Raw genomic sequence first — 144,179 nt, 5'->3', positions numbered from 1 at the left:
CCTACAAGTCTGTGATTCTGTGATGCTCTTTTTCTCTGAAGGCCATCTAGTCCAACTCTCCTGCATAGAAGCCCTAGCCTTGGGCGTGACGCCACTCACACAACCGGTCATTCACCTGCTCAGTTCTCCTCTTTCTGCCCGATCCCCGTGTCCAGCCAGGGGCACCGAGGAGAACATCGCCTGCACTGCTGACCCCTCCAACACCTTCCCCAGGGACGCAAGGTCCTTTTTGATGTGTTTTGATTTCCTGGTTGCAGCCTCGTGTGACCTGGCTCGAAAGACCAGGAGAAGATAGCTGTCGACTGGTGTTACCGTTCCAGACACTGTCTTCCTGATGTTCCTAACGTGGGCAGCAGACCTCTCTGGAGTGGTTATCTGGCGGCAGACGGGTGCCTCAGTGCTCCTCAGCAAGGAGTCTCCAATTACACCTCTTTTTTTTCAGTGGCACTGCTTGTGATTCAGGCCCTCGGTTGGACTTTCGTAGTGTCATCATCCCCTTCCAGTTCCAAGCTGCTGTCCCTAGCTTCTTCCTTCTCCCACACCAGAGTCTGAAATCTATCGGCTCGTGGCACCTCAGGGCCAAGGGGGAGGCTTCTCCTTTTGCCCTGAACAGAGACGAGGGTCCAGAGCCTCTCACTCTGCACATGTTTACCCTCTGGTCAGGTCAGGAGACTGCTTGCCACCTTCCCCCGGCCGGGCCCCGAGACAGGGCTGTCTGTCTGTCCGCTCCACCCTGTGATACGAGGCATCGATTTCCCTCTCAGACGCCTGAACGCGTCTCAGACTGGCAACCTCCTCTCTCAGCCTGGGCAGCTGCTCAAGCAGTTGGGCACGTCTGTGGCCATGACACCCCCCACCCACCTTGGTCCTATGGGTGACCCCTTGGCTCCGGAGGTCCCCGGAGTCAAGGGTCTGGGCAGCCTTCTCACTCCTCGGGAGCTGCATGTGGATACACGCATCAGGCCAGAGGGACTGTGGGCCTCCGGTCTGCGCTTCTGTCTCTGCCTGCCTGCCACACCAGGTGCTCCGTGTTGGCTGCCTTTGCACGTGCAGCGCACGACCCCTCTGCTCCTGGCTCAGCCCCTGCCGTCTCTGAGCTCCGCTGCCACACGGAGGATGGTGACTCCCGGCAGCTGCTCCCTGCCGGGGGCTACCCTCAGCCCGCCAAGGCAATTCCCTGCTTTGGTGCAGAATGTGTCCACCCGGAAGCCGAGTGCATCGCCAAAAGCAAATCATCTTGATTAATTCCTAATATAACTTGACTCTTTGGAATTTCATCTGAGAGCCACATCTCAGTGGCTGCAGAGATGAGAGGCAGTGTGCCAAGCCACAGCTGCTGCTGCTGCTGCTGCTGCTGCTGCTGCTGCAGATCCCAGGCAAGGCACCAGTGGGAAGAGCCCTGATGCAACCTGGGCTCGAGCTGGCTTCCCCTCCACGGTGTCTACGCCACAGCCACGTGCTCTTTGGGCCGGCCAGGCATGATCCAGCTGCTGGGATACTCTGCAGCTGAGGTCCTGGCTGGAGGCACTGAGTCAACAAGGACTGGGGATAAGGGACTCGGAGGGATGCTGGCTGCACAGACCTGCAACACCGACTCCTTCAGAGAGGGCCCCTATGGGTGCTCCCAGCCTGGCACCACCACAGCTCGTCTGTCCTCGCGCACCCCTCCAGGCATCGCTAGGCTCACCCCCACCCAATGGCTGGGGCACGGCACCCGCTGCTCCCCCCAGCTGTTGGAGGAGCATCGCTCCTACGAAGCGTAGGTGGTGGGGGCATAGCCTTGCACGGAAAGCCTGGCTGTGGACAGCAGTGAGAAATGGAGCACCTGGAGACTGGGAGGAGCAGGTGACCCCAACCTGCGTCCTGCCACTGCTCACTACAATGGCTGCTGTGAGCCAGAGAACCTGGGTGCCCTCTGTCGTTCAGAGGGGCATTCGCTGCCTCCTGCTTAGTCTTCCTCGACCCTGGAGTTTTCCCAAGCCCCAAAGTCTTCCTGAGTGCTAGCTCATGCCTTTGGGCAAACACTCTTGCGTGCCTTGTGGGAGACATGAGGCTGGAGGGGTGACATGCGTCGTACAAGCAGGGCTGGGAGCTCCTTCCAGCAAACTTGTCTCAGCGTTGCTCAGCCCCTAAGACAGCAGCCGTCTGGCTGGGCCCTCACAGCAGTTCCCAGGAGCAACGCGGGCATCTCACCTAGGCAGGTTAAAAGGGCATAGCTCCCTTTTTTTGGTGGGACGCAGAGTGACCAACTGGTCTGTATCTGTGCACGCCAGGGAGTCAGAAAATGGGTCCATGGAATCGTAGGAGCATAGAACCGTAGAATCATAGAATGGCCAGGGTTGAAAGGGACCTCAAAGATCATCTAGTTTCAAGCACCCTGCTATGTGCAGGGCCATCAGCCACCAGACCAGGCTGCCCAGAGCCACCTCCAGCCTGGCCTTGAATGCTTCCAGGGATGAGGCGCATCCACAGTCTCACTGGGCAACCCGTTCTAGTGCATCACCACCCTCTGTGTGAAAATCTTCCTCCTAATATCTAATCTAAACCTCCCCTTGTCTTAGTCTAAAACCATTCCCCCTTGTCTTATCACTATCAACTCATGTAAACAGTTGTTCCCCCTCCTGTTCATACGCTCCCTTCAAGTTGAGGAAGGCCACAATGAGGTCTCTCTGCAGCCTTCTCCAGGCTAAACAAGCCCAGTTCCCCCAACCTTTCTTCACAGGAGAGGTGCTCCAGCCCTCTGACCATCTTAGTGGCCCTCCTCTGGACCCGCTCCAAGAGCTCCATGTCCTTCTTGTGCTGGGGGCCCCAGGCCTGGACGCAGTACTGCAGATGGGCCCTCACAGGAGCCGAGGAGAGGGGGACAATCGCCTCCCTCCCCCTGCTGGCCGCGCCTTTTTCATGCAGCCCAGGATATAGTTGGCCTTCTGGGCTGCCTAAGACAGCAGCAGGTACTGACAGGTAACTGGCAGTGACCAGAAGCCGCTTCAGCAATGTGAGAACCCAATTCTTTCCATATGCAAGGGAGGACCTGGCAGCTGCCCATCCTGGGAGAGCAGTGGACCATACTCTGCGTGCAGCCTTGGTCCCTGCTTCGTGCTGCCTTCCCCACTCCCACAGACCAGGCCGGGCTGACTCCAGGATCACAGGCCAGGGTGAGCCAAAGGACTTGCCCTGCGCCACCTCGAGCCTGCCTGCCTGCAGAAGGAGCCAACAGCTGTGGGAGCCTGCAAACCCCTCAGAGCATCGGGTGGTGCAGGACTTGGTGCTGTGCCTCCTGATGACTCACAGAGACACCGGGCTGCCCCCCCGGTGGGCAGGCCACGACGGAGAAGCTCCAGCCAACTTGCCGGGGCTTATCCTCATCTGCAGGTCCTCATGTGGGACAGCACACCTTCCCTGGTACTCCTGAGCCCATCTCCCCCCTCGATCCTCAGGGAGGCCCCCGTAGAGAAAGCTCTTTGACACAAGTAGATATTGATGTTTTTATTTAGGAGCAAAATAGGCATTTTGTATAGAAAGCGTGCTACTTGGCATGGCGCTTCCTCTCGTGTGTGCCTTGCAAAGCCCTCTTGACAGTCTCGGCACGTTTGCTCTGTTCTTAGATCTTCCCGGTCTTCTGTGCCTTGTTGCCTTTAGCTTTTCCATCACAAGTGCGGCGTATCTCCTTGCAGACACTGCTAAGCTGTTGCTTGTGCCTGACTTAACTATAAGATTGTGGCTAAAACCCCAGAGTTAGGTGGTAGTGATAGGAAGTTTTGGTGCCTGTTAATAGCTATCAGGCTGGGTAGATCTGCCAAATATTAAGGGTAGATTGCCCAGTGAACCAGTGTAAGTAGCTTGAACCGATGGTTCTTGCCAGACCGGGGCTTCTGTCATAGACTCTCCTGTCAGCAGTCTCTGTGAGAGGTGCTCCCCCTCCTGTCAACTCCAGAGAGGGGCGCAGACCTGAGCTTGACTTGGGTCCATACTCCTCTGGACAGAAACGCCCAAAGACACTGACAGAATGCAGGGGCTGGCATGACTTTCAATTTCCTTGCCTGCGTTTGGTCGGAAATGACCGACTCTATCATTGCATGATTCTCCCCTTGCAAGCAAGCTGGACGTCCTTAGAGGCAGAGACCCTCGGCTTTTCAGGAATCGGGCATATCTTCCCCCAGACCACCTTGCTAGTTGGAGCAGCCACAGGGTCACAGTCAGGGTCACCGCAAGCATTTAACAATGAGCTGCGGTAGGTGGTGGTGATCTGGTGCACTCCACGGAATGTTCTCCTGACAAGCCGAAAGCCACCGCGTTCCGCTGTGGCACTCCAGGTGCTCTTGCCTCGGCTAGGGCCTGCCTCAGCCCAAGGTGCCTCAGGTGGTGCAGTCACATAAGTGCTGGCAGATTCTTCCTCCTGGGACACAGCTGGCTTCAGCGGGCTGCCTGAGATGAGACGGTTCCCAAGGCGCTCCAGCTTCATGGAGCGGATGTGCAGCTCCAGGGCCTCGCGCTTCTCCTCGCTCAGGAACAGAGCCTGACGGCTGTGGAAGTATTTGCGAGCCTTCTGGGATGCAGAGTGTTGCCACATAGACTTCCGCACTGCCACAGGGAAGTCCTTAAGCTTCACCTGCAGGCATTTTCTGGCCGTGTGCATGGAGAGCTTCCTGAAAGTCTCCTGACTGAGCTGCAGCTTGGAGATGGTGGCAAGCGCTGCCCTGAGCTGCTGGCTGCTGGCTTTGATGTCAGTCACACGCAGGCCTGCAGAGTCCGTTTGACAGCCAGTGTCCTTTAGCCCCGATGCAATGGCCAGGCAAGGAAGCGCTGCGGTAGCCGTGGGACGTTCTTGCTTGTGGCTCGGAGGCAAAGGAATGATTGCCGACTCCTTGGGACGGCACTGCTGCTCCTTCCTGGGATGCTCCTGTTGCTCAGCCTGGCCCTGGACATGAGCTTTCTGAAGGATGACCTTCCTGATTAGACCCATATTCCGGGGAAGAATTCTAGGGGGGCATTGCACCAGCCGGTACATGGAGATCTCTGTAGGGTTGGGATCACCCCACTTTCTTATCTCTTCCCTCTTGAGAATGTTGCCTGTGATGCAGTCGCCCTTGCCTTTCAGCCAGGGGCACATCCTTCCCCGCAGCAGAGGCTGGGTCTGCCCTGACTTGATGAGCTTGGGCAGGATGTGGCGGCACTGTCTTCCCCAAGCCTGCTGCTGGGAGAGTAAGACCCGTTCGGGCAGGCTCCCCTGTTGCACTTGCAGGCTTCTCTGGGCCACGCGTAGCTTGAGGTCTCTCCGGGTTTCAGAGATCCATGCGGCTCCAGGGGAGCAGACTGTGCTGGGCTCGACGTTCAAGGACTCGACCTTGCCTTTCCCGGGACCGCTCTGGACCTCAGGGGAGCTGCAGCAGTGGCATGACAGGTTGTTATTCGCCACCAGCTCCTCCAGGTCCCTCCAGGCCGCCTGCAGGAAGTCAGGGCCCAGCACGGTCTTGCACTGAGGCAGCCCTGACAGAAGCAGCTGCTGGAGCTTCTGGTCGGCCTCACTGCAGGGGCTCCATGGTTCACACTGGGGGCTCCTGTGTTCAGCCAACTGACTCTCGGCACCTGTAAAACAGGGAATGATTGAATGCACCCTCCGTAAGTTTTGAGATGACGCTGGATCGGTTGAGGGCTGAGGCCAGCTGCGTGAGGCTCAGCAGGATTCAAGTGCTCTTGAGTCACAACAACCCCATGCGGCGCTACAAGCTTGGGGCAGAGTGGATGGCGTACGTGGTGGAAAAAGATCTGGGGGCATTAGTCAGCAGCCACCTGAACATGTGCCAGCAGTGTGCCCAGACAGCCAAGAAAGCCAGCGACATCCTGCCTTGCATCAGGAATGGCGTCGCCAGCAGGACCGGGGATGCAATTGTTGCTCTGTACCTGGCAGCAGTGAGGCTGCACCTGGAGTACGTGCTCAGACCGGGGCCCTTCTCTACAAGGAAGATACTGAGGTGAGGCAGCTGGCCCGTTGGGTGCAGGGAGACGTGAGATATGCAGGTGGAATGCTTGGGAAACGTGGAGATCAAACAAGGACTCGAGCCACAGTGGGACAGGGTCTCCAGAGATGCTCTGGGCCAGGCACGTCCTTTTTTAATGGAAGACTGTTAGCTTTCATCCAAGAACCACCAGAGACCACAACCACATTTTTAAGGTGCGTGCTCTAGGAGGTGAGACCGTAAGTTGTAATTTCTCAGAATTCCAGCCCATTTCCTTGGACTGTAAACAACGTGTATGTGTCATGTCTTTTAAGAATCTAACCACTGCTTTTCTCGGCGTGCACCCGGTGCTGTAATAAACACACCTGCTTTATAACCTCATGTGGGCTATAGAGTTTGCTTCTGCACATCAGTAGTTTCCATGTAAATAAATAGGAGGCATTACTTTCAGAGCAACTCATGGATAGACGCCCAAGACAATTTCTACTCACTCAGCGCAGCCCAGACAAGCCCAAACGTTTGGACGTCCGTACCCTGGGCCCATCTGGCCAGGGTTCATTGGGCCCGGTTCTGGGCCAGGGCTCGGCTGCTCCCTGAGGCTCAGCCCAGCCAGGGGATGGATGGATGCTCCTGGGCAAGTCTGGGGCACAGGCCGACCCTCAGAGGACCTACCTGGCTCCGGTGCCACTGCTCGCTGCCACCATTTCCTCCACCACGGGCGCTGTCTGCCGGCCTGTGGACACACGGACATGGCTCAGTCAAACTCATGGGTGGACCCGCAGAACTGCTCCCAACTCCCCCAGCCCCAAGTCCCCCAGCCACAAGTCACCCCCACCCTCAAATCTCCCCTACCTGTAGGTGTCGGATCACGGTGAGCAGGAAGACTCTGGCCACCAGGTACAGGAGGCCATAGTAAAGGATAAGGGTTACAGGGACAAAGAGAGCGCTGTCGTCAACCATCGCTGAACGCCGGTCACGACCGCAATGGCAGGGGTGGGACCGCCCCTCTGAACTCACAGCTCGAGCATGCTGACATCACAATGCTGCCCATCGCCCTCAGAACCATGACACGCTGCGGGGCGGAGCCCGAGCATGGGCATGGCCACTCTGCCTCCGCCTGCCCACCCCATGCCTGCACACGCCTCGTGCTGGCCGCTGTCTTGTTACCGTGGCCGCTCTGAGCTGGAGGCATTTGAGGTCCGTATCGCACCAATTTGTCTTCCCAATAACCTAATCTCTTCCATTTGATCTCCAAGTTTCCCAAGCATTCCACCTGCATATCTCACGTCTCCCTGCACCCAACGGGCCAGCTGCCTCACCTCAGTATCTTCCTTGTAGAGAAGGGCCCCGGTCTGAGCACGTACTCCAGGTGCAGCCTCACTGCTGCCAGGTACAGAGCAACAATTGCATCCCCGGTCCTGCTGGCGACGCCATTCCTGATGCAAGGCAGGATGTCGCTGGCTTTCTTGGCTGTCTGGGCACACTGCTGGCACATGTTCAGGTGGCTGCTGACTAATGCCCCCAGATCTTTTTCCACCACGTACGCCATCCACTCTGCCCCAAGCTTGTAGCGCCGCATGGGGTTGTTGTGACTCAAGAGCACTTGAATCCTGCTGAGCCTCACACAGCTGGCCTCAGCCCTCAACCGATCCAGCGTCATCTCAAAACTTACTGAGGGTGCATTCAATCATCCAGATCACCAATAAAGGTTTGAAACAAGACTGGCTCCAGTACTGACACCTGGGGATCGCCGCTAGAGAAATCTTGAGTCTAAAGAGCTACACCATTGGAAAGACAGAATGAGACCTGCTAAGGCAGATCCTTCTCACTGGCTCAGGCAAGGCTGTTAGCAAGACCATGATCCGTGCGGAAATCTTCGTGGAATCATAGAATCCTTGGAGTTGGGAGGGACCTGCTGAAGCAGGGAGGTTGGACTTGATGATCTTTAGAGGTCCCTTCCAACTCCTACAAGTCTGTGATTCTGTGATGCTCTTTTTCTCTGAAGGCCATCTAGTCCAACTCTCCTGCATAGAAGCCCTAGCCTTGGGCGTGACGCCACTCACACAACCGGTCATTCACCTGCTCAGTTCTCCTCTTTCTGCCCGATCCCCGTGTCCAGCCAGGGGCACCGAGGAGAACATCGCCTGCACTGCTGACCCCTCCAACACCTTCCCCAGGGACGCAAGGTCCTTTTTGATGTGTTTTGATTTCCTGGTTGCAGCCTCGTGTGACCTGGCTCGAAAGACCAGGAGAAGATAGCTGTCGACTGGTGTTACCGTTCCAGACACTGTCTTCCTGATGTTCCTAACGTGGGCAGCAGACCTCTCTGGAGTGGTTATCTGGCGGCAGACGGGTGCCTCAGTGCTCCTCAGCAAGGAGTCTCCAATTACACCTCTTTTTTTTCAGTGGCACTGCTTGTGATTCAGGCCCTCGGTTGGACTTTCGTAGTGTCATCATCCCCTTCCAGTTCCAAGCTGCTGTCCCTAGCTTCTTCCTTCTCCCACACCAGAGTCTGAAATCTATCGGCTCGTGGCACCTCAGGGCCAAGGGGGAGGCTTCTCCTTTTGCCCTGAACAGAGACGAGGGTCCAGAGCCTCTCACTCTGCACATGTTTACCCTCTGGTCAGGTCAGGAGACTGCTTGCCACCTTCCCCCGGCCGGGCCCCGAGACAGGGCTGTCTGTCTGTCCGCTCCACCCTGTGATACGAGGCATCGATTTCCCTCTCAGACGCCTGAACGCGTCTCAGACTGGCAACCTCCTCTCTCAGCCTGGGCAGCTGCTCAAGCAGTTGGGCACGTCTGTGGCCATGACACCCCCCACCCACCTTGGTCCTATGGGTGACCCCTTGGCTCCGGAGGTCCCCGGAGTCAAGGGTCTGGGCAGCCTTCTCACTCCTCGGGAGCTGCATGTGGATACACGCATCAGGCCAGAGGGACTGTGGGCCTCCGGTCTGCGCTTCTGTCTCTGCCTGCCTGCCACACCAGGTGCTCCGTGTTGGCTGCCTTTGCACGTGCAGCGCACGACCCCTCTGCTCCTGGCTCAGCCCCTGCCGTCTCTGAGCTCCGCTGCCACACGGAGGATGGTGACTCCCGGCAGCTGCTCCCTGCCGGGGGCTACCCTCAGCCCGCCAAGGCAATTCCCTGCTTTGGTGCAGAATGTGTCCACCCGGAAGCCGAGTGCATCGCCAAAAGCAAATCATCTTGATTAATTCCTAATATAACTTGACTCTTTGGAATTTCATCTGAGAGCCACATCTCAGTGGCTGCAGAGATGAGAGGCAGTGTGCCAAGCCACAGCTGCTGCTGCTGCTGCTGCTGCTGCTGCTGCTGCAGATCCCAGGCAAGGCACCAGTGGGAAGAGCCCTGATGCAACCTGGGCTCGAGCTGGCTTCCCCTCCACGGTGTCTACGCCACAGCCACGTGCTCTTTGGGCCGGCCAGGCATGATCCAGCTGCTGGGATACTCTGCAGCTGAGGTCCTGGCTGGAGGCACTGAGTCAACAAGGACTGGGGATAAGGGACTCGGAGGGATGCTGGCTGCACAGACCTGCAACACCGACTCCTTCAGAGAGGGCCCCTATGGGTGCTCCCAGCCTGGCACCACCACAGCTCGTCTGTCCTCGCGCACCCCTCCAGGCATCGCTAGGCTCACCCCCACCCAATGGCTGGGGCACGGCACCCGCTGCTCCCCCCAGCTGTTGGAGGAGCATCGCTCCTACGAAGCGTAGGTGGTGGGGGCATAGCCTTGCACGGAAAGCCTGGCTGTGGACAGCAGTGAGAAATGGAGCACCTGGAGACTGGGAGGAGCAGGTGACCCCAACCTGCGTCCTGCCACTGCTCACTACAATGGCTGCTGTGAGCCAGAGAACCTGGGTGCCCTCTGTCGTTCAGAGGGGCATTCGCTGCCTCCTGCTTAGTCTTCCTCGACCCTGGAGTTTTCCCAAGCCCCAAAGTCTTCCTGAGTGCTAGCTCATGCCTTTGGGCAAACACTCTTGCGTGCCTTGTGGGAGACATGAGGCTGGAGGGGTGACATGCGTCGTACAAGCAGGGCTGGGAGCTCCTTCCAGCAAACTTGTCTCAGCGTTGCTCAGCCCCTAAGACAGCAGCCGTCTGGCTGGGCCCTCACAGCAGTTCCCAGGAGCAACGCGGGCATCTCACCTAGGCAGGTTAAAAGGGCATAGCTCCCTTTTTTTGGTGGGACGCAGAGTGACCAACTGGTCTGTATCTGTGCACGCCAGGGAGTCAGAAAATGGGTCCATGGAATCGTAGGAGCATAGAACCGTAGAATCATAGAATGGCCAGGGTTGAAAGGGACCTCAAAGATCATCTAGTTTCAAGCACCCTGCTATGTGCAGGGCCATCAGCCACCAGACCAGGCTGCCCAGAGCCACCTCCAGCCTGGCCTTGAATGCTTCCAGGGATGAGGCGCATCCACAGTCTCACTGGGCAACCCGTTCTAGTGCATCACCACCCTCTGTGTGAAAATCTTCCTCCTAATATCTAATCTAAACCTCCCCTTGTCTTAGTCTAAAACCATTCCCCCTTGTCTTATCACTATCAACTCATGTAAACAGTTGTTCCCCCTCCTGTTCATACGCTCCCTTCAAGTTGAGGAAGGCCACAATGAGGTCTCTCTGCAGCCTTCTCCAGGCTAAACAAGCCCAGTTCCCCCAACCTTTCTTCACAGGAGAGGTGCTCCAGCCCTCTGACCATCTTAGTGGCCCTCCTCTGGACCCGCTCCAAGAGCTCCATGTCCTTCTTGTGCTGGGGGCCCCAGGCCTGGACGCAGTACTGCAGATGGGCCCTCACAGGAGCCGAGGAGAGGGGGACAATCGCCTCCCTCCCCCTGCTGGCCGCGCCTTTTTCATGCAGCCCAGGATATAGTTGGCCTTCTGGGCTGCCTAAGACAGCAGCAGGTACTGACAGGTAACTGGCAGTGACCAGAAGCCGCTTCAGCAATGTGAGAACCCAATTCTTTCCATATGCAAGGGAGGACCTGGCAGCTGCCCATCCTGGGAGAGCAGTGGACCATACTCTGCGTGCAGCCTTGGTCCCTGCTTCGTGCTGCCTTCCCCACTCCCACAGACCAGGCCGGGCTGACTCCAGGATCACAGGCCAGGGTGAGCCAAAGGACTTGCCCTGCGCCACCTCGAGCCTGCCTGCCTGCAGAAGGAGCCAACAGCTGTGGGAGCCTGCAAACCCCTCAGAGCATCGGGTGGTGCAGGACTTGGTGCTGTGCCTCCTGATGACTCACAGAGACACCGGGCTGCCCCCCCGGTGGGCAGGCCACGACGGAGAAGCTCCAGCCAACTTGCCGGGGCTTATCCTCATCTGCAGGTCCTCATGTGGGACAGCACACCTTCCCTGGTACTCCTGAGCCCATCTCCCCCCTCGATCCTCAGGGAGGCCCCCGTAGAGAAAGCTCTTTGACACAAGTAGATATTGATGTTTTTATTTAGGAGCAAAATAGGCATTTTGTATAGAAAGCGTGCTACTTGGCATGGCGCTTCCTCTCGTGTGTGCCTTGCAAAGCCCTCTTGACAGTCTCGGCACGTTTGCTCTGTTCTTAGATCTTCCCGGTCTTCTGTGCCTTGTTGCCTTTAGCTTTTCCATCACAAGTGCGGCGTATCTCCTTGCAGACACTGCTAAGCTGTTGCTTGTGCCTGACTTAACTATAAGATTGTGGCTAAAACCCCAGAGTTAGGTGGTAGTGATAGGAAGTTTTGGTGCCTGTTAATAGCTATCAGGCTGGGTAGATCTGCCAAATATTAAGGGTAGATTGCCCAGTGAACCAGTGTAAGTAGCTTGAACCGATGGTTCTTGCCAGACCGGGGCTTCTGTCATAGACTCTCCTGTCAGCAGTCTCTGTGAGAGGTGCTCCCCCTCCTGTCAACTCCAGAGAGGGGCGCAGACCTGAGCTTGACTTGGGTCCATACTCCTCTGGACAGAAACGCCCAAAGACACTGACAGAATGCAGGGGCTGGCATGACTTTCAATTTCCTTGCCTGCGTTTGGTCGGAAATGACCGACTCTATCATTGCATGATTCTCCCCTTGCAAGCAAGCTGGACGTCCTTAGAGGCAGAGACCCTCGGCTTTTCAGGAATCGGGCATATCTTCCCCCAGACCACCTTGCTAGTTGGAGCAGCCACAGGGTCACAGTCAGGGTCACCGCAAGCATTTAACAATGAGCTGCGGTAGGTGGTGGTGATCTGGTGCACTCCACGGAATGTTCTCCTGACAAGCCGAAAGCCACCGCGTTCCGCTGTGGCACTCCAGGTGCTCTTGCCTCGGCTAGGGCCTGCCTCAGCCCAAGGTGCCTCAGGTGGTGCAGTCACATAAGTGCTGGCAGATTCTTCCTCCTGGGACACAGCTGGCTTCAGCGGGCTGCCTGAGATGAGACGGTTCCCAAGGCGCTCCAGCTTCATGGAGCGGATGTGCAGCTCCAGGGCCTCGCGCTTCTCCTCGCTCAGGAACAGAGCCTGACGGCTGTGGAAGTATTTGCGAGCCTTCTGGGATGCAGAGTGTTGCCACATAGACTTCCGCACTGCCACAGGGAAGTCCTTAAGCTTCACCTGCAGGCATTTTCTGGCCGTGTGCATGGAGAGCTTCCTGAAAGTCTCCTGACTGAGCTGCAGCTTGGAGATGGTGGCAAGCGCTGCCCTGAGCTGCTGGCTGCTGGCTTTGATGTCAGTCACACGCAGGCCTGCAGAGTCCGTTTGACAGCCAGTGTCCTTTAGCCCCGATGCAATGGCCAGGCAAGGAAGCGCTGCGGTAGCCGTGGGACGTTCTTGCTTGTGGCTCGGAGGCAAAGGAATGATTGCCGACTCCTTGGGGCGGCACTGCTGCTCCTTCCTGGGATGCTCCTGTTGCTCAGCCTGGCCCTGGACATGAGCTTTCTGAAGGATGACCTTCCTGATTAGACCCATATTCCGGGGAAGAATTCTAGGGGGGCATTGCACCAGCCGGTACATGGAGATCTCTGTAGGGTTGGGATCACCCCACTTTCTTATCTCTTCCCTCTTGAGAATGTTGCCTGTGATGCAGTCGCCCTTGCCTTTCAGCCAGGGGCACATCCTTCCCCGCAGCAGAGGCTGGGTCTGCCCTGACTTGATGAGCTTGGGCAGGATGTGGCGGCACTGTCTTCCCCAAGCCTGCTGCTGGGAGAGTAAGACCCGTTCGGGCAGGCTCCCCTGTTGCACTTGCAGGCTTCTCTGGGCCACGCGTAGCTTGAGGTCTCTCCGGGTTTCAGAGATCCATGCGGCTCCAGGGGAGCAGACTGTGCTGGGCTCGACGTTCAAGGACTCGACCTTGCCTTTCCCGGGACCGCTCTGGACCTCAGGGGAGCTGCAGCAGTGGCATGACAGGTTGTTATTCGCCACCAGCTCCTCCAGGTCCCTCCAGGCCGCCTGCAGGAAGTCAGGGCCCAGCACGGTCTTGCACTGAGGCAGCCCTGACAGAAGCAGCTGCTGGAGCTTCTGGTCGGCCTCACTGCAGGGGCTCCATGGTTCACACTGGGGGCTCCTGTGTTCAGCCAACTGACTCTCGGCACCTGTAAAACAGGGAATGATTGAATGCACCCTCCGTAAGTTTTGAGATGACGCTGGATCGGTTGAGGGCTGAGGCCAGCTGCGTGAGGCTCAGCAGGATTCAAGTGCTCTTGAGTCACAACAACCCCATGCGGCGCTACAAGCTTGGGGCAGAGTGGATGGCGTACGTGGTGGAAAAAGATCTGGGGGCATTAGTCAGCAGCCACCTGAACATGTGCCAGCAGTGTGCCCAGACAGCCAAGAAAGCCAGCGACATCCTGCCTTGCATCAGGAATGGCGTCGCCAGCAGGACCGGGGATGCAATTGTTGCTCTGTACCTGGCAGCAGTGAGGCTGCACCTGGAGTACGTGCTCAGACCGGGGCCCTTCTCTACAAGGAAGATACTGAGGTGAGGCAGCTGGCCCGTTGGGTGCAGGGAGACGTGAGATATGCAGGTGGAATGCTTGGGAAACGTGGAGATCAAACAAGGACTCGAGCCACAGTGGGACAGGGTCTCCAGAGATGCTCTGGGCCAGGCACGTCCTTTTTTAATGGAAGACTGTTAGCTTTCATCCAAGAACCACCAGAGACCACAACCACATTTTTAAGGTGCGTGCTCTAGGAGGTGAGACCGTAAGTTGTAATTTCTCAGAATTCCAGCCCATTTCCTTGGACTGTAAACAACGTGTATGTGTCATGTCTTTTAAGAATCTAACCACTGCTTTTCTCGGCGTGCACCCGGTGCTGTAATAAACACACCTGCTTTATAACCTCATGTGGGCTATAGAGTTTGCTTCTGCACATCAGTAGTTTCCATGTAAATAAATAGGAGGCATTACTTTCAGAGCAACTCATGGATAGACGCCCAAGACAATTTCTACTCACTCAGCGCAGCCCAGACAAGCCCAAACGTTTGGACGTCCGTACCCTGGGCCCATCTGGCCAGGGTTCATTGGGCCCGGTTCTGGGCCAGGGCTCGGCTGCTCCCTGAGGCTCAGCCCAGCCAGGGGATGGATGGATGCTCCTGGGCAAGTCTGGGGCACAGGCCGACCCTCAGAGGACCTACCTGGCTCCGGTGCCACTGCTCGCTGCCACCATTTCCTCCACCACGGGCGCTGTCTGCCGGCCTGTGGACACACGGACATGGCTCAGTCAAACTCATGGGTGGACCCGCAGAACTGCTCCCAACTCCCCCAGCCCCAAGTCCCCCAGCCACAAGTCACCCCCACCCTCAAATCTCCCCTACCTGTAGGTGTCGGATCACGGTGAGCAGGAAGACTCTGGCCACCAGGTACAGGAGGCCATAGTAAAGGATAAGGGTTACAGGGACAAAGAGAGCGCTGTCGTCAACCATCGCTGAACGCCGGTCACGACCGCAATGGCAGGGGTGGGACCACCCCTCTGAACTCACAGCTCGAGCATGCTGACATCACAATGCTGCCCATCGCCCTCAGAACCATGACACGCTGCGGGGCGGAGCCCGAGCATGGGCATGGCCACTCTGCCTCCGCCTGCCCACCCCATGCCTGCACACGCCTCGTGCTGGCCGCTGTCTTGTTACCGTGGCCGCTCTGAGCTGGAGGCATTTGAGGTCCGTATCGCACCAATTTGTCTTCCCAATAACCTAATCTCTTCCATTTGATCTCCAAGTTTCCCAAGCATTCCACCTGCATATCTCACGTCTCCCTGCACCCAACGGGCCAGCTGCCTCACCTCAGTATCTTCCTTGTAGAGAAGGGCCCCGGTCTGAGCACGTACTCCAGGTGCAGCCTCACTGCTGCCAGGTACAGAGCAACAATTGCATCCCCGGTCCTGCTGGCGACGCCATTCCTGATGCAAGGCAGGATGTCGCTGGCTTTCTTGGCTGTCTGGGCACACTGCTGGCACATGTTCAGGTGGCTGCTGACTAATGCCCCCAGATCTTTTTCCACCACGTACGCCATCCACTCTGCCCCAAGCTTGTAGCGCCGCATGGGGTTGTTGTGACTCAAGAGCACTTGAATCCTGCTGAGCCTCACACAGCTGGCCTCAGCCCTCAACCGATCCAGCGTCATCTCAAAACTTACTGAGGGTGCATTCAATCATCCAGATCACCAATAAAGGTTTGAAACAAGACTGGCTCCAGTACTGACACCTGGGGATCGCCGCTAGAGAAATCTTGAGTCTAAAGAGCTACACCATTGGAAAGACAGAATGAGACCTGCTAAGGCAGATCCTTCTCACTGGCTCAGGCAAGGCTGTTAGCAAGACCATGATCCGTGCGGAAATCTTCGTGGAATCATAGAATCCTTGGAGTTGGGAGGGACCTGCTGAAGCAGGGAGGTTGGACTTGATGATCTTTAGAGGTCCCTTCCAACTCCTACAAGTCTGTGATTCTGTGATGCTCTTTTTCTCTGAAGGCCATCTAGTCCAACTCTCCTGCATAGAAGCCCTAGCCTTGGGCGTGACGCCACTCACACAACCGGTCATTCACCTGCTCAGTTCTCCTCTTTCTGCCCGATCCCCGTGTCCAGCCAGGGGCACCGAGGAGAACATCGCCTGCACTGCTGACCCCTCCAACACCTTCCCCAGGGACGCAAGGTCCTTTTTGATGTGTTTTGATTTCCTGGTTGCAGCCTCGTGTGACCTGGCTCGAAAGACCAGGAGAAGATAGCTGTCGACTGGTGTTACCGTTCCAGACACTGTCTTCCTGATGTTCCTAACGTGGGCAGCAGACCTCTCTGGAGTGGTTATCTGGCGGCAGACGGGTGCCTCAGTGCTCCTCAGCAAGGAGTCTCCAATTACACCTCTTTTTTTTCAGTGGCACTGCTTGTGATTCAGGCCCTCGGTTGGACTTTCGTAGTGTCATCATCCCCTTCCAGTTCCAAGCTGCTGTCCCTAGCTTCTTCCTTCTCCCACACCAGAGTCTGAAATCTATCGGCTCGTGGCACCTCAGGGCCAAGGGGGAGGCTTCTCCTTTTGCCCTGAACAGAGACGAGGGTCCAGAGCCTCTCACTCTGCACATGTTTACCCTCTGGTCAGGTCAGGAGACTGCTTGCCACCTTCCCCCGGCCGGGCCCCGAGACAGGGCTGTCTGTCTGTCCGCTCCACCCTGTGATACGAGGCATCGATTTCCCTCTCAGATGCCTGAACGCGTCTCAGACTGGCAACCTCCTCTCTCAGCCTGGGCAGCTGCTCAAGCAGTTGGGCACGTCTGTGGCCATGACACCCCCCACCCACCTTGGTCCTATGGGTGACCCCTTGGCTCCGGAGGTCCCCGGAGTCAAGGGTCTGGGCAGCCTTCTCACTCCTCGGGAGCTGCATGTGGATACACGCATCAGGCCAGAGGGACTGTGGGCCTCCGGTCTGCGCTTCTGTCTCTGCCTGCCTGCCACACCAGGTGCTCCGTGTTGGCTGCCTTTGCACGTGCAGCGCACGACCCCTCTGCTCCTGGCTCAGCCCCTGCCGTCTCTGAGCTCCGCTGCCACACGGAGGATGGTGACTCCCGGCAGCTGCTCCCTGCCGGGGGCTACCCTCAGCCCGCCAAGGCAATTCCCTGCTTTGGTGCAGAATGTGTCCACCCGGAAGCCGAGTGCATCGCCAAAAGCAAATCATCTTGATTAATTCCTAATATAACTTGACTCTTTGGAATTTCATCTGAGAGCCACATCTCAGTGGCTGCAGAGATGAGAGGCAGTGTGCCAAGCCACAGCTGCTGCTGCTGCTGCTGCTGCTGCTGCTGCTGCAGATCCCAGGCAAGGCACCAGTGGGAAGAGCCCTGATGCAACCTGGGCTCGAGCTGGCTTCCCCTCCACGGTGTCTACGCCACAGCCACGTGCTCTTTGGGCCGGCCAGGCATGATCCAGCTGCTGGGATACTCTGCAGCTGAGGTCCTGGCTGGTGGCACTGAGTCAACAAGGACTGGGGATAAGGGACTCGGAGGGATGCTGGCTGCACAGACCTGCAACACCGACTCCTTCAGAGAGGGCCCCTATGGGTGCTCCCAGCCTGGCACCACCACAGCTCGTCTGTCCTCGCGCACCCCTCCAGGCATCGCTAGGCTCACCCCCACCCAATGGCTGGGGCACGGCACCCGCTGCTCCCCCCAGCTGTTGGAGGAGCATCGCTCCTACGAAGCGTAGGTGGTGGGGGCATAGCCTTGCACGGAAAGCCTGGCTGTGGACAGCAGTGAGAAATGGAGCACCTGGAGACTGGGAGGAGCAGGTGACCCCAACCTGCGTCCTGCCACTGCTCACTACAATGGCTGCTGTGAGCCAGAGAACCTGGGTGCCCTCTGTCGTTCAGAGGGGCATTCGCTGCCTCCTGCTTAGTCTTCCTCGACCCTGGAGTTTTCCCAAGCCCCAAAGTCTTCCTGAGTGCTAGCTCATGCCTTTGGGCAAACACTCTTGCGTGCCTTGTGGGAGACATGAGGCTGGAGGGGTGACATGCGTCGTACAAGCAGGGCTGGGAGCTCCTTCCAGCAAACTTGTCTCAGCGTTGCTCAGCCCCTAAGACAGCAGCCGTCTGGGCCGGGTGCGCTCCGGGAGAGGGGGAAGGGCAGAGAGCTAGCCGATAGTTTTAACGAAAACACAACGGCAAGGATCTGAGGAGGAAGGGTAATTTACTGAATCTCACTAAATGAAACAAAACGAGAGAGACCAGAGCACCCAAAAGACGAGTCAAGCTACGGCAGTGCGAGGGAAAGCACGTGCTTTCTCCGCGCCGAGCTGAGACGGCTGAGCCGGGCCGGACGGACAGAAGCAGCCCCCCGTTCCCCGTCCGGAGCTCCGCCCCACTGCCTCTGCCCGCCGCGTCCTGCGGGGATGCCGCCCCTCCCCTCCCATCCGCGTTCTCAAAGTGCCCATAAAAGGCAGTAAACGGAACCAGAACGTTAACTCGTTAACTCCCACTGGTCCACATGGTGGTCTGAGGTGGAATACTGACAGCAAAATATCACAAAACCGCTACATTCCACCCCTAATTCCACATCACCACATCATGCTTAACATATACTTACATACGAACAAACAATAATTAACATGCATTACATATAGGCGTATCTATATACATATATATACATGGAATCACTAAGTGCACTCCCCCAGCATCAAATTCATTTGTGGTACACACTGGACGTCCCCATTTTTCTCCATTACCCACCAAGTGGACCCAGGTCCCTGTGCAAAAACAGTTCCACGGAGAGATCTGCTCTTCCCAGAAGCTGGAAGAACCCAAACTGCTTTTCTCAGTGTGCTTTTTTACATGTTCCACAGAGACCTTATCTCCTTCTACAATATGTAGGGAGCTGGACTGGGTAGGACCATCTCAACCGACTGATCTTATGCTGTTGACCAGCCAGGTGGCTTCTGCCAAATACTTCTCCCAGTGCTTAAATGTTCTGCCACCCATTGCTTTTAACATGGTTTTTAACAACCCACTGTAGCGTTCAATCTTACCAGAGGCTGGTGCATGATAGGGGATACAATAAATCCACTCTATGCCACATTCTCTGGCCCAAGTATCCACAAGTGAATTTTTGAAATGAGTCCCATTATCTGACTCAATTCTTTCTGGGTTGCCATGTCACCACAGGATTTGCCTCTCCAGACCTAATATGGTGTTTCAGGCGGTAGCATGGGGTACTGCATATGTTTCAAGCCACCCGCTGGTTGCCTCCACCATGGTGAGCACATAATGCTTACCATTGCGAGATTGTGGCAAGGTGATATAATCAACCTGCCATGCCTCCCCGTATTTGTACTTTTGCCATCACACTTCCCCCCAAAGAGATTTCATCCTCTTGGCTTGTTTAACTGTGGCGCATGTGTCAGGGTCATGAATAACTTTCACAATAGCATCCATAGTTAAGTCCACCCCTCAGTTTCTAGCCCACTGATATGTCACATCTCTTCCTTGATGGCCTGAGGTGTCATGGCCCACCGAGCTAGAAATAATTCTCCCTTGTTCTGCCAGTCCAGGTCTATTTGAGCCACCTCCGTTCTGGCACTCGGTCTACCTGATGGTTATTTTGCTGTTCTTTGGTAGCCCTACTCTTGGGCACATGGGTATCTATGTGACGTGACTTTATAACCATATCTTTTGTTTGGGCAGCAATGTCTTTCCACAGTTCAGCAGCACAAATAGGTTTACCTTTCTGTTGCCAGTTGTTCTGTTCCCACTGCTGTAATCACCATCCTAAGGCATTTGCCGCCATGTTCTGATGTGGAATACTGACAGCAAAAAACCACAAAACCACATATGGAAATCCTAGCTAGCTCAAGTCTTTTGTAAGTGTCAAGAGCAGACAGTTGAGATAATAGGAGGCAAACTAGCTCGTCTTCTGTTGCCCATCCAACAGGACTGTCTGGAGTGGGGCATATGGCACTCCATGGCCCTCCAACTTGCACTACCCAAATTTCATGGTGAAACTTCCTCTCATTATCCATCTCATCTCATGTTTTCATTTCTATTGACCACCCTACTGTAGCAAACTGCAAAATGCTGAGACTCCAGTCAACTGACCGACTGTGTTTACTGATGGGGGAGGTCGAGCCCAAAAGACAGCGCTTGTACGGCAACACGATGGTTCATGACAGGAGCAGGTGTTATGCTGCACAGGATTGGCCAACACCTTGAATTACAAGTGTTTCTTTCAGTTTTCAAGAGATGAACTGATTTTCCTGTGAATATTGTGACATCCTCTGTATGTAGCAGGGGCGATCAGAACATACTTAAGGTCTGTAAACAGAAGGAAGTGTATGCATTGTTCCGCACTTCGTGATTTATACTTGAACAAAGAATGCATGACTATTTCATGTGTCATATTCATAGTCATTCTGGACTCCCAGAGATTCTGGTGGAGGGCAATGACCGTGCTGACAAGTTTGTTGCATCTATTTTGTCAGGATCCCTACCAGATAAATTCATCCAGGTCTGGGTATCTCACAATTTCTTTCATCAGTTGGCCAAAGTTTTTGCAAAACAGTTTGGCCTACCCCTAGTGGAGGCTAAAGGTATTGTCCAGTCCTCTCTGAATTGCCATGGCCTTATACCTGCCCATGGGGGGGCTGTTAACCCACAGGGTTTACACTCCTTACAAATATGGCAAATGGATATTACTCACGTTGCAGAGTTTGAGAAGCTGATGTATGTACATGTTTGTACTGACACCTTTTTGCATGCTGTATGAGCTACAGCACAAACCAGCAAAACAGGCTGCGATGTTCAGCGTCATCCTCGATCTGCTTTTGTGGTCCTTGGTGTTCCTGGACTGACAATGGGCCTGGGTACGTCAGTAAGGCAACACAAACTTTCCTGCCTCTTTGGGGTGTTGCTCATATAACAGGGATCCCCACTCACCTACGGGTCAGGTGCTAATAGAGAGTGCACACAATGTGTTAAAGGAGCAGCTACTTAAACAGAAAAAGGGGGAGGGGGTGAGTTGGCATGATTGCTTGAATAAAGCATTACATGTGCTTAATTTCATGTGACTTTTCAATAACAAGGGCTACCCTCCGATGGTAGAGGATGTCAGACTATGACAGGAAGTCTTGTAGAGGTTAAGGATGAAGTGAGAGTATTGATATGGGATGCAATGACAGGTCAATGGACAAGTCCTTTCACACTGTTTACTTGGGTTTGAGGTTATGCTTGCATGTCCACAGGCACTGGACCATAATGGGTGCCAGCAAAATGGGTGAAACCATAATTACAGCAATCATTATCTTCACTTGCGCATATACTGCCTTGATGGCCTTTTGGGTATTTGCACAGCCAAAACAAAATGTGTGGGTTACCTTGGCCAACTCAATGGGACAAGAGTTGATCTGCTTATCAACTGCGTGACCAGACAACTCATTTTCAACATGTTTGGTGGAACAACCCTTGGACAACTGGCTTATCCCAAATGTTGCTTTCGAGATAACATCTAACACAAGCAATGTACTTGATAGAACTACATCATCCCACAGCTGGTAGTGGTACTGGGGATGCCTCTGCTCAGGTGCAAGATCTTGCACTTGGATTTGTTGAACCTCATAAAGTTCACCTGGGCCCACTGCTCAATGCTGTCTAGGTCCTTCGGGATGGCATCCCATTCCTCTGGTGTGTCAGCTGCATCCCACAGCCTGGTGCCATCCACAAGCTTGCTGAGGATGCACTCAACCCCACTGTCAATGTCATGAGTGAAGATATTAAAAATTATCAGACCCAATAACAACCCCTGGGGACACCTCTCATCTCCAATCTCCATCTAGACATTGAGCCGTTGACCAACACTCTCTGGACCCAATCCTACAGCCAATTCTTAATCCATTGAACAGTCCACCTATGAAATCCACATCTTGCCAATTTGGAGAGAAGGATGTTGTGAGGTACTGTGTCAGAGGCCTTACTGAAGTCAAGATAGATAACATCAGTGGCTCTTCCCTTGCTCATGGATGCAGTGCCATGATCATGGAAGGCTGCTAAGATTGGTCAAGCAGGATTTCCCTTGGTGAAGTCAAGTTGGTTCTTCCATATCACCTTCCTGCCTTCCATGTGCCTTAGCATAGCTTCCAGGAAGATTGCTCCTTGATCTTCTCCAGTACAGAGATGAAACTGACAGGTCAGTAGTACCCAGGGTCATCCCAGTGGGGATGTAGCTTCCAAAATCCCCTCCTACCAAACCAGAAGTTTGAGGGCTGTGGGCAAGCAGTTGTCAGACAAGACCGAGGCAGAAGTGTTGAGTACCTCAGCCTTCTCCTTGTCTGTTGTTAGCGGCCTGCCTGTGTCACTCACTAGGGGGGTACACCCTCCTGGAATTTCTTTTTCCGATTGAGGTACCTGTAGAAGCCTTACTTGTTCTTTATGGCATCCCCTGTGAAGTTCAGTTCAAGCTGGGCCATGGCTTTCCTGAGCCCATCCATATGCAACCTAGCAGCTTCCTTGTACTCTTCCCACGTGTCCCTGTTTCTACTGCCAGTGCATTTACTTCTTGGTCTTCAGTTTGACCAGCAGGCGTCAGTTCAGCCATGCCAGTCTCTTGCCTTCCTTTCCCAACTTACTACACTTGGGAATAGAAAGCTATTGCACGCTGAGTTAAACCCTCCTTAAAGATTTGCCAGCGTGAACTCGACTCATGGTCACAACAGCCCAGGCTACCTCCAGTCCTGATGTCACCAACCAGTTCATTGACATTGGTGAGGCACAGGTCCAGTATTGCATCTCTCCTGGTAGGGCTGTTATTACTTGCCTCAGAAAGTTATCCTGAGTGCTTCCCAGGATCCTCCTGAATTTCCTACAACTCGCCTTGCAGTTTTTGTAGCAGATGTCCAGGTGGTTGAAGTCCCCCAGCAAGATGAGTGCTTGCAATTGGAACACCTCCTTTAGCTGTAGGTAGAATCAACAGGCTTGTATTGATCAGGTGGCCTGTAGTAGACACAGATCGCAAGACTCCCTTTGCTGCCTTGGTCTCTAGCTGTCATCCATATGACTGTTCTTTAGGGACAGCTCTTCACATTCTATTCCTTTCCTGATGTAGGTAGCAACACCTGCTCCCTTCTTCTCACCTGTGCCTTCTGAACAGCTTGTAGCCATCAATATGCACACTCTAGTCATGGGAATCATCCCACCATATTTCGGTGACAGCAGCTGTATCATGGTTTTACAGGAGCACAGCAGCTTCCATCTCCTCCTGTTTGTTTCCCAAGCTGCGTGTATAGGTGTAGAAGCACTTCAGCTGAATAGCTGTTCCTCTCACTTCCTTAAAGTATAACTCCATAACTCATTTTAGGTATTTCCCTTGATTTTCCCCATTGCCTTTTCCTGTTGCCCCAGCAATCACTGCCTCACCATCATAGAGGTTTGTATGTGCTGCAGTGCTGCCAGCACCTCTCAAGGCAATAGGTCCTTCAAGACCCCAGCTAGCACCCTTTTCCTCTAATATAGTTATGCCATCCCACACCTCACCAAGGGAAGGCTCACTATTCCCTCTACTCCCCCTTACAGCCCTCCCAATGAGCCCCGCTGCCTTTTTCCCCAGGGACTCTCCTGCCCCTTTGAGAAAGGCAAACTCCATGTGGTGCCCTCAAACCTGGTACCATGTAGGCTAATTGGCTGTCAAAAAAATCAAAGTTATGGTGACAGCGCCAGCCACAAAGCTAGGTATTTAACAATAAGATCCTTTGCTTTGTTTCTGTGTCCTTATCTTTCCTGGCAAAATCAACATGAAGCTGAGATACTTTAAACTGCCTCATCAAGGACTGAAATCATTGGCACGTCCAAGCGCTCAAAGGTTGGAAGCAGTTCAGTGAAGATGCACTGTAGTGCAACCTACTTACATCAATACAAGTCACAAGTCTTTTACTCATCTCTTAACAATAAATATATGCCCTAGATTGCTCAGTGCTCAGTTTTTCACATCTCAGGTCTTCTCCCGAGACATCTGTGAATGTCAGCATGTGCAGATCTGTTTTGGTGCAAGAACCCTTCTTTGTCTTCCAGCTCAGAGCTTGCTTCCTGAGGTATTTCTTGTGATAAGACTCGAACTGATATACTGAGGAGGCAAGTGACTGGTTATACTGTGTGACAACAGATATCACTTTTGTGGACATTTGAAAGTACCTTCCTTCGGAGCTGTTTGCCTCTGGAAAAGAGTGCTCAGGAATGTTTACTGGCGGAAGATGTGGACTGTGACTAAATAGCTCCATCTTGGTATGGGAAAAGTGGGGAATGACACCATCGTGTCCTGTGAAAAACAGGAGGCAGGTGGGCATCCTTGCTTCCTCTTATCTGCTGAAAGGCCCAGAAGATGGGAACAAAAGCAGTTTCTGCTGAGATCCCAGAGTCAGGAGCTGCCACTCTAAAGAGAGCTGATTCAACCACTCTCACGTGGGGTATACATGTAACAAAAACCTCCTCTCCCTCCTATTAAATTGGAGCAAGATACTTGGGCTACATGGGCTGCCCTTGTGCAGCTGCTTGTCCTAACAGGATTTTGGCCTCCTCCTCCAGCTCTGCCTTAGCGTGCAAATAAAAATGACCCACCTGAGAAGGAAGAGGAACCTTCCACATGCAGACCACATGACCAGACTCAGACACTAATAGAACCATGCCTCTGCTGCAGGTGACAAAGGGGCAGGGGCAGTGATGCAGGTGTAGGCAGCATCTTCACTGAAAGCAGGCAAGCAGGATCTCAGAGGGGCTGTGCCTTTGCACCTTGGTTTGCTTGCTACTGTGCAGAGGTTCCCAAGAGAAAAAAGAGAAGCCACTTTGCTTTTCTGTATTTTATTTCTGCTAATATTTCCGTGAACAGAATAGCTAAATTTCAGTCCTACCCAAGCGACCAAAGAGTGCCATTTCAGTATCACAGCAGAGCAGCTAGAAATGCACTGTGTTAAATTTGTGTCTTTGCATTAAACTTCTGTGATTTCTGTTAATCACAGATTATTTTTGTTATATTTAATGATTTCGGACAGTGTGGAACTAGAGAAAATCCAACAAACTCAGAACTGCTTAAATTTTAAAGAATGTCATAAAACAAAAAAATGCACACCTCATCCATCTGGCTGGAATCCACACATACTGACTAATTGCTGAAAACTGATAGAGAGATAAGATCCAATGGCACCATGTTTATTTTTGGGTTTTAAAAGGCCAAAAAAAAAGGCAGTAAGTAAAGGGCAGTGGAGAAAATGATGCTTTGGAAAGGTGATTTCATATAGGAAATGCTGGTGAGGGTGCGGAGGTGATCAAATCACTGTGATTTGCCTCTGGAAAAGCATCTGTGCTTCCACCAGGTGTGATTTTGTCACTAAAACAGGTGCCATGCACATACACAGCACCTAGCACTTCTCACACACACACAGTTTGGTTTTGCAGAGGCTGCTCTTTGCTCACCCTGCTGAAGTAGGAAGCGCCCTCTGCCCAAGGAGGTAGACCTGCTAGAGAGGGGCTTGGGAAGTGTGCCCAGTTGTGCATGGCTCCACGTATGAGGAGAATCAAAGTCACTCCCTGCTACTCCCGTCTTGGGAGCCGTGCAGAAGAAAAGCCAGTGCCTTTTCTCACAGCCCCCAGTTGCATCTGCCCCATGCACTCATGTCATCCCCACTGCAGTCCTATGGCCTCCTATAGCACCTCTCCCCAGCTTGTACTGGTAGCGGGGGTTGCCTCAACCCCAGTGCAAGACATTGCACTTGGCTTTGTTGAACCTCAGGAGGTTTTTCTGATCCCACTGCTCGGGCCGGTTAAGGGCACTCCACGTGGCATCCTGTCCCCTGAGCGTGTTGACTGCACCACACAGCTTTGGGTTTCAAGACCTCAAAAACTAAATCATCAGCTTACGCTTGTGAAGCTATTTTCAGTTGATAAAAATTACCCACACATTTCCAAATCGAATGTATGGAGTCGCAAACAGATATTCAACTCAAAAATCAGATCACGTCTCTTTACTGGACTTTCATGATCCCTGTCTTAGCAGAGGAAAGTACTCTTTGCTTCAAGATTATCCTTATTCATGTCATCACTTTTTGGCAGCTCACACATTTTGAACAATTCTTGTCAAGGATGAAGCACAGGAAAAGTAAAATTTCATCAAAAATCTCTGATGAACACCTTGAGAACTCACTAAGCTTTGCAGCCACAGACATCGAACTGCATCAAACCGGTGCACCACTTGCACAAAGTCAGGTGTCCCACTAGTTTTTTTGTTCCTTTTTTATTGTTTTAAGAAAAAAATATTTAAAATGTTTTGTAACTTATATCTTAACAATATTGTATGCTGTGCAAGGGCTGCTCTGAAAGCAATGCCTCCTGTTTTATTATGTTGGCCCATAACATCAGAGGCAGGTGTTGGTCGTTTGTCAGTAGAGGCTGAACCTTCCCATTAATATTCCATTACGTGTTGCTACTGTGTGACAGATGGCAGCAGAGGAGCCCTCTGACAGAATGGTGTCTGGCACAGAAGTGTGTACCTGCATCACTGAATTCCTGTGCAGAAAAGATTGCACACCACTGACCAGCACTTACTGCATGTTTCTGAAGACCAAACAGCAGATATGAGCACAGCAAGGCAGTGGGCGGTGCGTTTCAGCTGTGGTGATAGGGGCTACAGATGTTTATGGGCACAGCACAAAGGCTCTTGCTCATGGTAGGTGAAAATGCACAGCTAATGATGGTGACTGTGTTGAAAAACAGTTTTGTAGCTGAGATTTGCTCTATCATCAGATGTAATTCCCATGGAAATAAATGGAAACCAGGCACTGATTTTGCAGTGATGCATGTACACGTGGCCCAAGACAATTTCTATTCACTGAATACAGCCCAGGCAAGCCAAGATATTGGGCTCCCATGCAGTAGTGCAATAGTCCTGCTGGTATTTTCAGAATATGTAGTTCATTTGCAAATACAAAAAGCATGCATTTAAAATCTGACAGTGAATGTGTAAGGCATCCATTGTTTGTTCTCTTATGACTCATGAAGTCGTTCGCATTAAGCCTCTGTACACCTTTTTCAAACCAACAATGAATGACCAGCTAGGCACTTCACAGAAAATTAATTATCTTTCCACAGATAACAGACTTCTTAATTATTGCTATGATAAAGGTAACTGATTGCTTTCCTTACATGTAATGAAATATAAAGAGCACTCAGTACAAATGCATAATTTATGATTTTGCATTTATGTAATAACTCAGCCCTTAATTGACAGCAATCATTTGTCCTGTATACAGGAAAGTGTCATTTACACAATCTAGAATCTGCGGAGTTGCGAGCATACACACTAGCTTCCAAACTGAAGGGACGCGACTGCTAAGAGAAACTGACAAAATTTCTATTTAACTCAAGCACTAGCAGTGCTGAAAGCCCAAGGGAACAGCGTCGAGCTGTCAGGGGAGGGCCAGGTTGAGTGTCAGGAAAAAGGGTGCCTGGGCCCTGGAATGGGCTCCTCAGGGCAGTGGTCACTGCCCCAAGCTGCTGAAGTTCAAGGGGGATCGGGACAATGCTCTCAACCCCAGCGTTTCAATTTTTGAGTGTTCCTGTATGGAGGAACATCCAATTCAGGATATTCTGTGATTATTTGATTCTAAACAGCAATGTTACCACAAAGTTGTTCTTTTTACCTTGCATTGGTTTCTGGTTTGTGGAATCTTCTTCAAGCTACCTAATACTAATGACACGATGTATTAATTCATGTCTGCTAGTGTTCTCATTTCAGCTGGACAGAGCTGATTTTATTCTTAGTGTCTGGAACAATGCTGTTTTGGCTTTAGGAGAAAAACAATGTTGGTAACACACCAGTACGTTGCTGTTACTGAGCAGTGCTGCACAGAGCCAAGGATGCTTTACAGTGCCTCATACTGTCCTGCCAGCAAAGGGCTGCTGCAGAGGCACAAAGAGCTGAGATGGGACAGAACCAGGACCATTGACCTAAACTGGCCAGAGGGACATTCTGTAACATGAGACATCATGTTAAAAAGAAAACAAAACAAGCAAACAAACAAACGTGAAAAACCAGTAGAACTGAGCTGAGAGGACAGCTGCTGTGTGGAGACTGGCTGCACATTTTACTTTCATTTATACCACAGGTTTGTTACCTGGGACGGATGGATGCGTTTAAAAATCAAAGAATAAGCAGAAAGCTAAGCAAGAAAGTTTAATAGGAAATACTAAATACTTTTTTCTGTGACTGGCAAAAATCAATACTAATTTATTATTAAGAGATCATTACAGCAAAAAAGCAATAGTTTTCCAACATCCTTACCACATACACCTACTGTAATTTATGGCCTTTTTCAACATACAACAGAAACAAGTCTTTTCCCTATCTGTACTTTTGCAATGCTAAATGAATTCATCAGCATAAATTACGCCTAACTCAAAATGCTAGAATTTTTTTGTGTTTGATTCTAGACCAGAAGAGCTATTCTTTTAACAGTAGGTGAGCAGGGATTCTTAACAGGACTGTCCAGTAGGTTGGAAGAGGAAAAAGGGACTACTGCACTGTGTGTCATTCAGTCCTTCTTGTCATAAAAAGGCTTGCAGAGTTAAGCACAAGACTTTTAATCTTGTTTATATCCAGTGTCAACTATTTTCATGCTTCTCTGTCACAGTTTCTATGAATACTTCTTTGATGATCTCCTTATCCAAGTTCCTACCTGCAAAGAGAAAAAAGATTAGTCACTTGTACTTCAGAGCGCATTACAAAAATCCATTCCTGTAAGGGGAAGCCGCTAAGACCTCTCACCAGGGAAGATACTTACTCTATCAGTGGGTGCAAACAGTACTTTATCAAAACTAAGCTGCAGGTAACAAGTTAATTTTACGTTACACAGGCAAAAACAGATTTCAAGAAATATGCAACACCTGCGAAACAAACGTGACTTTGTACGCTTTAATGACTTTACATTCCTCACCGTTATTGGTTATGTGATCAAATACTCAAAGTATGCCCATGAATTCCCATGTAATCATTTGTTTTTAAAGTAATCCTCAATATGCTTACATAATTCCTGAATATCTTTTATTTTATTTAACTACAAAGGACAGCAAGCACAGCTGTTCTCAGCTGCTTTAAGAAGGTGCAGGGGGATTTTCATGTATAGAGCTTGGACTGAAGGTTACACAGAACATCGTAACTGCTGTTACTCTGGCTAGTACAGGCTGGCTGCTTTTCACTGGACAGGTTTCACTGGACTGCTGCTGAAAGAAAAAGCTCCTTAAAGTCACAAAAAAAGATGCAAAGTTACTCATACCAATTAAAACGAGTCTATTTGTTCTTTTTTCATCTTCCTTCCATGCTACTGCAGTCTCTTCCAGATCATAGAGCTCATGGACACCTTGGACTATCACTTGATGAGATTTGCCTTGAATAGATACGAGTCCCTTATCAGAAAAATAACTGTTAGAGTATATAAACAAACCTTTAAAAACAAAATACTTGTAGGGGAAAAAAAACAACTTTAAAAGTGGACAGAACAGGGAAAACCTCTGACAACTATGCAGCAGTTGATCAAAATAATAATGCAACAGAATTGTCTCTTGTAACATCCATTCTCACATATAATAATTATACTTTGCCATGCTCTCAGTTTCTCATTTGGACAGTTACCTAGAATGTTTGTGCAAATTAAAATGTCATCTCCTACCATGGCACTTTAATTATATGTATGATGTATGTTTCTATGAAAGCCTTATCACCTCTCAACGATGACATAAAATGAGCAAAAATGTTGAGTCTATTCCCACTGAGTTCTCATGCTTAACATTTACACTATCTTGAAACGGAATCTCTGAATAGTAGAGGAAGAACAAATATTTGTGTGAAATGACTAGCAATGGAATTACAATGGAATACTTTCAAAACTAAGTCCATTAACTCACATTCCAAAAGTTGCATTAAGAGTTTTCATCACTTGAAAACTTTCTAAAATATTCTAGTCGCACACATCCTGTCAAACACCTCTTATACTTCCTTAAAGAAATAAAAAAAAAAAAAACAGTTAAAAGTATTTCATGACAAAAAGTCTGTATTTGACACAGTAGTAGGAATTCTGCAGCCACTGCCAAAAAATACTGTAGTTGCTGGTAAAATATGAATATGAAAGCAACAAACTTTGGAATCCATTCAATGATTACCTGGGACTAATTTACTTTGGTATATTTGTCTGCAACAACTGTTGTTCAGCACACACTGTATTATTTGCCTCAGAAATTTTGATTAGTTAGTTTGATCCCAAAGCTCAGTACAACAGAAGCATACTTCTAATTAGCAGTACAGCTAATTAGTACAGCAGACAGCTTAAAGTGCATCAGCATTGTTGTTTTTTTGTTGTTGTTTTACTTGTTAAGAAAGGGAAGATGAGAACCTTTGCTTTTTTTTGCTGCTGAAAGATCAAGAAATGCAACCTTTCTTCCAGTGAAGCAGAAATAATAAATGTTGCTACCTATGACGCACACATTCCCAGGAAACTAGTCAGAGCACATTTCATTGTATTTCTTAGACCTTATCAAGTTTTACAATTGAGTTTTATTTACTTAGCTTTTTGGTTTAAGGAAAATGCAAGCATATCCTCCAGCATCACCTACATTCATCTCAAAACCATGCAATGAATTGCACGTGGAGATGAATACACTTATGTTTGAATCTCATCTTTAGAACTGCAGTCTGATGTAGACCATAACTAGCGTTGTGCTGCTTTGCTACACTGGATTAAACTTCTGCTCATTATGCCAATAACTGTAATCATGGACAGAAATCTGTAACTACATCTCTAGATAAGGAGTCATGTGAAATGGACGGGACCTTTCAGAGCAAAGGAGGTGAAAATAGCTTCACGTCCTTTCATTTATGGCCTGATCATTAATCTGGTCCCATTCATGTTCGGGACTGCAAGTCTCCCTTTCACTACACAGCAAGTAGTACCACTGTTTGCTTCTCTGTCTCCTATCTTGAGTTGTCTTGTTCACCAGCAGACATTTAAGTGTCTCTAAACAGATCAATGACAAACTGGTGTTCTCTCTTTTGTCTGCTCTTTGCTCTGTATGTCACTGACAATGCAGTTCCTTCTGGTTTAAAAGAGGGAAAGCACAAAACAAAGAAGCCAGAAGTCTCAGGCAAACCTTCAGTCTTATGACATCCATGGTACGTCCAGCCTCATCTTTCACATTCTTTTCCCACAGGAGATTCTATGAAGAGGAAAAACATTTTCACAAACTGAACAGCATGGGATGATTTTCTACAGAAAGGCATAACAATTTTGCAGCTGACTATGTTGTGTTAGTATTTACCTGTATGAAGAGATTTAGGTTTTCTTCCTTAATATTTCCCAGGACTTCAAATGTTACTGTCATTATACCCTGTAAATGGAAAGACACACAATTGCTTAACTGAATAAATATTTTTGTATTTTCATATATTTTAAAAAGTGTTCTTCATAGCTTGCCCTTATTTAAAAGAAAAAAAAAATAATCTATTAGCCCACTCCAAAATACAAACAGGAAATTAAAAAAAAAAAATCTCCATTTCTGTGCTGTCCACTTTCTTACACTGTTGGTTTGGTTCTGTTTTGGCAGGGGCATAGCCAACACCTTAAATAGTCTATTGCCATATAAAGCAAAACTCTTTGCTGTAGGTGATGCTTGTTTTACAAGCCTCAAAACTTTAATTTTTATAGTCTAATAAGCTTAATTTTTTATGCAAGTTTTAAAATGCTATTTTCATATCTAACCTTTGCCATTGTTTCTGCTCTTCATCACAACTTTATCAGACAAAAAATAATCAATATGCTTCCAACCTATCAGTGCTTTCCTTCTATGAAAAGCTTTTTACAAATAAGCTACATAAGAATAGATTTCAAAAATAAAGATGTATTAAGTTTTATTCCAGAAAACCACCAGCAACTGCTCAGAACCAGTTCTCAAAACAAAAGGTGGTAATAAGCGCGTAGTTTGAAATCTACGGTTTCTTAAAAGAAAATAAAGGAAGTAATGCATCTGAACTTATTTTTGTCAATACAGCCTCTCAGTGGCACAGAAGTACACAAAGAAAACGACTTTTTCTACAGCCTAAAAATCTTGAAGATTACTACTTCCAGAAGGCTGCCAGTCTAATTAAAACACAAGCAAAAAGCGGCAAACCTAAAGGTTTATCCAACACTCAAGTAAACTCACCAAAACAACCAAGCACTAACATCCTAAGAAGCTTCAAAACAAGAGATATGTATGCTTCATGCATAAAGCAGTATTGCTCCTGCTGACCTTCCACATGATGTGGATAAGCACACTTTATCATCCAACTTGCAGCCTACTGTGACAGAAGCGTTCTCTCTTCTTTATGCCTCATCTGACTCACCGACTGTCCCAAACTCTGGGTGTTGAACTGAACAGGGCTAGTAACAAAGAATTCTGCTTACTGCTGGTTGACTGCAGTTGCTTTTTTGATAAAAGCAACAATTGCCTTCATAATACAAGCACAATATAGACCTCGAAACATACAGGAAAGCTTCTACTTAACTGCACTTATATACTACAACTGAACACTGTTAAGATGAACATAAATTGCTATTTTTGTGTATAGCTAAAATTTAAGATTCTGATCATAATTGTAGCTAACCAATAAATTTTCATATTTAATCTTTAGTTTTCAAGACTATCAACTTCACAGTCAACATTTGCAGTTCAAAAGAAAAATAGGTTTCATAACCATTGTATTTTAACTAAAAATTTAACCGAATCACAGTATTTTTCTGTAAAGAAAGTTCACTTTTCTAAACTACTACTACATAAAAATGTAAGCTTTTTTTTTTTAATTTTTTTTTTTTTCCTTTCTCCCCAGTCCCTGAGGGAACACTGTCCATTAGTGAACTGCACTGGACTGGGGATATCCACCTTTTGGTGGTTCACAACAGATCCACAGAGCACCTACGTACAAAGTACCTGTATTAGACTGGGATTGTAGGTGACCTACAGATCAGGTACAGTAAGGAACAAAGCAGTGACAAAACCAGTAAGAGCAGGAGAAAGCTACTATGGCTTGTCTCTGTTCCTGCAAAGGGAAATTCTGAAGAACTCAGAAACCTACTGGGACAGTTAAGGGAATTTCATACTCTGAGAGGACAGGTGTTCAATTATCTTTTTCTCAAAACTCAGTATCAGCAAGTTTTTACTGACTGTAATTAACAGTAGTTGGAACACAATGACTTGTCATCATCCAGAACTGAAATGCCTGCGATGATTTGGGGCATATGGAAGGCATCTTGGCTCCAGTACAGAGAATCTATCATTACCCGTTGTGGTGTGAGCAGTGCACTCGCTACACGTGTGTGGATCCACGCAGACGATGTATAAAGCGTCGGGAAAAGCAGGGACCTCTCAAAGTCAGTAAGATGGCTGGGGAGGCACGGGACATTGACAGCTTCAAACTCACATACCCTCGGGCAGTCTTCTAGGGCAGTATCCAAGAAAATCAGCTCAATGGTTTCAAAATGAATATAGCTACCATTTGTACAACACTTCTACTGTGTGCTGGCTTGCTGTAGAGATATGCCAGTATTTATCATACGCAAATGGAGACCAAGAGATTGGAAACTCTGAAACACTGTTCCAGCAGTCCCTTAAAGCACAGAACTGGCCGCAGGGAAATGTATGTGACAAGCCATCTGATTTACTGTGGAACAGCAAGCAAGATTAATATTTGTGAGCCCTATCAGGAAGCCCACATTAAGGTGCTGCAGAAACTGTAGCTCTGCTCCTCAGTGTGCAGCCACTCAGAAAGGAAAGCAGTGCAGGACAACTACAGCTGCTGCCCCACTCATCACTCCCACTAGAATGCTCTAGAGAACTTGAAAACGCTGCTCTGAGCAAAAGCAGAGACCTCTGGAACGGGCTGACCCAGCTCTAGGGCCTCCAACATAACACGATACAGACTTCTTGTACCAAGTCCTGAGGAGAGCCACAAGAATAAACACTATCAGACAGCTAGAGCATCTCTCCTGTGAAGACAGGTTGAGGTCGCCGAGGTTATTCAGCCTGGAGAAGGCTCTGAAGATACCTTATAGAAGCATTCCAGTATTTAAAAGGACAAGAAAACAACAGAGGGATTCTTTTCCAGGCAATGAAGTTATAAGACAACAGAGGTGGGTTTAAAACTAAAATAAGGGAGATTTAGGTTTGGATGTCAGGAAGAAATTATTCACAATGAGGGTGGTGAGGCACTGGATCAGGCTGTCCAGAGAAGTTGTGGATGACCCATCCCTGGAGGCATTCAAGACTGATCTAGTGAGCTGCAACACTGCTCATGGCAGGGCAGTTGGAACTGGATGGTCTTTAAGGCCCCTTCCAACCTAAACCACTCTGACTCTGCAACTGATGGAGTGGTACACTGAGTTCAATCCATATGGTCGCACAAGCAAAACCCTGTCTTCAAGATTGGAAGTGGCAACTTGACTGCAGTAGCTTAGACTATCTCTTACCTTTACAGGCAAATGGCAAGGGTCCTGAAAAGGCTTTACTACTGAAGCCCTTGCTCAAAAGCCCTGTCAGCTGGATACTTGCTTCTGTAGTATTAAAACCCGATAACCTGGCAGGATATCCCTTTGATCCTGGAGCAACTTACAGCATCAGACTTAGGCAAGTACGTTGGAAGTAGGTCTGAGATCAGACTCATGGCAAAGCATGACAGAAATGCAATAATAGAAGACACAGGAGGAGATGAAATATCTTTCTGTTCCCATCTTCCAAACTGGAACTTAAGAAATGAACATGAAGTCCTTCAAAGATCTGTATCTACAAACTAGGGAACTAAAAGTTCAGGAGACATATTTCAGCTCAGTAAATGTAGTAACAAGATGTGAAGCAAGGTGTGGAAAGTCTAAATTATCCAGTACATCATTTTACTCCTCAACTAAGGAAATGTCCATGCTATTTAAAATGAACTTCGCTCACCACATATTTGAGTGTTGGACAATGTTGCTATAGCTGTTGGACTCAGATAAACTAGATATCTAATAGAGGCATTATTCTTTGTTTGTATTATTTGTTAAATAAAAAAAAAAAAAAAAAGAAAAAAAAAGAGGGGAGGGGAAGGACCTTACTAGTAAAATCTGTGCATCACAGACAAGATAGAGGCTTAAAAACAGCATGGGGTTGAAACCAGGCGATCATTGTGGTCCTTTTCAACCCAGGCCATTCTACGATTCTGATTTAGCACAGAACTGCTTATACTCTGTAGGAGTGACAGACCAGGACCTTCCCCCTTAAATCAGTATTAAAAATTAGAAAGGCAAAACAGACAAAATACTGGATATGCTCTTTATATGAAACAAAACCATGAAGGCAAAAATGTTTTTTACAACTGCCATGTGCAAGGAACATTCTATTGCACAGAGGGAGACAGAAGATTCTACCCTGACATAAATACACACTGGGTTACATATCTGAAAAAACAAAGCATTTTAGAGTTTGACATACTAATAGCAGCATCAACAGAAGTGTTTCTAATTTTCTAGCACGTAAGCTAGCGTTGATACCAAGTTTAGAAGAAAATCTAATTCACTGTTATGAGTTGATCTGTTGATTTTCTGTGTAAAAACAATGGAAGCACTCGCAGAACGAGAATCTGTGCCTGCCTAACGTCTTAGTTAATGTGAAGTCATGAACAACAACTCCCTGATATCTACAAATATTGACACTATTTGGACCCACAGGATAAATATCAGCTCTAAGTACAGGACTCAATTCTGCAAATACTGAAAAGAACAGTATTATTTGTTGGTTCTAGTAGTGTTCTCCATGTACACGAACAATGTAACTGTCTCCAACAGTGGAACTCCTAAGCCACATTTGAAAGCAGAATTTAGTATACACATCTACATCAAAGTACATGGCTGTGGGCATTCAGTGTAATATTCCAGAGTTCTCAAACATGTCATTCCCAAACTGAAACCTGCTGAAAAAGTAAAATGCCATGGTTGCAATTACCTTGAACTACCTTCTTACAAGACAGAAGCAGTGCTTTTTGTAATTACCTTATCTAGATGTGAATGTGTTGTCTTCATATTCTCAATTTTTTTCTGCAAGCTGAAAATAAGTAAATGTTGGATTTGCATTGGATAGATGCAGTGTTGTTATTTCAAACAAGACTTACACAAACTCTTTAGTACTGCAGACCAAAACTAAAGTATCATCATCAAAATAAGTTTCATCTGTTAATTCAGCTTTAATCTCAGAATAGTTACATTTAATTATATTTGCTTGATCTTTCAAATGATCCGTGTTAGAAAGTTTGCCATTGCTTAGCTGCTGGAATTCCACTATAATTACCACTGCAATCATCTAATCTGATTATAATAATGAACAGAGCAATCACAGATTTTCTTTCTAGATTAGAAAAAAATTCTAACTTATATGTGTGATAGAGCAAGGAGTGACCTATCAGATGATCATTTCTGGTAGGATTAAAGCTGTTCTTGGGCTTAAGAGACAACAAAGCATTTCTAATAACAGACTAACTCAACTGTCAGACTAACTGAAAAGAAAGAGTTAGAGATTCATTTTCACAACAAGGCTAATAGTACGGTCCTCCAACAAACTTTTAACAATCCTACAGTTATGTCACCAGGGACTTTCATAGAGAAAAATGAATGAATTAAAAATACTGCTGTGAAACAAAACTGTACTAAAGCCTTGTTAAGATGTATGAACACATTCTGATGAGAGTACTCAGAATACTAGACAGTATTCACTTACAGAAATACATTCAGTCTAATTTTCAAATTGACTCATACATATTGATCCAATATTATGAAGCCAGTGTGAAAAATGTACATGTGTGCTGAAGTCCAAACGAAAGGATAAAATACAGCCTCAGAAAGTCAGATGCTACTTTACATGAAAAAAGAACCATAGTATTGGCACTGGGATGTCAGCCACAGCAAGAGGACAATGATTTTGAACATGTGAAAGCAGAGATAGGAAACACGAAAACTTTAACTGGTAAGAAGGAGCTTAAAAAGGGTCAAATAGCTCAGGCCATTGGGCGTGTTCAGCTGTCTCAAAAGTACTGAATTCATTGCTTTGCTCCTCACTGATTTCTATTTCCGTTCTTTAGAAAATAAAGTTCACAAAAAAGATCAAAACAGCAACTTAGATTGTGCTCCCTACTACATCAGCACGTCTTATACTTTCACATCTTTATAAAACTAAAAAATAACTTCTGATATCTGTGGGATTTTTACTACTGTCAGTAATACAGAATCAATTCTAAAAATAAACTGAAGGACCAGATTATTACTCAAGCCATGCACTAATCTGAAACACAGATGAATATTCCTTGGTTATTTTCATTGTTGATCTTAAATACAGTTAGATTATTATAATGAATGGCAGTATCTTTGATATTTAAAATACTTACACTGCAAGTATTGATACTCCTCTGTAGAAACAAAAGATAAATCCCAACGCTGCTGCCAGCAGGAAAAATAACTACAGTGTGTCCATTTGCTGAACATCATTTTCCAAAATTATATTAGGAATTAAAAAAAAAAGTACAAAGCCATTGCTTGTGAGAGTGAAAACTGCAGTGTAACATCAATACTATACTTAACTCATTCCCACAGCTAATTCCCACTGCACACTGCGCAGCGCTTGCTAATTTAAAGCTGGGCCTCTTAGTCACAAAAGAATCGAGGACTTAATGGATCCAGGAACACGCTGAACAACATTCCTAGAAGCTGAGGCTGCTGTGGAACTCAGAGTTTCCTGTGAAAACTAAGGTCTCCAATTCATCACGATGTAAAGTGAGAAAAAAAAACAAATCCTCTAAGCTTTAAGAGAACCAGAAAAAAGTGCCAAGATCTTATTGATTAGTATCAGTAATAAAGAACAACTTAACGCCTCAGCAAGGGAAATGGGGAAAAAACGCCAAACAATCAGGGGCACTTGGGCTCTCATTTCATTTTACAAACCCTAAAATCTTTTGCTGCATGTATCTCAAGTAGAAAAACATCTGTTTCTGATTACTTCTTACTGAGATTTTTAAACAAGTGTCTGAAATAGAATTTGTAACAGAAATTCAGATACAGAGTCTGCCTGCATGTAAGTGTGACCTACTTCATGCACGTATTTATGCAACAAACATTACTTCTAATAAAAATGAAATTATTGCCATACCTTATTCCAGATAGACTGTCAAAAGCATGCAGGTCCAGCACATTGGAAAGATCAACTCTGCATGAGTAGGGAGAGAAAGAAAGCTTTCTTTTCATGCTATTTTTACTGCAGGTAAAGATTATGCATACTGAAGCTTCAATTACTCACTTATATATATACAAATAATTGGTTTTTTTCTGGCCTTTTATTCCAATGTTATCAGGCACCAGAAGCTAGCCCTATTTTCAGATGTTGGCAGTCAGTATTATCTGCTATGGAGTAAAGCAGCTTTCAGTTGCACAGTAATACGAAAGCATAAGAAGAGGATTTTAGAGAATATAGTTTAGAAAAAGTAAAAATTAAAAAAAAAAAAATCTATTTTCAGAAAGATTAAATCCTTTGTACTGGATGCCTGAAAAATATCTAATTCTCTGATGGGAGCAATTGTTCTGTACCTCTTTGAACACACGCACACACTAAAACATAATACAGGTAGCTATGCAGGTGCACAGCTAACAGTTCATAGTGTAGGCCTTGTAAAAATAATGTCTGTGGAACAGGATTTGGAACTACTAATAATGGCCAATCTAATACCTTGACCTTTGTGTCTCCAAAATTTTGACGAGTCCATTTATTGACCTAAAACAAAACAGAAAAAAGCAAAAGTGAGGTGCAAATGAAACTGTAGTATATTGATTGAACAATTTAACTATGTAAAGCAACACAAGAAACATAAAAACACCTCTCACACTGTTATTAAAAGTTGAACTGTCCAAGAGGCATCCAGAAAGCGTTCATTTTTGTGACTTTTTATATCTGAACAAAGGTCAAAATGCACAACTTCTGACAACAAAATATTACTACTGAATACAGCGTTTTTCCCCACAAGAATCCTCCTGATACAAACTGCAGGGTTAAGAATTCTTAGAGTCTGAGGCACAAACAAAGTTGCAAAGTATTTCTTTGCAAAAATATTATGTTTTGTCTGTCAGGGTACTGAGAAAGATGGGACATGCCATTAAATACTGGTTTGATTCAGACCAGTGGTTCTTTTACATCCAAAACAATTATTTAGAATATCTTCCATACCCATTTATATTTGCTAATAAAAATGTATGCACCAGCAGACATTTCCCCCTGCCGTTAATTCAGAAAAACTGCAACAGCTGCCCAGCAGTGTAAGAATGTGGATACTTAAGACAAAGGTCTATCATAAGGCCTTTTTAAGGCCTAACTTAGCCAAGGAAATGGTGTGGAGTTACATCAGAAAGGGGTCAGGTTTGGTGTTAGCAATAGGTTCTTCATCAGAGGGTAGTGGGCACGGAAGGCACAGAACAGACTGCCCAGGGCTGTGGTCATGGCCCCACGCTGCCAGAGTTCAAGCAGCATTTGGATAATGCTCTCAGACACAGAGTTATAATTTCAGATGATCCTGAGTAGAGCCAGGGATTGGACTCCATGTCCTTGAAGGCTCCTTCCAACTTAAGAGTATTCTGTGATTCCACGCTTCTTAGCAGGTAACGTAAAATCTTACTTAGGCAAGCTGTTAAGACTGTGGGAGCACATAAATGCAATGGAAATGTCTCCAGAAAGGGACAGACTCTTTTTCACTGCTGACTACACAATATGTTGGAGTAATCATGAAATCTGATTTCTAATAACACTTGAGCGTGTACAATGTTACAGTTATACCAGAAGTTTCATACCTGACAGAGGTTCTGACTTTATTCAATTCTTCCCCCGAAACCAAATCTGTTTTATTGATGATTATAAGATCAGCTAAAGCAACCTGCCTACACATTTGGGAAAAGAAAAAAGGACAGTTTGAACAAATAGTTTTTTTCAAGGCAGAAAGAGTATGTCTCTCATAGCACTGTAAAATTACTAACAATACATGTACTAGCAATACAGAAAGACAAACATTAACCAAATCATTAACCAAACTAAAACATCATGAAATGACTACAGTACTACTTTAGATTATTCCCTGCTGCTTGTTTTGGTTGCTTGCTTGCTTCTCCTTCTACATTCCCTCCCACTCCACTTAAAAAAAGAGGTCATCTACTCCAAATTCTCTTACAATTTATTAACTCCAGGAACCTCAAATTCTCTTGCATGCATTCTTCACAAGGACTTCACCACAATTACACCTTTAATCACTGTGGCTCCACATTAAATATATATACACACACACATATTTCTCTATCTCCAGTACAACTTATATAATCTGGCAGAGCCTAGCTTGGAAACCTTCCTTGCCCCTACCAGGTGTCTCCCACCCCCCCCCCTAATATTTATTTTAATCTAAAATTCTATTTATCTTACAAATGTATGAGAGTTGCTTTAGAAGTAATGCCTTCTTGACAGCAGATTGAACCTTCCCACCACCATTACACTGAATTTTGTTGCTGTCCAACAGATGGCAGCAGAGCGGCAGCCTAATGTTTAACTTGGAAGTGCAATATGAAGTGTGGGTGGAGAACTGAATTTCCCCTTGTGGAAAAAAATGGCACCCAGTGACATCCATCGACACTTGGACACTTAAAAAGGCCAAACAGTGGATGAGAGCACGGTGAGGCAGTGTCTTGTGTGTTTAAGAAGACAACAGTGGCAACAGCCACTGCCCTGAAATGTTTACATAGCCACGCGAACATGTACAAGCGCAGCATGCAGGGTCTTTTTCATTGCTAGCAAAAACGTATAGCTAATGGTGGGGCAACTATACTGAAAATTGATTTTGTAGGTGAAAGTTGAGCTGTAGTTCTATCAAACAGCATTATTTGTACTCTATCTGCTGCAGTTTCCCTGGAAATAAAGAGGAGGAAAATAAAGATTATTTTCAGATAAACCTACTTATTAGAAAATTCCTCTCTTAGCAGAAAGATCAAATGAAGTACTGAATAATTTTTGATTTCTACCTTTGTTTAAAAGTAAGGGAGGGGAAAATCTTATAAAAGAAAAAGAATCAATTCTGAATAATCTTCCACACAGTGCAGCCACTGACTACAATTAAAAAATTAAAATTAAAAAAAATTATATCCATACCGTGAGGCTTCGTTGACAAGACCTTCTGGCTTTTCCTCTGTCAAGTGCTACATAAGAATTAAAACAAGGGGATTAAGCATGTTTAATTAATGTTCAAATTAATTTGAAGTTAAAGTATGCCAAAGTCATTTTACACAAGGTATGACTTTCAAGGAAGCATTACAGGAAGATTGTATCTTGTCTTTGTGGGTTTTTTTTTCCATTAGGGTGAAAAAGTTCATACCTTCACCTTTACAGCAGCTTAACATTTCTTTAATGGAAACTACTTTCTTTCAGTACATTATTTGCATAGAATGCTGAAGAGTTGGAAAGCTGTGTTATAATATTCAATTCATCATGAATCTCAAAACTAAAGTCACCATGATATACAGTAACCATGGAAAAAGGTATCTGAATAAAAATATATTTTTTTCTATTTACTTATGTCTATTGTTAAAGATGTATTAGGCTTGCAGTACAAGATTTCATAATTACGTAAGAATATCTCTTCTCTCTGAAAGATTTACAAAACCACATAGCTATAGTAAAAAACCCATAATCTTGTTCTGAGTTTATATGAACAAGCTGCTACTCATTAGTGAGTCTGCCTCTCCTCAGTGTTTGCTGTTTATTCAAGCAGAAACTGGGCAGAAGTGACAGCAACGACAAAAAGAGCATCACATCATTATGCTGCAGGAGTTCAGTATCTTACCACCTGCAGCCTTGTCCTACATTTGTGTACCCAAGCTAACATCCCCCAGAGAATTAGTGAAAGAGAGAAAAAACACCCAATTCTCAGTCAGCAGCACTAAGGATAGTAAGTTAAAGCTCTATTCTATCAGGAATTCAGAACAACAGACATCAGTACTGGAAGAGCAGAGGCACTGCTACAAGGCATTTTCTGCTCAGTCCTGACACTGAGGCAGCAACCCTTTAGGCAAAAGCATCAAGGACATCTGGAAAATGTAAAACCTTGAACTGACATTCTAATATCAGAAGTGCACCTCGTATGGGAAGATCACATAGTCCCGTGCATTACTTCATCAGCTTAAATGTACGAGGAGTATTACTTTCAAATTGGATTTATTAAGACACAGGAATACAAAATGAAAATAGTGTTAATTTTCATGGGAAATGCATCAATTAAATAAAATTGTTTAAGTGGAACTGTCAGAATTCTGAAACAAAACTATACCATGTACCATCAATGCTGCCTTTAAAAAAAAAAAAAATTAAAAAACAAATCAAGACTATTTCCTGATTGTGCACAGTCTAAAGAAAAGGTAACAAAAGGATGGCTGGAAAAGCAGCTTTTCCTCTGACTTCTTGTTTCTGAGCTTCTATCAAATTAAGTGTGGTCAGACTTCTTGCCCCTGAAAGGACAAAGTCAGCAGTACACATGTCAAAGTAGACCATTTGTTCTTTACTTAAAAAATAAAAAATAATGAGTATTTTATAAACTTGTGTTGTTTACAGAACTACCTGAATCACAAGCAGCTTTTTAGATCAAACTTAGTAACAAGAAGAATTGCATATTAACAAGTCCTTCACATACCACAAATGTTATCTGCCTAGCATATAATTCAGAAAGTCTGAAGTTTATAATACTTTAAGTCAGTTTTACATATTGACCAATTAAACAACCTAATAGTTTTCATTGAGCTTGTGAAGATAATAATGAAAAGTTCAATGTTTCAAAACGTGTGTGCGTTTTCTGGCATATTATTTGCAAGTTTAAACATGAAAAGTTTGATTTTTTCTAAACAGTTAAGTACTGCCATACATGACATTTCTATTTGATTCAAGCCAGTAAGTAAGCATTGCATAAGGAGAAAGTTGAACAGAACAGTACTTTTGAAAGTAATAAAACACCTAAATTACCATGAGGGCAGTAAACTGAAAACTGAGGCTTAAGACATTGCAGTTTCTTGTGATGTTAACCACAGGGGGTAACATCACAAGAAAGGGGTTATGATCACTCTTATTCTGAATTCCACAAAAGCAATACCTAATCAAAGTAACTACTGCTTACAACATTGTGAAGAATTGTTTTCACAGCCAATTATAAATGAAAAAGTTAACTTACTTGGATTTAATCACAATTTCTGCACTTACCTATCCTCACTATTCTGTAGGTCTGTTCTCTCAGTACACTTCACACAGATTACTCTATTACCTGCTATTTTAATCTACTTCCAGGTAACTCAATAATCCGTTCATCTGATACGGTATCAAACAGTCCAAATCTCTAACCTGTCCTCCCCATAGCTGCCCTTACACTAGCATCATTTCCCAATCTGCAGCCTTAAGTCACTTGTTATCACCCTGGTGTCAGAGGTCTGTTCTTCTTTTTCCCATTCAAAATGCAGCACTAGTGAGCCACAGTAACTGAAATGTATTTTTGTTTGTTTTAAGAATTAAAACAATTGTAAAAAAAAGAATAACCAAAATGAACATCACTGCAACAGCTGTTCTGGGTACCTGTTCATCTAAAACATGTAAGAAACTCAGTACCTTACCTGCAATCCATGCTTCGCATCAACAACAGATACAATGCCTAAAGGAGAACATTAAAATAGAGTTAGCTGCTTCAAGCACACTTCAACATCTTTTTAGCTTCTCATATGACTAGTAAAATGACAATACCATCACATTTGAAATTGTTCATAATATTTTCAAAATTTCCAGTGTATCTCAACGTAACACTTGTCACCTGATTAGTTTGCTTTATTAACTCATACCCGTAGCTAAAAGAAGTCCATCAAACCACGCTAAAAAAATTCTTACCACGCAGATGCCTCTCTGCCTCCTTCCAAGCAAAAATAAGTGGGCAGAGATACATTCCCACAAGCAATCAAAGCAAACTAAGGGGACTGATTGAGCTACACAGTCATTCTGATTTTAGGTGACCAGGATTCTACAACTGTCTAGCAGAAACCGATGAAGCTGTTTGTAACGTAACTGAATGCTTCTCTAGCTAAAAGGGCATTTCACAGCCTAACCAAAAACACAGTAGGGTATTTTTAAGCAAAAAAAACATTATGATTTTTTTCCCACTGAAAAAAAAAAAAAGAAAGAAAGAAAGAAATCAACACACAACATGCTCTTTAACTAATGAAAATTACAGTAAAATTAAAATTTTAATGGAACAGATGAAGTGCTAGAACAAACAAGTAGAAAAGACAAAGAAGAAAACAGAAGGCAGGGGAGTTTGAATATTGATAAGAGATCAGAAAAACTAAAAATGATCAACAACACAATGAATAAAAATAATAAAACCTAATTAACATTTGGTAATACCCAACTAATGAGGACTAATAAGGTTTCTTCTCCTTAACCCATAGTCAAGATATCTCCTTAACTAATCTGTCAGCAAAACATACACAATTTTTGCTTGTTTTAGTGAACTGAAGCATCAAAACAAATAACTAGATCTTTGGCAAGAAATTTGAGGATATGAAAACCAAGATCATGTCTTTCAAACAATTTCTGAAAGCTTGCAGTAAATTGCAATACATTACACTGCACTACACACAGATATGCAGTACCAACATGTTGCAAAACAAACTTGCACTGCTTACCATCAAGATATATGTCGCTTCCCAGCTCAGAATCAACCCAGAACATGGAGGCCACAGCTCCTAGGAGGTACAGTAAGTTTAGCTGCACAACTGATACTAGTAGTTCTGTATTTAAAACTCCTCTCTTACAAATTCAGAGAGCATTATCAATGTCAAGTGCCTGACCATATATTTTATCCAGCAGCTGCCAAAGCACTACAGTTATGTAATATGTAAGATGAGACTAGAAAAGCTTTAAAAATCTCACAATTCCAGATGCATGTAAGTCTTCTGAATTAACTTCACCCAGTAATATCTAGTGTCATTACTGCACTCATTGCAGGACTCCTCCATACAAAACACTTAAAGAAAAATGGGGTTGAGAACAGGAGCATGGCTGAGGGAAGCTATTCTCCTTTATCCAGCACTTTTAAGATTACATGTGGATAGTTCTTTCAGCAGCAGCATAGCCTATGCAAGAAAGATGTAACTAAACTGATGCAAGTTCAGCACAGAATCACTAAGACAGTAGGGATCATAGGCCCTGAAAGAGGTGGGTAACAGAGGTTGCTCTGCCTACACAGCAAACTTTCCATGGGAGCTAACGGCAGCCACCTTGAAAATCAAAGATAAGTCACTCAGGAGACTAAGAGAAGTTTTTCCATAGTGTTACATGGCAGAAAGATTAGAGATAACAGCATTAAGCTTAAATAAGAGGTTCAGATCGCACGTATCACAAAAATGCTTTTTCAACATGAAAAAACAAGCACACAACCAGCTGACCAGAAACGCAGTCTTCCCAGTTGTCAGAGGATGGGGATACCTGACTGAAAATCCTGAGAAACCTGGCCTTATCATTTAGCTTATTTGCTTTTAGAAGTTGTAATAGACCCTCCAACATCCTTTGTATGTAGGATTTGTACATAACAGAGGCCATATCAATGTCCTTTCTTATAAATAAAATTACTGTGACAACTATTGAGCTTCGAGCTGGAAAGTGTTAGTCTACCAAATGAGAAACAGCTTAAATGTCAATAAGAATTTCACAGAATCACAGAATTGTAGGGGTTGGAAGGGAGCTCCAGAGATCATCGAGTCCAACCCCCCTGCCAAAGCAGGTTCCCTACAGCAGGTTGCACAGGTAGGCATCCAGGCAGGTCTTGAACATCTCCAGAGAAGGAGACTCCACAACTTCCCTGAGCAGCCTGTTCCTTCACTCTCTGACAATAACATGCTTTTATAATTGATCTGGTTCAGAGAAAACTGTTCAGGTTGCTATTACTTTATAATAACAAAAATCACTGAACAGCACATAAGGATTTATTGTTCTGTACCTGCCAAAACAATGCATTAGTCCGTTTGGCAGCACATTTTTAGACTTCACAAAGGCTATGACAGATAACATACACCTTGGAAAGAGCAATGTGGAACAGAAATAAAACTTACTGAAAGCTGCTAGTTTTAGTGTCTTCTTCTCCAAGACTTAAGACACTTTTTCAACACAGATTTATTTTAACCAGATTTCTGTCAAGCATTAGAGTCAATTTAAAAGCTAGAAGTTTAACTACAACAACCAGAATTTTGCCTGTGCACCCATTCCCTTGACCAGTTTTACTCTATACAGCAACCTACATGCATGGTTGAAAACTTACCACTTCATAACACATTTTTGAATGGTGATGTGACTGCTGTGCAAATAAACACTTCATAAAAACGTGAAACATAAAAGGTGAATTATAATGGTTATGAAAAAACATACACAATGTAAACTACCTGGATCTGCCAAACCAGTTGTTTCTAACAATATATAGTCAAATTTTCCTCTCTTTTGCATTAGGTTCTCAATAGCCTTCACACCATTGTCCCTGCAAAAAGAAACAATTAAACCTGAAAGTAGAAAAAACAAGTAAAACATGCTTACACATGTTTTATATAAACTTATCCATGTGCTGATGCAGAACCCAATGACAGTATCATCAAAGCAAAAGGTCTGAGTCAGGACCTACACGAACTACACTTAAAATTCAGTCACTAAGCTGCTGTTCTAGTATTAGGCAAACAAAAGCCTTCAGTTTTATTTTGGTCTGAAAAGCATTTGTGCACTCCCCAAGGCTATAACAATAGCAATTTAAATAAATATTAATTTTCAAACACTGAAATCATAGTAAAGCAAGGTTGCGCTAACGTGTAACTTTTTGGTTTGGGAGGGAGCAAGATGTGCTATTTACTTAAATCCTTAAATCTCAGCTGCTTAAGTAAAAACGTATGCCATTTTACATATGAAACTTATGTATATAAAAAAAAGCAGTAACAGCTGCATTCTTTATCTATCAGGACACAACACAGTGCAATGAGACCTTCTGTTTTCCCCTTACTGTCCAATTTGTAAGGTATACAACTAGTTCTTTCAAATTTTCAGGGCCAACAGATCACCAACAAATTTAACACAAACAGTCCAACATTCAAATAAACAACAACAACAAAAAAAACAACAAACATGAATAAAATGCTATGTTTTAACATAACCACCTGTTTACAATTACGAATGCTGTCTCCTTACAGAGGCTCTCCCTCTGCCCCCTCTGAGCTACAAAACACCCAAATATTAGCCAACAGAGTAAGAAATACAGCTTAAGTATCTCACTTGAGTCCTAATTCCAGCTTTCTTGAATATTTGGCACCCAGTATAAAAGCATGTAATAGGAACAGAAGGCAGAACTCCTTACCCTGTAATACCCAACTGTAATACCCAACTGCATAGAACATTTTTCTGAAAGAATTGAAGTCCAAATCCAGTAAGGCATCAGAGGGAAAATAATGTCTATCTAGTAAATTCAAATTCGTTTCCTCTAAAATGTAAGTCGCTATCAACACTGTCATTAGCTTTATGAATTTGTCCTCTATCTCCTCTCCTTTCCTCAACTCCCCCAAAACCCACTATTGAGAACTTGCATAGTAATCCCTCCTTACTTTACTGAACAGCACAAACAGCCATTTCTTAGCTCCAGCCATTCTTCATAGAGTTCTCCTCCCTGACTGATTGCCAAGGATTTCTCCAGTGCACTCCCTGGAAAAAGAACAAACATAACTTGAGTCTATCAATTCGTGAAAGAATACTTGCAAAGAAGACATGAAAGATTCATGTTGGCATATGTTTTGTTCTGGGATTATACTGTGGTTCTACAAAGGTAAAAAAAACAACTGACAAGCAGGATGGAACAAGTTAGAATAAAGAGGTCAGCTTCTATCCCTATATCACATATAGGCCTGCTTCTGTAGCTTAAGGCTCCGTGACCAGAAGTGATGTGCATATGAAAAAAAAGCACAAAGCCATAAACAAACAACACACATCATCATCACAGTGCAAACCCTACGGTGCAGATAGAAAATGACAGCTCTGGCAGCCAAAAGTCCCACAAGCAAGGAAGCAAAAAAGTCAATCATAGAGACCATGCAAGCACCTCCTCATTTTCTTGATCTAAGATAATTTGTGTTCTTTAAGTAGCTGGGCAGAATGCAAAGAAAACATTATCCACCAACATTTCATTTTAATTTTCATCTGCTTCAGAATGAGCAGGCCAAGCAGCCATACCGTACTTCCAGCAGCGTAACAGCCTCATCTGCTTGACTTGAATTTACGTACAGAACTGTGCAACACATTAATATATGAAGTTCAGCCAAAAATCTTCCTGCCTTTCTCAAGGCTGAGGTATGACACAAATTCCAGCAACAAATTTAAAACATCAATATTTGTGATTTCCAGAAGCTTTACGCATATTTTGCAGCCCAAGATAAATAACAAAAATGCTCGTACAGGTTTACATACCTTCTCCAAACTCATTCAGTATCACTGCAATTCTCTTACTATGTTGCTCAGTCAGAATGTAATTCAGAAGAGTTGTTTTCCCAGCACCTGGAACATTAAACCGTTAAAAAACGGCTGAACTTTCAGATTAAAAGTAAATACTACTGGGGACACACATACTTTAGAGGAATCAGATGGAATGCAAAAGAACGAGAACCAACACTCCAATGTAAGTACACACACGTGCTAATTCGTACATATATTTGAAGAAGAGTTCACAGAACTATTGGCAGGCTAAACCTCACCTTGGAAAACAAAAATAAAACACCGACCAAAAAAGCCCACCCGCAACAGACCGCCCCGTTCACTAACTTCAGCTGACGCAGGGCCCCTCACCAGGCAGTCTTTCCCAGACAACTCACTTCTGTTAACAGAACCGGATTCTCCGTTTCGCCATCGCTACTCACAAGACGCAGCCACCACACGTGCCACCACCGAGCAAACAGTCCCCGCACCGGAAGCCGCCCGCCCCTCACCTAGGTAGCCCGTGATGATGGTCACGGGGATCTTCCTGCCGGAGTCAGGCTCGCTGTCCCGCACGACGCCGACGCCTATCGGCACCAGCTCGGGGCAGTCCTCATCCTCCATGTGGGACCAGGGACCGACGGCGCGCACACGGCGCGTCACAAGCCTGCGTCCCGGTGCGGGCATGCGCGACGGCGCCCCCCTCCACACGGTGCGCGACTACGCGCATGCGCGTTGTGCTCAGGGCGGTCGCCTCCGTGCTGCCGCGCATGCGCAACAGCAGAGCCGCGGCCGGGGCCGCGCTCCCGCCGGCTCGGGGCTCTGCGCGGGCCGTCTGGCAGCCGGCCGGTAACGGTGCATTTCGCCTCGCTCGGGGGAGTCCGGGAGCTGGCGGTAGCGTCTTTATGATCCGCTAGCTCCTCGGCTGCCTTAGGAAAAAGAGTGCCGGATCTGCTCCTGACCGCACGCACTACCGGCGGAGGCTGCGGCATGAGGGCTGCCTTGGGAGGCAGAAGGCAGTGCTGCAGAGCTTTCGTGAGGGGCTTTATGTCACGTCTGACTTTTCCTTGGAAAGTCTCACGTGGAGTAGCTGTGCGTCATCATCAAATAAAATCAAGCTAAAATCTGAGCGTAAGCTTCTTCTGTCTTGGGTATTCTGAGGCAATGTACACGTATGTGACATTTATGGCTGCTTCAGCTGTTGGAAACTCCACAGCTTTTTGTAGACCACAGGTTTAGTAAATAGCTAAAATAGTCTTTTCCGTCACTCGATGCCAGAAGATTTAAATATAATCATGCTGGGGGAAGGTGAGGCACAAAAGTGATTTGCCTGATGTATTCCTATGATGTTAAAAAGTCAGGTGTGGTGCTCCGGTCTGTATGTGAAGTAACACAGGTCTGAGCACAGTCTAAAGGAGCATGTTTTTCTTAACCTCGTCTGTGTCTTTGTACAAGAGTAAATGCACTTAGTATTCATCCTTGAATCCTCCAATATCTATATAAGTTAAAACACTTGTCAGGATGATGTTTTTGATGGAGAAGAAGCATAGCTGGCAGGAATCAGTTGTGGAGTTTCTCTTGCCTTACCCATGGAAGGCACTGAATCCCGTCCATTCACTATTGGGGTAAATATGCAGCTTGTAGAGTTGGGGCCAATACGTGGTGTGATGCATCTTTCTGCATTTTGCTCTCACGTGACATAGTGTGTTTTAAAGGAAAAACTCAGTCTGTTTTTCAAAACTAGTTGGAGCTCTTGAAGTAAATTCCAAGGTATGTTTCTTCTCGCCTGAATCTGCTCTGTTTCTCAGCTCTATTATAAAGGGACTGATTAAGAAAAATCTCACAGATTTTTGCTGTGAGAATGCTGTGGAAAGGAAGAATAGTCAGACAGGTTGGGAACTGACATGGAAGCATGACAGAGCATATAGAAGCCTGTAAATTGCCTTTCAAAAATCAAGCTAGTAGCAGTACTGACATTTCATTTACATGTCAGTGAGACATCTGGTTCTGGGGAAAAAAAGAGGTGATGAGACTTGTCCTGGCTCTTCGGGCAGTTCTGCTTTTCATTAGTTCACATGACACAGCTCGTTATGTTTCTTTTGAATAAAATCACGCAAAATAAATAATGTGGATTTGGAGTTTCCTTTTGGTTTCTTCAAAGTTTATATATAAACAGTAGAATTTTGCTGTATTAGCTCTCCTTGAATTTCTGTTGAACTGTGACATAAAGCCTACTTTATGAAACTAAATGCAAAACCTTTATATTTTGTTGTGGTGGCAGCTAAAATGAACGTAGTAAACCAAAAACTGGGTGGCACAGTTGGAGTGTTTTATTCTAAGACACTTGTAGACCAAATAAACACTATCAGAAAGCAGTAAAGTGCTGATAGATTCCAGGAGGTCATATTTAACTGCGAGTTTAAGTGGTTTTGGCTGCAACTGAAATAAGGTAATGCCTTTGCAAGTACTGAAGATCTCAGCAAAAGCTGAGCAGTTTGTTTCCGACTGGTTTAGACAGTGGTAAAAAGTGTTTGTTCAGGCTGTTACTCTTTGAGGAGAATTAGGGAATAGGACTGTAAGAGCCATGAGAATGAGGAAGAGTACGCACTGAGGAGTGTTGTGAAAGATTGCAAGTTATTAATATGTGATGCAGTAGCAGTGGGAGCCTGATGTGATTGAAACAACAGGGAAAGAAGATCATTGGCATTTCTGTATTGCATAGGATATAACAGTTTCTGTAGAAGATTTTCCCAAGGTATTCATAGTCTGTATATTCAGTTCATAGTCAGTGTTTCAGAGGAGTGAGTCCCAGACAAAATCTGATGCCAGGCCTGTGGGTGGACATCAATCTGCAAAACCACAAAGAAATAGAAATTAAAACCAATTTGTGATCAATTCAGTAGGTGCTGAACAGTCCCATGCATATCTCAAGATTTACAGTGGTAAGTAAGGACATAACTTCAATGTGATTTGCATACTCCTCTAGATACACTTAGTTTTTTCTTACCTGTGGTCAGTGGTTAGGTATTTCTGTTCAACTCTCTCTTATTTTCTTCTCTGTATTTAGATTGACTTCTTCTCATGACAACTGGTACTCTGTCACATCAGTGTGGACACACAGAAAATAAACAGATAAACAGGATTTGAAAGCCTTATGGGAATACATTTCTGCTTGAGCAATGCTGGCCCAGATCTTGCAAATACTGTGATAGATTTCTGACATAAAACATGGGTAGTCAGTGTCACCAGCACGTGCTTGCAGAAGCCTGACCTGACCCGGCTGTGATCCTGTCAGCTTTTAGCTGCTGCTTTTCAGCAAGGTTCTGTACTGAGGTACAGTTCTGCCCACATGGAGCTGCAAAGAGGGCTTTGATTTTTGAATATAAACTGCCTTAAAAAATGAAACTGTTGGATTTTTTTGGTGTGTGAAGAATATATCATTCACATACTGTGCATGAAGACAAAAGTTTTAAAAACACCGGCATTCCTTTAGTCAGTACCTTTACTTCTTAGCATTCCTGTTTTTTGTGACTTGTGCAGTGTGCTGTTAGGTTGTAATGTGTTTTAATGAAACTGAGAACATTTGAATAAAGGTACATGTTATAGCCCAAATTTAAATATCAACAAACAACCTAGCAAGTTGCCTAAGTGGATCATGGTTAAAAAGAAAAAATTTATCAGTGTTGCTTCCATTCAGGTTTTGTTTCCTGTGAATGCGAGCAAAGAAAACTTTCTGTTTTGAGAAACTTTGTATTGAGAATCCAGTCGGGAATATTTTTATTTCTCCAGAATATTTGCACAGATGGATGGAAAAAGAAGGCATATTTTCACACAGCTTTTTGCTTTCTTCCTAGAATCAGCTGTTTCATTAAAACAACAACAACAACAACAACAACAAACCAGCTGCAGAATTGTCTAAATTCCCTCCGTCCTGTTTCACCAACACAGAAATGAAACTTCAATTACACTTTTTTTGTTGTTTTTTTTTTTTTTTATAAAGGTTCAGAATTTCTTTGCCAATCTATTGCAGACATCAGTAGAAGGAAAGTTCACATATTTTCTGCGTTTAATCCTGCTAAGCATTATCGGATGCAACTGAGATTTATGTCATTGTGAGCACTGCACATGACTACATTGCAGCTTCCCTTAGCAGGAAAGCATCCAGTTGCTCTGGCTTCCTTAGCCAGTGGTGCTGTAAGAGGTGTTATATTAACAAACATTGTCAGGCATAGTCTTCTGCTGGCACATACTGAGGTAGTAACAGTTTTCCTGTTGGTGCAAACTTCCATGTACTCATAAGCTGTTCAGGTAGCAGTTGCTCATTACTGCCCGTGTATTTTGTTGAGGATGCACATTTATAAAGGATACTGAGAAAACAGGGCAACAAAGGTATATGCTCTGCAGATAACAAGGGACGCTTAGAGGTTCAGCAGAGCTTCATCATTCCTGACTATCCTGGGCCACAAAGTTATGTTTAATGGTAGGCATGGCCCTGTAATACTGTCATGCAATAGGATGCTTTGCTGGGTATGACTGGCAATAGACAATTGACTGCAATTCAATTTTGAGGGAAAAAAGGTGCTTGGAAATGTGCATAATTACAGAAAAAAGCCCCCAGAAGATGGTGTATAGACATGCTGATTGCTGTCTTTTCCAGCATTTCCCAGACCCCGGTTTGCCAACTCTCAAAATGATGCATAGCAGTAGCAGTCCTGCCTGGCAGCACACACCCAAGCCACCCTTCTGTTCTATGAGGCTGTCTGCAGCTCCACACCCTGCCCAGCCACACCAACCAACCAGCAGCACTGTGCCACCACCTTCAGGTCAGGCTGCAGCAGTAAAAAGAAAACACAGAGAGAACATTTGAAAATGCAGTGGGATCAGAGGGATTAATGCCTTTATGTCTTTTCGGAGGGCTGAAATGTGCATGTGGGAGAAAGCGATCATTAGGACCACGGTTTGAGACGTATGTGGAAGGTGGGGAATAGGAAATAAACAGAGAATGAAAGCATGGTTTCTACTGCACTGTACGCAAGACCCCCCAACAGCTGCTACCATCCAAGCAAGCCAGATCTGGGAAACTGTGGTGTGTTCCAAGATGCTTTATTTTCTTTGCTTTATTTTGATTGTGTGTTTTTTGTTTGTTTGTTCACTGATTGTTGGTTTTGTGTGTGTGTGTGTGGGGGGGGGGGGGTTGTTTGTTTGTTTTTTGTTTTTTCTGCTTTCACTGGCACTTGGTTTGATGACCCTTTTTTTCATCTCTTGATTGGAAAGATTGGAAAATACCTATTTGTGTGATTGTATACAGTAAGTTTGTTAGTTCACAGAATCATGGAATGGCTTGTGATGGAAGGGACCTCAAAGATCATCTAGTTACAATCCCCAGCCATGGGCAGTTTGCCATCCTCCAGATGTGGCTGCCCAAGGGTCCATCCAACCTGGCCTTGAGCACCAGCACGGATTGGACGTCCACAGCTTCTCTGGGAAATCTGTTCATGTGATTCATCACTGACCCTTGTCATAACTAACATAAATCTCCCCTCTAAGTTTAAAACCACTTCTCCTTGTCCTGTCGTTATCTGCATGTGTAAAAAGTCAGTCTCCCTCTTGTTTATAATCTCCCTTTTAAGTACCAGAAGGCTGCAGGGAGGTCTCCCACCTCCTTGTTTTCTCCAGACTGAACAAGCCCAACTTCCTTAGCCTGTCCTCATAGGAGAGGTGCTCCATCCCTCTGATCATCTTTGTAGTTCTCCTCTGCACCCATTTGAAAAGTTCCACAGTTTTCCTATGCTGGGGGCCCCCAACCTGAATGCAATATTTTGGATGGGGACTCATGAGGGCAGAGAGGAGGCAGACATTCCCTCCCTGTCCCTGTTGGCCACCCTCTTCTGGTGGGCAGGATACTGTTGGCCTTCTGGGCTGCAGGTGCACGTTGCTGACTCATATTCAACTGTTCATTCCAAGAACCCCAAGAACTTCTCTGCAGGAGTGATCTTAGTGAATTCTTCTCCCAGTCGGTATAGGTACCTGGAACTGTTCCATACGTGATTAGCCTTGTTGAATCTCAGTTCAGTACGTGTGGGCCCACTTTTCAAGCTTGTTCAGTTCTCTCTGGATGGCATCCCTTCCTTCTGTTGTATCAACTGCACCACTCAGCCCAAGTCATTTATAAAGATGTTGAGGAGACTGGTCCCAGTGCAGATCCCTGGAGAACCCCTTAGTTGCAGGAATTCAAACAACAGTAGTGCTTAATAAGCTGAAGCAGTAGTATTGACAAGATTGGATCTGATGGTTTAAAAAAAAACAAAAAACAAACAAACAAAAAAATCAGTCTATCTCATATGATGGTAACTCAGTAAGTTAAAAACGTGTAAACTTTCCTGATAGAATTTCCTTCTTTTTTCTTTTCCCCAAAAAAAGCAATAGTATGCTAAAACAACAGATGAAAAAGAATACTTTATGACTTTTGCTGCTCAAAATTCTGAAGTAGGCTGCTGGTAATTCAGTTCATCACGAAAGCTTTTGATAATCTAAGTATTTGGTCTGCAGCTGCTGACAGCAGTCCTGGAAACCTTAGTTTCATGTGTCTCCTCAGGTGTTCTTTTTTCTGCATGAGATAAAACATTTTTGAATTACCTTTTTGTCTTTCTTTATCAAAAATGTGGGAAACTGCAAAATAGTTTCATAATTCATAAATAGGTGTATTTGTGAGATTGATATGTTTACTGAGGCTACCTCATTTTCTGTTGCCAAATTTAGCAGGTACCACATGAGCTGTTAAGACGAAGCATCAAAATTGAGGTAGTGATTTCTTCCTGAGTAGTTAGCAGTTCTGGAGATACAGCTAGAAACACAAACATCTTCGCGTCTTCAAACAAACGCAACACCCCAAACCCAATTAACCACAGGCATCAGTGAAGAAAGAACAGGAAATCCAATCCCTTTCATTTTGTCTACAGTGAATAGAAAGACAGATGTGAAACATACCTATTTAATGCCCAGACTGTTGTCTTACTGTCTAGAGCCAGACAAGGCAAGAAATGGTTAAAGGAGCTACCTCCTTGTTTTTCATTCCTTTTCTCCTCCTTCACTTGTGAGCTGCTAGAGACAGAGGCACGGTTAGAAAACGTGTAGTTTCATGGAAGCTTTTGTAAGTAAACAATTATAAAGATGATCATGTTTTTCAGAAGCAATATTTTGAGAAACAGGAAACCTGGTTTCTGTGTCATTAACTCTTCTAATGACAGATTATCTATAATGCTACCAGAAAGCAATTGCATATGATAGCAATGACCTTGTACTAGTGAAAAATTGCACAGTGAAATTTTTCTTCCACTGTTCCTTCTTTTACACAGGAGATAGAATGATGCTGACCAGAGAGAGACCTTCTCAACCTCTGTGAAGAATACATTAGAAATGTCTCTTGCCTGTCCTGCAGTGGGTCTGGACAGTAAAGAAAAACAATAAACTAGTGTTTATTTCCTGTCATCCTAACGAGAGAGTGGTTTATATTGCTCTCCAAGCTAAAATTCTAAAAAGCAAACAGGAGGAAAGAAGGCCGGTCTTCTGTACACCAGTTTTACATAGGATCAAAGGGAGTCTTTGGGAGAGGGCACAGGGCTGAATTAAGTACTCCAGTTGATTTCAGATGTATAGCTTTCAGCAGTGCTGAGGCCCCTGACTCCAACTACTGTAGGTAAAAAATGCATCCCAAGTGCTCCAGGAAACATCAAACATTGTTTTGTTTCAACTGTGTGTGCCAAGCTGCATCACATTAGGCTTTCAAAAATGAATGCATCCATTAAAATGGCAAGGGTTTATTAAAAAATGCTTCATTGTTCTTGTTTTTCCACAGCCAGATTGCCCTGGCCTGTCCAAGAGCAGGCTGCACATTTGGATGTTCTTTGCATGTCAGTAATACATCTGCTAAAGCTGCAGGTGGGCTGTGCACTGGGAAGAGCTCTGAAGGTGGGGATCAAGTTCCGAAAGACACGTGGGAGTGCAAAGAATAAGTAAGGCAGTACAAAGCACTATCTTGCCACATCCAGTATCTCTGGCGCCCAAGTTTTCTTGAGACCAACACCATACGCCAGATCCTAGCTATGAGTGATTTGTAACCGAGTGATAACTAAGTTCAAATTAACAGTAAGTGTTGTTAGCTTTATCTTGGTGATGTAAATAAAGGATAGGTGTGGTAGGTAAGTTCTGTCCAAAAAGGTTGCTAGTTTATTCTTCCCACTGCAGTCCTCTTCCAATTAGTACCAGCCTAGTAATAGGTAGTTTGGTTGACATTCATATCTACATACATTTGTACTAATAGCGCTCTAAGAGGTGGTGAATCCTGAAAAGATAACTGATTTTGCACCAAGGCTGAGAGGAACACACCAGCAAGGAGACATCACTTTGCAACAGAACCACAAGATACTTACCAAAAAAGGCCCTTTAAAAGCTCAGCTGCAAGCGAAGTTGAAGCATACAGTAGCGCAGCCTGCCAAACTTCACTGGTATGCGGTGTTGGTATGTGTGGGTTTTCCTTCCACAATCAATTACTTCAATGGTAAGAAGAAGTCATATTCATGGTGCATGTGCGTATTGGCAAAACACCACCCCAGATAAAGAACTGGCATCTACTTACAATCATAAGTCTTGGCTTCGCAGGCTGCAAATTCACGCTGTACTGTTGCAGGAGGAGCTACACCTGCTGCTGGCAGCATGCACATGCCCACTAACCAGGTACCGACTGTAACGCACCTCGCTAAGACTGCCTGCCCAAACCTTACACCCACGTGCCAGGCGATGGAGAAGCGATCTCGGTTACTCCCACGACCATGAAGGGCAGATGAGTGTGTGGGCGCGTGACACCAACACCGCGGTACCCAGACGGGGTCGGTCCGGGGATGCGCGATGGGGTCTGTAGCCGCCTTCCTCCGCAGGTGCCTCCCCTCCTTGTTGCGCTCGCTCAGATCCGCGCTCTCCCTCGGAATCCTCCAAAGGGTCCTGGATCGGGCAGGGGGTGCCGGGCGCGGAGCGGGGCGCGGCAGGTCGGAGCCGGCGGCGCGGGCGGCTGAGCCCTCCCACCTCTCTCGATTTCGGCGAGGAAGGTGAAACGCGGAAGTTCCCAGGCGAAGCTGTCAGACGGCCGCCGGCTTTGCAGCCTGCAACGTGCAGCACCACTGAAAGCACCGAGGCGGGCACCCTGCCGTGCGCGCACTCGACTCCTGCGCCCTCCGCATGGCGACTTTACCCGCCGCTGACCGGAGGGCGTTTGCCCTGAAAATCAACAGGTGAGAAGCGTCCGCCGTGCTGAGCGGGGCAGCTGCTCGGGGGGGGCGCCGCCGAGAGGGCGGCACTGCGCAGCGCAGCGCAGCGGGGCGCGGCTTCCTCTGCGGAGATACGCCGGCGCGGAGCGATGTCGCGCCGGCCGAGTCCGTGTCCGCGGCGGAGCTGTGATGGTATTGGGGCTCCTCTTGCGCACGTAACTGCACGAGGGTCCCAGGGACGTATTGCCGCGCTTGGGAAAAAGAGGCTTACGCGGGGTATCGGCACGGCTGTGCTCGCAGTGCTTTTTTCCCTTTTACCTTTTCATCTATGGAAAGAAAAAAAAAATAACCCCCTTGATGTAAAAGAAGTTTGTTCTCCATGTGCCACTCGCAATGAAATGAGCATCTAGGGGCTGGCCGTGGCAGTGATGCTTCTGGCCGTGAACTCAAGTGTCCCGTCCCAGGGAAGTGCTGACTCTCAGCTGCTCCCTGCTCTTGGTGGCCACCAAGGCAGTTATTTCCATACCGATGTGCCGAGGGGAAACACGAGGCTGCTTTTCCATAGACTTGTCATCAGAAGCTAAAACCGTGTTTCCAGAGGGGTTGGTGTATGTGCAAGGAGACTGAGTTTGCTGACACGTAAGAAAGCAAACAGCATAATGGTAATATAAACTGAGGAAGAGGCCAACCTCAGAGAGAAAAGTATGCACAGAAACTCCACCTCCCCAGCAATCTGTTGGAAGACATGGGGTTTTCAGCTGCAGAGGATAAAATTAGCTCCACTGCCATACGCGTTTCCCATGGCAGAGTGCATATCAGCATACCTTTCCATTTCCCCTGAGGATTCATTTTAAATTTGTGGTGAATGTTCGCAAGAGTGAGATATCATACTGCAAGGCCATGAGATGAGCAGTTTGCTGCTGAGTCCTCCCGTGATTCCTCGTAAACTGAGGCCTTGCTTGAATAAAGTGCATAACTGGCTGATATTCAGAGAGTTTGGGTTATTTTTTATCTTCCTATTTTTAGGGTCAGCTTTCTGGCAGCTTCTCCCATCTGTGGCGATGGTTCGTCTGTACAACTGAAGCCTTACAAATTAGTGCAACAGTGCCAATTAATCTGGCACACAGAGATTTACTATTAGAAACTGTTTTGAAATTGGACAGTTATGGCTTTATTTTTATTTCCTCTGATTGGATAGTGGAGCGTTCCATATTTTTTGTAGTAAACCAAATGTTTCTGTATTACATTAATGTTCTGGATGTGGCTCTGCTGAACAACCAGCCTATTTATTTTGCAAGTAAGAATATTCTCTTTTATACTTTGGGAGGGATGATACATGTATGCTAGCAGAGCATCGTCCCTGTTTCTTCAGGAGGATCATGTTGTTTTTGCACAATCCATGCACAGTTTGTTCTACTACCAGTAGAGTAATATTTCATCTTTTTTTTTTTTTTTTTAATTTAAAAAAAAACTTGTGTGGGGAAGGAATATTTGGTCAATGTCTTAATTTACTTAACTGTACACAAAAGGCTGTTCTGCAGCTATGAATTTTTCTTCCTCTTTCTTTAGTTCCTGAACTTAGTTCTTCAAAATAGAGCTCTTAATGAAAGTTGGTCATTACTGACAAAGCATCGTTTACAGGAGTTGTTACACAGACTGCATTATACTCTCCACTAAAAATACACATTCAAGCTGAACTCTCACTCATTTCTCTTGCTGGTGAATTGACTGTATGCTTCTTTTAATGAGGACCAGTTGAGTTTTAGGCTCTGTACTGGTTCTTCACTGCCTCTGTGCTCCTCACATAAGGTGAGCATGGCATGTTCATTAAAGGCATGACAAACTGTGCTAACCAATGTTCAGTAAAAACTTAGCAGTGACATAATCTGGAATGTTGTATGAGTGCTCAGGTGTCGTGATTTAAAGTTAGTGAGTTCTTGATGATGCACTGGGGCTGCAAATGCTTCAGGAAGGAGCTATGACAAGCATCATATTTGTTTAAAGCAAGGGCAAACTTTACAATCAGGTCTTAAAATATAATCAGATTTGTGAGCTGTGTATGCTACCTGCTCACATAACCACGTCTTTCTGTCATTTTATTTGCCCTTCCACCCATGTTTGCTGCCCCAACCTGTTGCTTCCTGCCTTTTTTAATCCTGCAAGGACTTGCACATATGTTCTTAATGCATGTATGTATGAGTAGTTCCTGCTGTTTTAATGGGATAACTTTTACATATCATGATGTTCATCTTTTATGCAGAAATTAAGGAGCAAGCATTCAAATTGGTGTCCCTGATTTTAGGCAGCATGCTGACAACTGACCTGTGTATTACCTGGAGTAAGGGGCTAAGAACTGAGCAGGACTTCAGAAAGCATCCAGTGCATGTAGCGTTCATTTCTATTACATCAGAAAATATATTCCTGTACAACTTTATACTTTATTTGAAATCAAGCCTAAGACTTCACTAAGCTGTACTGTCTTTCCAAATGGATTCCTGTGCAGGACAAAGGAAGAGGAAGAAAGCTCTTCCTTAGCATGCAGTCTTAGGGGGCTCTCAGAATGCTGTAGGTATCCATTGTGCTGAGGAATCACCAGGGGATGTGGGGAAGTTCATCCTAGTTTCTGTGGAAGAAGAGGCCGTTTCCAACCTCCTCTGGTAGCAGATCTATTTTCAGTGCCATTTCTTTATGGGGATGAGGCATATATCGCTTGATTGAATTTAAATTAACTCTTATTAAATAGATATAATGAAATGCTAATTACTTGGAGTGGTTTTCCAAACTTCATTACATAGGCCAAGATGCTTCTGGTTTGTTTTGTTTTAAATGTATTAAACCAGCTGCAGAGAGAATCTCAGTCCTTCTCTATCTTGCATCTACAACAGGATTATGTGGTGTGTATAAAGACATACTTTTTAAAAGATGTGGTAAATTCTCCATGTCAGTTTTTTGCATAAAGCTAGTCATGATAGAAATCTTAATAAAAATAGCTGTCTGTTAGAGTGTTTGCTATGTAACTACTGCCACCTTTTAAATGCTGTTTGGTATATTAAATCAAATATGACTGCTGAGACACTATCTAAGTCTAGATTAGACATCGTTAGTAGTGTCAAGACATTGGTAGTATTAAAAATCATTTTTGCTGAGCCAGTCTAATTCAGGAAGGAAGATCACAAGGGAAGACACACTTGATGAAATTGTCTGAATCCTCTTTTAGTTAAATGAGTTGCACCCTGGGAATCTGAGTAGGGATAACTCAAGTTAATAAGACTTTTCAAACTTATATGCAAAACAGTACGTGCAAATAATCAAATAGTAGTCTGTCTGGATTGGGCTAGATCTATACCATAGATACACAGTGCAGTGTAGCTTTTAAGAGAAGCTAGAAAATTCTAATTGGTAATTTCTGTAGCAGCACTACTTTTTATATATTGCATATGTGAAATAGATGTGTTATCGTGTTTTGTGCAGAGAAAGTTAACTACTAATAGAAAATTAAGGGTAAAAAAAAAAATGGGATGTCTAAAAGTTCTATGATTTACATGTATCAACCTGTTAGTTTATATTAAATGGCCAGTTTTCTTCTTTAAAGTTACATGTGAAGCTGATTTTTTATTTTTTTTTTAATATCCTTAAGAAAAAATTACTCTGACTTGCTTGTGCAGAGAGCATAAAGAACAGGTTAGTATCTTAATCTTGCATGCAGTTTCATTTAAGAACCTTTTAATTTGGCTGTCAAAAATCTTTGGGCAGTTTTCTTTGAGAGATATAATTACATCTTCCGTTAAGTATTATATCCAGTTTTTCAGCTGAATTCAACCTATGTTCTATTTTTTTTCCCAATTGCCAGAGTAGGTTTATCCTCTTTCCAGCTTACGGGGACTGTGCATTATCTGCTCAGAGTATCTTCCTAATTTTTTCTTAGAGCCACAGAGCTGAGGTTGGCAGGGACCTCTGTGTCCATCTGGCCCAATTCTCACCTCAGGCAGGGACACCCAGAGCAGGGTGCCCAGGGCCATGTCCAGGACAATGTATATTTCCAAAGAGAGAGACTCCATGACCTCTCTGGAGAACCTGTGCCAGTGCTCAGTCACATTTCTGACATTTACATGGAAACTCCTGTGTTCCAACATGTATCCTCTGCCTCTTGTCCTAGTGCTGGGCATCACTAACAGAGCCTGGCTACAACCTCTCTGCATCCTCCCCTCAGGCACTTATGGATGTTTGTAAGATCCCCTGGAGCCTCCTCTTCTGAAAGCTGAACAGTCCCAGCTCTCTCAGTCTTTCCTCGCAGAAAAGATGCTCCAGTCCTTTCCTCATCTTGGCAGCCCTCTGTTGGATGCTCTTCAGAGTGCCCACATCTCCCTTGCACTGGTGAGCACAGCACTTGACACAGTGAAGGAGCACTTTTGACCTGATGGAGATACTTTGTCTAATATGGTCCATCATACCGCTAGCCTTCTTTGATGCAAGGGCATGTTGCTAACTCGCATTCAGTTTGGTTTCCACTAGGATCCTCAGGCCCTGTTCCACAGACCAGCTTTCCAGCTTGATTCCCCTCAGCCTGTCCTGGTGCCTGGGGCTGATCCTTCCCACAAACAGGACTCTGGAGTTCTCCTTGTTGAACTTAGAGGGATTTCTCTTAGCCCACTTCGGCCATCCATCCTGGTCTCTTCAGATGGATAGCAGCAAGACGCAGAGTCTACAGTATGCCAGAGCAAGCCACTCCTCCCAGTTTTGTGTCTGCTGCAAACTTGCTGAGGGTACATTCTGCCCATTGCATGGATCACTAATGAGGACAATAAATAGGATTGGATCTGGCACTGACCATTGGGGTACAGTGCTGTTTAGCTAGCCTCCAGCTAGCTTGAGGCCAGTATGCATTCTCTGGGTCTGGCTGTCCAGCCAGTTTTTGATCCAGCTCCCTGTCTGCTCATCCAACACATACTTCATTAGCACTGGACTTAACAGATATTTGAAAACACTGTTACTTCATTCCAAGAAAGAGAGATGGCTTCATGGAAAGAGAAACATTGCTATAATGTTTTTTCTCAAATTCCTGTAAACGGGTCTTTTCATAGACCAGACTGAGGTTGCATGCTATTGTATTTTGTGCAAGCACAGATTTAATGAAAAGCAATCAGTGTGCAAAACTGTGTGTGTCCGTGTAAAACTGTGTGAATCCTCAAGATGAATATTCACTCGTCCTCTGGAGGTGGGTTGCAAGTCAATTACAGGAATGAGTTTAGGAAGCAAGCAACTTTATACATCAAGGGTATGCCATAGGATATTGGTTCATAGTGTTGAGCTAGATCTTTCTGAGTATGTTCATATTTCAAAGGCAAGATTATTCAGGACTCTCTTAATAGATGTGACATCACACTGCCTATCACAAAAATCAAAATGCATAGACCTTTCTTACAGAAAACTGCAAAATACATTTTTTTGCCTAAAACTAACTCTTAGAAAGAGGAAAAGAAAGAATAATGAAATATCCTTTTACTGTTTTTTTGATGATGCTGATGTCTGTTTATAGTGATTTACTTTTGGTTTGCATTGTTTATCCTATGTTTTATGATTGCTTTTTTTGGATGTCCCCCGTTTTACAATTGAGGTGACAGAAGGACTTTGGCTGATACCAAATACAGGCCCATCCAGACAAGGGTTTAGATTACAAGTATGGGAAAAGTGAGCTCCATCATGTAAATGTGCTCTTTATTAGCAAACAGCCTCTGTAGAAACAAGCGGAATAGTCTTACCGTTGAGACAGATGTTGCAGACAGCTGTTGTTGGCAGGAAGCTAATCTTTACATCTGACTGGGTACTCAAATTATGTTTAAAATGTAGCCATCTATTTTCTACAGTAGTTGTTGAAGGCTGTTGTCGTACTGTGCTTAAATCTGTGCAGTCATGAGAGCCAGACATCATAATCCCTGCTACATGATTAGAATACTGTGGGTTGTGGTTTGTCTCTGGAAGATAACTGGTGAGTGGGAAATAGACTTTAAGATGCATTTTAAAATGCATTTCTAAAATCGTATGTCCCTCTCAGACTTAAAATTGGAAGAACTGGGAGCTCTACACTGCAAACTGTGCAAACTGTGATGAGGCTCTGCTTTTGTAATGTAGAAAAAGAAATGAAATTCCTACACAAGAAAAATGAAGTTGGGGTTGAGAAACTTATTTATGCCCACCAGGTCCCACGTGTACATTCCTTGTTTTATCCTCTCGGGTATTTTTCATTTTCAGATAGGAGGTAAAAACCAGCAAGGAAGAAATATTTAATGTTATATGTTATACCCTCTTCTGCTTTGTGGTCATTAAAAATCACTACTTATGAGCATAGTCCAGCAAAGTTGTCTATTCTGACTTTTTTTTTTTTTTTTTTAAATTTTGAGAAACACAAACCAAATTGTACTGTTGTTTGCAGCTGTAGCAAAAAGTGTGGGCTGTGAAAAATGCTCAGCTGATAGCATAGCTGTCCTAACTGTTTAGCATCAAGGATGTAGTTACCGCAGAACAGGTCCAGGCCTCAACCAGTTGTTGGGCAGAAATCATTAAAAATATCCAAATGTTTTTTCCTTTTGACTTCTGTAAAGTAATACTTGCATGTGATGAGTCACACAGTTTCCTAACTCCAATAATAATCACAGAATCACAGAATTGTAGGGGTTGGAAGGGACCTCCAGAGATCATCAAGTCCAACCCCCTGCCAAAGCAGGTTCCCTACAGCAGGTCGCACAGGTAGGCGTCCAGGCAGGTCTTGAACATCTCCAGAGAAGGAGACTCCACCACCTCCCTGGGCAGCCTGTTCCAGTGCTCCGTCACCTCACTGTAAAGAAGTTCTTGTGCACATTTGTGCAGAACTTCCTATGCTGCAGTTTCCAGCCGTTTCCCCTTGTCCTGTCTCCACTCACCACTGAAAAGAGTCCGGCCTCGCCATTCTGCCCCCCACACCTTAAATATTTATAGACCTGGATCAGGTCCCCTCTCAGTCTCCTTTTCTCAAGGCTGAACAGACCCAGTTCACTCAGCCTTTCCTCATAGGAGAGATGCTCCAGGCCCTTCACCATCTTCGTGGCTTCTTATAAGACAGTACACCTGGAGTTTGTAGTAATGTTTATTTCCCTGAAGTCAAACTGATTGGATTAGGTGAAGTAATTTATTTCAGTTGTCACATGAGTTGAAATTTACGATCATTACAGTAACAAAACCTCATGTCCTGAATGCTGTTGGAGTAAAATGTAATCTTTTTCCAAGCTTGGGATTTTATAGATGAATCAAGAAGTGAAATGGAGTTATAATTCGTGATAGCAAATAGCTTGCATCGTCCTAATATGTGTGTGTGAAGGTGTATAGTGTCATTTCTGTAGCATTTGTACCTCTACTAATAGCCAGCAGAGACCAAAAAAAGAAAAAAATTCTTTCAACAACTTTGTTAAGTGCAAAATTTTGGACTTTTTCATTTCTATCAGCATGAGCGGAAGATCTGTTGTGTCTATCTTAGTTATTGTTCTGGCTCCCTTCGAAGTCCCACTTCTCTCTTCTGAAAATGACAAAAAATGACATCTTCATATACTTGAAATTGTGTGCCAGTATTTTTTAGGTATACTGTCCTAGTAAGAAATCCATTATTTTTTTTTTTTAACCATAGATTTAAAACTGTGAAGAAAAAATATCATTCTGAGAAATAACCAGGAAAGCACAAACGTCTTCTTTTTGTGATTGGTCTCGTGCGCAATCTCTGGGGGGGGCAAGGTTTGTACATCTACATGTGTTTTCCCAACAGGCAGCTCATGTATCAGTCACTGTTCTTCAGACATAACTGTGAAGCAGAAATTAGATAATCTACAGTGTTATGGGCAACCCATCCGTACTGAGTCATAAAAACCTTACAGCTACAACAGAACCTAGCATCATATTCCAAGTGTCTGGTCTCAAGGGCAGAAGTTGAAAATGCCAGTCTGCCCATATCAACTTAAGCCTTACACAATGTCATCAGTAGCATCGCAGCAGGGCTTTACTGTTTCCACTATGAAACAAATTAAAGGTGAACCACAGAAATATCACACACAAACTCTACAAGTCTGTGTGCTTAGGAAGTGGGGGAGCAAAGTATTAACTCAAATGCTTTTTTTTTTTTTTTTTTTTTTCCAGTTCTGTGTCATTTAATTATCTCCTCCTCTGACTTGTGAAATGTTGTCATTATTACAGTGCTAAAGACCCATCTATGAATATATTATGGATTTCATTGGTGTTAGTCATGAAATACACAAAATGCACATTTTCTTCTTGCTAAAAATAAAAAACCTTCACCTTGATTTAAAAAAAAAATCATAAAGTAACCAACCAAATAGCAAAAAGAAAAATTCCCCATGAATAACACTTACTCTTTTTTATTATTCTTAAGATCTGACCTTCTTTCACTTATGTTAATAATTGTTGATTAGGAAGAAAGTGGAAACGAAGCTTGTTTACTGTTAAACTTGATGTGAATTTTCCAAATGATCAGCATTACAGTTGCATTTTTGTGATGAAGTCCTTGTGAAGCTCAGGTGAAAAGTGTGAGCTGAAAGATAAATCCTTGCATTTGTGCCATATTCTTTTCATTTGATGTGGTAGAGTAGTGCAGAAGAAATAAAAATCCAGAGGACACATTGAAGCCCTTCTGTGACATTTCAGCCACAATGTAAAAGCAGGTGTGTATGATCACTAATGGTTTTGAAATAGCTCTAGTGATAATAGTGATAATAGTGATAAGTGATCCAAGATTTTGGAAGCATTTTAAACTGCCTAGCAAGCAATAAACAATTTAATAAAGAGTTCAGCCCTAGCCGCGGAGTATAGTATCTTCTGCAGAGCTCAGGGCATGTTTTTTAGATGCCTTTTCTTCAACCATCTCAGCTGAAATGAATGTATGAGGAGGATTCAGTGTGAGCACACAGCAAATGCTCTGAGCTACCACATAGCATTATCCTTAGATAAACAGAGATCAATCTGTATGAAAGATCTGTATACACAATGTTGAATGCTGTTTGATTTTAACTTAGTGGGCAGAACAATTTAAAAAATATATTGTTTTCAGGTATTTATCTTCTGTTAGCATCTGAAATATTCATTAGAATCTTTGTATTGATGTATAAACTCCAGTGTCATACTCCCATAGACTTTACATTAATCTTATGTGATCAATTTCATAGTTTCTTTGCTGTAAGTACCAATATGCAAGAATCATTACACCTGCAAACACTTCTATTATGAGAACCAACCAGCAAGCAAGGCACAGTCTTCTCATATGCATTTTATCTGTGGAGAATAGTGACTAAAAAGCACATTAAAGCATAGATCATCAGTACCAAATCCTAAACCTTCTGTTTCTTTACACGGATGGATGTCCTTTTCTTCTACTGCTGGGATTAGAGTTTTGGTTGGTTACTTATTGTATGCTTATGTTTCTTCCTGAGTCAGAAGCAGCAAAACTGAGCTGCAGTGAAAAATGTTTACCTAGTGAATGGCACACATGACCTGGGACAAAAATAAAAATTAACCTCTTGCCTGTTTTCATATGTAACAAGCTGAGAGTATAATTCTTCTAGACTTCTTTACTCCTGCACCGTCTCCTTTGAGAAGACTGTGGTTACGTTTCGACATCTTGAATAGGATCGTTTCTGCCCCAGTTGATACAGACTCTTAATGTGGTAGACCCCTTAGGCAAATGTGTGCTGGAGGATGTACAAGGAGCTGCCCCTGAGCTGCCAGGGAAATAGCTGCTAGTTCAGATCAACCACTGCTGTGAGCAGTAATAAGGCTGAGTTCTGCCTCCTTGAGGACTAATTAGAACATCAGAAGAAAAACAGGCAGTTCCACTGATAGCAAGAGAAGAACTTCTAAGCAATATTCCCATACTTGCTAAGTATCTGGATTGTTGCCCAAAGCTGTGTGTTTGTATGTGGGAGTGGAGGTTGGGTGTAGGTAGTTACAGCTTTTTCTCTTCCAGAATTTTTGGTTGTTTTTCAGTAGTAACTAGAGAAGTCACATAGAAGGCAAGTCCTGCTTGACCAACCTGATCTCCTTCTATGACTGAGTGACCTGCCTGGTGGATAAGGGAAAGGCTGTTGATGTAGTCTACTTAGACTTCACCAAAGCCTTTGACACTGTTGCTTACAGTATTCTCCTGGAGAAGCTGGCAGCCTGTGGCTTGCACAGGTACACTGTTTGCTGGGTAAAGAACTGGGTAAAGTCTGGTTGGCCAGGCCCAAAGGGTGTTAGTTCATCTGATGACCAGTCATGAGTGGTGTTCCCCAGGGGTCAGTACTGGTACCTATCCTGTTTCATATCTTTATTGATGACCTGGATAAGGGCACTGAGTGCACACTACGTTTGCAGATTACACCAAGTTGGGAGAAAGTGTTGATCTGCCTGGGGATAGGAAGGCCCTACAGAGGGATCTGAACAGGCTGAATCACGAGGTTGAGGCCAGTGAGATGAAGTTCAACAAGACCAAGTGCCAGGTCCTGCACTTCGGCCACAACAACTCCAGGCAATGCTACAGGCTTGGGGCAGAGTGGCTGGAAGACTGTAGAGGAAATGAACCTGGGGGTGTTGTTGATGCTCAACTAACCATGAGCCAGCAGTGTGCCCAGGTGGCCAAGAAGGCCAGTGGCATCCAGATATCAGGAATAGCATTGCCAGCAGGAATAAAGAAGTGCTCATCCCTCTGTACTCAGCACTGGTGAGGCTACATCTCAAATACTATGCTCAGTTTCGGGCCACTGCATGAAAGACATTGAAGCCCTGTTTTCAGAGAAGGGCAGTGAAGCTGGCAAAGGGTCTAGAGCACAAGTATTGTGAGGAGGGGTTGAAAGAACTGCGATTATCCCATCTGCAGAAATGGAGGCTCAGCTGCTGGAAGAGAGACTGTGGTGAGGTAGGAGTTAGCCTCTTCTACCATGTAACTAGCAATAGGAGTGGAGGGGATGGCCACAAGTAGCACCAGGGGAGATTCAGGTTGGGCATTAGGAAATAATTCTCTGATAGAGTTGTTGGGTGCTGGAACGGGCTGCCCAGGGAGGTGGTAGAGTCACCATCCCTGGAGATGTTCAATAAACGTTTAGATGTTGTGCTGAGGGATACGGTATAGTGGGAACTATTGGTGATGGGTGGGTGGTTGGACTACATGATCTTAGAGGTCTTTTCCAAACTTGATGATTCTATGATTCTATGATTAAGAACTCAGAAAAAGAACAAGAGCTACTGGAGAATGTTCTGTGTCAGTGTCAGTTGGAAGGGATGATTCCTCAGGGTAGCCAAGACTGAGTATTTTACCTGTCAAGCCTAAGTTTTCACTATTTCACTACAAGATTTTCTCAACTATATGCATTTAAATCTGAGCGTTTCACTGTCCTTGGAGATGGTTCTTATAATCTCTTTCCATTTCGTTTTCATCTTTTCTTACTGTCATTATGTAGGTGTCTCTTGAAGAGGACAACTCACTGTTCCTCAGTGTCTTCTGGAAGAGATTGTCTAAATTTACACTCGATACCTCCATCTACTGCATAACTTTTAATTTCATTTGGATAACTGGATCAGTAGATGTGTGAAGCATACCTTTAAGATCTTTTTTTCTTCCTGTGAAGTTCTGCTTTTCAAATTAGTAGATGATCTTCAAAGCTATTCTCCTTCTGTTTTCTCTATAAAGCTCTAGTTGTGCTTAAGTTTTCATGATACCCATATGACAGAAATTCCTATTGTCCTTGCTTTTAAGCAGATTTCAAAGAACTACACTGTTCAGCAGAATTCTGTAGGTGAAACCACAGAACTAGGTCCTTGCATTATGTACATTCGTACCATTTTAATTACTGAACCTCTTGGTGCTCAACCATGGATGTTAACATACATTAGAGAGACAGAATAGATGGCTGTTTTATCTTCCTTACCTATACCTTGTTGAGCCCAAACTGTAACCCGAATTGTCAGGTCTCCAAGCCTGCAATAAACTCTGCCTTGCAATGCATCTCAGAACTTGACCTACAAATTAAATTCAATTTAAAAAACCTACAGATGTGGTCCGTGGTCACTTCAATTTCAGTCTTGATTTAATATGTTATGCAAATTGTGTACTTCACATTGGAGAGCATTTGTGAAATGCGTGTCTCAACTTTCTGTCAGAAGTTCATGAGAACTGCTGGGGGATCATATCTGCTGATGGGACAAGGTTCTTGAGCACAGTAGCACCAGTGTTGGCTTCTTTTCTTTTTTTTTTTTTTTTTTTTTTTGGCTACCCTGCTGTCCTGTTTGGATGGGTCAGGAACTCTGGTGAGCTCCAGCTTCTTCAGGATTTACACCAGAGGAGTTCTGCATCATCATTCAGGCTGATCGCATTGATGCGCAGTGAAGGAACGAAGTCCAATTGATGTTACTTTCTTTCAGTGCTATGGAGCGACCAGTGATGTAAAGAATCTTGGAGAGCTTTAGTCTGCAGTCTTCTGTTTTTCCTGGATTTACACTATCTTACAACACACCACAGCAATACTGACCAACTGTGAATACAGCAGTGACTTCTGTGAAAAACACTCCCCAGAATTTATACTTTCACTTTTCAGCTGATGATTCTTTTTTGTCCTTAAAAAAAAAAAAAAAAAAGGTACCAAAGTGAGCTGTCTATAGAGATGTTAGCACTACTGGATCCCATCTCTGATCTGAAGGGAAACAATTGCCCAGATGCAGCTCTGCTGGTTGTTCAGGGTTGTAGACCACGCTGTCTATAACCTCAAGTGTCCCACTGCCTTTTAAGTGAGAGCATTTTTCCCAGTTACTTATTATATAGTTTTTTACTATAAGAAGATTGCTTCTCCCCTTTATGGATATAAGTTGCTCACTGTTTTCTTTATGGCCACTGTTTTCTTTATGCCATCTTCCATGTAGTTGAGGACATCTGCGGTCTCACTCCTCAGTCAACTCTTTTGTACTGAACACATCCACTTCTTTCAATCTTTTCTCGTCACCCTTCACAAACTATTTAACATTCTCACTGTTTTCTTTGGCAGGTTTTTCAGTGTAATTGCTTCTTCCTCTGCTGCATTCTTACAGTATGGATCAGCTTTAGCACTGTCATTGGCTGAAAAAATAGAAATAACTTACCTTTTTCTGCATGTAGGGCATTCTGTTAGTATGTGTCTTGGTCTTCTTTCTCAGAGTGTCTTCTGCAGTGGGGTTGTTTACTTATACAGTTCATTTCCCTTTTTGCATTTCTATGTTTGATGTGTTTTATTCCTAAGTTCAGAGTTTTGTGTTTCTTTTGACTGTGTGTAACTGTGCTGGTTTCAGACTGTTTATGAGATCATACTAAGTGCTAGTCTTGTTTTGCACAACTTATTCCAGTCTGATGTGAACTCAGATTTACTCATTGTATTCATTATTACCACCATCAGTGCTGTAAATAAGACAGTAGATTGGAACAAGGATGAAAACAAATTACTTTGCTCGTTTACAGCATACACTGTTTGAAATCTCTTCACAATCTTCTAAACTGTGAATGACCACAACTTGAATAAGGGTTGGTGGGTTTTTTTTAAGAAGATAAGCAGCTAGCTATGATGACTCCATCAAGACATTATCTTTTTATTTTGCTTATAGGAATGCTTTGAAGCACACTATCAAAAGCCTTACTGAGGCCAGTAAGCCATCACAGAAAAGTATTAAAAGGTTTCACGTGACTGCCCTTTGATAAATCGTAGCCTTTGATAAATCATTATGGCTTCAAGTTGCACCAAGGGAGATTCTGGTTAGGTGTTAGGAAATACTTCTTCTCCAAAAGGTCGGGCACTGGAATGGACTGCCCAGGGACGTGGTGGAGTCACTGTGTGTGGAGGTGTTCAAGAAATGTTTAAATGCTGTGATGAGGTACATGGTTTAGGGAGAACTGTTGGTGATAGGTGACAGTTGGATTGGATGATCTTGAAAGTCTTTTCCAACCTTGGTGATCCTATGATTCTGTGAGTTCGCACTGGCTGTTCTTCAGTATCTAAAAGATGTTTTCCTTATATCTAACCTAAATCTACCCTATTTAAGCTTGAAACCATTTCCCCTTGTTCTAACAGACTCAGCTAGAGAGTCTGTCCCCTTCTTTCCTGTAGATTCCCTTTAGGTATTGGAAGACCACTCTCAGGTCTCCTTGGGTCTTCCTCTTCTCCAGGCTGAACAGCACCCACTCTCTCAGCCTGTCCACACAAGAGAGGTGTTCCATGCCTTGGTTCATTTCTGTGTCCCTCCTTTGGTCTGTGTCTCTCCTGTACTGAGGACTCCATGTGTGGATGCTGTTTTCCAGCTGAGTATTCTTTAACTGGAGTGATTTATTTTGCAAATTCTTACTTCTGAGTATTGTGGAGCCTCTGGAACTAATCATAAAAAACTTTTTTCCTCCAGTTGGTTTGACTTGCTCAGGTTTTTACCAGGCAGCAAGTCTGGCCACGTGTCCACATACGTGCTTCCTCTTTTGTAAATAAACATTCATACCATTTCCTGTTCAAAAATGACCCCCTACATGGTGTAATTTATGTCTTTTCTTTTTTTGGCAATAACTTCTGCAATACACTGTAACATAGGTTTTTGACTAGCTGCTAGGTCTTTTACTTTCATCAGTGTGCTTCTGTACAGGGTAGAAAACAACTTGCTCTGTTTGAAAGAAAATCATAATTTTGAATAATCCGAGCTTTATACCTTGTTACATGTATTCACAATTAGATACTGTCTGCAGTGGAAAGATGAAAAGAATAACTGTGATATACAACCAGCTTTCCTTTTCAAAATAGGGCAAAAATAATGAGAAAATCCACAGATTTCTTCATAGTTCCCTAATAGCTTCTTGCTTATATTATTATGGAATCGCCTTTAAAAAACATTCTAGTCTTGTTTTGCCTGGTATTTGGAATACCAGTGTTGACTGCTGACAGTGAATCCCTTTTCTTTCTCTGTAATTCTGGCTTTTCTCTGTCTCTGTTACTGCTTCCTCTAGAGTGGAACCATGTTGCTCTCAAAACTGGTGCAACCTCCAAACAGCTGCCCGTATTTATGCATCTTTCATTTTAGGAGTCAAACCTGTAATGAGATGCCCCTAATACCTTCCATGAGATGCCCATTCTCACAGGAGGAGAAATGGATTCAGCACACTCTGGGTTTTGCCATACCAGTGAAGAACAGTAGTAGCCAGAGGTTATGTGTCACCAAACATATTGAATAGTCATGGAAATCAAGAGACTGCAGGGGAGGAAAGCTGCAGAACAAGCATGCAAACTCTGCCATGCAGCAGCTGGTAGATCTAAGACACCCACTAATATCTGCTGGAGTTGGAAGAGAATCTGATGCAGAAGAGAAAGTCTTTTCCTCTCTCTGTGTTGGCTGCCCTGGTGGGTTGATGGCCAGAAGGTTTTTCTTTTTACTTAGAATCTGCTTAACTGGCTCTTGTTCTTTGAAAATCTTGTCCTGAGTATTCATGGTGAAATGTATTGTACTTATTTTGGCATTATTTCAGGGCTGATTGTTCTTAAATCATACTAAATATTTATTGATGTATTTCACTGAAGAATGAGCAAGCTACTCTGATTACTGGTTTTGCACACTAAGTACATACAACTGTGCTATCACTCTAACATCTGAAAAACTCAGTACTGGCCTCCCACTGCAGTCAGCTAGTTAGCTCTTAAGATGATTTCTCCTCAAGCATTCAGCTGGCAGTGCAGACTGATTTCAAAATTCATGCTTTCATTCATCTGGTGTTGTTCAGAGCAGACTACATTATTAACGTAAATCTGGGCTCACACCATACAGTGAGTGATCCTGCCTTGCTTTCATCTGCTGGTCACTTACAGTTCATTAAAGTATTTTCCTATGTGATGTTCATTAATCTTTCAATATGGTTGATTATTCAGTAATTCTGATCTGCTGAAACAAAGGTGCAAGTGTTGCTATGTAGTTTGCAGCCATATTTGACTTGAGGGCAAGATTATTCTTTCTTGCATGGCCTTTCATAGTTGCAGGGTTAACATAGTAATAGAAACTTGTGGAAAGTGCGTCAGGATGTTAATTATTTAGGACTGCAAATTATTTTTGGAGGTCTACATGAACTAAAATGCAAAAGGATTCTAGAATATAATCAAAAGGTGTTTCTAAACTCTGTGGCAGGACTCTAAATTGGCTGATGTCTAGGGCTTGACATTTATATGTGGATAACTGTAGTTATAAGCTTTTTCTCTGCTTAATTAAAGGTACTCCTCTGCAGAAGTAAGAAAGCAATTTACCCTTCAACCAGGCTTTGCACAGTTCTGCCAGCGTAGCTTAAGTACTCCTGGCTTTTCTACTCTTCATTTGGTAAGTTCTGAATTTGTCTTCTACATAATCCATCTGCATCACATAACATTTTTAGGCTAAACTAAGTGAGCTTTTTTGTCCATTTTGCTTTCCATTGTCTTATTCCTAAATATCAAAATCCTTCTTGATCAGCGGGAAAATTACACATTTGAAGGAACTGGGAGTGGTCCTCAGAGTCTGAAACAGACAGTCTGCATGCTACTGTAAACCAAAGAGAAGTAGTTAAGTATTGGAGTATAATACAGCCATGCCCTGACAGAGACATTCAGCTCTACTACCAAGTAAAAGCATTGTGTGAGGCCAAAGATGATCTGCAAAAGGAGATCAGCGAATAAAAAAGAAAAAGAGTATGGTGGAGACTCAGCAAAGCTTAGAACTGTAGAATATCCCAAATTGGAAGGGACTCATAAGAATCACCAAGTCCAACTCCTGGCTACACAGAAGACCACCAAAAATCAGACCCTGTGTCTGAGTGCATTGTCCAGATTAGTCTTGAATTCCAGCAGCTCGGTGCCATGACCACTGCCCTGGGAGGCCTGTTCCAGGTCCCAACCACTCTCTGGTGAAGAACCTTCTCCTGATATGCAGCCTGACCCTCCTCTGTTGAAGTTTCATGCTGTGCCCTTGAGCTCTATTGCTGTTGCCTGGCTTAACGAACAATTCCCAGAGCCAGCGGCCGAAACTTTGCACTGACCCTTATTTTCAGTGCTGTTAAGTGAAAAATGCTGAAGAGTGTCTTGATTGGCATAAACCTTACTGAGTCAATGGTTATATGGTCCAAATCATCTTCAGCCTGACATGCAGAAATCAGACCGTATGACACTACCCTTATGACAGATAGAAAAGTTGCCAGGTCTTCTTTATTGCCTTTCAAGAGGATGACTGTTCTGCAAGTGTGCTATGCCATTCCAAAAAAAGCCACGCTTGTCTGGGACTTCGATAGTTGTTTTTCTTTTCTTGATTAAGACCCAGAAAGTAGGAGGAGGAAGTCTTTGTGCACCAGTGATTGTGAAAAATGGAGAACAGGAGCTGTAAGCGTTTACTTCCCGTGTGTCAGGGCCTCCCGCCACAGCTCACTTCCTCAATCTGAAGTGCTATGGTGCTTTAGCTTGCTGGTCGTGGTTTTTCAGCCCGGGGGTGGCTGGGTTCTCTTCTTCCGGCGTACAATTGCTTTAGCTCTTGAGAAACGCGATAACGTTTCATTTCCTGGATATTGCGCCGCAGCTGCCATTTTGCGTGCTATCACCACCCGCATGCCTCCAGTCCACTCTCCTTAAAAAGGTATGTTTGTGGTAATGCTTTGTGGCATTTTCTATAGCATGATTTCTTTGCACACCTCCATGATAGAAGCAGTTATCTTTCTTTGTATACTTAATACTTTGCACATCAGAGAGACCATTGCCCTCCTTCTCATTTACCTTTTTCACCATCTTTTCCACTTGTCTTCAACAAGACAGAGTTACAAGACATAATGAAATGTGATGTATTTGACTTGCTGGAACAGAAAACTGTGATTTCTGAAAGGATGTGCAATGCTTAACTGAAAATTAGATTTTATTAAGCAACATTATTTTGCATGCAAAACATTTCATCTTCAACAACTGACAAGATGTGTGGTGTCTATTTTTTTTAAATTGCAGCTGTGTTTTGCTTTACTCTTTTGCATTTTGTTTTGCACAGCTCTAGATATGTATTCATGCATTAACATGCGATATTTTACCCACAAGCAGTATAATAAATCAACTTCACGGATATTGTCTGAAGACTATACTGAATATTAATGAGAAGTTAAAAGCTAATAAAGATCACTATTTACCCAGAACTCCTGAGCCTGTATGCTCAGCTCTTTGCTAGGTATAAATCAGATCGTGCTTAACCTATAGTTTTGTGAACTTCTTCAGATGACTGCTTCATGATTCTCAGTTTTAGACTTTACCTATGAGTAAGAAAAGCAAAGAAAGAGGGAGATTTTCCCTAAACTGGTTCTGGAGAATGCTGTTGATCCCTTAAGGGTAAGCTCTGACATTTCATTCCTGTGGAGATGCAATAAAAGAGGAACCTGTAGTTTATTTGACATGTGTCTCAGTGGTCTCTGCTCCATCGTTTGCCACATCTATTATTTTTCAAACATGCAGCATGCTTTTTTCTAGCGCATTTTTTCTAAACCTACTTCACTTTTCTCAATGTTTCTGAGTTTTTATTAGCTGAATAACTTCCCCTATTATATTTCCAGAACACTAATAAGCTTCCAATACTTGGATTATACCATTTTTTAATTTTTAATTAACTTTCCTATCTACGATGACTGATGTGGCAAAGTGTGCGTGAGCCATGTTAGTTCGGAGCTACCAGAGCATTGCTGCCATTAAACACCCTTGTCCTTTCGTAAGTTGTAGAATTCTTCGCTGTCCTTTTGTGATAAAATTTCTGTGTGAAGCAGTTATTTACAGAATTATTATTTATTTCCTACACCACTATTACTTACTTCATACTCAGGTGAAAATATTGTCAGTTTTCCTGACAGTCTTCCTTTAGTAGGACCCAGTAATAATGAGAGAAGACTTCGTAATTTTAGCCTGCAGATTGTATTTATGGACAAGAACACAGAAACATAAGAAGAATAGCTCCAGAATACTGGATGAGACTGTTGTCACAGTAGTGTGGCATATAAAGGCAGTATTGTTATTAAGGACATCCGAGCCTTATTTTCTTCACACTCCACCGTCAGAACCAAATAAATTATCTGTCTCATCAAGGCTGAGACAAACTGTTTTTGGCAGCTTTGGAAGGCAGCTGTGTGAGATGTATTGAGTCAATGTGTTACAACGCAATCCTTATTCTTTACAGTCAAGGATGATTTGAAGATATTTTTGGCTAATTATTTCCTCCTAGTAAATTAATTATTGCAGGGCTGTTATTTGAAAGCTCTTTTGGTCCTTGCTCTGAACTGCGCTTAGGCGTCCATGATGTTTCAGGAACTCACAGAACATAAAATAGAGTTTTCTAAAGCTGTAGTTCTTGAACTATTTGTTACATGTCAAGACAATCAACAATAAGAAGTGCTAAACTCTGTACACAGCTGGATAGGTGTTCTATTTTGTGTATGTGTATAAGCTATTTTTATTGACTATATGGAAAGTAGAATTTCTTTTTTTATCTACACAAGGAAAAATATAATAAAAACAACACATGAAGTTACACTTATATGTATGTAGAACAATTACAGGTACAATAAACAAGATTTTTTGCCTCTGGTTTTGAAAATGAGCAGACTAAAAGAGACAGGTGGCTTTGTAGCATTCATGATTGGCACAGTTAAACTTTGGATTGGCACTTGTTAAACTTTGTTGTGAATCGAATGTTCTGTATAAAAGTGGTTTATAAAATACAGCCAAATAAATTTGCTCTCTATCAGGGTGCAGTGCCAAATGCCATAGAAACGGTGAATATATAAGGTTTGCAATAACAATTTCAGTAGTTCCATGTAATCTTTTGTGTAGTTACTATTCTAACTGTTGAAGTAAAATTAAAATTCAAAAGAACTGAGAGGCATCTGCATGACTATGATTATTGCCAGCTCCCTGTGAGCTTGCTGCCGCCTGTCACTCTCTTCTTGGTCACCTTGGCCTTGTTCTTGCTTGCTGCTGCCCTTTCACATTGGAAGAGGGGGACTAAGTGCACTTCACAGGGATCAAGCAGATTACCAGTATCTGTGAAAGCTCAGCAATGAAAATAGGCCCATATTTGGTTTTAGCTGTAATACCTTCTTCTGCATGTTAAAATTTTCTTTTTCATCATTTCTTTTTCATCTAATTGTTTTGTTATCAACTTTTCCCTGCATTCAGTGCAGTGGCATAATACATAAGGTTAGAAGTCTGTTCCTGTATTTAATGAACAAGGGATAACTAGAAAAAGAAATGAGGCTCCCTACCCCCCCCTCCCAACACGCCCCCCCAAAAAACCCACCACTTTTAAAAAAGACACCTTTTGCTAAAACAAACATCTCTTTATTTCTTTCATTAGCCTTCCTTTTATGATGCAGTAGACCCAGTAGATTTCGAAGGCTTCCTAATGACACAGCTGAACAACTTGGACTCAGAAATGGCGCATGAACTTGGTGATTTTCCTGAAGATGACTTGGACATTGTCTTTACACCCAAAGAATGCAGGACTCTGCAGCCTTCTATGCCAGAAGATGGGTGAGGAGACTTTTTCTTTCTCTGAAATGCAACAGATTTTTAAAAAGTGTTGAACAGAAAGATGTCAGTGTCTGTTAACCTCAGTCCTCCATCTGTTCAGCTGTCATGCAGTTACTTTAAACATGTGTACTTTGCCACTGATTCTGTTACTCTCTTTAGGACAGTTAAAGTCTCGTAAGGGCTTCACTGCCTAGCTGTTAGCAGCAGGTATGAGGTAGTAGTAGATCGAAAAGAACAGGGGAGAAGGACAGGAAACTAATATGAAAAATGATTTTATAACTGTGAATCCTTACATTGATTTGTAAGATCAAAATTTCTTTTTTTTTTTTTTTTTTAATTCCCTCTTGGCTGTTTATTACATGGCATTGATCAGATCACTCAGTGTCTCTTATTCAGTGTCTTTCTTGCTTAACAATCACAAGGTTTTGAGGAAGGAGTATCTGTTGATTTCTAGTGTGGAAGTCATTTCTGCATCCAGGTAGATATAGGTAGATATTAATGAAATAATCAGGAAGCTTTCCACTGTTTTCAACAGTTTTTAGATTAAAATAGTTTCCATGTTTCATAATGGTACTCAGCCGTCCTCAAAATATTTAAGCTAGTTTGATAAACAGGAAGAATACAGGCAGCAGAGTTTTTTACAGTGAGAAAAAATGATGACTTGGAAATTTTGCTAGTGGGGTTTAGAAGAGTTCTATAAATTGTATACAAAATAGTCTCCAGGGATTGTTTGTCTAGAAACAGTACCCTCATGTAAAAACACAAAATCATAGCCAAGTCTGCAGACAGCAACAAACAGATAAATTTGAAGTCAGCATAAGTCAACCCCAAACTGCTTTGTGTGCAAAGACAGCTAAGGATGCATGTTTGTTCAGGTTGGGGCCTGGCTCCTTCAGTTTGTCTTCAGTGTTTTTTTCAGCATGCCAAAAGAGATGGAGGCTAAGGTGGAATGACGATTCATGGTGGACTATTTTCATTTCTGTAGGCTGAGACCACTTCTCCCCTATGGAGACATATTTCCAGGATCATTTTGTAATACACCTATCATTTAAAGTAGTAGTTTTCTGTTTCTGCCTTAGTGGTATTAAAAGATGTTTCAAGGAATCTATGAAAAAAAGAGGGGTGTCAGTAACAACAAACGTGCATTCAACAGACTTGTTTTGTACAGAAAATCCCTTTTTAGACGTTCAAACCACTCATATGGAAATTGATGTTACAGAAAATCGAGGTAAAGGACACATAGTGTGTTAGGGAGGAGAGCATTCAGGAAGGTCATGCTTCAGAGACTTGCATGCAAGCAGTGCCTCCTGTGGTATCTTCCTGTGCCAAACACATGAAGTAGATGCCACTGACCAGACAGGGTTAATACGCTGCCTGCTAACAAAAGTGTGTCCCATCTGATGCAGGAGGCCAGCATGTGCTACTTTATCCCACCCTGGCACGCAGTGGTCTGCTTGTCTGAGCCCCAAGGGTTGTTAGCCAGCTTGGGCTGCAGATCTATTAGGAGCTCTTGGTGGAAAGTGCTGAGAAGTTTTACACCTTTCTTCCATTCCCGCATCACATGTATCCTCACTTAACAAGCAGTTTTTACACAGGTCACTAGTGTATTTCAGAGTAGGAGTAAGGAAATTGTGCTACAACATCATGACAGAACATTTATGGAAACTGACCTTAATTTATCACATTTTAATGCCAATCAGCATCCATTCTCTCAAGCAGTCTGCCAACTCCCTACATTGACAGAGGCTTAGTTGAAAATCATAAGCTTACAGCATATTTTCAGATCTCAACATTCTGTTGAGCTGTTGGAATTTTCTCCATTTCAGTATAAAAGAGTACATGAGCTGATGCCTCTGGAAAAAATATCTCTATTTGTTAGCAAGTTTTGGAAAAACACAGAAGATAGGTATCTGTGGTACTTTCTTTTGTTTTACAGTACTTTATAGCATCATCTGTCTTGAAACGCACGGTGTGGCAAATGGTTATCTCTGTTAAATGCATTTCTGTTAATTTGGAAACACAACAACCCAAACCCGTGTCTGTGTACTCATTCAGTACACCTGTTGTTTAAAACTGAAATGTGGCTTAGCAATACAATAAACATACGGGAGTGGACTAGCAGAGAGCCCTTTATCTGTACAGCATGTTTAGTTAAATTTCTTTTTCCTTAAGGCATGACCTAGGTACTAAAATATTTCCCATATGTTGCTTTTTCTCCAGGGTTGAGATGGATTCGCATGTACGAGACTGTGTTCAGACCTATATCCGGGACTGGCTGATTGTGAATAGAAAGTAAGCTACTCACAAGTAAATGAAATAGAAAATACCTGGTATGCTATTTTGCATGTATAAGATGCGTTGTTATAAATAATCTGAGCGAATGACAATTTGAATCAGTACCTGAAGATAAAAGGGGATTTCTCAGTAGTTTTACTCTACTGTCTTGTTTGAGATGGTGGGCTTTGCTAAATATTTTTGTACCTGCTTCTTAATTATTCAGGTTCCCCAGGAATTAATCAGGACATAATTCATATTCAGTGTGTAGCAATGATCCTTCATCTCGACCTCTTATCCCTTCCTTCTTTTTATTCTTTTTTCTGATGCTTGAAGAATCATTTTGTGTTTGTTTGTCTAAACTCTGTGCAAGGACAATCACAACTTGATTATTGTCAGTTCTTACTTTGTCCATTTTCGGCTGTTGGCTTTCCAGTCTTTCTTTCCAGAAAGGAAAAAAGAAGATTAGAGATGTTCTTGGCAGTGATTGGTGGTATCATTGGATTATTAGCATAGCATCAGTTAGAAAAGTCTATTTTCTAACTGTGAGGGATTGTCTCTTGCTGTCCGTAAAGGAGTTGTGTTGTTAGTTCTGCACTCTGCTGAGCGCTGCGAGGAGACTTCCTCCAGGGGCCTATGAAACTGGTTCAGTTCTCAGAAGTGCACATGGTGAGTCACCAGGAAGAAGCTGGTGGGTTTTTGCAGGCTCCCTACCGACACCGCGCAGAGCGCTGTGCTCGCTCCATCACACAGCTCTGCTCTGAGCGCTCTGTAACGGGCCAGCCTTGTCTGTGCACACAGATAAGGACTGAGCAACCCAGTAGGTGCAGCAGACAGTGCTGTGTGGCTGTGTTTGCTGTTACGCACGCGTGTAGAAATGTGAATGGAGCCAGAGAAATACACTTGCTTCAAAAGGCTTTTAGGGTGTTTTACTGTCTCGCTGATTCAGATGAGGCAAATTTGCAGATACTTTATTGAGTTTGAGGCCTCCCAGAAAGCTGATCTTTGATGGCTAACAATGCAAGCAGGTTACTAAAAATTACAAAGAGAAAGAAAGCATGAAAGATGCTTTAGTGTCATATAAATCAGGGGTTATTATTGGGAGCCTTATGGCACCATTCTCAAAACAAATATGAGAGGAAGCAAAGGAGTAAAGAGAGAAAGAGTACTCATAGAAAGCTTTCCAACATGCTGAGAAAGACTGAAAAGTCAGTGGTTGCCAGTTTATGAGACAAAGATTCATAGGGCAGATCTCAGTTTATAATCTGGAGAGCTGTGAGAGGTGTGTGCATGTAGCTCTTGTCCACTCCTGGATATGAAGGGTGGGAGTAGCACAGTAAAGAGGAAAAAAGGTTGTGTGAGTACTCACGCCTCAGAGAAGTAGGACGTGAGTAGGAGGGTCTGGGCACAGTAGTAGGTCTGTGTGTTGTAGTGAGTCTGGCTAGCACAGAGTTCACTTTACCCACAGCAGCCCATACAGCGACGAGCTTTGCATTTGTGGCTAGCACTGTGCTGATACCATAACCAGCGTTTTTTCTGTGGCTGGACAGCACTGACACACAATCCAAGCCAGTATTCTGGAGTGGGCAGGAGGTGGGAGGGGACAGCACCAGCGGAGCTGATCTGAACTGATCAAAGGGACGTTCAGTAGCATATGGGATCACACCCTGGCAAAGGGGGAGGAAGAGGGAGATCTTGTTATTAAAACATCTGTCCTCCCAACCAACTTCTATGTGTGTCAAAGCCCTGCTTCCCAAGATATGACTGAACATAGGAATACTTGCTAACGGGAAGTAGAGAATAATTGTTTTCTCTCTCTTTGCTTCCACATAGCCTTTGTTTGTTTTTAATTTCTTTATTCTTTAGTTAAATTATCCTTATCTCAAGAACCTTTTTTTCTTATCATATTTTCTCCCCTGCTCCTTACTTTGAAGAGGAGGAGCAAGAAAGTGGTCCTTCACTGGAGATAGTGGAAAGTGGTCCTTCACTGGAGGTAGTGGAAAAAAAAAATCAACAAAGCCTCTTGTAAATGTTGAAGTGTCTCAGAAGAAGGTTGTGTATAATTCCTCTCTCCCATTCTAAGTAGTAAATGCAATTCCAAAGCAAGGTCACATCCAAAGAGATCATGTCGATCTTGTATCTTTATTGCCTTTGATTTTCATTTGAACTGATAAATGATTCAAATTCAAATAATTAATATTAAAATACATATAATACAGTTATATATATACATAATACATAATACATATACACAATACAGTTATATGTATATAATTCAGTTGTATCCAAAATGTAATAAAAAGGTGTCTCCCTGATCAATAATGACTTACTGTGACATCACAATGAAGGTACTGAGATATTGAGATGCTACTTTTAAGTGCAATGGAAAGGAAAATGAATGAAGCTGGATAGTGTGACTAAGGGGAGTGATTATTAAAATGCTACTGCAGAATTTAGCAAATTTTTTGAAAGGAGAGAATAGTCTAAATGCTTGGCGTAAGGGGAGCAACTAGGTCTAGGCATGCCAGAGACCAAATGACATCTCAGACAAGCAGTGAGCTCGATGGTGCAGAAGCAGAGAGCCAGCTAAAAGGCAGGTGTTTCTGACCATTATTTCTAAGGTCATTGCGATAATCACTATGTCTTATGAGTAGCTCAGGGCTGAATTTATTCCTAGGTCAGAATTTCTCTGCTGTCTCAGGGTGAGAATATAACAATGCGAGTGAATTTTCTTCATTTTCAAGCTATCCTTCATATCCACTGTAAAGCTGCAATGGTTGGCTGAAACATTGGAACATTGCGAAATGTCACATTTTGTATACAGGTTATGGTGTGCTGTCCTTCTGTGCAATTATGTTCCTCATTGCTTGATTTTTAGTTTTTCTTCTTCTGTTTTATTTTCCCCTAATTCCTTTTTGTTCCATCCTGATTTGCTTGTTTTTGTCTCTGCAAGGAACCAAGGGAACTCATACATTTGCAGTTTGAAAAATAAGGGATCCCGAAAAGATTTTCACAAGCATCTGCAGAAACAAACATTTGAATCAGAAACTTCAGACTCTAGTGAAGCAAGCTTTCAGGTATCTTTTATTGTATTTGGTAAAAGTTATTTAATATAGAAGCTGCCCTCAAGGGAAGCAAAAGTCCTGTGTACAGAGACCTCTGCAGCAGGTAGCCCTTCCTTACGGGGAGTTTCTGTCGCCAATATTTGTGGAGCCTGGGGATGTTGGTACAAGGCTGGTGTGGCTGTGTAATGCCCCTGACACCTCCTGGTCAGGGAAGTGTGGGCAACAAAGTAGGCCGTGGGCTGATGGAGTCCCACCAGCTGCCTCCTGCTCCTCAATGTGGATGCAGTCAGGTTCAGAGATCTGAAGAATTACAGTGTCACTCTGCCGACTGCCCGCAGTGCTTTGGCTTCCACCATGTTCACTTTGAAAGTTGAAGGTAATCTGCCCTTTCCCTTTCTTCCCCGTGGATGCAGAGAGGCACAAACTGACTGTGCTAACCATCATCTCCCACCATCTCTCCTTGGTGAGCCCCCTGGCAGCAGTGAAATTAAGGCAGAAAGGCCTGAAAGACAGGCAAGAGAAACCTCGTGACGCCCAAGGTACAGCAGGCAGTAAGAAGTTTTGCTGTTCCTTCGTTTTCTGGCAGGCAGGGCCCAGGGCCGTGCACGTGCTCACTGAGGACACCTCCAAGACTGCCCCAGCTTCCTCTGACTTTGACCTGCGCAGCCTGCAGCCGGATCCCCGCCTGGAAAACCTGCTGCGGCATGTCAGCGCGGAGGAGTTTGAGAGGCAGAATGAGGAAGCCCGACGAACCAACAGGCACGCCGAGCTCCTCGCCCTCTACCCGTCTGTGGATGAGGTGAGCTCACAGGGCTTCTGGGACTCAAGCCATGCTTCAGTGGGATGGAGATTGTCCACACAACCATAAAAAGTGTGACTCCTGGCCTGTATACCTGCTTCCTTTGCTTTTGCGTATCACCCTTGAATAGTAACACAGTGAAGGTGTGGCCTTCACATGCCTGCCAGCCATCTGGAATGTGCATTCAAGCAGTTGTATCCAACTCATGGTGTTGCCCGAGGTCTTTCTGCCTTCTTTTGATGTAAGTCAGGCCACGTTCTGCTAAAATGGTTGTGTCAAAACAAGCCACATTCACTTGGGAAACACACCAGATGCAGGTGAGGCATGTAGGTATTTGTAAACATACATCAGTTTTCTTTCTGACTGAAGAGATGAAGTGGCTGCCGAGTCAGGGAACGTGCTGTTTTGTAGCTGTGGCTCAGTTAAATCACTTGAAGCTGTTATGTAAGCGTGTAAATTTGCAATTATTTTAATTGCGTTTGAACTGTTTAATGATAGGAAGATGCAGTGGAAATACGCCCAGTGCCAGATCGCCCAAAGGAACACCTGGGCAACAGGATTCTGGTAAAGCTGCAGACTCTGAAGTAAGTATTCCTACATCCTGGTCTGGCAGGCTTTGGTGACACTTTTCAATTACAGTGTCTCAATTCATGTGAGCATCTTGCCACAGACACACTGACGTTGTATGCTCCTTGTTCACAAAGAGTTTACGTGCTTGCTTGTTCTTGCTTTAGTGTGATTTTGGCAGAAAACCATTTATATCTGTAGTTACAAGACTTTTTATCTTGTCAGAATGAAAAGGAGTTGGGGATGAGACCAAGTTATTTATTATAAACAAACTAGATTGATTTTTGTTCATAATAGCAATAAATAGAAAAAAAATCAAGAATGGTAGAATCATTTTTAACTGATATCTGAGACCAGCTTTCTGACAAACGCAGAAAATACACTGCTGGCAGTTTATCTCATTTTTTTTCCCCACTTGAAGTCAGTTAATAAAATGCACTAGCTAAAAAAAGAAAAATCCTCCAAACTTTAAGAGAGCCAAGATCTGGAATGAAGTGTTTCTCCTCATTTTCTAAGGAAATGACAGCCTAAACCCCCCCTTTTTTTTTTTGTTTTACAGGATCTTAAAAGTAAAATATTAATGAGTGTGTCTTTCCTTAACAGGTTTGATATAGAGATTGAGCCTTTGTTTGCATGCATAGCTCTCTATGATATAAAAGAAAGGAAAAAGGCAAGTGTGCACTACAGCATGAGTAAGGAATGGAGTTGTTCATTCATTCATATTTTCAGCTCAATTTCATTACAGTGTGAAAATTCTAGGATGTTTAGCTTTTCTTTGTTTCTTTTGTTTAATTGACTTATCTCTTATTTAAAACTTTTAGCTCTAAAAATTATTAGAATTGCTTACAAAAAATAATTCAACTTTTGCATAGGTGCATCTTGATCTAGGTTGCTTTAGTCATGCTAGCTCTTTTGTTTTGTGTTTGCAGCTCTTTATTGCATATTTCCATTTACTTCTTTTGACTAATTTTAAAATAACATTCAATTCATTTTTGCTTTGCAGTACATTTTAAATTCTTTTTCTTTTCAAGATCTCTGAAAATTTCCATTGTGACCTGAACTCTGATTCATTAAGAGGATTCTTGCGTTCTCATACACCCTCCACTGACTTGTCTTCTCTGGCAAGATCAGCAGTATTTTCTGTCACTTATCCCTCATCAGATATTTACCTAGTAATAAAGGTATGTTACAGTGGTACTTTTAACACCATTCTTCCTGTTCCCGGCTGTGCCAATTGTCTGAGCATGTGGAGTTGACTAATGTGGTTTTCCCATAGCTGAGAGGCATTCTGGTAATTTCTGATCTTCTTTGTACAAGTATCCGGTAATTTCTGATCTTCTTTGTACAAGTATCCACTGGTGTATCTTGTTTCCAATGTAAGAAGTTGGAAGTTTATCAATATCTTACTTTCTAGCTCAGCTGAATGCTTAGGTTTTCCTATTTCTTCATAAGAAAAAAATTAAGTGAAATAAACCGTTTTAAAATTTTTTAAATTGTGTATAAATGGAGTTTTTTTGGCTTTGGGTTAGTGTGTTTTGCACTGGTCTGTTTATTTAATTCTGAAACTAACTTTGCCCGAACCATTTCATTTGGAATGTGTTAATTTTCCTGCTTGTGGTGAAAATGCAGCAGTACCTGATGGATAGCTTTTTTTATATACATGTTTTCTGCTTCATAACTAACAATAGGGGAGCTGGGAAAAGTTTATTGTACATTACTCCGTGAAGACAGTTTTAAGCATTATTTTTGGTAGATTTGGGCAGACTTTTCCATACTGCTAGAGAAGTAATGTGTTAAGTTTGGAGTGATTTTTTTTCTTTATGAGCATCTTATTTTACTGCTTTTTGTAGATAGAAAAAGTGCTTCAGCAAGGAGAAATTGGAGATTGTGCAGAACCTTACATGGTTCTTAAAGAAAATGAAGCTGGCAAGGTAAGAAAAACAATCATGAAAAGTGTTTGGATCAAAACATGCGTGCAAAGGGAAACAGGGAAAGAGAAAATCTTTTGGAATGGGACAGAACCCAAAGAACAATGGGGAGAAAGTCAATTGATCAATCCATAGGGCAAGCAATTTGATGTCTGTCGTTGACATGAAGAATTCAAAAGAAGACAAAGTGTGCTTTTGTTCCTAGTCACTTTGGAAATCAGTACTGATTCCAATGTCTTGAGCCATAACGTATCTATAGGTAAAGTAAAGGAGATGACAGTGCAGTGAAGATAGCATGAATATTTGTACCTCAAAGGCTTCCTGCTGATCTGATTAGGTAAGCTAATCAGATCAGACCTAGTTGTGGGGTGTGTATGTCCAGTTCAGTGCAGACATCTGTAAATAACACGATCTTTGTTTGGGGAATTAATTTCATTTACCTTCCCTCGAGCAGAATTATGATGTTTCCTAAAATCCCGTGTTTCTCACATTCATCAGAATATTATTTCTGTATCTGATGGAGGAGATGGAACTTGCTCATTTTATGATGATTACTCATGCTGGGCACAAGGGTCACTGCAAAAAGATCTGCATTCTCCTCTTCAGTAACAAAAATGAACTAGTTGAAATGGGAACTGAATTTACAGATCAAAGCATCTATGGTGCTGACAGTGGTGTAACAGGAAGATATCAGAGATAAGAATACAAATTATTTACTAAACTGTAAATAAATAAATAATTTCCCTTTTTTCTTTAAAATGAAGTTAGAATAACTGATTGCTTTTAAAACATTCATTTTTTTCTTTGTCTTAGACAAAAGAAAAGATTGAAAAACTGAAAGCCCAAGCTGAATGCTTTTGTCAACGACTAGGGAAATACAGAATGCCATTTGCCTGGATTCCCATAAGTCTAACTAATTTCTTCAATGTTTCCACACTTGAGCGAGAAGTATCTGAGGCTGAAGGTTTGAATGGTACTTGTCTAAGTTTTCTGGCTAACACAAAGCAACTCTTTAGTGGTTCTGTGCTTAGGAAGCAAATTTCATTCATTTTTGTCCTCAAGAACAAATGACAGATTCAAATTCATATCTTCTCAGCTTTCCTTTTTAGTTCTACAAGCAAAAGTTAATATTCTCACTATTTCACCTCTGCATATGTATTTTTATGTATTCTAAATATTCTTCAGTTCTAGGTTCTATTTTAGTTGAACTGGCCTTTACTATCTGGAATCCCTGTGCAATAAAAGGGAATCAAAATATTTATCTTCTTAGTTTCTGTAGTGTACAAGAGATGTTTTCAAGCTGCATCCAACTCTGATCAATGTGCTCTGTAACCCACTAACTAGAAATATGAATAAGCCTGTGCTCTGCAGCAGAAATAATGTCACTCTCACTAGGTGTATCATAGCATTCCATTATTTCACATAGTCTGAAATACGGGTAGTGGGAAATACAGATAAAAGCTTAATGTTGTAGGTACTGGTTGTAGGTACTGGTCTCTGTCCTCTGATGTTACTGGGAACTTGTGGATTTCTAGCATATCCTTATAGTCTTGGTACTGAAGTAGCACAAAACAAGTTGGTATTTTATTTAATTTCTCTTTGAAGGGAAAGGATCAACTAGTGAGAAGAGGGCAACACTATTACAAGCAAGAAGACTCTCTGAGAGAAGTCTCAGCACTGAGGACAGTTATCCAGTGTCAAACTTCAAAACTGTCTCCCTGACCCACAGTACCTTCTTTAAACAGGTATAGGATGCTCTTTGTTTCTGACTGCCTAAGACATTTTTCATATGTATTGTGTGAACTGTGTTGGGAAAAATTATACAGTGATGTTAGTGGGGATTCAGAGGATAATTGCTGTTGACAGTAACTTACCTTGTTTGCATGTTTCAAGGTAATCAGTGAATCATAGAATGGCCTGGGTGGAAAGGGAACTCAAAGATCATCTACTTTCAACCCCCCTGCTATGTGCACAGTGGCCAACCAGTAGGCCAGGATACTCGGAGCCGCATCCAGCCTGGCCTTAAATGCCTCCAGGGATGGGGCATCCACAACCTTCTTGGACAGCCTTTTGTTATGTAGTATTGCTATAAAGATAATGATTTTTGTCTTTCTCCTGTTAGGAAGGAGACAGGCTTAGTGATGAAGATCTCTTCAAATTTTTAGCAGATTTCAAAAGATCATCTTCCTTGCAGAGACGAATTAAGACTTTACCAGGTACACAATTCATTTTAGATGGAATAGTATATATGTACTTTTCTCCTTTAAACCATTTTGTAAGTTTCAACCCCAAAATAGAATAAAATTGTGTTTTAAACTATTGTGGAACCTTCCCAGTGTCCCCAGTTAAGTATTGAGATTTGTGTTGAGCTTGATATTCTGCAGTGATTTGCTTTTTTTCTAACTTATAGTGTGTCTGCTGGATGTATTTCATGATCATTCAAGCTGTTTGAAGACAGAGGTTTTCTCTGCAGTCTTTTCCAATGAGTCATATGTTACAGAAGGAGACTAAAATGCCTACATATTTCACCTTGAATTTGGATCAGTATTTGGCTATGCTCAAACACTTGACAAGCTGCTTTTTACTTTTTCAGATAAATTACATCTTGAGATCTTCTGGATTGTAGAGGAACCCCCAAAAAACAGAAACTCAGTGTAAAGCTTCTTTTGCCTTTGTAGATAATTGTCAGAAATGACAAATACAGGTTTCCAAAATAGTTTGTGCTTTCCAAAACTTAAAATTGAAATTGAAAGTTTGATTATACTCATGGCAGGATTATCATTATTAACTATGTAAATGTTGTCCACAACTAGTCTGGATTTTCTGTTGGATGGTGTCTACTTGTCATAGATTAACACAGCAGAATCCTAGTGGAGATGGAGAGACAACTCTGCTATACACCACCCTTTTTTATTCAGCTTCCATATAAACTTGTGTATCCTCCTACATGCATGTTTCATTCTCATGCAGCTTTCAATCCAAATATCCATTTCTTACTTACGTAGTGTTATTGTGTAACCTCACATACTGTTTTCAGTTTTGATTTATTATACATTAGTTATTTTTTGTATTCTTTGGTAACATTTTGTGTTTTTTTTTAAAAGGAACCCTTAAACTGGAGATCTCTCCAGCTCCAGAAAACCTTGGTTACTGTCTGACACCGGAATTACTACCAGTGAAGCCCTTTCCAGAAAATCGTAGTCGTCCTCACAAAGAGATTTTGGAATTCCCAATTAGAGAAGTGTATGTTCCCCATACTATTTACAGGTAAGATTATTATTATGTTTTTAATGCTTGAGAACCATTTTCAAAGGCAGTTGTGGTTTGACTTTTTTTTTTTTTTTTTTTAATAAAAGCTGAGAAAATTGCTAACGACTATGTTTTAGACTGATTTACTCTTGTTAGCTGTTAGAAGGTAAGATACCCACTCGATGCTCTATTTAATTATGTAGTTATCCTGTTCCACACAGAATATTTTTAAAATGTTCACAACCTAGCAGCTCTTGTTGGCTTGACATAAACATATAAAATCATGTGGATACTGTGCCCATTTCCTTAGTGAAAGCGTGAAAAAAAAAGCAGTAGTTTTTATACAATTGAAAGTACAAATGTAAATGAAGTCAATTTTTTTTTTTTTTCTTTAATGGAAAAAAAAATGGCCAGATTTTAACTTCCCTTTCCATTATTAGGCCTCAGTAAGGTGAAGCACTTGTCAACTCCAGGTTACGTGGTAGTGTATGAAGATTTGCTTTTGAAAACAAAAAGCATTTGGAAACACTTTAAATTGCTAATCTAGAAAGGAGTTTGAGTCTCTCTTTAGTTTTGACAAGAGTAAAGTCCTGCAGCTATATATCTTGAATAACAAAGCTACCATGTTTAATCTGTGCATCTCCTGAAGCAAGTTAATGTGTCTCCACACAGTCCTCCAGTTGGTAGGTGTCTGTGTTGGATAAATACCCCTACATAAGAAGAAATGCTTGCTGTAGCTCAACAGCTACACTCTTTTTCCAAGACTTCACACCCAACATGCTGAGCCTCTTCAAGGTTTTTGGGCTCTGTTTTGAATTTCACTCTAAGTAGAAAATGTGGAAATGAAAGAGGAACTGTCCTGTATAGGTAGTGGTAATGAAGAGAAGATCAATATAGCATGTTTACCTTAATCTTCACTGTAATTAATGAATCAGTGACGATAACATAACACAACTGACATGACAAAAATAGTATTGTGCTGCAAACTGTAAAGTTTTGTTGTTAATACCCCATCCAACCCCAAAGACAGTCTTCTAGATACGGTGGGAAAGTGATGAATAAATGTGGAAGTGCTAGATTTTGTTTCAACAGCTTTGTCACTACAGCTGTATTTGCAGTTAGAAAGGGGAGTCATCAGCAAATATTGTTGATATCTAGCCATAGGTCCCCGGTAAGACAGATGAGTCAGCTTTGCAAACCTTGTGAGAGAAGGACTTCGTGATTGCAGGAAGTAGCAACTCTGTTTGTGCAGCAGCACTGAAACCTTTTACTACGAGCTAGAGTAACATGGCTCTTTCTGAGATGCTTTTGGCACCCAATAAACACAGTCATGCCAGAAAAAGTGTTGTTAGGGAATGTGGACTGATCCAGTGCTATGGATTTAGATACTAAAAGAATCCGAAATTACTAAAGTCAATATACGTGTATTTTTTAAATTAAAATGTTACATTGAATGTAGGAGAGATTTATATATATAAATGTATGTGAATAACAAAACAATGAAAACTTTCAAAGATACAGTCTGGTAAGATCTTGTTGGCATAATAATACCTCTGCACATATCCAGACAAATACTAATGTAACATCTACTTTTAGTTTGTTTCCTGGATGTTTAAAAGAGATGCAGAAACCTAGTTTACTTTTCTTTCTTTCTGTCCTTCTTTCTCTCTTTTTCTCTCTTCTGTGCTTAATATTGCAATAGTCAACACCTAATGAATATGCACTCATTTGTCTCCTTTAACAGTATGACAACTCAGGATTTAGCAATACTAGGACCGGTTAAGGAATTGAGAGTATTACCTCACAGTAGGTTTAGTTACAGCAGAAGGCTGCAGAAGTCATGAGAAGGGGATCTAGTCCTCTTGAATTTAATACTGGAAAAGTTTTTAGGTTTTAACTTCTGAAAAAGGTAATGTGAAGTAGACAGTTGTGGGTCAAAAGGTTTCCTGCATTTATACAGCAGAAAACTATTGTGATGGGTAATAGATTATTTTGTGGGTTCTTTTTGTGGTGCATAACATCTCAGTTATTTGTCTGCGGTTTTGGCTTTCAAATACATTATGCTGTTGACTACTTTTTTGTAATATTTGATGTTTGAAGTAACGATGAGCCTCTTCAATTACATACACAGATTGAACATGAGTTCTGGAGAGAATAGTGCTAAGATTTTAGTCAGAATTGACTCTGAGCTCTTGATAACATTTAAATTAAGAAAGAACTAACTTTCTATAATAATGTGATGTGATTTGAAACTGCAGGAACCGGATTTTATGAGCTGACCTACCACTCAGTTTATCTGGGAAAATTTTTGTGCTCTGAAAATTTAGTAGAATATTTGTTAAGGTTTTCGTGTCAGTGATAATGGATGAATTGAACAATCACTCTCACCTAAAATGTAATGTAGTCTGGCCACTATCTTTTTAATGCTTAATTTTAGCACATGAGAAAACTTATTCAAACTTATCCAAACTAGAAGAAAATTTTACAGAGTTTTAGAATACATGGTATAGACACATCCTTTTGAAAATAATGTTGAAATTCTCTCGTCATGCCATTTATTCTAGTCAGTGCATGGAAAAATCAGCAACTTTGATAAAGTATTTGTGATTTACCATTTTTCTGAAGATCTCTCTCTCAAAACAGTAGAAACAGAGGAGTCATCAAAGATTGAAAGTAATGACTAATAGGTGTATCAGTTTTTGTTTCCAATTTCTTAAGTAGTATATCTATGCTCATAAACAATTTGTAGTTTTTATCAGTGATGACTGATTGCTCCTAATTTGGCTTTTGTTATTCATGGTTTTCTTACTGTAGTCATCAGTGAGCACATCTAATATTGTTCAGAAATTTGAGATGCACTTGTGAAATTTTGTATATTGCGTAACTTAGCAAGGAAAAGGATTTCATTACATTACACACATATTACACAGCCAGTAATTACAGACAGCAATGTTCAGTCAGAAAGATAACAGTCTTGAAGACTGTGCATAGATTTTGTTTTGGCAGAATATTGGTCTCCGTTGCTTTGGCCATCGGAGGTGATCAAATCATCACTGCTAAGTCTCTATTAAAGAGTAGAAAAATCAGCAAATTAAAATGAGAACTGTTTCACAGTGTCCTATGCGGAGCCTTGGTTTTCTTGCACTGAAATAGCCTTTTACCTCACAGTCCTTGTGCTGGGTCAGCCTCAGATCCAGAGAAACAGACTGAATTAGTTCTTCCCCTAGAACCCTGTTACAGTGTGGAACTGTCCTGTTGGATTGATATTGGATGTTCTGTCGTGGCCTTTGTAGACCCATATTGACTCCTGAATGTGTCTATTGCTTCTTGTGAACATGTCTGCCTGCATCTGGAGGTACTTTCTGTAGAGGGAGTGAGAGGAGAAGTACAGTCACACCAGCATTAATCACTGACAGCAGCTGCTGTGGCATGTTGCTTGAGGACTTCCTCTCAGCACTGAGCCTGAAGAGGAACATGTGGCTTCCTGGGGCTCACCACATCCTGAGGGCGATGCTAACCGCTGCATGGAAATGTTTAGGCTCTCAGGCTGTTGGAGGGAACTGTTGCTGGCAGGAAGAAGCACTCTAGCCACCAAAAGATCTGCTGTGTATGCCTGTCCTTAGTGCAGTGTGAAGAATCTCTTTTGATCATCTCCCCAGCTTCCTGCTTTTCATCACTTTCATCGCTGCCTGATACTCAGAATCAGGGTTTACCTCTGTTCTTCCTAAGCACTGATGGGTTTAATACGCATGTAAGAGAGGTCCCTAAAACTGCTTGAGCATAAATAGCACAAGCTTTACCTCTTCTGCACAGTGCTCACTGGAATGCTTCTTTGGTTGTGTAGTCAGCAAAGACCTCTCTGTGATTTTGCATATCTTTCATCTCAAGTCAGATGTAAATGTAAAAATCGGTGCTCAGGGGCATTATGGAGATTTGTGACATCTTCTGCTGGGCTGCAGATTAATGAAGCAATGGCTGGATTATGCAGCATCCCCTATAAGTATTTCTTCATCTCTGACAGACATAATATTGATAATATCCTTCCTTTAATATGTCATTCCCCTTAACATAATTCAGTGGAGTTTACTGATATATTTCTCACTTTCACTTAGTTTTTCCTAATATTATCTTGGAGAGAATTTGGCAGAGCTGAAAGTGCACTTAAGATGATTAGGGAAGAAAGTGCGTTAGTGTTGCAGGCAGGAGTACTGTGCTGAACAGAAGGAAAGGCAAGTTACATATTGATCTGTTTGCTAAGAGATCAGTCTTAGCATGCCTTGCCTCACATAGTTTTATTATGTTCCCTTAGAACCAATTTTTATAAAATACTAACGGGCACAACAGTGTGTCCATCTGGGTATGCACCCATCTGTCAGCTTGCTCTTTTCCCTTCATTAATTAGATTCCTATCCTTTCTAGAGTACCTTATAGGTTCTGACTAAGGTTCAGATATTTCAAGTTTACTGTCTGGAATTAAAGCCCGTTCACCAATTTCTTTTCCTTCAGCTGCCTGTTTTGCCACCTTATCCACCATCATATTTCCAGTTCCCTGTACAGTGTCACTCTTCTGATGTCCTTTACAATGTATAACAGCCATGATGTTCTTTGGTAGATTTACATCACACTGAATTTGTTTTCCTTGTGTGTAAGCAATCCTCGCTCTTTCCAGATGACACCATGAGTGGGTACCACCCCAAAAGCATATTTAGCACCTGTCCATATATTTAAGGTTCTTGTCAAGGCATTTATTTCAGCCTTCTGAGTGGAAGTCCCCACAGGTAATGGTTTTGCTTTAATTACCTTGTCAGTAGCAGTTACTGCATGTCCTGCCTTGCAGTTTCCTTGTCTTCACAGAACTGCTTCTGTCGATGAATCCAGGAATCTCTGGAGATGTTCAAGACCTGCCTGGATGCCTACCTGTGCGATCTGCTATAGGGAACCTGCTTTGGCAGGGGGGTTGGACTCGATGATCTCTGGAGGTCCCTTCCAACCCCTACAATTCTGTGATTCTGTGAATCCTCAGCATTGTCCAAGGTTCCTCCTGTAGGTCTGACCAACTGAGTACACACAGTCTCCATGCAGTCGCACACTGCTGGCTTGGAGGCAGCTCTGTGTTGGTGTTCTGGGTGTTCAGCAAATGGCTTCCTTCTCTTTGATCAGTTGTGCTTTCTGTTGAGAAACTTGATAGCCTTTTAAATCAAGAAATTCAGCAAGCTCACAGTCCATTGTACACAGTCCTTTGTGACTGTAGCATCCACGTACTTCAGTAAAGTTCCACTGTGAGATGGTGAACCCAAATCTCAGGCTCACAAGTTGACCAGTTCTCAAAAATCATTGGGCTATTCTCACAACTCTGGGTAATACTGTGCAGGTTAATGGAATCATTATTATTATTATTTTTAATTATTATTTTTTTCTTCTCTCCATAATGGAGCTTTCCTATTCAAAGGCAAATAATTTTAGACTTTCTTTGGTAAAACCAGGCAGAAAAAGGTGCACTTCAAATCCAGAACGGTAAACCCCACCTACTTACTCCTTAATGTGGTTAATAAAGATATACACCATGGGTTGTATGTATTCAGCATTTCTATTAATTGCCCTTAAATCTTGGACCAAACTGTAGCTCTTGCCATCCAGTTTTTCATTTGCAATTTTTATCCAATTAATAATCCAAAATCCAAAAAGTTATTTTTATTTCTTTTACCCTCCTACAGTGTTGTATCCTCAAAGGGCATTGCTTTACCCTGGTTGGGCTGGCTCCCATCTTTAACTTCACTTTCATTGGGCTGCACATTTGGCTCTGCCAGGCATCACTGATGCCTGCAATTCTGTGTATACCCAATTTAGGATTCACGTAACTTCTGGGAGTACAACATTGCTTTTCCCAGTTTGTGTTAAAGCCAGACTTAAAATTTTCAGTCCATTGGTCTTGCTTGACAAGTAGCTCCAATTTTCTCTACTGAATTTGATCTCTACATTCAACTATTCTAACATGTCATGCCCAAATAATGGTTTTGGAGAACCTGGCATGTACAAGAATTTATATATTCCTACTTGTTCTCCTAGCCTGTATTTAATTGGTCCAAAAAAAAAGTAAACTTCTCTTGCCAGTAGCTCCTACAACTATTACAAAAATCATCTACGGGTAGTAATTCTTGATGTAGCACAGATAAGAGGCACCCGTATCAGCAAATAAACCTTTTTCCCCTGCTTCCCCAGCTGCTTTCGGTCCTATGGGGGTGGAACTCTGCCTGAGCCCTTCCAGGCTTCCCCTTACCTCTTCTTCTAGGTAAGGGACATCCCTGTTACACCTTGCTGCTCAACTTTCTCAGCTTGTTTCTCCCAAACCCTTCTCACTTTCCAAACTTTTTCCTAATATTATCTTGGAGAGAATTTGGCAGAGCTGAAAGTGCACTTAAGATGGTTAGGGAAGAAAGTGCATTAGTGTTGCAGGCAGGAATACTGTGCTGAACAGAAGGAAAGGCAAGTTACATATTGATCTGTTTGCTAAGACATGCCATGCCTCACATAGCATGTGTTGGTTGGTAGAGTGGCTGGTGCTGTGTAACTGAAGATCACTGTCACTTTTTGACACATGGCAATAAGGAGTACCAACCAATTTTTTGCGTCTTGGAATGCAACAAAAGGAAGACAGACCATCTGATTTAATGACAGTGTTCTCCAAAACTGCTCCACAATGGTGCTGACAATGTACTGTGATAAGGACAAGTTAATTTTGTGTGTAGTTTCTGACCGTTGGACAAAAAGCAAAGTTGAAAGTCTGTGAATACCTGTTATTGTTTCTCATTGGAAGCCAACAAGCCTCCACCAGCATTCATCTTATTTCTTATGCTATGAATACAAAGAATGAGAATCTTATACCGGAGCAGGATAACAAGGGACACACTACATAGACATAATCATAATTCCAGAATGTGTACAAGCTGGATCTAGCTGAAATCTCAGACCTGCCACAGTCTTCACTGTAGAAAAATCTTTGTATTTACATTTGCACTGTTATGTCAGAATGAGTGTTGAACTCAGAAGACCATCTGTGCGCCACAAAAATTAAAGGTTCTTTTTTAGCTTAATGGTTTACCCATCTATAGAAGCTACTAAATAGCCAGAAAATGGCAAAGTATGCTGTATTTTAAAGAATTACTAATAAAATGTGTCCAGAGACTCATTTTTAGGTGGCTTCTAGAGTTACAGGTTAAAATTTCTTGTTTACATTTAATCATCAACACTGCTTTTCAATTTACATAATCTGGAAATGCAAGCTATAACCTAGGATTGTATGTTGGTGGGTTCATTTCCTGGTTTGCCTGTTTTTATCACCTCTGAGTGATTCCATAGTGCTTTCAAAACCTGACTCTTTGTGGCTGAGAAAGGAGCTGCTTTCTTGAGAGGCTTCTGCTTTTCATTACATCAAGCAAATATATTATTTCATTTTACATATGTCTGAAAAAATGAGAGCTAGGAAGTCTGCCCTCTCATATGCATTTACCATATGAGAAACCCTCAACACAGGATGTTTTATGTCACAACAAGAGGACTTGGGTAAAAGAGTTTTCCCGAAGCTTCAACTGTCTGGATGATACTGAAGAACAGGGACAGACATTAGCAAGAAGCTAATTTGTGCACTTCGTTTTGAAAGCCTTGTTACTTAGCTGCTTTTTCTTATTTCTCTTTCTTCCAGAAATCTCCTCTATGTTTACCCCCAAAGGCTCAATTTTGCTAACCGACCAGCTTCTGCAAGAAACATTACCATCAAGATCCAGTTCATGTGTGGTGAAGACCCATCCTGTGCAATGCCGGTAATAAATGCTGACCACTTGTAGGAAAATGTTGCTCAGGTGCTGTCCTGAGGAACCTTTTGAAGAGACAGCTTACTATTTGCTCCACATTGCCACAGTTTCTAGGGGGACCTTATGAGACTGACATCAGAAAGCTTATGAAAGCCTGCAGGCATCAGCCCAGTAGTTCTAGCCCTGTAGGCATCAGCTTCAGCTTGCGTTTTTGGGGAAATTTTCAGAGTATGTCAGTGGATTTTTGAGAATGAGATTGAGATAGCACCTTTTGTGATTTTAGTTGTGTTAAAAATAATGAATTGAAATGCTACTTTGAAGAACTTTACCCCAAGAATTTGTTGTCTTGAGGACTGACACCTGGCTGACCTTATTGAATGCGCTGACGCTGCACAGTGAGCACTTTACAGTGGCATGTTCCTTACCTCAGATGCACTCTGGAACTGAAATCAGAGCATCAGCTCAATGTTTTCCCAGGTCATATTTTCTTCCAGAGCTGATGCTGTGCTATATGAATATAACACTTATGTTTTATGTAATGCTAAGTGGCTGTTTTGTTTATTTTACGTTCTGCTCATGTCACTGTTAGGTTTTGATGAATGCTTGGGGTAATGGCAGTTTGTCTGGCATCACTGTGCACTCTAAGTGTGGGTTTCACCTCAATACATACCAATTTCTGCTGTGCAGATTCCCTTATCTCAGTTCATCTCTCTGAGACCCTTTAAAGTTACAGCATTCCAGCACCCTTTCATGGAGGCTAAAGTGAGTCAAATTTTACTGAATGTAAAAGAGCTGTGGATCTTTAAGGTAAGGTGGGGTGAATCTCGCCCTGTGTAAACAGGATAGAAGTGAAAAATCAAATCTCAAATTTAATTCATCACTTAGAATGTAATTAAAACCAATATGATAATCCACAAGAGACTTATCACAACTGCATTCCTGAAGTTTCTAACTTTTGCATTACTGGAGAATGTAATGTAAGATGCCTCTGATCCATTTTCCTGGTGTTTTGTGTTGCATGTTGTGTGAGGAAGATGCCAACTAATAACACTTCTGCGTCATCATGCTAAGATCAAACTGAAGGATCATTATCCACCCTTACATGCTGTCCTAAAATTGACATAGAATGGTAACAATTAAATGTTTTAGATCTGACTGTATTCAATTTCATTTATTAATGCAGGTAATTTTTGGAAAATCTTCAGGTCCAGAATTTGTGCAAGAGATATATACAGCTATCACATATCATAACAAGTAAGCATTGTTGTTATTCTTATAAATTGAGATGTATTAAGCATGACATTTTTACGTCATTCTCAGCCAATATTAGTTACTCAAAGAATTATGGTAATAAGCTATTTTAAAATTCTACGTTTTCTGAGTATTTGTCAATATCTAATTTGGATTACTGCATGCATTTGCATAAGTGACTGCTGCTTTTCTTGTTTTGAGCTCTTTAAAGAGTAGTCAAGGGTATTCCCTGTCTGAAGATGAAGGAACAGGAGCAGGAAGCATCAGCTTTGTAAAAGCATTCACCTTGATCTACAGATTCACAGATCCAAAAGAATTGAAGGGGCTCTCTCTTATGAATGCAAACTCAAGATATAGGTTTTATACAGTAACTATGCTGAAACCACAAACTTAAATTGAATGGTTTTAAAAGTAAGGAGGTGGATGATACTGAAATATTCTGGCTTATACACTTTGCATCAAGTTCTTCCTTATTCAAAACTGTAGATAGATCACAACAGTGTCCACAGAGATACATATATTTCACTTGTATGACTTATCTCAAGGCTGTTTTTAGGATCTATACAGTTCTTATAACCATAGCATCTGGGAGCCTGCTGACAAATATGCCTTCTGCTCTGAAATATGCATGGCATTTTTTTAAACAGGTGTCCTGACTTTTATGAAGAAGTGAAAATAAAACTGCCAGCAAAACTCACTGAGAAACACCATCTATTGTTCACGTTCTATCATATCAGCTGCCAGCCAAAGCAAGGAGCATCTGTGGAAACTCTCATTGGATATTCAGTAAGTGATACAAATGTGTGCATGCATGGGGCAGGGAGGGGAGAAGAGAGGCTAGATGTGTGGGTATGTATCCCATGCAGATAAATTCTTTGCTTATCAAGGATTTTGCCATGCATTCCCTTTCTGGTTATGGTAATACATCGTAACAAGGCTGTTCTGCAAATACTGCAGGGCGTGCTCATGCATGTTAAATGTACAGACACAGTAAATTCATATGCAGCTTGTGTTGTTACATCTTCTATAATTTTACATTGGTAAGCATCTTTGAAGTTGGTGAATTTACCCAAAGCACAGAAATTAAGTATACACCTACATATTTGCAACAACAATGCCTTATTGTAGAGCTCTTAATTGTTAGATTCTATTTGCTGAAAAGAAAAAAGGTAATTAACTGTTATTTACTGTTATCTAACACATTCATACATGAGGTGGCATCCAATATAATATTTTGAATTAAGCTTTTTATGGTATATTGCTTACATAAAAACTGTTGTTTACCCTTTTTTAAATCAAAAGCCATGAAAATATCTAGATACTAGAATTCAGTTATTTAAACTCATTTATCTTCATGTTGAAACTAGCATGTTTTAGCTTGAGAAACACAAGCTTGATTCACCTCACAAAACTATAGAATGACTTGGGTTGGAAGAAATCTGAAAGATCACCCAGTTCCAGCCTCTTACCATGGATTGCTAACTCCAGATCAGGCTTCTCAGGGCCCCATCCAGCCTGGCCTTGAACACCTCTAGGGGTGGGATTAAAAAAAAAAGCCAAATACCAATCTATTCAGGATAAGTTATTTTTCAAATAAAAGCATGGGACCTATTAAATCCTTCTGATAGGATTTATTAGAAAAACATGTGTCACGCATGAAAAGCTCTCTGTTTTCAGAAGAGTTTGTTTGTAAAGCAGTCTTGTACATTTTTCTACAGTAGCTATCAGTGAATTTAAAATGCAAACAAATTACTGTTTAATGGATTGGAGCAGAGAAACTCAGGTCAATATCTCATTTCTTGTTCTGTTGACTATACATAACAGATTAGATAAATAGCTCTAATCACATATAGTCATGAATATTGCTGCATTTTCTCTTCATTTGTTTCAGTGGCTGCCAATTCTGTTAAATGATCGTCTTCAAACAGGACATTATTGTCTTCCTGTTGCATTGGATAAGCTGCCATTCCACTATTCAATTCACTCTCCTGAGGTAACAAAGAAAATTATGAAAAGACAATGTTTTTGCAGCGTAGAACATCATGAGTATTTTACAATCCAACCTAGCTGTCTGTTTTTGGGCAGTTGCCCCTTTCTGTGCTTTAAAAGGGTAAAGCTCTAGAGAAAAGTGTTGTTATTACTTTAAGTGGTGCTATTATGTTTTGTTAAATTGTGTCTTTTAAAGTTACTAATTCAGAAATCCTTGTGAATTGTCTAACCAGTGATACGTTTGTTTAGATTTTGTCAGGTTCATAATTTGCTTTCTTTCACAAGATGAGTTGCTTGTTTTTTGTGGCAGTATGGGAGAGGGAGGATACATGGATTCAGGTGCTGCTACTAGAGCAGGAGGCTGCCCTCTGAGCTGATATGGCGAGTAGAAAACTGCCTCTGTCTTTGAAACTGTACCATGTCACCAAGGAGTGCCCTTGGCATGCATTGGCTGTGAACTTCTAACCACAGAAGATGCAAATTCACACTGTCTGTTCTGGGCATCCAGCTGAAGTGCTCCAAATTTCCCTCTTTAAGGAATGAAATTCTCTTCATCTGGCTTATGAGAATAAATACACCTAGCTATATGGTCCTCTGTGCTGCACTGAATTAGATGCCTAAAGTAAAGTGAACAGCCTTAAGATATTTGAGACCCATGTAAACAGGCTTTCTGTTATATCATTAAAAGACAATGATTCCTGCAATTCTTTTCTATCACAGAAAGTTCCATCACAGACACCACCTATCAAATGGGTTGAAGGACACAAAGGTGTTTTCAATATTGAAGTGCAAGCTGTTTCATCTGTTCATACCCAGGTAATGCACAAAAAGCAACATGCAACTGTAGTTTTATTTTAAAGGGGATTCATATGCCCATTCTGACCGAGGAAATTTGTGAACTGGAGATGTTAAAGCCCCCACAGGTTTGAAAACAAATGAAAAGTTCCTGCTGTCTTACAGCTGTAGAAAGAACTTGATTATTTTCAGTGAATGAAATCCACTGATGTGAGTGCACAAATAAGCACTCTGAGAAGCAAATCAAATCAAACAATAAGGAGTCTGGTTTCCTCTCAGCTCAACAGAGAGCTGATATGAAGAACACTGCTAGGGCGCAGTGCCAGTCTCTGCAGTGTGTGTGTTCTGTTCTCTGAGGCTGGTTCAAACAATGTGTCCAACTGCTGAAGGAAAGCACAGCATCTCCCCTCCCTTCAGGGCCAGCTAGGCTACCAAAACACTCCACACAGATGGCAGCTCAGCTGCCATGGGTAGGGATGCTAACTTGATGCTGAACGGAAACTTCGAGATCTAAGATTCTGATAACTTCAATGTGGTAGAAAGTTGAAGGCTTTCCACTTTTACTGGGGTCTGAAGCACCACAGCTTTATTTTGTTCCGCTGTATTTCACATTGTCTCCTACATTATCTTGTTCTGGTTAACTCTGATGGCATGCTTTTTACATACAAATAGGACGTATTTATAAGACACATAACTTGCATGTATCTGGAAGTGAGACTCTTAGATGCAGGTGGCATATAGGGACAATAGAATCACAGAATTGCTCAGGTTGGAAAATACCTTAGTAAGTATAATAATAAAAAGACTATAGACCTCTGATGTGAGGTCTAGACCTCAGAGTTTTATCAGAAAGAATAAACAGTATAATATACTGCAGACTTCACCTTTTCTGCTTTTAATCTGATTTAACCACAGTCTGAATCTGAGCCAGCTGAAAAGGAACAAACAGAACATTGTGGCAACTGACTTAGAAGTTGGTCTCTAGAGCTATCTGCCTCTGTAAGCCAGGAGCGTATAAGTATTTTCTCTCCCCATCAGATGGGAATCAAGCTTTGCTTATCAAGTAGCAGGCTGAATCATATCAGCTTTGTTAACTGTGAGTGCACCACATCTGCAGGACAATCACTTGGAGAAGTTCTTCACTCTGTGCCATTCTCTGGAAAGTCAAGCGACCTTTCCCATTCGACTAATGGACCAGAAGATCACTGAAGCTACACTGGAACACGAACTGAAACTCAGCATTATCTGTTTGAATTCTTCACGACTGGAACCTCTTGTTTTATTTTTACATCTGGTACTAGATAAACTTTTCCAGCTGGCTGTACAGCCTATGGTCATAGCTGGCCAGACAGGTATCTAATGATCCTTTGCTTATTTTCCTTGGTACTGCAAGCAAACTAGAGATGTGGAAAAGTTTGCCAGATGTCCTGGGTCATATTTACTCTTTGGGTAGTACAGAAGTACCTGGGCTTCTCTGGACACAGTTTCATTGCACAGTTTAATCAGATTTGATGAAATTGTTTGTGCTTCTTTTCCCTGCACAAATAAAGCCCTGAGACTCCCTTTCAGAAGTGCTTTAAATCTTAATAGTTACTTATCTGGAGATACAAGTCAGAAGCAGGATGGTGGTTTAACTGCTTTGTGAGGAAAGCAGCAGCTAAATAACAGCTAATATTGATGATGGCATTTCATCTTCCCAAATATCTTTAGCCAGAATTGGGTGGACAAAAACAGGATGTAGTGATGCACACTGGTGTTTTTCTGTTACTGAAGCTGTCAACTGCCCATTATCTATGTTAAATGTGGAAGAAAGGCATACTTGAAGACAGTGGTGCAGCTGATTTCCTAATTAATTTTGGTAGCCAATATTTGTCATCCACTAAAATATTAGAAGAAGAGCATGGTAGCTTGTATGTTTCTGTCAGCTGGAGAAGAATCGACATTATTGCCGTTTAAATATATACTCTATATATTCTATATAAATTGTATTTTTATATAAATATATATATAATTATATATCATATATAAATTATATATTTATATATATATCTTATATAAAAATACGTTTTATATATATTTTTAGGAAGTACTTGAAGGCTGCTAGAAATTGTCATGAACAGTAAGGGTCTGCTCTTACATAGCACCATGTGGTGAAATAGTAGTGATTGGGTTGAAAGTGAGTCTACTGAAGATAGGTTTTTGGTTTATGTAGACTTAGTGCCTGGCCCAGTGTAACTGTTGCTTTCTGCAGCTATTAATCTGTTAAGGAGTGATTTAAAGCATGTACAAATTAGTTACTGTTAAAAGGAATGCCATGATCTAATTATGTTATTTCCTTCAGGGCTGAAACTAATTTTTGCCTTTTGTTTCACAGCCAACTTTTCACAGTTTGCCTTTGAATCTGTGGTTGCAATAGTGAACAGTCTCCATAACAGCAAAGACCTGAGCAAAGATCAGCACGGGAGGAACTGCCTCCTGGCATCATATGTCTACTATGTGTTTCGCCTGCCAGACCCCCAAAAAGAAGTGCCAAAACTAGGTAATATCATTGCAGTAATTGCAAAAAAAATCTTTTCTCTTTATACACACTACTCATCATGGTGCTTCTGCATCATAGACAACTGGCTTTCAAAAGAGCAAATCAGAACTTCTTGTATACAGACTGCGTAGTTTTCAAACGTAGCACTGCTTCAGCACATGAATCTTGTCTTAATCTACAGCAGACTGAAAAGAGTTGATAGGGGAAGAAAGAGCTACTGCAGCAGTGCTACTGTTGAGAAAGCCCTCAGTCTTTCACTACTGCAAGCATTGTCAGCTTGTCTGCTGCAGAATCCCAAAACATCTGTACCTTGTTATTCATTGCCTGTGTAATTTAACGGAGCAGCTGGCGATGAGATTCTTGTAAGCTCCTTGCTTTTCATGCTGCTGATGCTGTGCAGCACTGAGCAGAGCCGGCTCGAATCTCATGTTTCTCTCATATTACTGTGTCCTTTAGTCTTAGTTCAAACATCTCCCCGTGGGCAGGTGCAGGGGGCAGTGCTGCTCTGACGGAGTCTCGTTATTACACATTTGGGCGCACTTCTGCAGTGTCCGTCGGGAGTAAACTCCTGCAGAGCCGAGTGATAAGCTGCAGCAATCCTGACATCACGGTTACACAGTCAGCTGCTGATGAAGAGGTCAAAAACATCATGTCGTCCAAGGTAAGAGGGGGAAGTCAAGTATCTGAGATGTGTATGAGCCAAAACCAGGTTTAGGAAGCCAAGTTTTTTCTTTGAAGGCTGGACTTGCTTCTTGTGAATACAGTGTATGTATCACCAGAAACATTCACTCTGTCTAATTTGGCATGTACAAGTTACATTCTCTTTGCTAAATTCTGATGTATTTTTCAGTGAAGAAAATAAGAGGTAACATCTCTGACTGAGTTTCAGGTTTAGGCACTCCAGGAAGGATTTCCTTATTCAAGGTGCCCCAGTCTCCTGTTCATCCTGAGACCTAAGTTCTTTTTGCATTATTTCCTAAAGCATTCAGAGGGAGCTGATCTAGCTGTCACAGAATCAGTATCAAAAAAGATTGCCACTGTCTACAGTGGGAATAGGCTTGCTTTCTAAAAAGGGTGAAGAATTCTCAAGAAGGAAATAGATTTTCTAAAATACATTGATAATGTATTCTGGTTCCTTCTCATTCTTTTTATTGCTTTTTTTTACTCACAGAGCCTGCTTAATGGTAAACTACTTCCAACTTTAAAAAATAACAATTAGGCAACATACATAACAGCAATCCTGTGATGTGATACTGTCTATAGTACAGATGCTGTGAAGATTCTGTATAAAAGTCTTTCCAGATAATAAACTTAGCCACAGAGTGAAACACAAACTTCCTCTTTGTTATCCAGAACACACTTGTCACCAACAAATTGCAGATAGGACAGGAGGAACAAAGAAGCAGAATTTTGTTCCCTGCTGGGGCATCAAGTACTTGCTGGTGTGCGTCACCCTGAGTTCTTCTGAGAGCTTTTTGGGAATGGCTATGTTCAACTCACTGAGGAAAACAAAACCTTAGCAGGAGCAAAATCAGCAGGAACCTCTCACAGATGCAGGATTTTACCCCTGTGCAAGGAGGCTGCTCTGAGCTGCAACCCAGACAGATCTCATCAGCATCTCAGAACCATGCGTTCTTTCCTTTTTCTGTGTTATGTACATGGAATACTGCTTCTCAAGCAAGCTATTTTCAGAAGTGTTTTGAGGTTTTGGGGTTTTTTTTCCGCCATTGAATTATCAGATGGTTTAATTTCCTAAATTAAACCAGAGCTAGTAAGGTGCACAGAATTTGCCAGTCTGTTTCATTTCTTTGTATACATATTCACCCATAGCAATTTTTAATAATGTAGATTTGAACTTAGTATCTTCGTGAATTTCTGGTATAGTGTGTCCTAAGAAAATGAAAAAAGTAAAAACAGAAAATATCTCAGGGTGAGTTTCTATTTTTTTGTTTTGTTTTTTTTCAAAATAATACATAATTAGAACATTTGGTAACACAGCTTTATCACACTGATAAATTAAAAATGTATAATGCTTAGGCAACTACTGACATTTCACTGTCTTTTAATTGGTATCACTTTTAATGAAATAATTGCAGATACTAGTTAATTTAGGACATAGAACTACCTAATAAACCCTAATGACTGTTACCTTGAAAGGGTGAATTTTAGTTTCCAAAACACAGCTGTGGTGCTAAAATCGGGCACACGGTGGCAGCGTTGGCATTTGTGGTCTCCCGCATCTGCCAAATTCAGGTGGTCTTTGGCCTCCTCTGGGGAAGGGAATTGAAGGGGAGAGGAGGGGAGAGAAAGACACATTAAAAATGCTTGGGTGATGTATAATCAGTGAATGTGTAGATGTTATAATTAAGGGATATACCAGAGAGTTTGGCTAAGCAGGTTATTATACAAAAGAGAACAAATAGAAAGCTTATCCATGATCTGAGCTTGCTGTAAAACTCCAAAGGAGGGATCCCCAGAAAGAGATGCTTCCCTAGTGGTAGCCAGCTCTTAAATGGGTCTAGGAGAGGTGCAGCCAGGCTCCAGCCCTTCCAGCAGCACAGGCGAATTGCCTTCACCTGTGCCCCTGTGGCTGACTCAGTGCTCCCTCGGGTGATCAATCAGAGGTTCAGGCCATGACTCAACAGTTCCCATACAGGTGAACATCTGTATTTACCTTGCAAGAAAACGCTGATTTGATTTTTAATCTGTTAATAAGCTTAGGCAATGCATTAATGTGTGTGTGTATTTCTTCTGGCCATTCTCCAGCCTGCAGATCACAGCTCCAGTCGGATGTCGTTTTACATTGAAGGAACAAATGACACTCCAGGTGTATGTGCAAGCCCAAGACCATCCAGTAAAAAGGTAGCCTACTACTGAGTGTGAGAGTGATAGACTAACAGAACCTGGAGCCTCCACGAGCAGTGCTTGTAATTAGCATGAAATGAGGAGAGGGAGAACAAAATAACAACCAGTTTTATTGAACAGGGAGTTTGTGATGGAATGTTAAATCTATGGATCAGTATTGCCCAAACATTTCTGACTCTGCTCTGAAATGTTTAGATTCTTTTTCTGGGGCAGATTTAGACAAGTAGCAGCCTGCCTGTATTCTTCCTTTGCTCTCTTTCTCAGGGTACTAAGACATCTATGTTTTTTTCAGTGCTGTTTCGCTGTGGATGCCTGCCTTTACATGTTGCAGTAAATTGCATTCAGATATATTTACCATTTCTTTCTTCTGTATGAAATATTTTACTTTCCCCTTTTTTGTAGCGTGTAGAATCAATTAATTCCTCTTTATTCTGAGTCTGTATTCCCAAACAGCTTTTTAACAACATAAAACATATCAAAGCAGATAGTTAACTCCTCCAGAGCTGTATCTTGTGCTTGGCATTGAGGAGGCTTTGGGTAAAGAAACGGGAGAGAAAATCTACAGTGGGCAGTCTAGAATCCATGTTGCAGTTAAGAGGCACTTAAGAGGCACTTCTTTCTTATTTCTGTTTATTGACTTGATTTAGGCCAAAAAACATAAGGGTTTATACCCAATCTAAATCTTGGCTAGATTTGTGTGTCCTATTGAATTTGAATTTGAATAGGCTTAGAGATTTCACTGGCTTTATTGTTTGTATCAGGAACAGAGAATAGATATTACAATATGTGGTTAGTCCAGATTTGAGTTTTCTCCAAGTTTAGGTCACTGAGACTAGGAGTCTTGTGGTTGCACATCACTGCAAAGAGTGTAGTCTCTAACTACACACTTCTTGCAAACTCCGCTGTGATTGTTGCTGTGGCCTTCTCTCCCACCACAGAAATAATCTTGTGTGTTCTCTCAAAAACACAAATGTGCTAAGCAGAAGCTCTCAGGAGGAGCATGTGTCTGTTCACTGTCAGGCATACAGCCAATAATCTGAGGATAGACCAATGGCATTTTCCAGCTCAGGTGTTCAGGGTTCTGGATCCACAGCAGAATGAGTCCTAAAGCCCATAGTGCTATTCCTTATGTGTCATTTTTGTCAGATCCACTTTTTTCCTACAAGGTGTTCCTGTCTAGCTGTTCACTCTCCATTATGGGGGCTGTCAAAGATGCAGGTGCTGGGAATTGGTTGAAAATGAAAGATGTGTTGGGTGAAAGACTATTTCTGAACACTCTGTGTTTATTATTTAGCATTTCCATGAGGAGCTGGCACTGCAGATGGTGGTCAGCACGGGTATGGTGAGAGAGGCTGTCTTCAAATATGCCTGGTTCTTCTTTGAGCTCCTGGTAAGATTTATCAGTGATGTTTTGTGGCAAGTTGATGGTGAAATGCAAACACAGATTTTGTTGGACTATAATGTCTTCAGCTAACTAACCCCACTGTGATAGGTTCCAGATAATGGAAGCAAAACTGAAAGATTCTGTATATTCACCCCCATTTCTTACTGAGAGCCTGCATCAGCTATCTGCACAGTGGTCCATAGCTTGCAGAAGTCTGGGTGACAGATGTCAAAGTGAGCAGTTCCCTCCTTTTCAGCTCCTATTTTTTCCCCTTTGTTAATAACATGTACAATAGCAAGGCTACCCAAGGTCAGTGTCACAGAGCCCTGAGGTGACTGATGTCACTGCAAGTTTTGTTGACGTACTGGTTTCCACTGGAAGCAGATACGTAACACAGGAGATCAAGGAGTAGGAATTAATTCCAGAAATGTCCTCCCCTGAATGTCATCAGAAAGAACAGAAGGTACAAGCAGCAAGGATGGGGTGAGGGTGAACTGAGCCACAATATGAACATGACAGAACTACCTGTGTTCAAGCCCTAGGCTCTCTGGTGTCTTTGCCAATAAAGGTAGGATTTATCAAGGGACTCTAAGAAAGGTGAGAGTGACTGTGTTGGGGGAAAAACAGGTGGGAACTCTTATTCCATGGACTAGCATAGAGAAGAGTTTTATCTCCATTTTGTTATATTTTTCTCTTTTTTTCTTTATTGCTTTGCAGATAAAGAGCATGGCTCAGTATGTTCACAGTATAGAGAAGCAAGACAATGTACGAAGAAGCCGGTTCTCTGACCGTTTCAAAGATGACATTACCACTATAGTTAACGTGGTTACTTCTGAGATTGCTGCACTTCTAGTCAAACCCCAGAAGGTAAAAGAACGAAAAAAAAGCACTGTGGATTCTCACTGTTCACACCACATCACACTGAGCTTTATTTAATTCCATTGTACTTTCAGGACCATTACTGGAATTAGACTAAAACTGACGCTATAGTGTTGCAGAGATCATAAGTGAGAGCTGTGACTGTAAGGGATAGTCCTGTGCCTTCTCAGCAGAGAGTTTGTTTTTATTCAGAGGAAGGCATGTGTGAGAGGGAATTACCTTTCTCTGAGATAGGAAAGACTGAACTCTGTCTTTCAGTAGCTGTGCTGCCTTATATCAGATTGGCTAGGGCATCAGGCTGCACCCATGTGTAGCATATTCCTTTAATCTCCTTCTTCTATTACACTCACTCCTACTGCACAGCATTTTTCCCTACATTTGACTTCCATGACTGCAAAGTCAGTGTTCTTCCTGCAAAACCCAACCATGAGATCAGATCTCTCTGAAGACACACTGGCCACATGAAACTCAAAGACAAGAGATAAACACTAAACCATATGTAATTCTTTCTCCTAGCATATTTTAACAAGTTTCTTTGGCATAATTGATTATAAAGCTGAAAATGTTATGAAATGTAATTTATATTTCAACATCAGTTAACTGATGTCACTTTTGCTATTCCCCAGAACATAAAATAAAGGCAGTTTATGTGTCTGCACCTATGCTGTTGCAGCCAGCATTATTTCTATACCCCAGGGCTGCCAGAGGCACTGCACATGCGGGGCAGTGTGTTCTGTCATAGGGTAGCTGGGCTGGAGAGCTGACCTGCCCAATCACTGCTCAGTCAGCATGGCTCTTAGTCCAGTTCTCCACCTGTGGCTAGGTGTTGTGTCAGAAAACTGAAACTGTTGAAGAGCCACAACCAGACAACTGAGGACAAGAAATGGCAGAAGTCACCATTGCTGTCAACCAAAAAGTTGTTTCTAAAGCTTCATCCTTTTCTTCATCGTTTGATGAAGAAAAGATGCTTCTGTGATGTCCACATGCACAGAAAACATTTCCGTAGAGATTTTCACATGAGTGAATATATTGTGTGAAAAAAATGTGCTACATTAAAAATATTTTAACAGATCTGTAGGTTTTGCTAAGAGATTAATATTTTATGCTTTCTTCATGAGAAACGTACAGGTTTTTATGGGCTGTTAATTCAGTTTTGATGGAGTGAGTAGGTAGAGTCTAACTATGTGTGAAAATTCTGCTGCGATGTTTTCAGAATTAAGGTCATTGACTAGTTGTACAGAACAGCAGGATGTGACACCTGTCTACATTTTAAATCCACAAAGTAATATTCTGTATGTTTCAATACATGGTTGATCATGTAACATTGTCCTGAGGTTCTGCAGCTGCTGGCCTACTGTAGACTACTCTGTAAGCTGGTGGAAAGCTGGTTGTTTTTTTTTTTCAGCACAGCAGAAAATTACTTTGCTATGTAAATTCTAGATCATAGATTCTATATGGATTCTATATTCTGTACGTGTATAAATATATTCTTGAATGGCTATAGCAACAAAAAGGTTGAAGAATCAAAAATGAAGTCATAAATACCCTGAGGTGCTGCACACCTGCTCTCACTTGCCAGAGACACCGATAGCATTTTTATCAATCATCTCCCTTGTCTGTCTCGAGCGAACTCACCTGAGAGCTCTGAGGGATGTGCAGACCCCTCAGGCACATCCACAAATTCTTCTTGGTCAAGGACATGATATTGTCAAGCTGTTATAGTTTGGTTTGATTTGGTATGTCTGAAATAGCCTTCTTTTAGAGGATACTTGGAGTTCTTTGTGTGTTTCTAGTAATCAGACCGTTTGTAAATACAAAGGAGTTTAGTTGCCCACAGATTTGTCATACTGATATTTTTATCTGATATTATGAAATTTGTAAATGAAACAGTTGGCATTCCATCAATAGAGCTACGGCAGATTTTTAATAATATTAAATCTAATCTAAGACTAATATCTGAAGACAGTATTTTATGTTGAACACCTAAACAATTTTCAATAGTGTTAGAAGTGGAGGGCAGGGGAGAGGGGCATATAAAAGTTTGGAGCCCACAGGAAGTTCAGAAAAGCTCTCAAATTTGATTTCAGTTGTTATCTGCACAAAGATTTGCAAAGATAAGCTTGGTCATTCTCCTGTTCCATTTCTTCTCCAAAAGCAGTGACTGTTGAAATAATACACATAATTTTAACAAGGTCATGTAAATTAGAGAAGTTAAACAGTCTTGTCCTCTCTGTTCCACATTTCTGGAAACTGTCCCCTACACTATTTTTTTGTTCTAAGTGATACTAAGAAGTTCTTCACTTTAATGTGAGTTTTATAAATTGTAAGTGCAATTTTACCCTCCTCCCCGTTTTTATTGATTTATTTGTTTGTTTGTTTTAAGGAAAGTGAACAAGCAGAAAAAATTAACATCAGCCTGGCATTTTTCCTGTATGATCTTCTTTCTTTAATGGACCGAGGATTTGTGTTTAATCTCATCAAACATTACTGTAATCAGGTAGGCATTATGCATGATTGGGATTGTATTGGGCTTATGGCCAGTCTTGTATTCTGTTCTCTTTGATTCATTTATCCATCAAGATCCTCTGAGTTGTGTTAAAGAGTAGGGTAAATAGCTTATTTCCTTCTGCATATACAGAGACTTTACACCTCTTTTGGTCTGTGGTCTGCAGAAAATAATTTGAGTGGAAGTTAGGGTTTTTTTGCAAATGCCATACCTTACACTGCACTGCAGAGCATCCATAGAGACACTTTTCTTGCCTTTCTTTTTTATGTCTCTTAGCATCAGTCTTTGGATCCTCAAAGTCTGCGCATCACAGATTAAAGAGCTTTTGCACTCTCACAAAATACTGCTGTTATAGGCAGTATTTAGATTTGGGGTGTTTGATCAAAATGATCCACCTTCGTCTTACTACTTTACAAGCCTCCAAAAATTAAAAATAAATTATGTTTGCGAGGCTCTAGCATGAAATAATTGTTGTATTCAAGATGGAAAGCTTTCCTTCTTTCTTGTGAGCCAATATACCTGTTGTGGCTTTTCATTGAAAACAAGCAAAGCTGTCACCTAATGGTACATAGGAGAATTCAAAGGTATCTGCTACCATCATTTCCTGTAGTATGTGCAAAACCCTATTAATGTTAATGTCAGTGTTATTGTGAAGGGAGATCAGAAGACTACTTGTTCTGTGTTCACTAACCTGACTTTCAGTGAATTGGCTGCAGACTCAGCAAAGTTTTGTTTGTTTATAATCCCAATGTTATGCAGTATTATTGTATTGTATTGATTCTTTCTTGGGAAGCTGGCAAGTGAGCCACAGAGGAGAAAAGACACTACCACTGCCAAACAAAGAGCAATTAATGGATGGAAAACAGCTAGGTAGAGGGAACCATGGAGCATTTTAAGGCATGGTCGGATATTTGGCTATATTTTTTAAATTGACTGATTCTATTTCAGGAAACAGGATGCAGGATATTTCGCTGTATGATAATTTAAATAGCAAATACCAGTAACAAGGCACTTTCATTTGTTTCTCTAGCTCTCAAACAAGCTGAATTCTCTTTCCACCCTGATTTCCATGAGACTGGAGTTCCTGAGAATTCTCTGCAGCCATGAGCATTACCTGAATCTAAACCTCTTCTTCATGACCTCGGCCTCTACTCCAGCATCTCCTTCACCCTCTTTGTCCTCACAGGTGGGCATCCATCAGCCAATATTAGGTGGTCTTCACCTGAAGAATGCATGTAGAGAAAGACTTCTGTTGCTCTGTATTCCTCTGTTTCAGTTAGAGTTAATGAGCCATCACTACATCAGGGAGAAAAGAGGCAAAACATTAAAGACTAAAGGACCACTACTGCAAAACTGAACCTACACAAGTTAAAGCTTAACGTAGCACAAGTATGCTTGTGGTAATGCTTCAGTAGACCCTTCTAGAAACATGTAAGAAGAAAACAGTTGTTCATGCAGACATAAAAAATCTAAAAAGAACATGGCTGTGAAGGTACAGAGTTCATTTACAGGCATGCCATAGGCACACAGCCACTAGTACATATTTCAGTACCAGTGTGTATTTTGGAGAGCTAAGGCATATGGCAGCACACAGCAAACTTTCAGTGCTTTTGCCTTCTAGCAGAAGTTCTCAAGTAGATGAAAATGCTATAACTATATGAATTAGTGACAAAACCACTGGAATTTTCAATATTCTGGATGATGTATTGCTGTTGAGCATAGTGTTCTTCAGAGCAGGAGTATCACTCTTTCCAATTCAAATATCAATGTTCTTTTCTTGGGATCCTCTCCTCCCCAGTGGCACAGCTCAGGCTATTACTTTGCCTGTAGTTTCTCTGAGCAATTCAAAATTTGTGGTTTTTGAACCATGAATTTCAAATGAACTTTGAAATGTTCAAATGTTCAAAATTCAAAGTAAATTTTGAACCAAAATTCCAGTGGAACAATTCAGATTCATATCTCCCTTTTTAAGTGATACTTGAAAAGTGCCAAAGAATTAGTTATATGCTAAGATCTGCTACGTCACATACCTCAAGGGTTCTGACAGGTCAATAATTGTAATTAATATTTTCTTAAAACTTTTCTTGGTCTTGAAAGCAAAGTGTGAAGGTCCCGTAATCAGTTTTTCACAATGTTCTGCTTAACTCTCATGCTAGATTTCAAAGAGCTACAAACAGAACTCCTCTGCTCGTATGTGGGGAGACAGAAGTCTTCCAACTGGTTCTAGCAGGTCAGAGCTGGATCATTCCTTCCTTGAAGCAACACCAACTCTTCTTCTTTAGGAGTAACACGTGAAGTGCAACTGCGGCAAATAAATAAGCCTTTGAAGCCCTTGCATGATTTAATACAGTCACTGACCACCCTTGCAGTAATTCTGATCTGTCTGCAAGAGTGCTACGGAGGAAATGTTAGATTTTCAATAAGAAATGTGGCCTTTCAAATAAATCTTTTGGAATTTGTGGAGAGAAGCCAAATTCACTTACATGGATGCTCTGCCCCTTACTGTTACTTTTCAGAAACAAAGTGCATTCTGCTCAAGTTTAGAATGGGAGCAGGTTAAGCTAGGTCAGTGTAGGGCAGCTCAGAGATGTAGGCTTCATTTGAAACAATATGCTGGAAGACACCTTTCACAGTATGGTATACTACTACTTCATGTGTCTGGGTTTTGGGACTATTTCTTTGTGACTGACACAAATATTGGGAGAGAATATTGAACAATATAAATTAAAGGCAAATTTCAGACTTATAAACCCCAGTAGCTTCACTGGGGAGTGGAGTCTAAGAGTTATGTTCACCAGATCAAGGTACAAAAACATTCCAGTTGACCTGTGGCACCTATGATTGGAGAAGCTAAGAAGTTCACAACACACATATAGCAGCAACTTTCCATTCCTGGACTAGCTGTATATCAGCCATAGCCATAAGTTATAGCAGTTGAAGGTTGCTTTAAATTATGCCAGCTGCCAGCAAGCTCAGCCAAAATTTTCCAGAGCAAAAGGAAACATGGTTCATACACCCTTCCTCACATTACCTCCATGGTAGACATTATAGGAACTTAACAATGCAACACTTTTGATGCCCAAAGTCCCCCTTCTATGAGGGGCAACCTCATCAGCTTTGCAACAGTAAGAATGACTCAGAATTCTAAACATGGGGAAAACTCTGACTTTGTCTCCTATCCAAACTGATGATACAGGGTAGGAATTTTACGTTTCAGATAGCTTTAAATGAATTGTTTGGACAGAATGGAAAGGATGAGGTTGCATCCTAGAAAGCAATTCATTTGAAAATTGATGCTTTTTATTTCACACACTGATGTGTTCCTCCGTACTTCTTTCAATGCCTGAAATCAGGTTTCCTCTGGTAAGGGTACTTTGTTACCTGCTTAGATTGTCCTTACAACATCTTTAAGAACGTTTGTTTCACTTTTGTTTACTTTTTTTACATCCTATTCTTCTGCAGAACTCTAGCTCCTGCTCCAGCTTCCAGGACCAGAAAATTGCTGGTATGTTTGACCTCTCATCAGAATACCGTCAGCAGCACTTTCTGACTGGGTTACTCTTTACAGAGTTGGCAGCAGCACTGGACGCAGACTGTGAGGGGTGAGTATCCAAATCTGCAGATTGTAGAATGCGACCATGTGAGCAGTAATGTACTGTTGGTATGGTTATAGTTTAACTCTAGGGTTAATCATGTTTCCCATAAATGTAACCAAAATCACTTAATGTGTCATGACAGTGCTGGCTGGCATTATCAGAAAGAATATTTTCTGTCTTTGGCACAGAGTCTAAGAGTCCTGCAAAGCTTCTTCAGTGTTGCCTCCATAAGGAATTACTTCTGCATGAACCTTCATAAAAGTTCATATAGAAATGTAGTGGATGTTGAAAAATGTCAATCACACCGAGTTGTGATGTAGACTGATTCTGAGGAAAAGGGAAGCGAAAGAATGGTCTTTGCCTTCTTTTTCAATGAGTCACTCTAAAACAGCTTTATTGCAGTATGTTGTTGTTACTGAGTAAAATAGTACTATTTGCTGCAGTGGCATTGGCTAAATAGAGATCAGAGCTCAACATTTTTATCACTCTTCTCTCTCAAACACCACTGTCTTTTAGCCTAAGAGTTTAGCCTAACTTTGTACAGTGTGTGTTGCTTTTCTTTAAGCATCTCTCTTTGCCATACTGATTTTTTCACGGCTGCTTGTTGATTCATGCTATGGCCATGTGAGACAGCTGTCTTTTGCAGGGAACATGGATCTCTGCTCTGAGTGGAAGACACTATCTAATGACTATCGGCATATTAATTTCCTTCTCCCTTGTCCACCTTGTTTCTTAAATCTTTGATCTACAAATAATTTGTGCATGACCCATTATTGGAGCTCATGGCAATTTTTTTGTGTTAACAGGATTAGTAAGGTGCAAAGAAAAGCAGTCAGTGCTATCCTTAGCCTGCTGAGTTCCCATGACCTAGACCCACGTTGTTCCAAAAAAGAGATGAAGATTAAAATTGCTGCTCTCTACCTCCCTTTGGTTGGTATAATTTTGGATTCACTGCCACAGCTCCATGACTTTACAAGTAAGACCTTTATTCCTTTGTCTTTTTCAGCCTTAGAGTAACTTGTCTAAAACAATCTGACTTAAAGAATTTGCCTTAAGTACTGAAATTCTGCCACAGTCTAGCAGGCACAGTATTTCTTTATTTCCAGATAACTGGATTGTTTAAAGAAGGGAAAATATCTAGTGTCCTTACTTACCAAACAAGTAGATATACCCAGTGGTATGTCTATGGGATCTTGCAAAAAAAAAGCAGTCTTGAAAGAAAAACTAAGATATAGATAGGCTTCACAGACAGTGAGGAAGAAAACAAGAATGACATGGGCATTGTGTTACATTACAATTAAAGAAATTGGACTGTATTCCTTCCATATTTCTCTCTTGCTCCTCAGGGTTGTTAACTTGACACTGAAGTTGTCAGAATTCACCTCAGGTGAATGTAGTCATCACTCAGAAAATATATTTCTGTCACCTACTATAACTTTAAACTTCGTTCTCTGTTATTAAGCCTTTTTAAACTATGCTGTTGATTTTTTTTTTCTATGAATGTGTTCATATGAAACTGCTGAAATTAGCAATTTGACCTTCTATGTGAGAAATAATAAATCTTTGCTACTTGTAAAATTGCATTTTACTTTTATTTTTAAAATTAAAGACTATAGAAAAAAAGGTATAATCTTTGAAGAATATACTTTTGTCCCTGGCTCTGAAAATATTTTTCATTTTGATATCTGGACAAGAGCTTAGTGTTATGAATGTATTATTGAGCTCTTTCAGTCTGATAGCATGAAAGCATTTATTGTGCATAATGTAAGTAAATCTCACCACATTCTTCTAATGTAAGTATTATCCTTATGCCACAGACTAAAGAAGTCCATGTCTACCAGTATGGCTAGTTTTTAAAGTTTTTTTTTTTAATATCTGCAGTATCTAAGGTTGTTGACTTCATTCTGAACACTCAGGGATTGGCTGGTCAGTCAGTTTGCCTGAAAACTGCATCTTGGAAAGCATAAATGGACACTCAGAATATAATGAGATTTTTACAAAGCTTTTATGAACCAGCGGATTCACTGAAATTGATCTCAAGAACTAGCACCGAGTAGAAGCAAGCAGCTGCCTAAAATGAAAATTGTCCATTAACTTGAAGGCAGTAGTGGCTCTGTCAGGTGTTAGCAGACTTAAATTGCTTGCCAAATTTCCCCAGGCCTGTGCATGGTTTTCATGTTGATCCTTTCATCTGGAATTGACTGAAAGTGGACATTTCTTTCTAAGTATTGTGAAGTTCTGGTTTAGCTTTGAACTTCAGAGCCAGCCTCATGTTTGCTACTGCTTTTGCTTTTAATTCAGCTTCCATAAATACCTGAAGGTTGCTGGGCACAGCTCCTTTCTCCATATTTATTTGAACAATTTGACAGTTTTTACAGATGATTCCTGTCTTGCCATTGCTGTAATTTCTGCTGTTCAGTAAAAATAAAGTCTCAGGAATGGAGGTGCCGATCATTTTGTTAGATAACAGCTCAGTGGAAGACTGTGAAATGTGAGCAGCAACAGCCCAATTGCTGATGAGGTCCCAATGGGATGTTCTAAATCTAGTTTCAGATGCCCGCAGCGGAAAGGGGCGCACAGGAAACCCAGAAGAAGAACAGGAGTCTGCAGGTGCAATCAGTCAGAATGTGGCACTTGCTATTGCAGGGAATCAGTTCAACCTCAGGAGCTCGGGAACATCTTTGACATCCTTGGTATGTCCAGGGTTTTGCCAGACTCCTTTCTTGCATACATTTTTATCTTTGTTTTCTCCTTCGTATGCTTTCTTCTGACTAAGAATTGCACGCGCAAGAAACTGCTTTCTTGTTTCTGCTAGCCCCAGAAGAATGCCTCGTACTCCTACTGTCATCTTCTCCTTTAATCTTCAAATCTTCTAACTGCCTCCTCACCAGAAGTGATTCCACTTTTTCTCCAGTGTTTCTATTGCCATCTGCACACCCATCCTAGTTACGCTTGCAGATCAGCAAATGCTGCTATAACTCCCCTACCATCTCCCTTTGACAGTGTCACCTAAATCCACGGATTTAGGGTGATTATAGGGTTCTTCTCCCTGTATCTCTTTCCTTATGATTGTTTTTATTTTCCACGCATTTTGGCTGATACAACTGGCAAAAGGGGAGCAAACAGTTATAGAATATTTTTTTTAATTATTCTAATGAACTTAAAGTACAGGCAACTAACAAAGGAACAGATTCTGTGCTTCCTTCTTTTTTCATAAACATACAGCTAGTGCCTCTGTCACATACATATACATAGAGTGACAAAAACAAAATTACTATAACCTGGAAGAGGTTAAACTTACAGAAAATCTGCCATGAGATTTGACTCAACTGAAATTTAAGTGACATTACTTCACTTGAATGTTCTTTCTATTCTTTTATCTTTCAACTGACTTTTACCTTATCTGTCTCCAGTCCTACAGACAGAGTGCCACATTAGGTCCTGACACTACTCGCAACCTTCTGATCTGTTTCCTCTGGATCATGAAAAATGCTGATCAGAATCTAATACAGAAATGGATTGCAGACCTTCCGTCCATGCAGCTAAACAGGATCTTAGACCTCCTTTTTGTTTGTGTTTCATGCTTTGAATACAAGGTAAGTGAAACTTGCCCTGGTTTTGTTGTCATGTTTTGTTGTTTTTTTTCTTTCTAGCTGTCCAGAGGAACCTTGTTATTGACAAGTGTTAAATTAGCTCTTGTCTAATCTATGCTACAAACAGACATATTAATTCAAAATGACTGAGACCAGCCTTCAAACAAAATGCAGCCGAAAAGTTCTGAGGACATCTTACGAAGCTGGTTTGAAACGTATTACTTTTCCATGTCTAGAGGGTTTCACAGCTATTTTGGGTGGGGAATATATACTCAGTATATACTCAAGTCCAGTTTACTGATGCTTTTCAGTTGTGACTGAATGTAAATAATTGGTGCAGTAATTGCTGGAGCTATTCTCCTTATGTCCTACCCGTTTCAAAGCAAGGTCCTAGTGGTGACACTTCATTTAAAGATTAGGTCTGGACATCAGGACTCTCTCTGATGGAGCTTGTCTGAAACAACCTCTGTGCGCTTTAATTTCTCTCTCTACAGCACTGAGCTATATCACTATTTCTGCTGAACAGTACATACACTATCTTTCCTCATCTGGAACCTTTAAGAAGCATTTGTATGTTAGTCAATGATATTTATTGCTGTCTACCTGCTCTCCCAGTCTCTCCTGTTGTCTAAGATTTGGGTGTTATAATCTGGGCTTGTGCTCAAAGCTGGAGGCATTGGTGCTGATTGCTTTGACTTCACTTTCAGGGCAAACAAAGTTCAGATAAAGTTAGCAACCAAGCACTCCAGAAGTCCAGAGACGTTAAAGCCAGATTAGAAGAGGCTTTGCTTAGAGGTGAAGGAGCCAGAGGAGAAATGATGAAGCGCTGCAGAATACCAGCTGGTACTTCATAGCACCTTTCCCCCATGACTTTTGAGAGGCTATTGAAAGGTTTTAGATGTAACTGTGCTTGTTGGGCTTTATGCATGCTCCCAGTTCTCATCTCTATCTTTCTCTCCCACAGTCCTTTCCCTTGTAGGCTTTTGTTGTGGTTAAAAATATTGTTATGTTTCAATTATGCAATGTATAGCTGAGATGAAGAATATGAAGCCAACTAAGAGATTTTAATGAATTGTGAGAAATTGTTGTTAGTTTCTAATCAAAAACCATGTCAAACAATGTCAAAATTATCAGTGAGAGTAAATTGTTAATATTAAAAGATTTGTTTCATTTAATAAATAGAATTTTTATGCTTTGGTCTTAGAAGAAATCAATAAGTAAACTGATGTTCAAAAAGTCTTAGATGAAAAAATAGTGGAGTCCTGTCCTTTCGTGTGCCCCTGTGCTTTAATCTCAGTAATATATGTTGCACTTTCAGGGAATGACAGGTCAGCAGGACTAAATGAAAACCTGAGGTGGAGAAAGGAGCAGACTCACTGGCGGCAAGCAAATGAGAGACAAGATAAGTAAGTCATTTAATAAAGTTATTGCTTTTATTAGAACCAAGCTGTTCATTTCTTTTCTTTTTTTTTAATGTTATGATCTTTCTCTTAAGATGGTTTTAGTACAAAATCAGCAGTGTCAATCCTTTTCCTCTTCTGTTAATGGAAAAGAAATAGAAAATGTGTATGTAGCAGAAAAATCCAACTGTTGCAGTGATCTAACAGAGATCAGAAATACTTGAATGAGATGTTTAGTTATCTATATTTTTTCCTTTTGATTATCAAAGTGAGAAATACTAGTCATTGGTACATGCATCATATATTCATATATATATCATCATGGCTTCCCATGACACTTGCTTTGGTGTTGCTATCACACTTTGCTGTGTACAATACTGTGGTATAAGTTTCCCACATTAAATATGTTTGGCTGGATTTGACATCTTAGCTATGGCAAGTTGATTCTGTAGTGAACATTTTTTCTTGTTGCAGGCTGAAAGTTATGATATATCAATACATTTCACCTTTTGTGCACTATATAGTAATAGACATGTAAATGTCTAAATTTATGGGAAATGGTAATTTCAAGAAAGATTTGTGCTACTAATAGCATTTTCATATGATACATGGTACTCTTCTGTAAGCTTTTAAGTTGTTGCTTTTCTCTAATGTGACCATGCATAGATCGTTGTCGTTGTCTACAGATACTTGCTTGAATTTTGTCTGTCTGACACACAGGCCACTGTGTGTTCTCACCACTCCAGCTGCTCTGAGTTCCCCCAGTATCCTTTAGCGTGTGTGAGTTTGAACTGGAACACTGGTTTGTGATCAGCTCAGCAACTGTGTTGTTGTCACCTAGCACACAGCTGTAATTATCACATACTTTTTTTGAAAACAAAGATTGTTAATTTGGTATTTATCTGAACTTTAAAAGAATAATCCTTCTGCCCTTCATCCTAAGTTGGAAGAGGTGCAGATCCTGTGTGGATGTTCTTACTTTGCCTTGAAATCAGCTTGCTTCCTCTCAGTTTCACTGTAGTCAGCGTAAACCGGCCTCATGCAGCAGCTCTATATTATTGTTAAATATAAATTTAATTAAAACTTAAATTAAATCTTCTAGTAAAACTCTGCATGTTGTCAGGGCCTTTCTGTTTTACCCTGTGTTCATCACTGTGGTAGGTGAGATCCTTTAGAGATCCTTTATGGATTTCTACAGCATATGTCCTGTAAGTAAGGTGTTTGCAGGTCACCTACATGACACAAAAACTTTGCAAATGTTGCCTGCATCTCGTTGAAGCCAGCATGTTATGAGATGGTGACAAGCTGCAGTTACAAGCTATGTTTGGTGTCAGAAAGGATCCAGTCAGCATAGTTTATGTGCTAGCCTTGTGGTTGTTGGAAATTGTTCAGAAGGCTATGTCATTTGCCTAATTTGTTCCACTCTTACTCATAGTTAGCAATTCATGGCTTGATTGTAGCACCAGCTTTTTGCAGCCCCTTCTTTTCTTCATTACTTTGAATTATTGTAGTTAATAACTGTGCTACTGTTCTTACTTTCTGTCCTGTCGCTTCCCAAAATTAAGAAGTTGTGCCCAAAAAGATGCTCCTTAATTCTCTGGTTTTCTTTTTGGGTGTGATTCTACTGAGAAGGGAAACAAACATAGCAGAATAGCTACAGATTTTGAATTCGTTCAGAAGTGTGATTGTAAGTGTTCTTCCAGCCACAGAAAAATGATATTTAGCCTTAGAGCAGCTCAAATCTCAAACCCTATAAAGCTGCTTCAGCCATGCAGTGGGTCTTTTCAGAGTGGTTTAGGAGAAAGATTGGTATCAGCTCTCCTGGTTTGACCTGTAGTTCTTAAGAAATGCCTCCAAACACTGTTGTTATTGTTTGCTCTTGAAGGATCATTCTGCATGTGTATTTTGCGTTTGTTTTGATAGTAGGTCATTCACCACCTGTGGAACGCCCTTCTTGGTCTAATTAGAACTCTTTTCTGCAGGACAAAAGCAGAGCTAGACCAAGAAGCTCTCATCAGTGGAAACCTGGCAACTGAAGCTAACCTGATCATACTTGACATGCAAGAGAACATCATCCAGGTGGGAAACTGCAGTGCTGGCTTGGTATACTTTCTGCTTTCTCAGAAGGCAGTGGAAGCAAGCCTTTTGTATCTTAGGTGGTGCAAATTGTTTTAATTAAAGATCTACTGTAAGCTTGTATGAAGTCTTGGAGTGGTGAAGAAGGCAAGAGTGAATGAATCTAAAGACAAAATTACTTCCTTACACTGTTGTCACGAGCACTTTCTACTGTTAGGTAGAATACAGTGATTTATTCACATGCTACTGTGAATAAAAGGGAAATCTAACCCCTTATCCTCTATAGATGTGTTTAAAAGCCATTTCAACTGTGTTACTATGATAGTGGAGTTTGGAGAGGATAAGGGAAGAAAAGTCTTCATTTGTATTAGCAATGTATCTTAAGACAGTAGTAATTTGGAACTAGGCTGATGGACAGCCTTAGGTCATACTTTGAGTGATCCTGTGAGACAAAAGTCATTTAACCTTGACTCTCACAGAGCACTTAATGCAGGGAAAGATCTTCCACCTGCATGGTGTCCTTCTGAAAAGAGCTGTGTCCCCCTGTAGCAATGTAAAGAATTTAACTTGCAGGAGTCAAATGCAGCAACATTTCACAGGCTCTGACATCAATAGAACCATAACAATTGACTGTGCTGAGACAAGGTCTCCTGGCTTAAGAAAGCCACTCCAAATTCATAGGTATTGGAATAGTTGGAGCAACTTGTATTGATACATAGTTAAGAGAGAACTTTGTTTTTCAAAACCTACTAGTTGCTCAGGATTTAGCTATTAGATCCTTGTAGTACTGGGCATGACTTCTACATGGCACCCATTATTGCAGCTCGTATCCCTTTTGTCCAGGTTGTAGGTTTGACCCGAAGATACCAGTATGCTTGTCTAGCCCGTATGCCCAGAAATGCATGAGGGAAAAAAGCTGGTGCATAGCCACCACACAGTCACTTCCCAATGCAGGGTGCATGAAAGATTAGACACAAAGCTGATGTGAGGAGCCTATGAAGACTGAAAAATGTTGGAAACATTTTCCTATCATCTTGTTCACTACAAAACTGTTTTGAGTTCCCTTTGCAGTAGATGTTAAGAAATTAAAACAAACAAAAACCTGTGCTCTCCAAACTGTTGGATGCATCTATTGAATGGGAGAGCAGAACATCTAATTCCTACGTGCAAGTTCACTGAGGAATTACCTTGTGCAGTTATTGTTGTTTTTCTCCTTCATGTATAGGCAAGCTTTGCAGCAGAGTGCAGAGACAATCTTTTGGGAGGAGTTTTGAAGGTCCTGGTAAATTCTCTTGGCTGTGATCAGAGCACCACTTACCTGACTCACTGCTTTGCTACACTCAGAGCACTCATTTGTAAGGTATGCTTTTGACATGGTTCTGTTTCCATGCTTCCAGATGTTGTTAGAGCAGCATTTCTATAGCAGAGCTGTAGGTAATCACTCACCATTTTTCCCATGGCGTTTGTTAAGTATGTTTAACAGGTGTAAATATTAACGCCTAGATGGAGGGACTCCAGGAACTTCTCTACCTGCTGTAAGATTAGCTCATTGACTGCATAAGGTGGGATGAATTAATCAGAACAACTTTGTGGCTGTGAGTTTGAGCAACTCACTCTTAAATACAGAAAAGTTACAAATAAAAAAGTATTAAAAAAATTACAACTAATTATTTCAAATACATTCTGATTTTAATTAGGCATTTTAGTTCCAGGGAAAGCACAGATACTGTAAAGAAATATCTGAATTACTATATAATCAAGACCAGTTTCCAATTCGAAATCTGGGAAAGAGCCATTCTCCTATGAAGAAAATTACTTCCACAACAGAAGAATCAGTGACGTGTTTTTTTCACCTAAGCTATTCTAAAATGCAAATAGCAAATAGATACTCCTGTCCAGTTAATGCCTGTTTGCTGCTAAATGCAGATTGTCTGACAAAGCCTAATTACAGGGTAGATATCTGAGTAGTTATGAAACTCATAATTATGTTTTCATTGTACATCTTTGGGAGCTAACTACCAATTAAAATAATGAATTTTGTGAAGCAATTGTTACTCTTATTGAAGTAGATCTCCCAGTTAAGCTGATTCAGTTCTTCATTTTATGAAGCAATCATTGCAATTATTTGTATTGCACCTTAGGTATATACTTGTTATTTTACAAACAAATGAAAATGATAGAACCCTACACTAGCAGGTTTGTAATATAAATTAGGTGTAAAACAGTGAGATAATTGAGTAAAGAAGGTCAGAGTCTGGGAAAAAGGCCTGCAAATGGAAAACAGCCCAGAACTCTTCTCACCCATCTTTTATCAGTCCAACCTGTGCACATATGACACTGGTGCAACACTTTTATGTACAGTGACAGTCTCTTAGGATAGGCATTCTGCTCCCTGGGTTTATTGTCTGGTAGATGCATGAAGACATTCTTCAAAAGAGGGTCTGTCATGAAAGATGGGCAACAGAATTTTTGTGGCACACTGTAGGAGGAAGAACATGCTGGAGGGCTGGGGAGGGGTAGGGCGTTGATGCAAAAAGCCACTAATTACTCCTTATGCACAAGGAAATATTTGCATGGTTCATCAACTGTTAGATATTCTGGAAATAGCAACTCTTCCTGCTTTTTAAGAATTTTGCAATGCTTTATCCTTTCAAAAACTCCTGAAGGCACCATGGGACTCCCTGAGAAAATTTTTGTTCTCCCTTTCCATGCTCTTTTTTTTAGACAGAAAGACTGTTTTCAAACCCTTCTTCTCTTTGGAATAGTTTGGAAATGGAATCTGTAGAGGCACAGAAATCAGATGCCCATATTAAGGGTATAAAATGTTATTTGTATAAATTTTAGTCTTTGTCTGAACCCTGTGATTTTCATGCACTAAGCTCATGGTATTTTAATGGCCAGAAATGGTAGTACTGATTCTGTGATTCTGTGATTCTTACTGAATGGTATCTTCTGTGTCTCCCTTAGTTTGGAGATTTCCTGTTTGAAGAAGAGGTGGAACAGTGTGCTGACCTCTGTCAAAGAGTTCTCCATCACTGCAGCAGCAGCATAGACGTTACACGGACTCAAGCCTGTGCTACTCTTTATCTCCTCATGAGATACAGCTTCAGCTCTACCAGTGTAAGATTTTGTCAGTAGCAAAGTGTTTCATGACAATTGAAACAGAAACTGAAGCTGTGGTAACAAACAGGAAGCATCTGCAGGTCAATATGTTGTGCTGTTTTGCACACTTGAACTGGAAGTGGTGTGAGAAGTGTAGAGAAAGAATTGTTTTAATCTTTGTTCAATGTTTTGTTTAGGAAAATGTGATTTTTTTCTGCAGTATCTATAAGTACATTTTCAAATGGAACATCATGGGGCTCTGATAGCAAGGGCTGTACGATAGATAAGCAACACTTTATTTTTCTTACAATTTTTTTTCCTTCTGTGTCAAAACTGCTTCTGACCAGTTCTATTCTAATGCAATTACAGCCTTAATAGAATAACTGTACATTGTTACTAATGCAAATTTTTCACTTTCCCTTTCATGTCAAGGACTATAAACTAGGCCCAGATTTTACCTATGCATACAGAGCAAAATATATATTTTATTTGTGTAGATTCCAGATGTCCTAGCATGTAAATACATTCATTAGCATCATTTTCTCCCTAGTTTTCATTTAATAATAAGATATGGTGGATCTGCAGTAGGAGAGCAAGCCCCTGAAGCAATGTTACCAGCAAGGTATGGTGCATCACCAGATGAAATCCTTGGAGGCCATTTACTTTATAGATATGTTTCCATAGTACTGCTGGTTCTCATTCTCTCTGAGTGGCTGATCTATATGCCTATTGGCCTGTCCTGAGGTGAAAAGGCTGGACGTGGCTCTGGGCAGCCTGGTCTAGTAGTTGGCAACACTGCACGTAACGGGTTGAAGCTAAATGATCATTGTGCTCCTTTTCAACCGAAGCCATTCTATGAAAAGAGAGAGCTGACTTCCTCTAGTTTCAAGCAACCATGGTCTTGCCTCGTAGCACTGACATGCCAGAGTCGAGGTCTGCTGATTCTTGTTCACATGAGCAGCAACTTTAACCCACACAGTGTGGGCAGGTAAAAGTGGGTTTGGTTTATGTAGGAGACAGAGATATGTGAACTGATATGATATTCATGGTGTATCATCTCTAATTTGTGGCTTTCTTTTGCTTCTTCTGAAAGAATTTTTCAAGAGTAAAGATGCAGGTAACCATGTCACTGGCTTCTTTGGTTGGCAAATCACCAGAGTTTAATGAGGAATTCCTTCGACGGTCTTTACGAACTATCCTGGCCTATGCAGAGGAAGATGCAGACATGCAGGCAACTCCATTTCCCCTTCAGGTCGAATCTTTTGTAATATCTGTGGTTTGTATTAGAGCTTTCACATAGGAATGTGCTTGGAGCTAGTCCTAGAATCTCAGTCTTACTGAAGAGTGAAAATAATGATACAGGAATTATTGTCTGAGCTTATGTCTTATGCAACAATAAGCAGGACAGAAGTGGAAGACTCAGTTCTGTAGCATTTGATTCACATTAGAGAAGGGTTATCTCTTGGCTTTGTAGAGAGCTTTCTCTTAGGCCCCAGCAAGGAACTGTACACCATAAGAATTTCCCAGGGTAGAATTTGGTTAAGTATGTTTTCTCGCAAGTAGCGCTGTGGAGACATCTCGCTTCTTTTCAATTTATAATGCAGCAGTAGCAGTAATGAAAAACATTTCAGACAACTGCCAGGTGCTTTGCTGAAATTCAGTTTGTGCTGAAGACTTACAAAAGCATCTGATTTGTTATTAGATCACAGGAAGAACTAAATTGGCATGTAGTCTTGGAGTTTTTTGTTGGTTTTTTGTTTGTTTGTTTTGTTTGTTTGTTTGCTTTATTCTTGATTTTTGATTTTGATTTGTGGTTGTTTTTTTCTTTTCATTCAGAAGTAAGCTGATCTAAGGTGTGTCAAGCTCATTTTGATTCATTAAAATGTATGAATAAAATTTGCTATGTCAGTAGTGTTTGCTGCATTGAATAGAATTGGAAAAACATGCCTAGTAGCAATTCAGCATCCTGCATTTCCTTCAATAAGAGGGACTAAGTTTGACTAACATATCATCTGTTGCAAGGACTGGTACTTTTCTAGAAAAGAAAAAATAAGTGCCTGAGAAATGCCTGTTCATCTTTGTATTACTGCAGGTAGAGGAGCTGCTGTGTAATCTGAACAGCATCCTGTCAGACACAGTGAAAATGAGGGAATTTCAGGAAGATCCAGAAATGCTCATGGACCTTATGTACAGGTGAGTCCAGTTAGAACTGCTAGTGAGAAAATTCTGCACTGAAGTGAGCACAGGAACTGTGTGTGTCAGGGACAAGCTGAAGACAAATACTCTAGCTGTTCTATACGCTCCCACTTCTGACCTGACAGCTGACCTGTCATAGAGGACCCAGGTGGGACTGCTTATGTGGAGTCATGGCAGTAGGAGGGACTGGGAGGTCACTGGTGTGTATGGGCTTGAGAAGGATGGGCTTGAGAAGGATGCAAGTCAGGAACTAACGATCACTGAGGGATCTTGGTTTCAGCATTTTTGCTTCCTCATAACTCCACTATTTCCTAGCTCCCCTTCTCTTGCTACTTCTTTTACCATGTGCTTAGTGAATCCTTCTTAGAGAATAAAGACAGAGGTGTCTGCTTCCATTCAGCCCATGTGGAGAACTACAGAGATCCTTTCTGTTATTTGAGAAGTCGTTCACATCTCCTGTCTTCCCTGTGTCATTAGAATTGCCAAAGGGTACCAGACGTCACCCGACCTGAGACTGACTTGGCTGCAGAACATGGCAGAGAAGCACACCAAAAGGAAGTGCTACACAGAAGCAGCTATGTGCCTCGTCCACGCTGCTGCGCTGGTGGCAGAGTACCTCAGCATGCTTGAAGATCGCAGCTACCTCCCAGTGGGCAGCGTCAGCTTTCAGGTAAGAAGGGAATGCAAAGCTCTGACAGACTAGGATGACCTATCCTAGTTTGTGTATTTCTTCTTGTGTCAAGCTGAGTAGGAGTGGATGTACAGGTAGGAAAAGTTATGATGACAGAGGATCTATCACCACTTTTGATAGATCAATCTGATTATTTATTACACTCACTGATGAAAACTGGTACTTAAGTGTCTAGCTGTAGCTTCTACTGCAGTCTTTGGATGCTGTAATCTCTTATTTGTCAAATAAAAACCCTCTATTATCATATATCTTTTCTTATGGTTGTTACTTAGTAATTGTGACAGATGGATCTTTCAGCCTTGTTTCTGATAAGCTAAGTAACTGGAGCTACTCTATTTTATTAATCACATTCTCCAATCCTGTAAGTGTCCTCCAGTTACGAAGCAGCATCTTTCTCAGGAGTAAATGGCACAATCACATTAGTTTATGCACAGTAAAAATGTCCTGCAATATCTTCAAGTCTGGGAAGTACCTTTTAGGTTATAGCTTCAAGGGCCCCACTGGTTTCTTTGGCCTTGTTGAGCTCCTTACTCAGTGACACACCGGCCTTTTCCAGAGAGATTTCTTGGATTATTTTTTGTTTGCTTGTTTGTTTGTTTCCGTCTTTGTTTTTTACACCCTACGAATTAAAATATAATTATCTGCTTTAAGAAATAGTTTGCAATGCAGGTATTCATTCACACTCAGCTTATCAGATATGCAGTTTTGATCATTCTTACCCAAACTTATTTTATGTGCAAACATAGTGATTTTATTCCTTTTTTTTTTTTTTTCCACATGTAAAATAGGTTTGGCTACACGCTTAGAATATTCCCATGTGTTGATGCTTCTTTTCTTACGATTGTTGTCTAAAACTTATGGTGATCCCTTCTAAGACCATTTTTTATTTATACTGTTTGCTGCAATGATTTGGAATCATTCTAAGCAGTGAATAGAGTGCAGTACCAACTTACACACTGTATAGACATCTATTGTTTGGGCACTGTTGATGTCATCTGATTGTAGTCTTTTTAAATTAGAACCCAAGCTTCTATAGCCTGGTGTTGATTCAGATTAATTACTGTGTGTTTGAATTTTTTTTTTAATTAAAATGTTGTATCAATATTTCCATTATTTTGTCTGGAATGTGACTGATAAGCTGATAAGCCTACTACTTGCTTATCTTGTTTATTTTTTTAAAAATGTAGTTCCCAAAAGAATTTTCCTGCTCTGGTACTTTTCCGATTTTCCAAAACATACAGAGGCTCAGTGTTAGCTGCTAGAATACCCTCTTGCTTAGCTCATTCAAAGTGTTGAGGGGCACATTTTATGGTCCAGGTGGTTCAGAAAGGGCTAACACTAGTAGTACATTCATCATCCCTTGATATAGCCACAACATGTATGGTTTTTTCGCTTCAGAATAGTGGATGTGAATATTATTGAACCACTTGGAATTTTGCATTGTGTTTAGTATTCACAATTCCACCATAGCAATCAGGTCATTGACTAGCATTATTCTTTCATAATAACTTTACTGCTAAACCAGCTGTGTGTACTTTTTTTTTTTACTGTCTAACCTTCTGGCCATGGATTATACTCCTGCATTCCTTGTTCTTTTGTTTCTCTTACCAGTTTTGCATACTTCCTAACTTCAAGCTTAAATTCACTATTTCTATTTTCTTCTTTTCTCCCTGCTTTTTTTTGTACAACCATCATCTGGATACTGGTGGAATTCCTTAGGAAAGGACTGCTCTCAGACGATCACAAGTACTTGTAACACACACACACACTTCATTCTAATTCAGTTCCTTCTTTCATTGCTCCCAGATTGAGCAGGTTTCCACAAATGAGTATGATTCTAATTATTTTAGAGAACTGAAGACTATTTTACAAGACACCAAGCAAGTTAAAATTTAGAAGTTTAAGAGCATCTTAAACAAATCAATCTCTCTGATCAAGATGCTTGTGTAGATACATGCTTGCTAAAGGAAAAGTTGCTCCATAGGAGAGAGGCAGTTAAATGCCTTAATTAAGGAGTAGAAACTCAATTACAAAACATTTTACTGACAGCATAATTTTGAGCTTCAGTTTGTTCAATAACAACACTTAAGTGTGGTAACACTTAGGATTTTTACAAAGCTGTTCAAGAGAAGATATCCTGTTCTTTACAAATAGATCTGTGTTTCATAGCACCTCGATGATCTCTTTAAAAAAGAAAGAACATTACTCAGGCTGTCTCAGCTTTACCTGGAGTTCCAGATCTCACTCACTGATTCTTTCTGGGTCCATTTCATTTAGCTTCATTATGAAATTAACTAGTATTGGTGATATGTATTTGGTTTTTTTTGTAATTAATGTAAAGTACTGCTCTGAATAAGCAAAAGCATTAGCTCGTTTTTGTAAATGAGCAAAGTGGAACAGCAAAAGATTAAATGAGTTTACGTAGGTATTTTGCAGTTATTTCATTAGAGTCCTCAAAACTGATTGTCTGAAAGGTAACACTTTACCATATACTGTGCCAGGCAAAACTGTATATGCTCCCATCTCTGCAATCATAAAATTTTCTTTGGAGATTGTCAGTTCGTGTTCATACTGAATTCCCTTTGTGAGTGAGAATGATGACTTAAAGAGGGTATGGACTGGCTTTAAAGTCAGTTTACATTGCCACACACAAGGTCTTAGTATGTTTGCATCTATCTGTTGAGATCCAAGGCTAATTAGTATAGTCCTGGCATTAGGCTAATCAGCCATGGTGTTCTGAGGATCAAAGATGCAGGCTACTTGCTACATCTAACTTTGTGATGAGGTCTGTTGACAACTGGCCAAGCCTCTTGAATTAACACAAGTGTCTCCTTTACTCAAAGAAAAATAGGGCCTTGTTGTTCAAAATAGTTACAGAATATATATTTGGTAATTTGTAAATTGCTTTTGTCATAGAGGAGACTTAGAAAATTATTCCATATTGAAGGTGGTTGAAGGAAAAAAAATGAATGGGATATGTCCATGCTGCAAAAGATTATACTAGCCCCAGAAATATGTCATGGAGATGCTTTCCTACTAGAGCGTGTGGATTGAAAAAAACATGAAAATACATTCCTGACATTGGTTATTAGAGATTTAAAGACAAAAAGAGGGGATTCATGCCTGTGATTTTTCTGGGTTTCCTCTCACATGTAAATCAGTCTTCTGGGCGCTCTTCCCATTGCTAAAGAAAATAAAACAAAGAAGTCATAAAATACTGTGTGCCACTTTGTGAAAACAGTCCTAATGGTACTGTTATGTAAGGAGAGAGCCAGAAATTGGGCTGTAGCATAGGTTGTATGAGTTGCCTTAGTATGTGCCAGGCATGCAAACTGTGTTTAATGTTACTGTCTTCAATCGGACTGGTAGCTGAAAAACGACAGCCATGGGTCTACTTAAAGGTGCTGTCATTTTCTCTCTGGATGAAACACAGACATATTCTCATTCCTGTGAATGCTGTCCTGAGTTTAATGCTGATTATGGTAGAGGAGCTGATATGATGTTCAGAACAGACACAGTGATGGTAATGTGGCTGCAGTAAATTGGGCTTATGGAAAAATAAATGCATCTACAAAAGCCATGGGGGGAAGTTCTGTGTTGCTGGTGATGTGTGATGTCAATTCTTTATCTGAAATCTGATCAATAGTAGCAGCCCTCAGACTCTCAGCCGTTTTATAAAGATGTCTTCTAGGAATTAGATATCTAGCCAGCTGGCAGCTATCTTGCACTCAGATATTCACTGTAAGTTCTACTGCAGAGAGACACCATGACGTTAAGTTAACTGCTTTTAAGTACTAGCAAATCAAACCTTAGAGTGCAGTTATTTCAGTTTTTAGAGTAGTACTGTCCATGTTGTACTTCTCTGTTTCTAAAAATTGCAGAATTAACAACTTGAGAATTCAGGTTCTTCTAAAAGCTCAAAGAAGGGCTGAGGTGCAGCTTGAAATTTTTCACCTGTGAGTTATGAGAAACTGAAAGGATATGGCCTCTAGTTATCCCTGTGGCATAGGAGATTCAGTGCATTCCAGCATTCCAGGGAAACCTAACCACCTGAAGGAGGTCAGCTGGTGATCTACAGGAGTTCACCTTTTAATCCTGAGGCAAGAAAAAAAGTTTAGCCTTCTTGAAACGAAACTCCTGATCTGCCATCTGCAAAGATTTATGATGTTACATTTGCTTCTAAATAAGATTTAACTGTGTTCCCTCTGGCTGCACTTCATCTCATTCTTCTTTCTGTCATTTAAGTATGTTGAAACTTTTCTGCCTGGATCTTTACTGTAGTCTGTTGGTCTAGGTTCCTGATTTCTCTGCTCTGATTTATTTTAGAACATTTCATCCAATGTGCTGGAGGAATCTGCTGTTTCAGATGATGTTTTGTCTCCGGATGAAGATGGTATATGTTCTGGGAGGTACTTCTCGGAAAGTGGCCTTGTAGGTTTACTAGAACAAGCAGCAGAACTCTTCAACACGGTGAGTGAGAGCAAAAGCATGGGGAGATGTAGAGGGGTTGTGCCAGTTGGTTTTCCTGCACAGGAGAAAGTGAAGGTTTAGTGCTCAGCCGGGCTCCATGGATCTGCCCCATTGCAGACAGCTTCACCCAAGGTAAGTGGGCATCTGGCAGTCTTACTTGTCTAAAACCTCAGTAGATCAACAGGCAAGCAAATGGGGCAGAGAACTACTGCTATGCTTAGTCACCTCCAGCCCAAATTGATAGGGTTAGCCATTGCTTGCTTTTTGAAAGACGTTTTGCCAAGCCATTTCTTTTGGTTTGTCCAGATGCAGGTTTTGTTGTGTTTTCCTCTCAGTAAAACCATACGTGCAGAACAAATCCATTCCCTTCTTCTCACCTGGGTTTCTAACTCTTCAGGTCCCTGATGAGAAACCATGTGCTTTACATGGCAATTTTGTGCTGAGTGCCCAACAGAGTAGAGATCCAAATTAAATACAGCTTTTTTCTTCACAGCTACTTTCAGAACTCTCTTTTACAGTTTACAGATTTTAGAAGGCTAAAACAAGTGACAGAATAGATTGAAAGATGAGTCTCATAAATCCCCTTTTCAGACAGGCTATAAATAGAGATCCAGTTTCTTATCAGAGATCATGAGAATTCATTTCTTGTTTTCTGTGTTTTTTCTTCTCTTTTTTTTTTTCTTTTTTTTTTTTTCCACCAAGGGAGGGTTGTATGAAACTGTGAATGAAGTGTACAAAATTGTCATCCCCATACTGGAAGCACATCGAGACTTCAGGAAGCTTACCTTGACACACAGCAAGCTACAGAAGGCCTTTGACAGCATTATTAATAAGGTACTCGTGAGGCAAGGCACCACCAGCAACACATGTTGCTAGGCTGCAGTATTTGGTTATGATTAATGATAGTGAAATGAAGACTTGTGAGAAATAGGTCAATTTTCTTTTTCTAACAGAAGCTTCCATTTGCTTTGTCCTACCTATAGAGCGTGCTCTATAGCGAAGCTCTATTCTCCATGCCAGAAAAAGAAGTAAATATGAAATTGTTTTAGAGTTAAAAAAACAAACAAACAAACAAACAGCTGAATAGGACAAATTTAGGAAAAGGAGACTTTACTCAACCTGACACATGTATTTAAGATAAACAACTTTCGTTGTTTATAAATACTTAGTATTTTCAGTTATAAAACAGAGGAAAGAAAAAACTGACTTCTCAGTTCTCAAGCTGCTCCTGTAGTTATTTTTCTCCGGAACTGTTTTACACACTGAACCTAGTCAGTTACATGTTCTTACCAACTGTTGTTCCTTGCAGGATTGAATTTTGTTAAATAGAAAGGAATTTAAAGAAATTATGAATGCTGTTTTGTAAAAGTCATGTCATGGTCAGTCTAAATCTTAAGTTAGGTGGCAGTCAAATGTCCTCTTAAACCGTATTTTTTCTTTAATGCTTCTAATTCACTGGCACTGAAGACATATAAACCTAAACATGCCTCTGAAATGTGGGAAGATGTAAAATTAGTATGAAAAGGGGGAAAAGGGCATCCAAGTGATACTCTGTTGACATCGAAAAACAGGTAATTATGATTTTCCTCTTTTTCTGTATCTGTTAGGGACAAAAGCGAATGTTTGGAACTTACTTCCGTGTTGGTTTCTATGGATCCAAATTTGGTGACTTAGATGAACAGGAATTTGTTTACAAGGAGCCTGCAATTACCAAACTTCCTGAGATTTCTCACAGATTAGAGGTAAAGAAAAAAAAAAATGGTGATAATATTATCTCTTATGTTACATCATCCTTTCTAAAGAACGCACAGAGTTCTAATAGCATTACTAGTATATAAAACCCAATCACAAAACATAATTTTTACCATAGATTATTTCTTTTGTGTATGTCTTTTCTCTTTCAGTTGTAGCCCTTTTTTACAGCAGAGTGGTGAAAGTGAGGACCTCAGTACCACAGTTTGTATATATTGAATTTGATCTGAGCGGGCCAGATACTTGCTTTGGTACCTTTTCAGCATTTTGATGGAACTGTAATGTTTTCTTCTTCTCTGTTTAGCTGGAACTTTGATTTTTTTTTGTGAGTAACTCAAACTGAGCTTTGTCAGTAAGGTAAAGCCTGGCCAGCTATGTTTCATGAAGCATGTTTACCATACAGAACTCAGAAATCGTCATAGTTGCTCCTTTCTTTTAGAGGCATAATAGTTAGTAGCACTGTATTAAGGACTAAAAACACTCTGGAATAATTCTGTTTCCTTTCCAGGGATTTTATGGCCAGTGCTTTGGGGAAGATAGTGTGGAAGTCATTAAAGACTCTGCTCCTGTTGACAAAAGAAAGCTGGATCCCAATAAGGTAAGGAAAGCACTACTTACAGCGTTGAGTGCTTCATCACAGAGGAGAGGGATCCCCTTGAAGGCTTTATACTGAAACATTAAGGTGGATTATAGCCTATGCCATGGTAGCTGGTTACTGTGAGTGGAAATTAGATGCTCTGATCCCCCAGAGATATGTTGCACCCTCTCCAGAGGTAAGTTTTGTCAGCTGTGAAGAAGAAAAGGATTTGTAGCTCGGCGCTCTTCCAGACCATGCTTGGCTAAGTGAGAATTATTGTATGTACCATTCCTTTACACTTCTTTCACTGTGAAGTACTGTAATGGTTCTTCCCTTTTCTCTCAGGCATACATACAGATTACTTTTGTGGAGCCATATTTTGATGAATATGAGATGAAAGATAGGGTAACTTACTTTGAAAAGAACTTCAACCTCTGTCGCTTCATGTACACTACGCCTTTCACCATGGATGGGCGCCCTAGAGGAGAACTTAGTGAGCAATACAAGAGGAACACCATTTTGACCACAATGCATGCTTTCCCCTACATCAAAACTAGAATAAATATCATCCAAAAAGAAGAGGTAATTGGGTTTTGAGGACAAATCTATTTTCTCAGTGGTTGAAGGAGTCTCGGGGGGAAGGTTTTGAAATTCTCTGGTGGACAGGAAAAAAAAAAGCTGGATTTTTCAGACATTACTCTCATAAATAGGAATGGCATAGAATGGGTAGGAAATTTAAGATGGATACTCCACTTACTGTGGAGAAGAAAAGGCAGAACATTTAAATTCTTTTGACTTCTCATATGCTGTGCGGAATAATACATCGAGCTCCATTTATGGCTGTACTTCCAGCTGATAACATACAGTCAAAGAACTAAATTGGGCTTAGAGCTGCAATAGAAACACAGAACCTTTATTATAGTAGAAAATGAAAAACTCTTTCAGACATCAAGTCGGCAACTTAGAATAATAGTGAGTCCATGCAAATGGAGAATCTCATCCAAATCCTGCTCTTGCAAGCGATAAGATGCCAATAAGCTCTGAATCAGATGTGGCATTTATCAAGACAGTCTTTCCAGGGTTCACAACTACTCTAATCACACGGGGCAGTCATATTTTTAATGCCAGATTTAGAACAGGCCAATTATGCAGGTGGTTCAGGTAATGAATCGTTTCTTCTTCCACTTCCAATAGTTTATTTTAACACCAATTGAAGTTGCTATTGAAGATATGCGGAAAAAAACACAAGAACTAACTGCAGCTACGAACCAAGAGCCACCAGATGCTAAAATGCTACAAATGGTTTTGCAGGGCTCAGTTGGAGCCACTGTAAATCAGGTAAGGAATCCAAATAAGCCAGATGATTTTCTGCATACTTTTCTGCTCATGCTTTTTTTTTTGCACTTATCTCTTGCACAGGGAGAGGTACATCTAGTCAGACACATTTAGTCACAATGCCAATTCAAACTTTATCCTTTGATACCTAGTCCTTTTATTCTGTCTGTTTGGTAGACTTTTTTTTCTTTCCTGTTGCTGAAGCAGTTCTCAATTAACACAGCTCCTCCATCAGGTTTATTATGTGGGTGTGCCAAGTAGAGGTGATGTCAAGCAGACATAGGAGTGTTTCTTTTGGTGATGGTGCTTGATGAAATGCCATCTTGGTTGTACGTGCAGATAATCATATAAACCTTGTGATTTCATCCAAGGATTTTCTGTTTCTAGCATGCTAGCCATCTCAGCTATTTTGTGCAATCCAGATGCATCCTCAGGGAGAAAGAATAATAACTCTGCCTACAATCATTATCAATTCACAATTTGCAGAACTTCATGAAGCCGAAGAGAAGAGTGCCATCCCCTCACCTCACCCCCCACCCCCAAAGAAAACCACAAAGATGATCTTAAAAAAAAAAAAGGCTTCCCCCAAAAAAGGACAAAATGAAGACAAATCTGAGAGAAAAGTTGGCATTTATCCACCTTTTCACAGAGTTGGATTCTTTGCTGAAAGCCAAACTCTTCTTGGTTTCTCCAGATTCTAGGTCAGCGGAAGCCCCCAGAGTGAAGTAACATGTTGTAAGTTTTGAAAAGAGTGGCCTCTTTTCGCCCTGGTTTTATCTGACTCCCTTGAGATGGAGTAATGCCACACATGGGCTTTGGCAGTACATCTACCTAGCTCTCCTCTGAAGAGTAGAATTAATTCTTTCTCTTCTTTGTACGGCTGGAGGATAAGTAAAATCAAGTAAGGATAAAATGCAATGTGCAAAAATTGTTTGCCAAAGGTAAATTAAGAGAAAAGAAAGGAAAAACATCCTGTTATGGTGTCTGTGCATAGTTATCTTTTCTTCTCTAATTTCATGCGCAAAATGATCAAGCATATGGTCTGTTTTCAGTGTTTTCTGACATTTTCTTTTGTTGTTCCTGTAAGGGACCACTAGAGGTAGCACAAGTGTTCCTGGCTGAAATTCCAGAAGACCCCAAACTTTATCGACATCACAACAAACTGAGGTTGTGCTTCAAAGAGTTTATAATGAGGTTAGTAAAACCACATTTAAATGTGGAATGGCATTGATAATTTCAGTAATGGCAATAATGAGACAGTAATATGAGAGTGTAATTAATTTTACAAGCTAGTACCACAAATTTAGGCATCTCATACTTCAGGGTCGTTGGTCCAGGCTTACTATCTCTGCTTTGTAAACAGAGTTTGCAGGATTTTGCCTCCCAAACAAGAGTAAATCTTAAGACTTCAAAAGAATTATGTAAGATTCAGCATTCATTTTCTCTTTTGATATTTCACAGAGATTTAACACGAGACTAATGCCTTGATTTCATTTCATATTTTTGTTTTATATATTAATATGTATGAGGGCTACTCCAAAGTAATGCCTGTGTTATGATGTTGGCCCACGACAACAGAGGCAGATGTTGGTGGTATGGCAGTAGAGGTTGAACCTTCCCACCAATATTTCATTACATTCTCTTGCCACATGACAGCTGTCAGCAGAAGGGAACACTAACGAGATGATATCTGACACAGAAATGCATATGAAGCAAAGGTGTGGCACTGAATTCTTCCATGCTAAAAAAAAAAAATTGGAACCCACTGACATTCATCAACACTTACAGAATGTTTATGGAGACCAAACAGTGGATGTCAGCACAGTGAGGCAGTGCGTGGTGCGTTTCGGCTGTGGTGGCAGCGACCATCTGCACTGGTGCAGGTTTTTACAAGCATGGCATGCAAGGCTTTTGTTCATCACTGGTGAAACTACACAGCTAATGCTGGTGACTGTACTAAAAAAGAGTGTTTTGTAGCTGAGAACTTACTCAGTGTTATTGTGCTCTGTGGTAGTTTCCATGGAAATAAAAGGGATACATTACTTTCTGAGAGCTTATATACTACATTAATGTATTTTATATACTAGCTCCCTCATGAATTTCTGTTGTCTTTAAGAATATCACCTTGTGCACTTGGACAGCGCAGAGGTTCTTTACTAGTTCACCATGACTTTGGTGTTGACAAGTTTCCAGAGCCCAGAGGAGCTGTTGTCTTTGTCCATTCAGGTTATCTAACATGCAGTTAATGAGTTGAGCAGAATTAGGTAATACATATTGTGCCTTCTTCTCTTTCTTTCTGTCTAGGTGTGGTGAAGCAGTGAATAAAAACAAGCACCTTATTACTGCTGACCAGCGGGAATATCAGCAAGAACTCAAAAAGAACTACGGGAAGCTAAAGGAGAACCTCAGGCCCATGATTGAGAGAAAGATCCCAGAGCTGTACAAACCTGTAGTGAAAGTCAACAGCATAAGGTACAGCTAGGGCAGGGCTTCCTCTTGCAGCTATATAAAAACATGCCTCTTCTTAAAGGAAGAAAGGCCGTTCTACCAGTAGGTTTTGAAACATAGCAAAAAAACAGGCCATAATGCAGACTGCTAAATTCATCTTTGATGAAAAAAGTCTGCTGACTTCTACTGGAGCTGAATATGGTATGAATTCTGTCTCTCAAGCAGCTCCATTATGCATTATAATGCAAAACAAGAAGACTTTCCATTTGACCTAATAAAGAGTGAATTGAATTATCTTGCCATTTCTTAGGCATCTGAAGCTAGACAGAACATGTATGTGTTTATTTTGAACACGTGGCGCTGTGTGATGTTAGCCAGCATGAAGTCAGTGATCCTTTCCATAACATAATCCATTTCAATGCCTTAACTGTGACATAAGAGTTTTTAATTCTTCTCTTTACTTACGAATGTTTGCCTCTTCACAAAGCCACTGTGTCCAGAGTGGGGAGAGAGGGGAAGAAGGAATAAGCCTCTGATCTCCCCACACATAAGATGTTTCAGATAGTGATTTGTCAGGTGCTCCTTTTCAGTGGCAGGTATTTCCTAGATATTTGTTCATTTGCAGACTTTATTTGTGGATTCATTTAATTGCAGGGAATCATTTCGTAACCAGAGTTTCAGGAAGTATGATGCCCAGACTTCACAGAGCACCTAAGAACTAGCTGCTTCTGCCAAGGAAGAGCTTTGTGCCACAAGCCAGAAGCATTCAACGCCAGTGAAATAATAAATCTCCTCATACAGAACAGCATGTGTGCTTTCTGGACAGCATACAGAAAAGCATTTACATGTGATCTCAGACTCCAAATCATCTGTAAATCATGAGGGCTTGGAAGAGAGGGGTTGCTTTTTAGATGCTTTTGCATTTGTAGTAAAGTAGTCATGTAATGCCAAGGATGGATGCCATTGGAAGGGTCAGTGGCATGATAGCAGTCACCACTGACAGACTCAGAACTCCGTGAGGGTTGGCTGAGGCGTTACATGAATCCAGACAAGATGTCTACTGAGTGCTGAGGAATGATGTCTATTTACTTTCCTTTTCCAAGACAGCATTTATCCTTGCTCACTTGGCGGGAAAGCACATTCTGCCAGTTAATCACATGCTTAAATGCTTTCTTAATGGCAGGGGACATAGGTACCTGCTCAGTGTCCACTGAGCTGGAGGTTTAGGTAGGAAAAATTCCCTTGGGAGTTTCTGTCGACAGTTTCCATCACAGTCTTTAACTGCAGAGAGTTCTGTACACATTCTCTCACCAAAGCTCAAAAAGTAGGAAGTAACAGCAAGGAATTATTTTTACAGATTTTTGAAAAATGTTTAAATGTAGAGACAGCTACTTGACACACAGTTGGATTTCTTAATAATTAATGTCATGTTTAGCAAAGCTAACAAGTAATAGTTTAAATAGAAGGCGCTAAGCTATGTAATTTTTGTGATTTTTATTTTGTAATGCCATTATTTAAATAACCTTTTTCAAAGTCAACTATAACAGCACACAATGAGAATTTCCTACAATGTACTCAGGCTTTACTGCATCTTTGGAGAAATCAGCACATAATTTATGATGCCTAATGCTTAGAATTTTCTGAGCCCTGGACAAATATATTACTAAATAATCTTTACAGCACTTCTCTGAAGTAAGGAAATATTACTGCTATTTTGCAGATGGGGATAAGGATGTTGGTACGCAACAAGAGCTCTTAAGACTTTAGAACTCATTGAGTGAGGCCACAGCAGAGTCACAGTTTGCACTATGTTTATTGTGTAATGCTCATGTTCTGAAATAAACAAAGCAAAACAAAACACAGAAAATCCTGTGGGTTCTGTAAAAGTAAGGACATGTCCCATGTTGTGTGATCCCGTGCCATTGGTCTCCTTGAGTTGTAACAATCCTCTGGATAATCATCTGAGTCCTAAAGGCCTGTTTGCTCACATTTTAGGAGCTGAGCTCAGCCAGCTGTCCGCTCTAGCCCTCAGTTTGTAGCCCATGTCCTCTCTTTGCAAATGAAACGTGGTTTGTACGTTACTCTTGAGACATGAACTATATGAAACGTATTAAACATAGTAGTCACAAATAAGTGATCTCAGCATGGGCTATAAAATTGCTTTTCTGTGCTGTGAATCAATTTTATTGTATAGAGAAAATATGGATCTAGTAATTCTTTAGGAACTATTCATTTTTACTGAAATAAGGCTCTTATGTATTTGCCTGTATTTGTAGTGTTATACAAGCATGCATTGAATGCCTAGCATTGAAATCCAGATCACAAAGCAGGTGAAACTCTAATAACCAGAGAAAGAAGGAATTTCAGCTAGAGAAGCATGTTTTGAGCTATTTAGCAAACATCTGTGAAACAGCTGGACAAGAGGATTATTTCCTAGTCTACATTTCTGATTTTCCAAATGTGAGTGCCTGCACAAGCTCCCATTCCCAAAAGGTCTTCATGAATTCTGCTTAGTATTGCTGATACAATCAACATTGGGCCACCAGGGTCTAAGAGATTTCAAAGAGGTCTGCTGACGTTACAGGCCTCAACCACTGACTACACAGAAAACCATCCATATGAAATACAGTGATGGGAGAACAAAAGCCTAAGATCCAGCACGCTGCAGAGAGCATGATGGAAGTGGAGTTATGAGCAGGCTGGAGTGCTGCATGCTCTCACTTCCCAGACTGGAGCACACAGCACCAAATGCATGGTTGGTGTACTTTCATGGAAGCTGTCAGGCAAAAACTATTCAGAGAGGATTAAAAAAGGAGGAAAAGATAAAATGATTTTTTTTTAATATTCCTTTTTTTTTTTTTTTTCTTTTTTCTTTTCATGCAACACTGGACTACAACTTCTGAATAGGTTTGGGACCTCCTTATCCCAAGATGGCCTGAATTCCAAAATTTAAACATAGGATCAAAAAGTAATTGGATAATTCTACAGAAAAATGGTACAGTGAGAGAAGTTAGACTCTGCAGTGAAGGTGCAGCCCAGCTGGGAAAGCCTTTGCTCTGCAGCATCCCAGAAGACTCTGCGTGTATAACAATGGCAGTGTCTTCTTATACATGCTGTAATTTTATCCTCTCCTGAGCATCTGCTTCAGCTCTGCTCAAAGACTGGCTGAGGTGATACTTACGTCATGAAATGTTTAAAGCAGAGAATATACTGGCAGCATGTGCCAGCGTGGACATAACATCCAGAGCAATGAGGAAGCCTGAGTGCACCCACAGTTGCCTTCACATCCCGCCCCTCTGAGCGCTGCTCTGGCACAACTGGCAGCACCAGTCTGGCTCTGGGTGCTTCATTGCTGCTGGGCCCCTTTCCCTGCACAGAGTTGGGAAATCCACCTGGAGATTCATGTTGCGCTGTTTCTCACACACACAGCAGCTTACAAACCAATCAGAAGGAAGAGAGGGCAAAGGCAGAAAGGCCTTCTGTTTCTTCCAGCACCGATACACTGCTGTACTCACTGACCAGTGAAGGTTACAACCCCACCCCCACTGCAGGCACCATCACAGGGCACTGAACGTGGCACCACAGGACATCACGCATGGAGGCCATCTTCCCTGAAAGGCAGTTGCACCTCACTGCACCACTGAGCGTTCCCACAGCCCGCTAAGGGAAAGCATTCAGCAGGTGGTATTTGCAGCTGCAGAACTGGTGTATGTTTAATCCTCTGTTTAACCTCAGCTGCCTGTTTTCAAACAGTTCCCATCTCTGCCCGCAATGATGCTGCCGACCCCTTGGCCCAGTGCTATATCTGACCTCAGTGAACCCACATGAGGGGTGGGAAGGACAGGCAAGTGCAGCAAGGAGCTGCAGTCAGGTTCACTGAGGTCCACACGTGTGCAGGAGAGCACTGAATAGACTCTACAGCAGAGCCAGACACATCAACATGTGCTGCCAAGGAAGCTGTGCAATGCCAGTGCTGGAAGTATGGTGGAATCAGAGAACCATAGAGTGGCTGAGGCTATTGGGCCTCTGTGTCTCTCTAGCCAAACCTTTACTCAAGCAGGGACACCCAGAGCAGGGTGCTGAGGGCCACGTCCAGGCGGCTTCTGAAGATCTCCAAGGAGGAGACTCCACAGCCTCTGGGCAGCCTGTGCCAGGTTTCAGTCACTGACATAGCATAGAAGTGCTGCCTGATGTTCAGTGTGAACCTCCTGTGTTCCAGTTTGTGCCCTTTCCCTCTTGCCCTGGCACTGGGCACCACTGAACAAAGCCTGGCTCCAAACACTTTGCACTCTCCCCTCAGACATTGATGGTCATTGGTAAGATCCCCCGGAGCCTAATTTTCTATAAGTTAAACAGTCCCAGCTCTTTCAGCCTCTCCTTTATGAATGTGATGCTCCAGTCCCTTCATCATCTTGGTCCCTCTCTGCTGGACTCTCTCCAGTATGTCCAACTGTCTCCTGTGCTGGGAGCCCAGAACTGGACACAGCACTCCAGGTTTGACCTCACCAGCACTGCTCAGAGTGGAAGGAGCATCTCCCTCAACTCACTGCTAATTCTTTGCCAAATGCAGCCCAATATACCACTATGCTCCTTAGCAGCAAGAACAGATTGCAGGTTCATACTTCAACTTGGTGTCCACTAGGACCCCCAGCCCTGTTCTTCAGAGATGTTCCACAGCTGGATTCCCCTAGCATGTCCGGGTGCCAGGTGCAGGACTCCAT

General features: G+C 42.1%; 2 protein-coding genes across 8 annotated transcripts; one reads left to right on the top strand and one right to left on the bottom strand.

Moving 5' to 3' along the window:
- Positions 1 to 28,082: 28,082 nt before the first annotated feature.
- LOC128089794 (zinc-regulated GTPase metalloprotein activator 1A-like) lies at positions 28,083 to 49,202 on the bottom strand. Of its 5 annotated transcripts, none has more exons than XR_008210679.1 (15): positions 49,013 to 49,202; positions 48,498 to 48,584; positions 47,642 to 47,738; positions 46,445 to 46,536; positions 44,693 to 44,752; positions 43,631 to 43,668; positions 41,133 to 41,179; positions 39,794 to 39,880; positions 38,682 to 38,726; positions 38,109 to 38,165; positions 35,966 to 36,017; positions 31,230 to 31,298; positions 31,062 to 31,127; positions 29,195 to 29,305; positions 28,083 to 28,597 (listed from the first exon to the last, which is right to left on the bottom strand). XR_008210679.1 is itself a non-coding variant. In XM_052701539.1 (15 exons), the coding sequence occupies exons 1-15, from the start codon at positions 49,185 to 49,187 to the stop codon at positions 28,524 to 28,526; spliced, it is 1,176 nt and encodes a 391-aa protein (XP_052557499.1). In that variant the 5' UTR covers positions 49,188 to 49,202; the 3' UTR covers positions 28,083 to 28,523. The 5 variants fall into 5 exon arrangements, 3 of the variants coding, with proteins under 3 accessions (XP_052557499.1, XP_052557500.1, XP_052557501.1); XM_052701539.1 differs by having other exon boundaries at positions 29,195 to 29,324; XR_008210680.1 differs by lacking the exon at positions 28,083 to 28,597 and adding an exon at positions 29,823 to 29,913 and having other exon boundaries at positions 29,192 to 29,305.
- Positions 49,203 to 57,611: 8,409 nt separating this feature from the next.
- Positions 57,612 to 141,600, top strand: DOCK8 (dedicator of cytokinesis 8). 3 transcript variants are annotated; one of them, XM_052701536.1, is made up of 48 exons: positions 57,612 to 57,784; positions 74,023 to 74,125; positions 78,149 to 78,324; positions 80,545 to 80,616; positions 83,552 to 83,675; positions 84,250 to 84,462; positions 84,961 to 85,046; positions 85,633 to 85,699; positions 86,061 to 86,210; positions 86,880 to 86,960; positions 87,771 to 87,930; positions 88,563 to 88,702; positions 89,080 to 89,173; positions 90,062 to 90,224; positions 97,906 to 98,023; positions 99,198 to 99,268; positions 99,913 to 100,051; positions 101,157 to 101,258; positions 101,975 to 102,070; positions 103,167 to 103,401; positions 104,424 to 104,588; positions 105,137 to 105,249; positions 107,355 to 107,450; positions 108,748 to 108,843; positions 109,555 to 109,704; positions 112,100 to 112,213; positions 113,253 to 113,408; positions 115,685 to 115,824; positions 116,625 to 116,794; positions 118,366 to 118,511; positions 119,232 to 119,414; positions 120,119 to 120,254; positions 120,730 to 120,817; positions 122,794 to 122,890; positions 124,113 to 124,247; positions 125,855 to 126,007; positions 127,083 to 127,241; positions 128,082 to 128,182; positions 128,663 to 128,855; positions 133,203 to 133,346; positions 134,049 to 134,180; positions 134,954 to 135,088; positions 135,607 to 135,696; positions 136,021 to 136,257; positions 136,870 to 137,013; positions 138,098 to 138,204; positions 139,315 to 139,482; positions 140,113 to 141,600. In XM_052701536.1, exons 1-48 carry the CDS (start codon positions 57,732 to 57,734, stop codon positions 140,171 to 140,173), a joined length of 6,252 nt encoding a protein of 2,083 aa, XP_052557496.1. In that variant the 5' UTR covers positions 57,612 to 57,731; the 3' UTR covers positions 140,174 to 141,600. The 3 variants fall into 3 exon arrangements, with proteins under 3 accessions (XP_052557496.1, XP_052557495.1, XP_052557497.1); XM_052701535.1 differs by having other exon boundaries at positions 57,613 to 57,784; positions 105,074 to 105,249; XM_052701537.1 differs by lacking the exons at positions 57,612 to 57,784; positions 74,023 to 74,125 and adding an exon at positions 75,287 to 75,406 and having other exon boundaries at positions 105,074 to 105,249.
- Positions 141,601 to 144,179: the final 2,579 nt, after the last annotated feature.

The sequence above is a fragment of the Tympanuchus pallidicinctus genome, unplaced genomic scaffold (genome assembly GCF_026119805.1).
Source record: "Tympanuchus pallidicinctus isolate F22 unplaced genomic scaffold, pur_lepc_1.0 scaffold4, whole genome shotgun sequence".
Taxonomy (NCBI): Eukaryota; Metazoa; Chordata; class Aves; order Galliformes; family Phasianidae; genus Tympanuchus; species Tympanuchus pallidicinctus.
The sequence above is the reverse complement of the archived record's forward strand: the minus strand, read 5'-3'. Positions and strand labels throughout refer to the sequence as shown.

Bases quoted from the DNA above. Each gene is read 5' to 3' on its own strand.
- LOC128089794 (XM_052701539.1), bottom strand. From the start codon at position 49,187: ATGCCCGCACCGGGACGCAGGCTTGTGACGCGCCGTGTGCGCGCCGTC. The intron at 46,537-47,641 runs GTAAGGAGGGAT...TTCTTTTTGCAG, and splicing joins TGTTTGTGCTGTTCAGTAAA to GGACAATGGTGTGAAGGCTA. The intron at 38,166-38,681 runs GTATTAGATTGG...CTACTCATGCAG, and splicing joins TTGGAGACACAAAGGTCAAG to AGTTGATCTTTCCAATGTGC.
- DOCK8 (XM_052701535.1), top strand. From the start codon at position 57,732: ATGGCGACTTTACCCGCCGCTGACCGGAGGGCGTTTGCCCTGAAAATC. The intron at 134,181-134,953 runs GTACTCGTGAGG...TGTATCTGTTAG, and splicing joins TTGACAGCATTATTAATAAG to GGACAAAAGCGAATGTTTGG. The intron at 135,697-136,020 runs GTAAGGAAAGCA...CTTTTCTCTCAG, and splicing joins GAAAGCTGGATCCCAATAAG to GCATACATACAGATTACTTT.